Source organism: Pelophylax lessonae (assembly GCF_965119305.1).
Source record: "Pelophylax lessonae genome assembly, chromosome: 3".
In the NCBI taxonomy this organism is placed as follows: Eukaryota; Metazoa; Chordata; class Amphibia; order Anura; family Ranidae; genus Pelophylax; species Pelophylax lessonae.
The window spans coordinates 103,655,374-103,799,552 of NC_138770.1; the positions used below are offsets into that span (position 1 = coordinate 103,655,374).

At 43.2% G+C, this 144,179-nt stretch overlaps 1 protein-coding gene and 1 pseudogene across 2 annotated transcripts; one reads left to right on the forward strand and one right to left on the reverse strand.

The window, feature by feature from the left end:
* Positions 1-11,634: 11,634 nt before the first annotated feature.
* Positions 11,635-104,095, reverse strand: LOC309549554 (G-protein coupled receptor family C group 6 member A-like). The gene is made up of 6 exons (XM_082249912.1): positions 103,861-104,095; positions 39,662-39,959; positions 37,376-38,233; positions 32,713-32,925; positions 13,060-13,177; positions 11,635-12,740 (listed from the first exon to the last, which is right to left on the reverse strand). The coding sequence occupies exons 1-6, from the start codon at positions 104,076-104,078 to the stop codon at positions 11,839-11,841; spliced, it is 2,607 nt and encodes an 868-aa protein (XP_082106038.1). The 5' UTR covers positions 104,079-104,095; the 3' UTR covers positions 11,635-11,838.
* Positions 18,378-19,368, forward strand: LOC309550100 (posterior protein-like; annotated as a pseudogene). Its single transcript has 4 exons — positions 18,378-18,387; positions 18,580-18,853; positions 19,085-19,241; positions 19,351-19,368. The product of its transcript is annotated as a posterior protein-like (transcript).
* Positions 104,096-144,179: the final 40,084 nt, after the last annotated feature.

Below are 144,179 nucleotides of genomic sequence, written 5' to 3' on the forward strand. Positions count from 1 at the left end.
CACTGTGGTGGCTGGCTTGCAGGAACACTGTGGTGGCACTGGCTGGCTGGCTTGGTGTCACCCTGTTATGGGTGGCTGGCTGGCTTGGTGACTGGTGTCACCTTGTTGTTGGTGGCTGACTTTCAGGAACCATCTGTGGTGGCTGGTTGGATAGCTTGGTGTCACCCTGTTATGGGTGGCTGGCTTGCAGGAACACTGTGGTGGCTGGCTGGATTGGTGTCACCCTGTTATGGGTGGCTGGCTTGCAGGAACACTGTGGTGGGTGGCTTGCTTGCAGGAACACTGTGGTGGCTGGCTGGCTTGCAGGAATACTGTGGTGGGTGGCTGGCTGGCTGGCTTGAAGGAACATTGTGGTGGGTGGCTGGCTTGCTGAAACACTGTGGTGGGGGGCTGGCTTGGGGTCATCCTGTTGTGTTCACTCACTCACCCTGGCCTGTTGTGGCGGGTAGCTGGCTTGCTGGAATACTGGTCACGGTGGTGGGTGGCTGGCTTGGTGTCATCTGGGTGACTGGTTGCTTGTTCGCTGGGCTGGCACCCTGTTGTGGTGGGTGGCTGAGGCCAGGGCCTGTGGATGGATGGCTGGCAGCGTGACTGGACCAGACTGCAACTGGCTGTAACAAGAGGCTGTTTGAGGCGTGGGAGGTGGTCTTAAATGCAACGCGCGGTGAAATGGCGTCACACACGGGCCACGCAGGAGTGGGAGGCGGTGTTAGAAGGCATAACGTGTGCGCGCAACATACGGAATGACGTCACGAAAATATCGGCAATATCTGCAAATCAAAAGGCCGATTCCGATATATCTCTAGTTTGTACCCATACTGGGATGCAATCTGAGGTGACTTCGGCATCCTATGAGAACAAAATGATTGTTCTTCCCACATGCAAGGACACTAAGGATGATTGGTTCCATGCCCTGGATATCAGGTTACCTCAAGCTTGCTTGCAAGCTACAGCATTGGTTAGAGTTTTAGGTTATCTCTTTGTCACTTTCCCTAGCAGAACCAGAAGGAAGGGGATATCATTGAGAATTATTGCTGGATAGGTCATGCTGGATAACCTACAGGCTTATAGGGCTAAAGACTTGGTTCCTATGGAAGCAATTACAACATACTCAGCCAAGAGTGTGCAGTCTTTGTGAGCTCCCTATAACAGGGTGCCAATAATAGTTTTAAGGAGATGATGTGGCCCTCCACTAAAACTAGCTTTGTTCACTGTGGTGGAAAGCTGGCGTCCTTTTTCTGGTAATTTTTTGGTATTAAAGTGATTGTAAAGTCTCGTTTTTTTTCGTTAAAATAACAACCGCAGAGCCGCCTGGATCCTCCTCTTCTTGGGTCCCTCATTCCTGCTCCTGTTGCCTCCCTCCTGTTGAGTACTCCCACAGCAGCAGCTTGCAATGGGGGGCACCTGAGCCGAACTGCAGCTCCCTGTGTCCATTCAGATTGGTAGCTGCCGTTCGGCCTCACCCCTCTCTCTCCTGATTGGCTCACTGATTTTGACATCCGCAGGAGCAAATGGCGCCATTGCTGTATCTCAGCCAATTAGGGGGGAGAGTCCCAGATGGCCGAGGGACTCGTGGACATTGCTGGACAGAGAGTGGGCTCAGGTAAGTTTTAGGGGTATCTGGGGAGGCTGCTGCACACAGAAGGCTTTTTAGCTTAATTCATAGAATGCATTGTGTTAAAAAAAAAAACCTTCCTGCATTTACAACTCCTTTAGGGCTTCTGTTGGCTAGAGCTATGATTGAAACCTTACTTTTTCAGCAGCCCACCCATGCTTTTTTCCGGCTAGTTATTCCTGAATGTATGCTGCCATGGATTCAGTCAGGAAAATGGAAAATTTCCTGTCAGTTACTTACTTAATTATTCCTTTCCTGATGCAATGGAACGAAACATGTAGAGCTTCAATCTGTCACATCAACTTACACCAAGCCCGCCCAGACATTGACAGCCAAAATTTACTGGTGCACACATTATGGATACGATGGGGCCTTGTAGGTGGTTTTGTTGATGTTTATGCTGTAGTCTGAGTAAAATGCTATTGTGATAATTTTAACTGACACTATTATGTTTTAGTAAATTTGTAATAAAATATATACTTTTTATGACAGTTGTGTATTTTGGTGCCTATACAATACATAAAATGTCTTAACATGTGCATGCATCCATTGCAAGACCTAAGGCTTATAATATATCATTGACTACTTTGTCACTGTACACATCAGTCTAGATTTAATTCTTTAATGATTGATTATGACTGATTGATATTGCAGAATAAACTGCAGAGCAACATGGAGAGCGACATATGGTTCCGGATCTGATCCATCATAATATGAATCACATTATTCGAGAACTGGGGTTTAAACATGTCTAAAGAGAAGGACTCAATGCAATTTCTGGACCCTCATATTGATTTAAACACAAAAGTGACTAATTGTAACTTTTTGTATTTTAAGAGCTTTACCCTCCTACTACCTTTACCGTGTTGTTGTCTGTGAGCCAGTTTGTGTGTGTCAAAATAATAATAAGTGAAAATTTATGTGACCTTCAAAAAAAAAATGTATTTGGTTAACTCATGGTTGTTGTGTAAGTCTGTAGTTGGGTCCGGTTACTCCAGGTCAGGCTAGATGGCTCTACAGGGCAGGTCTTTTGTACCTCCCCCTGGTTCCTAGAAGCTTGGAGAAGCTTCTGGAAGTTAGTGGGCAGAGGCCAGGAGATCCTGATCTACATACTTGAGGGAATCTGGCCAATCCCTACGCAGAAGGCACTGGCAGGGTGGCTGGATCAGTCCTTAACAACTTAAGCCCCGGAAGATTTTACCCCCTTCCTGACCAGGGCTTTTTTTGCGATTCGGCACTGCGTGACTTTAACGGACAATTGCGCGGTCGTGCCTAAAACGAATTTGACGTTCTTTTTTTCTCACAAACAGAGCTTTCTTTTGGTGGTATTTGATAACCTGTGAGATTTTTACTTTTTGTGCTATAAACAAAAAAAGAGCGTAAATTTTGCAAAAATAACAATATTTTTCACATTTTTTATATGAAATTCCCCCCAAAAAATATGTAAAAATCAAAATTTTTTAACATTTTTGGCCAATTTGTTTTCTGCTACATATGATTGGTAAAAAAAAAATCGCAAAAAGCGTATTTTGATTGGTTTGCGCAAAAGTTATTGCGTTTACTAACTAAGGGAAAGATTTCTGTCATTTTTGGTGTTTTTTTTTAACGCGTAATGGCGGCGATCTGCGATTTTTTTTCGGTACTGCGACATTGCGGCGGACAGATCGGACCCTTGACTGACATTTTTGAGACTTTTGGGGTTACCAGTGACATTACTGCAGTAATCAGTGCTATACATATGCACTGTTACTGCACAATGACACTGGCAGGGAAGGGGGTTAACTTTATTGGGGAAGGAGGGGTTAAGTGTGTCCCTAGGGGCGTGCTTCTTACTGTGATTGGATATGGCTACTGGTGTAGGAACAGTGATCAACGGTCCTACATAGTAGAACCGTATTATCACCATTCCTAAACAGGGGAGAATGACAGGCGGCTTGTTTACATCAGCCGCCTGCCTTTCTCCCTTCACGGCGGACGATCGCGAGTGACCGGCGAACATCGGGTCCGCCGGTCACACGCACGGACTTCCCAGGGAACGAGCCGGGGCGGGCGCGCGCCTCCGCGGGCGCGCGCTCGCCCGCTATTGGCTCACAAGGAAGTGACAGGCTAGTGACGTACCGGTACGTCACTTTGCCTGGCCAGGGCTGACCGCCGCAGAATAAGTACTTGCGGCGTTCAGCAACCGGTTAAATATCCTGGAGCCTGGCCAGCAGGGCAGTTGGGTAGATAAATGAAGTGCTAAGGTTGCTTTCGTGAGGCCTGGGATGAGACCTCCGGGCTGTAGGGCTCTGCCTCCAGGCTGGGAGCTGAGGAAAGGAAGGAGAGGAAGCCTAAGAGAGGATTCTTCATTACCTTTGGGTCTTCTGCACATGTCATCCGGGCTGGCAAGGGGAAGATCCAGACAGTAGGAGGCCTGAACAGAAGTCTTGTCCAGTGCGACGGGGTGCAACAGACAGAGTGAGTACCCCAGCACACCCAAGGGCATACAAGGGGAGAAACTGCCAGACCTAGAATACTTTCCAGGGACAGTGTTGAGCTAAAGCCCAATTCCTTGTCCTGGGGCATTCTTCAGAGGAGCCAGGTGGGCTGGTAGTCAAGGCAGGGAGATCTGCCAGTAGTAGCTGCAAGCATCAGAACTGTGTGAGGTTTTACTGAGAAGATAGGATACTCATGCATACAGTTTGCAACTTTGTGCTATTATATTAAAAGAGACTGAAGCCTCCTACACACGCAACGATTGTTGGCCGACCGATCGGCCGTCTTTTGTCCAGTGTTGTTGTGTTGGTTGTTGCTCTAGACTGCACACAAATTTTCTCGGCCAACAACAACCAACTTCAGAAGTGATGTCATGTGCTGGTTAACTTTCCGTGTGTTTTTTCTTCTCTGAGCATGCCCAGTCTTGCTCATCTGATGTTTGTCTGCCAAAATCTGTACTGACTGACGAAAAATCGGCCGTTGTGGTGACGGCCAACAAAAATTTTATAGCCTGCACACCAGATTTTGTTCGGCCGAAAAGTCGCAGTCGATTGTCGGAATCATCATACTAACAAGCCGACAATCGGCCGATCGGACGTTGGCCGAAAATTCACGGCCAACAATCGTTGCATGTGTACCAGGCTTGAGAGCTCCTGGTTTGTAAAGGACCTCACCACTGATCCATAGAGACTGTTTATTCTCGAGAGTGTACAGTCAAGGATCTTCACTTTTGTGCACATAGCGAAGGAAGTATTTCCTCTTCTGATGTTTCTTCAAGTCAAGTTAAGCATCCCATAGTCCCTATAACCTATCCAAGTTGTTTTCTAAATAAAACAACAAAAACAAGCCCATGGACTGATTACTTGCTTCTAGATGCAAGGTGAAAATGCATGTTACCTGGCTGTGCAGGAATAGCAGGACCAGAAATCCAGCGGCTCCTGCGGGGGTAGCGCTACACATATATGAGAGATGGAGCAGAAGCTTTTATCCAGGGGCTACCCATGGAGTAGACCTCTTAAAAGAGAATTACCTATTTTGTGTTCCAAGATAACCCCCCTATTAAGGTATATGTTATTTTTTAATTAAAACAAACAAAACAAAAAAAAAAACAATGGTCAATCTCAAAGGGTATGTAACCTAGGATTCCTTACTTTTTTATTTTCACCATTACCCTCGTATAGAAGTAGCTGGGCCAAATACAATATGATTAGATAAATAAATTAGAGTGGACTACCAAGAAATTAAAACACCTATAACTGCTTTCCTTGCAATTAAAAATAAAAGTTTATTCAATGATTGAGGGGACTTCTTGAACTCATCCAAACAAGGGATATACTCTAATACTAAAATCAATGGGTATTACATATACCAACCTTTTATACTATATGTAATATATATATCCTGAAATTCCAGTGTGGGGAGATGACACAAACTGCAAAAAAAAAAAAAATTGAAGAAAGAATTGCTTCATCACACATAATCTATTAGGGGTAGGCAGACTCAACTATTTCTACTACCTTAATCCTGTGACCAATTTCTTGTATGCCATATACACCTGGTCAATAAGGCTGATTCTAGTTACCATTTGAGAGATACTTTGCTGAATATTCCCATTCTGGGTCACCGCCTCAATGAATGATCATTGATCGTAATCCTAAATTTAGGAGGGGAGAAGACAGAGAACTACTCAGGGCTTTTTTTCAGCGTGAACGCGGGGGAACGCAGTTCCGGCACCTCCAGCACTAAATGTATGTAATGGCAAGGGGTGCTGGGGTGTGCTACAGGATCTATTGATGCTGGCTGCTGGGGATCTATTGTCATTGGAGAGGATCTATTTTTGCCTGAGGGGGAGGTCTGTTGTTGCTGTGGGGAATCTATTGTTGCTGAAGGTGGCTCTTCTGTTGCTGGAGGTCAGTTGTTGCTGGGAGGGATCTGGAGAGTCTATTGATGCTGGCTGCGGGTGGGATCTGTTTTTGCTGCCGGGGGGATCTATTGTTGCTGGGCGGGGGGGTATTTTGTTGCAGGTGGTCCATTGTTGCCGGGGGAATCCAGTGTTCCTGGCTGTCGGGGATCTATTTTACTGCTTTTCTTGTTATCGTTAACAAATGCCATGCAAATTACTTTATACCACAAATGTTACTTGGTTCTATATTCTCTGAAAGGGGCAGTACTGGGAGGTGGGTGGAGCTTGGAACCAAGGAACGATGCTCGAAGGTTGATAGGGGTGGAGACAAGGGGATACCCAGAAAGGAGGAGTTCCTGCGCCTATTCTCTGAGAAAAAAAGCCCTGGAACTACTTATGAGAAAAAGGAAAGGTCCCCTGGATCCACTGCTTCTATATGATCCAGCTATGTGGTCTGAATGCTGATTTGGACCTGCAGGCTTTTTTTGCAAATATTATGTATATCTAAATTGCATGTATTTTCCTTGTGGGAGTACAAACCACAATCTTTCTCAGCAGGGGGTGGGGGGTGGGAGGCTGAACTTTGGATGATCCTGTGGCTTCCAGAGAATCTTTTCTTTACACTATCTCATGCTTTTTTTTTATATCTACGGTATCTGCTGACACAACATGGTAAACTGGTTACTTTTTTTCAAACAAGGTTTCGAGCAACACTGATCTTCCATTGTTAGTCCTGGCACCTAGAAGCTTATTTATAAAGCAGTGAATGATCAAATGGGCAGCACAGTGGCTAAGTGGTTAGCACTTCCACCCAGCTGCACTACAGTCATTGGTTCACATCTCCCAACAACGACACTACCTGCCTGCAGTTTGCATGTTCTCCCTGTGCCTGCATGCTTTTCCTCTTGTTAGATTAATTAGCTCCTGTCTAAATTTACCCTAGTATGCAGTGGCGGCTGGTGAAGTTTTAAGATGGGGGGGCGCAAGACCCCTCCCTTCCATTTTGACCACTCCCATTTCTCAGAAGCCCCACCCCTTATAGACTCCACCCATTTGTCCCCTGTATTTTGCTTGCGTGAACAAATTCTCCCAATATATCACATATTAAGGGGTCCATCAGTACTAGTATATCCCATAATAGGGAACAGGGGCTCTGTTATGGGATATACTGTGAGAGACACCCTATCATGGGATACACTGACTGAGAGTGGCACCCCACAGTACAGACCCCCTAGCACAAACCCCTCAAGCACAAACCCCACACAAACCCCTCAAGCACAAACCCCCTAGCACAAACCGCACAGTACAGGCCCCCTAGCACAAACCCCACAGTACAGGCCCCCTAGCACAAACCCCACAGTAAAGGACCCCTAGCACAAACCCCACAGTACAGACCCCCTAGCACAAACCCCACAGTACAGACCCCCTAGCACTAATCCAACAGTACAGACCCCCTAGCACAAACCCCAGAGCACAGACCCCCTAGCACAAACTTTACAGTACAGGCCCCCTAGCACAAACCCCACAGTACAGACCCCCTAGCACTAATCCCACAGTACAGACCCCCTAGCACAAATCCCACAGTACAGACCCCCTAGCACTAATCCAACAGTACAGACCCCCTAGCACAAACCCCACAGTACAGGCCCCCTAGCACAAACCCCACAGTACAGGCCCCCTAGCACAAACCCCACAGTACAGACCCCCTAGCACTAATCCAACAGTACAGACCCCCCCCCCACAGTACAGGCCCCCTAGCACAAACCCCACAGTACAGGCCCCCTAGCACAAACCCCACAGTACAGGCCCCTAGCACAAACCCCACAGTACAGGCCACCTAGCACAAACCCCACAGTACAGACCCCCTAGCACAAACCCCACAGTACAGACCCCCTAGCACAAACCCCACAGTACAGGCCCCCTAGCACAAACCCCACAGTACAGGCCCCCTAGCACAAACCCCACAGTACAGACCCCCTAGCACTAATCCAACAGTACAGACCCCCTAGCACAAACCCCACAGTACAGGCCCCCTAGCACAAACCCCAATAGTGCAGGCCCTCTAGCACAAACCCCACATTACAGGCCCCTATCACAAACCCCACAGTACAGGTCCCTTGCACAAACCCCACAGTACAGGCCCCCTAGCACAAACCCCACAGTACAGGCCCCCTAGCACAAACCCCACAGTACAGGCCCCCTAGCACTAATCCCACAATACAGACCCCCTAGCACTAATCCCACAGTACAGACCCCCTAGCACAAACCCCACAGTACAGACCCCCTTTCAATGCAGTGACCAGAGTACATGCCCCCTTTCAATGCAGTGACCAGCGTACATGCCCCCTTTCAATGCAGTGACCAGCATACATGCCCCCTTTCAATGCAGTGACCACCAGATTGCCGTGCCCCCCATCATCAAAGGCAATGCAGTCAGTCTCAGTGAGTCCACCAGCTTGTCTGCCGTGCCCCTCCCCGGCCCCCCCATCAATGCAGAGAGACCAGCGTCCGTGCCCCCTTCAAAGCTGACTGTGATGATGATGATGATGATGATGATGATGATGATGATGATGATGATGATGATGATGATGATGATGATGATGATGATGATGATGATGATGATGATGATGATGATGATGATGATGATGATGATGATGATGATGATGATGATGATGATGATGATGATGATGATGATGATGATGATGATGAATGATGATCATCATGACAGACAGTGTGTTGTTGGGCTGTTGTGTTGGCCGTGTTAGCTGGGCTGGCTGGGCTGGTCGGGCTGCCTCCCCCCCGGCATCACTAACTTACCTGACTCCGACGGACCGGATGGTAACCTGCGTGCTGCTGCTGAGTTGACTGCTCAGCTCACAGTACTTCTTCCGCACTGCTGAGCGACTCCGCTCTCTCTCAATCTCCGATGGCGCTGGCGGGCGGGAAGGTGGTCACGTGACGCCGGGACGTATCACGTGACGTCACCAGGTCCAGGGATGTCCTCTTGTGTGATTGGTCCAGGCTGGAGTCTGGACCAATCACAAGCAGGACATCAGGAAAGTGGGGATAGTCGGGGCGCATTGCTCTGTGCCCCAATGACCCCCAGAAGGCCGCCAATCGGCGCCTCTGTCTGCCTCACGTGGGAGGCAAAACCCCACCCCACCCCCCCCCCCCCCCCATACCCAGCACTAGGTCCGGCGCCCTTAGTGGGCTAAAAATGGACATTTTTTTTATCTTTTTTTTCTTTCTTTTTTTTAGGAGGGGCGGCGCCCCTGCGCCCCCTATCGGCCGGCCGCCACTGCTAGTATGTATGAATGTGAGTTAGGGACCTTAGATTGTAAGCTCCCTTGAGGCAGGGACTGATGTGAATGTACAATATATATTTAAAATGCTGCGTAAATTGATGGCACTTTATAAGTACCTGTAATAAATAAAATAACTCAAATCAATGATTTTATGTCTGGTGTTGTTTCATTCACCCATTGGGTCATTCACTGTTTGTTGGTTCATTGTCTGCCTGCTTGTTCATTGGACCAGTGTTGTTTGTGGCACATCAGATATTGCCTTTATTCAATAGAAAATCTAGGTCTCAGTAGAATTTGTTGTATTTATAATACGGCAAATGTTATAGCAACAGGAGTCATTCCTCTGCTTGGAATTTGGAGAATTTTTTAATGTAAATGAAAATGAAAAGGAGTATTCAATTGAATTTTCTTGCTCTAAAAGTGTAATTAAAACCTAACACTAATTATTCTTAAAAAAAATGTCCTTTTCTCCTTCTCCTACCTATCCTGCCTACCCTGTGTAAAAGAGGCCTTTATACTTACTTTGTTTAAGTCCTCTCAGGCCACGTGATTCCACAGTTCTGATTCCCCTATGTCAGTGAGCTGCAGGTACAGGGAAGAGGAGGGAGTGATGACAATGGCTGGGTCATTGGAGCCTATGGGCGATGGCTCTCAGAATTCCCAGCTGTTGCTGAGAGCTACATGAGCTACATGAGCTGCAGGATCACTTGACCAGACTGGACTAAAAAAAGTATATATACAGATGTATTTTACACAGGGTAAGTAGGAGGAAGGGGGAGGGAAAATGTTTAAGAATAATTAGTGTTAGACTTTAATTGCACTTTAAATCTGAAGCTTATTCTGCTTATAATTTTCCTTCTCGTGGCCTCCCCATCCACATGCTGCTGATATTTTTAAAATAAAACCTTTGTTTTCATTACATTAAAGCAGATGAGCCATCACTCTGCCCCCCCCCCCCCCATCAGCTCATGTGCAATGGTACATGTAGCACACCTGATTGGCAATAGTGCTGCCCCTCCCACTCCCGGCACTGCTGTAAAGGGGATCAGGGAGGGCTGAAATCAAGACACATTCAGGTACTACACTAAATTATAAAAACACATTTTGTTATTTTTTATTGAATACATAAGCACATTTAGTTAAAGTTTGTTTTTCAAATGCTTTTTAGCAAAGAAGTAGATACATTTAGCAGTTTTATCTTTCTTTAGCAAAGTGAAATCATGATTGAAGTTGCATTCAATTAGGAATAATACAAGTATAATAATTAAAAAAATAATAATACTGTATGAAAATATACTAAACAATCTGCAACTCAATGATACTAATATAATATTAAATTCAAGATAAAGGTAGGAGGAAATTGTTTGAAGATGAAGTAATTGTACTTTAAATGTATATTATATTTTTAAAATGAAGTTATTATTATTATTCATCTTAGTACTTGGGTAACTATTAATGTGAGCTTAACCAACATTTTTATTTTCACTTCCTAGGGTCCTAATACTGGTGGGTTGTAACTGTAACACTTCAACTAAACACACAAATATGAGCCATAACCACTTCATCTATCAATTAACTGACACTTAAAATGTTGAAGCGTATCACTAACCTAACTCCCAAACTAGAGGTGTCCATACAGCAGAAGAATTTTGTTTGCAAATTTTGATTTCCAGAATCTTTCATTGATTTTCTAATAGCTAATGGGGTAAAATTGCCAATTTTTTCTTGAACAAACAAAATTCTAACTGTAAATGTGATTTTCTTTCAAGAAATGTAATGAATTCCATTATAAGGCAAACAAAATGTTGAAGTACTTTGAATGACACTTGTCAGATCCCTGAAGGCATTAATGAATTTAGTAACAAAATTTTTGTACGAACATTAACATGAAAATCAGAGAACAAAATTAAGCGTACTTCAGTGACCCACAAGAGAAGTATGGCAAAAAAAGCTTTGTCCATACTCCTCTTTTAAATCCAAATGCTAATCAACCACTATTCTGTTGTATGTGCAGTTGTTTTTGTGTAAAACGCACAGTCTCTGCTGATAGCATACAGATCCCACACTAGAAGCATAAATTGCTGAACTCCAGTTTTGGGATTTCTCATCTTTACATGTTTACTATACTCTATGACAAATACGTTGTATTTTATTCTATGGTGGAGATCCGTAGTTGCTCTCTAAAATGTATTTTTGTATTTCAGGACAATTAAGCTGGCCTTAGATGGATCAAATCTCCCTGCTGAACCAATCCATCTCCACATGTTACATTCTCCAGTAAGTAAATAAGAAAATCGAGCAAACCTTCATAATGGGCACAGCAGAGTTAGGAATTCAGATCATTCCAATAGAGCTCATATGTACTTGCCAGGTTCTTTTTTCTTTCTGGTACTAAAATAATAGTTTTGGATGAAATGAGCCTTCAAACACAACAGTGTGACTATAACTTGTCATTCAGAAGATGTAGTGCTTTGGATTTCATAAGATGCTGATTTCTGTTTAAGAGATTTATTATTATATAAATGAAAAACGTCTTGATTTTATTGTTGGAAAAAAAACATCACAGCGCTTTTCCAGTTGACCCTGTTGCTTTGTTTAAATACTACAACATAACACACTGGTAATAAATGGCAGCCTATGACTCCAAAGACAGAAGAAAGGATGGCAACTATTTGCACAGCAGGGAGGTACACACCCTTGGAATTCACGTAGACGGGGATAAAGAGAATCCACACAAACATGTAAACAAGCATGCTGAATGTGATACTTCGGGCCTCGTTGTATTTCTCTGGCAATTTTCTCCCCTTATAAGCAAGAAGAAAGCAAGTCAACGCAAGCAACCAAGTGTAGCCTAACATGATGCCAAAAGCCACATAAGATCCTTCATCACAATACTTGATAATGAGTTGAGGTATTGTGTTATTGGTAGTAGAAGAGGGACTTTTCAGAATGTGCCACACTACACAAATACCAACCTGAACAGCAGTTAATACAGCTACAATAATCGAGCGCCAATGAATGAATTTACTTATGCACTTGTTATTTTTGGCTGACTCAAATGCCATAAGGATCAAGGCAGATTTAATTAGGATGCAATTGACAGCAATGGTGGAGCTGATGCCGTACAGGGGCTGTCTAATTTGGCAGATTAGGTGATTTGGCTCTCCAATGAAGAGGCCAATGCTGGCAGAGCTGACTATGAGTGACACCATCAGGAGGTAGGCATAGTAGCCACCTGCTGCCTCAACAGTGGTATTGTTAGCGTTTTTAACAAAAAGGAATCCTATCAGGAGCAGGACCACAATTCCCAAGGAAGTAAAAGTAGCCAATGTTATGGCGAATGGGTCCTTCCACTGTAGATATTGAATCTTCTTATTTTCACACTGTGAGCTTCCATTGGCCGACCACTGATGAGAAGGACACTTTAAACATTCAACCATGTCTGGAAAACAAATGGTAAAAATATTGGTAATTTGTAGACAGCTGCTGGTTCACAATTAGAGGTGAAACAGTGTAATGTGAGGAACTTATACATTTGTGGCAATGTAGTAATGAAATGTCACCTGTTCCTACCAAATCCCATTTGCGTTAAATCCCAATCCTTCCAACCCAATCTGCCCCTGCTGCTGCCTGTGTCATGCCCTGTGGGGGACACAAAACTGTCACTTTGTACATTAAAAGTAATTGTATAAACTGCTTTTTCACAAGAGAGAGAGATCTGAAAGTTTAGACATGAGCCAGAGAAGTTCCATTATACCTACCAGGCACGGGGGAATAAGTATTGTTCGCACACGCAATGCATTGATAGCAGCAGGTGATGATTGAATGCTTCTTGTAATACCCAGGCTTGCATGTTGCTGTACAGTTAGAAAAGGGAGCCTGAAGGATAAAAAAATAGCAATCATTAAAACCTAAGAATAACTATGAAGTTGATTTACTTAAGGCAAATAGACTTTAAAATTTGTAAGTGCAGTTGCACTCTGCAAGGGCATTTGCTCTAGAGAGCTTAGTAAATAAGGTGAACACATGACTCGGATCTTGCTGGTGCCTTGGATCTAGCAACACCTAGTCAGATTGCAGACAGTAATTGGAGAAGTGATCTCTTGTCCAGTGGTGCTTTAACCTCCCTGGCGGTATGATTATTTCGGATTTTAGGTGCTGAAAGCGGTACCATTATTTTGCTAGTAATTCTTAAGGATGAGCAGCCCAAACCAACTATTTATATATGATTTTTTTTTTACTGTGCGTTCTTCTTTATAACATCCCGGGTATGATAAAGTTTGAAACACAAAATCCTAACTTATAATATAATAAATAACTATAAAATAATAACAAATAATAATATAATAATAATAACACTTTTTATTCAATAAATGATAGTAAATAACGTAATCAAAAACACTGACATTTATTTTGGTCAAACAAGGATGCAATATTAGCGGACATATTGCTTCAGTAAACGTCCCGGGTGTGGAAAATTTTAAAACAGGGTACAGCACAAAGTCCAACGTCACAGTCAGGACAGTAGCACCGTGCTTCTTTTCGGATTTTCCGTCCATTGTTGTCACGTTTGGAACAGCAAACCACACACATCCTTTTGGGTGCAGGCTTCTATTCCGTTGGCGGAATGTGGTCCAAAAAGTGACGACCGGTCAGGCGTTCGGGGGTTCACAACACCAGCAGCACGGCGTCCGGATCTACTTACAGCCTTGGTGTTTGGTGCCTGAGAAATATCAGTTCGGCAATTTTACACACAAAGTCCGCATGAACCACAGGCCTGTCACTCTTTTTTTAAGGAGAATAAATGTGTTCCACAAACACTGTTCAAGGAGATGCCTGAATATTTTTTTATAATATTTTTTTATAATATTTTTATTTCCGCATTGCTGGATAAAAAGTAATGGCCTGGTCAGCTCTGTCCACACCTCCCATGGTGTTGTTGTAATCCATCACCAGTTGGGGTTTCATTACATCTTTTCCACCTTTTTGTGTGTACCATGACAGTAGAGGTGTTGTGGATGGTACTCATCAGGCACACATCTTTTTTGTCACGCCATCTCAGTAGCATCATTTTTCCTTTCTGCCAGACAACTATTTCTCCGGGCTTGAGCTTTTTGTTGCCAAAGGTTGGGGACATGTCACGCCGGTTAGCTCTAACGGTCCCATACGCATCCGTCTTGTTGTGTAGAAGGAACTCATACAGTTCTGGGGATGTATAAAAATTGTCTGTGGTGACACAGTACCCCTGATTCAGCAATGGCTCAATCAACGTAAGAACTGAAGCGGTTGCCATTCCATAGCTGCTAAACCTTTCATTGAATTTGGTTCCTCTCCCGGTGTATAGGACCGAATTCCAAATATATCCAGAGCTTGATTCACATAGCATAAATGACTTTATGCCAAAATGTGCTCTCTTGGATGCAATATACTGTATCCAGCTGAGTCTTCCTTTATAGGCCATTAGACTTTCGTCTATACAAATGTCTCTTTCTGCCACATAGGACTGCTGGAATTTTTTCAAAATGATTTGATAAACGTCCCAAATCTTTTTGAGTTTTGGAGCTGGATGAGAAGTCTCGTCAAATTCGTCATTATTTGTAAAGTGCAAATACTTCATAATGAGCGAAAATTTGTATTCTGACATAACCGTGCCAAAAAAGGGAGTGGCCAGTAATTTGTTGGTGGTCCAATACCACTTCTGCAGGGGTTTCCCCACCACTCCTGTAGAATAATTAGGCAGAGAAACTTCCAGATGTCCGCTTTGGTCACGGGTTCCCACATCCTGCTCCTTGAAAACAGCCGATGCGCTGCAGCTTGTTGCTCCTGGTACCGATTGGTTTCCACAACAATCTTTTCAATAACCTCATCGGTCAAAAAGAGTTGCAGGTATGCCAAGGGGTTGTCATCCTCAACATCCACTTTGATACCAGGTGCTCAGGTAAACGGGAACCTTGGGGGCGCTACGTGCTCCGTACCGCAGTCGATCGAGCACCAAGTCCGCACAGCGCTGGGCACAGTCGCAGGCTCATCGCTGAAATCGCTTTCTGCGTCCGATGACGAACTTCCCCACGAATCGCTATCACTCCATTCTGCAAGCGATTCTGTATCGCTGTCGCTGTTCTCCCGCAGGTCATATACCGCTTTTGAGGTTGCGGCGCGCTTTTTTGATGCCATGGTCGCTCTGCAGTATCCAAAAACAAGGTACAGGAAAAATGCAGGAAGAGCAATAGAGAAAGCACTTGGGGGCAATCAAAGGTCAATTTATTCTATTTTAGTAATGTAATCCAATAGGAATACAGTGTATTTGTGATTTTACTTTTTGAATTTGCCGCCGGTTCCACCCCCCTGCGAACGCCATGTCGCAGGAGACGGAAGCCGGGGCACAGAGAGCATTGGGAGGAAGATCCGCCGCCGCACACCGCCCGCATACATCGCTGGATCCTGGTGACAAGGTAAGTAACCTCTCTACCAGGATCCAGCGATCTTCCTAGCGGTACCCCGAGTGTGGCTCGGGGCTACTGCTTTTGGCACTGAAATTTAACCCCGAGCCACACTCGGGAATACCGCTAGGAAGGTTAAGTGTTCCAGCCCCAATATTACTCAGAAGAGCTTACAGCCAGCAGCTTGAGCAAAGTACAGCCTTTCACAGTGAAGTAACCACTGATCTGTTAAGCTGAGCTCTCACTGGACGCTCTGCTCAATGCTAATGCTAAACTTACGCCTGACCACTGCATTCTTCATGCTTTGCTGTAAATGACATACTGCTGACCATTGCACTCTGTAAGCTGAGCTGTTCATTACATTCTCTTGAATGATTCACTATATATGCTGTAAAGTTCATTACATAGTCCTGCCTGCTGCACTCTGTAAGCTTTGCACTACATTGTGTACTACTGAACCATAATGCTCACTGTGTTAAGTGATGAGCATTGAGTTCGGTTTGGCAGGGGTTTCCTGAACTTTGAAGAAGGTTGGATGCTGAACCTGAACCCCACAGAAATTAATGGGTGCCAAATCTAGCAATTTCCTGGGTTACTAGGCAAGAGGGTGTTAGAAAAATAGCATTGGGATGGGCACCACCGAGGGGAACATCTACTAAAGGAAATTTTATTTTTTTTTAAATTACATGCAGCCAGGAGCAGTGATTTTTTAGCACTATCATTTACAAAGTTAAAAAGAGTTTTACATTCCAGACAAATAACACCTTCCTCTGGCTAACAGACCCTAAGGGAGATTTACTAAAACTTCATAATAAAACAAAGTGCCTGTAATACTGTAATAAAAAAGACCCTGACCTGAGAGATTCAGGGAGGATGTGTGTGCAATAGAAGACAGACCCCCCTTTTCTTTTTTCCCCGTCCCAGCTCCCTCTCCATAAGTTATACTCCATTTCCTTATCTATAATTGTAATGTCATTTTATTCCTACTGTAATTAAATCCAACCCTTATTTAAGAATTAGTCATTCTTCAGTGGAATCCAGACCTCCCAAACTGAGCACGTTTTACATTTGCGAATAAAGTTGTCAGAGTTGGAAGAGTTGGTTATGTCTTTAGAAAGAAAGGGCTCTTTCACACGGCCGCTCCGTGTGAGAGCCCCGCTGCGGTCCTTTTTTTTTCCACGGAGCGGATGACATTTCTGTCATCCGCTCCGTAGGTCCGCATATCATAGTTACATAGTTACATAGTTACATAGTTAGTGAGGTTGAAAAAAGACATCAGTCCATCCAGTTCAACCTATGATGCGTGTGTGTGTTTGCTTTTAACCGTACATTGTATACCCCTGTATGTTGTGGTCTTTAAGGTGTCCATCTAATAGTTTTTTGAAACTATCAATGCTCCCTGCTGATATGACTGCTTGTGGAAGAGAATTCCACATCCTTACCGTTCTTACAGTGAAGAACCCCTTACGCACTTTAAGGTTAAACCGCCTTTCCTCTAGTTTTAGTGAGTGGCCACGTGTCTTATTGTATCTCCTTTCTCTGAATAGTTTGTTCCTTATGCTTGGGTCACCAGTACAGTATTTGTACATTGATATCATATCCCCCCTCAATCGTCTTTTCTCCAGAGAGAAAAGGTTCAGGGCTTGTAGTCTTTCCTCATAGCTGATGTCCTCCATTCCCCTAATTATTTTTGTTGCCCTTCTCTGGACTTTCTCCAGTTCCAGCACATCCTTCCTGAGGACCGGTGCCCAGAACTGGACAGCATACTCCAGATGTGGCCGGACCAGAGTCTTGTAGAGTGGGAGAATAATCTCTTTATTTCTGGAGTGAATCCCCTTTTTTATACATCCCAGTATTCTGTTGGCTTTGCTTGCGGCGGCTTGGCATTGCATGCCACTGCCAAGCTTGTTGTCTACCAGTACCCCCAAGTCCTTTTCCATCCTAGACTCACCCAGAGGTTCCCCCCCTAGTGAGTAGCTTGCTTTCTGGTTTCTGGCCCCCAAGTGCATTACTTTACATTTATCAACATTAAACCTCATCTGCCATGTAGTTGCCCACCCCGTTATTTTGTTCAGGTCTGCTTGCAAGGTTTCCACATCCTGCATAGAAGATATTGGCATGCCTAGTTTAGTATCATCTGCAAATACTGAGATTGTGCTGGATATCCCCTCCTCTAGATCATTTATGAATAAATTAAACAGGATTGGTCCCAGGACAGAACCCTGGGGGACCCCACTTTCCACACCCGCCCATCCATTTGTGGATGATATGCGGACCTAATGTAAGTCTATGGGGATTGCGGATGTCAGCGGATGACACCGCTGACATCCGATTTTCCTTCCTTTCCGTTTTTTGAACGGAGGAAAAATAGGGTTCTGTTCCGTTCGAAAAAACGGAACAGAACTGAAAGGAAGAAAATCGGATGTCAGCGGATGGTATTCCGCTGACATCCGCAATGCCATAGACTTACATTATGTCCGCAAATCATCCGCAAAAAAATAGGATGATTTGCGGACATACGGAACGCCCGTGTGAAAGAGCCCAAAATTAGTTGATGCAAAATCCCAGTGAGCTCAATGAGCACAAAAGAACATGTCAATTGGCTAACATCTGCACAGTCAATGAGGGGAAGGTCCACAATGAAAGACAGTCAGCTATTGCACCTATAGCTTCAAATCAAATTAAAGTTTGATTACAATCCAAGATAGACTTACTTTGTGCCAGATTCTGTGTTGAGTCAATTCCATTTGAGTAATGAGGATGCTTGTTCTATTCTAAAAGTGTGGCTACCAGGACCTCTGGCAGGCCAGTTAACTGCATAGGTTAATGATAATTTAGCAGATTCAGAGGAGCGGAGGAAAGAGTTGCAGTGTATTTTGGACAGTTGTGATAGCAGCAAGAGTGATTTACAATGAATGAGATTTAGGAGAGGAGATGATCCAATATTGTTTTGCAGTGAGTATCTTCCATTGTATAAGAAGATATTCAACTGTCCTGACTTATTGGAGAATGATGCGGGTTTCATATACTCATTGGCCAATAAATGTTTCGTGAGCTATCCCACTAAGATGGCTTTGAGAAATGCTAGGTCATACCAAAATTTTGCCAATATCCTGTGAGACTTTTGGCAAGAGAGAGTTCAGACGTTTTAAATGGAATAGACATGCACAGAGATTGCGTAAAACTCCTAACATTGCTCATGGAGCATGAAAACACAGAAATGCAGGTATCTGAGATAAAAAAAAAATACCATCCTGGACAGGGACAGTATAGCACACAGGCCCGATATCAAAGATAACAGCCAGGAGATATCACACAGTTCTGTATAAGAGATAATAAACCATAGCCCACACTCTAAACACAGCCAGAAACAAGACTGGATAAACATTCCAATATTTGCCCTCTGGGCTGATCTACCATTCTGGCTTCTATGTAGTTGGACACAAATTGCATTACCATTTTTCCTGAGTAATATGGCAACGTTTACAGATACTGCCTGCTTAGTATATTGTTCCCCTACCAATACAAATAATGGGAAAATGCTTGGGGGAACTAAAAAATCAATTGTCGTGATAGTTGTGTGTAATAACTGTCTTTGTGTTCTTTTTCCAGGGACCTAGAAGAAATTGAACTAGTTTGGATACTAATGTTTATGTTTTGTTTGCAGGTCCTTTAAGATGAGAATAGTATTAGGCAAATCTAGCAGAGCAGGGGTTAGGTTATTGTAGATGATTGATTATTACATGGTACAATGAGCTCAATAATTAGTAATTGTTTGCAAACAATTAAACAATAGGCAATATTGGGTTAAAAAGTTACAACAATTGTTGTGATGATGTGCAGATGTTTTGCTATTTTATTTTTACCATTAATTGTTTTTCTTTCAGATTGAAATTAGCACTTACTCTTCTCATGAGAAAAGTCCATGGATGTCTTTAATGGCAAAACATATTAAAAGTTGAGTGTTTGTCATTGTTTTATGGTGGTTGTCTTTTCATGTTGTTTTTGTGTGATAATGGCCAGATTTTTCATTTTTCTTATTGTTTTTTTTTTTACATTTTTTTGTTTAAATTTTATTATTAATTCTCTTTTTGTTTTGTTTTAGTTTTTCGTGGATTTTTGTATTTTATTTTTGTTCTTAGTAGCTATTAGTGTTCTCCTTTAAGACCCACTGCCTGTGTAAGCAAATATTTTAATGGCCAGGCATACTCTACAGTTTATGGAATGGTACCAATGTATTATGGTACCAAGGGTTGGGGAAGGTGGAGAAGGTTTTTAGAAAATTATATATTTTGTTTCATCATACTTTTTTGTTTGTTGGCGTCACAGGATTTTTTTGTTTTTGTGGGGAAGAGTACCCCCAGCTAGGGCAAGTTGAGACCATAGTCTGGTCTGAGCAGTGGGATAACAGGGAGTTCCATTAGGGTATATAGAGATATTAATAGCTAAGAATCTGATGGTGCTCTTGTTCTTTATTTTTCCAGGTTCCATAATGAGATGACTAGATATCTAAATTCTGCAAACCTGGGGAAGGAACAGCCATATTTTTGGTGCCAATTGGAATATATGCATAGCGTTATATGGATGGCATGAGTGGAATCCCACAACCCACGACACTTATGTTAATACAGAGCTTTTAATTGACTAGCCCAAAGAAAGGAGACTTGGATTTTCCTCAGCCTCTGGCAGCATTGCATGAGAGAACTTATATTTGCCTGTTCCAGTGTGTAGGGACATCACCTGGAAATGGACACTTTGAATAACTAACATGGGCAATAGAGCATTTATAGTGACTGATGAAGGAGATTAATAAGCACTGCAACCAGCAATAATTAGAATGGTGCCTGGTAGCATGTGAAAATGGGAAAACTGTTAATGCGGATGGTGAAGGATGAAGTTTAGTTTGGTTTCATTGCAATCATTAAGTAAAATGTATTTAACAAACTTTAAGGGGACCAGGAAATATGGATGAGAAGTTTATATCCTTCTCTTCATCTTGCTTGCACTTTTAAATAACTCCGTGGGCGAAAGTATGAGGAAGGAGGGAGATTTTAAATGCGTATATATAGGCTTCAAACAAAGAGCTCAGTGCTAGTGGTCAATACTTTGATATGTCCATGCTCTGTCAAATTTTTGAGTACCTCTGACGACCACACCAGTTGTCTCTTGCAGCAATTGTTTTGCTCTTTTGGTAATGTAGAGTGCATAAAAGCAAATCACAAAGTTCTCCAGTATGCTGGAAAGTTTTTGGTAGATGCACCAGGCATATGTAGCTATTGTGTGCTTGTTGACATACGCAAACATTGTGCTGGATGGTCATGAGCGATGGCTTAAGGTTTTTTCCACCTATTGTGAGAATCATACAGGTGTGGTTAGGTTCGTGTTGATAACCATTTACAGGTAGAATTTTCCATTATGTTATTGTCTAATGTAATTCGTAAGGCATATTAAGATTAGTATTAGGTATATATTGTTAAATTAGGCATTGGGAAGGTTAGCATATGGCATGGTATATTTGTATAATGTATGTGTAATGTTGGTGTGATTTTCATGAGGGAGATGGGGACATGTTGCAAAATGCTTTCATGCCAGAACATCACAAGGATTGGAGCAAGACCAATATCATTTTTTTTTTTGCATCTTGTGGCAAATGTTGTGTGTCAATCAGGCCCAATAGGAGGGGATGTAATACTGGAAGAATTGATATTAATGCAGATGGAAAGTGAGAACACTATGGCTTGTACAACATAGCTTTGAAAGAACTTTTATGTGAGGCAAGTGACAGTGTTCACAGCCAACCTGCAGTGAACAGAGCTAGAACAATACACAGGGTCCTTATCATATAACCAGTGGGACTCCTGAGGATATTCAAATGTCCCCTCACACCTGGCCAGCATGGTGCCTGAAGGGTGATGACCTGGATGGACATCCTGTGTGATTATCTGCTCAAATGAACTGAACTGAAAGTTTAGCCTGAGAGAGGAACAAATTTTTTTGACTGTTGGATCAACAGTCTTCAATGACTGTGGTTACCAACCCCCCCCTCCCCCTCCCCCCAGCTGGGGTGTAGGTCTCAAATTTGGTTAAAAAGGACCCTGACCTGAGAGATTCAGTGAGGATGTGTGTGCTATATAAGACAGACCCCCCCTTTCCTCTTCCCTGTCCCATCTCCCTTTCGATAAGTTATACCCCCATTTCCTTATCTGTAATTGTAATGTAGTTTTATTCCTACTGTAATTGAATTCAACCCTTATTTAAGAATTAGTCATTCTTCAGTGGAATCCAGACATCCCAAGCCGAGCACGTTTTACAGTGCCTTATCCTTAATAATTGTAGGTCTGCCTGAGCTCCATCTATAGGTGAATGGTTTGAAAAGTTGGATAGAATCTGTTCAATGGAAAATCTGATACACACTCAAAAAGGATGAAAAAGACAAATTTTATATCACATGGGCACAATTAGGTTCACTTTAATGCTATTTGTCTTACATGTTTTTGATCTAGGAATCACTCACCATTCTATATAAATATTATAGATTGTCACATCCCTTACTTTTTACTCGCAATGTTAATAATTACTTATCACAAGCTAAACCTTACCGCTTATCCCCCTCCCCTACCTATCTAAAACCTCCCTTTTGTTTCGTGTCTCCCCCCCACTATCTAATTTTTCTCCCTTTTTAGGCCCCTTTTACACTTGTGTGACTTGTCCCGTGACTTGGGACTGCAAACTCGCATGGCAAGTCCTACCCCATGATTTCCGTTAAGTACCATCCATATTTGTGCGACTTCAAGTCTGCCTTGGGTCCTGCCAAAGTAGTCCCTGCACTACTTTCGTCCGATTTTGATGCGACTTGAGGTCCATAGACCTCAAGATTACACATGCATCGCTTCAAGTCGCGTCAAAGTCGCATGTCAAAGTCGTGTGACTTTCAGGTTGTACAAGTGTGAAAGGGGCCTTAAGGATGTAATGGGTTTGTGCATGCTTATATTTCTGTAATGCAAAATTCAATAAAAGGAAAATAAAGAAAATAAGCAAAAACCAAAATATTCATTGGCACGATGATCATGCCTCGGGGAAGGGGGGGGTATGAATGATCCAAGGCAAAGGCAAAGTCAAAATAAGAAAATGATATAGTTTAAAAAGTGCCGCGCAATCAAAGTACCATAAAATCTATACAATATATACATACATGAAAATAAAATGCTATCATGCCAGTACAAACGTGCAAAAAACACGTGGCTAGAAACACTGTGTGATTCCTAAATAAAAAGATCCATACACATAGATAACAAAAGAAAATATATATAAATATGTAGTACAATCAACCAATAAAAGTCCAAGTATAAGAGTTCTCAATTCAGGTGAACATAAACAAACTACTCATAAAAGTGCTGTAAACATTCAAAAAACTTTCTATTAATAATCCGCTCCAAAAGAGACGTGCTTCAAATATGTTCCTCCGTCGTAAGTGACACCTCCAACCATGCATCCCCCAGTGGGTGGGTTCTCACCTTATCTCCAGTGACCTCGCATTTAGGCTCGTTCTAACACTCTTTGTGCCTCTCCCAGGCTAATGGTGAATATTCAATCCCCTCAGGTGGGGATCCTGCTATGGATTAACTTCTCCTTGTGCAATCAGTAGGTATAACATATAGAAAAAAGGGGAATCTCCAATAGTCCTTATATCTTTTAAAACTCCAATTTATTAAGCATATGAAAAACTACTCACACATTAGTGGTGCTAAAAGTGCACCAAACTCTGTAATGTATTTCGGTATCTGGGAAATCCAGTGGCAGTGGGTACATGAGATATCAGCCCTCTCTGCTCGCATCTACCTCCCTAGGTCTGTGGAGTGGCCCCTCCCCTACACTTGATGACACAGGGACCTCGTGTCTTCTTCAGGGGGATATGACTGGACGGCAGGACTGAATTAGCATTTATATAGAAAGACGATTGCCATTTCATTATAGAACCATGGGCGTCACCATTTTGGGTGTGATATTTACTACTCCTAATCGTTCCCCTTTGCTTATATCAGAACAGCTGATAGTCATGATGAGCACTACCACCAGGATTTAAAAGCAGGCTATAACCGGTCAATAAAAACATGTTAAAATCTTGAATTTACACATTTAAATCAATACATAAATACTTAAAATATAGCCTCCTTTATAAACTAACCAATTCTGGGGTTGATCCATACACTGGACCTCCACAAGGTATTCATATTAAAAAATCAAATTCATAAAATCCTCATATCACTATATACTCAGACAATTTTCCTAGAAACCTCTTTACTTAAAACTACATAATTTTAACAATCACAGGAAAAACCAGGGAAAGAAGAAAAAAGGAAACCCATAGTGGTCTACCAATTTATAACGCCAATAAACCCATACATCTAATAAGATAACCCGATATGACCTCCTGTTTCTTACCCTTCTAGTAATTACTGATAAAACATCCTAAATAAAACTATTTGTTTGAACCTCCCAGTGCCAATATTTCCAATTGATATATGCACCAGGATTCCTTTTTATTTATCTCCCACACATAATTACCCCCTCTCCAATGTTTTTTTGAGGCCTCTATCCCCCAGAAATGCAAACCCCTACAACTTCGATTGTGCTTTTCTTTAAAATGTACTGATAGATAATGCTTGTCAAAGCCTGTATTGATGTTATACACATGTTTCTTCATCCTCTCCTTTAACCACTTCCTTACAGAGCAGTTACACCCCTTCCTGCCCAGACCAATTTTCAGCTTTCAGTGCTCTCACACTTTGTATGATAATTACTCAGTCGTGCAACGCTGTACCAAATCAAATTTTTATCAGTTTTTTTCACACAAATAGAGCTTTCTTTTGGTAGTATTTAATCACCACTGGGTTTTTTATTTTTTGCGATATAAGTGAAAAAAAGCGAAAATGTTGAAAAAAAAAAAACATTTTGTTTTAGTTTCTATTATAAAATTTAGCAAATAAGTATTTTTTTTTCATAAATTTGGGCCATAATTTATACTACTACCTATCTCGGGTAAAAATAACCTGAATTACTGGTTATTATTTAGTCTGTGTGAAAGTTATAGAGTCTACAAGCTATGGTGCCAATCATTGAAAATTGATCACACCTATTCACACCTGATGTACCGACGGCCTATCTCATTTCTTGAGGCCCTGAAATGGCAGGACAGTACAAATACCCCCCAAATTACCCATTTTTTGGAAAGTATACAGTCCAGGGTATTTAGTAAGAGGCATGGTGAGTTTTTTGAAGTTGTAATTTTTTCCCACAATTCTTGGGAAAATTAAGAAATAATTCTTTTTTTTTTTTACACAAAATTGCCATAACAAGTTATTTCTCACACACAGTATATGCATACTTGCAATTACACCCCAAAATACATTCTACTACTCCTCCTGAGTATGGCACTACCACATGTGTGAGACTTTTCCACAGCCTGGCCACATACAGAGGCCCAACATGCAAGGAGCCCCATCAGGTGTTCTAGGAGCATAAATTACACATATCATTTCCTAGCAACCTATCACACTTTTGAAGGCTCTGGAGCACCAGGACAATGGAATTTCCCACAAAATGACCCCATTTTGGAAAGCAAACACCACAACGTATATTCTATGAGGTATGATAAGTCTTTTGAACATGTCATTTTTTTCCACAAGTTTTGGGAAAATGTGGAAAGAAAATTAAAACATATTTTTTTACACAACGTTGTCAATTTATAAGATATTTCTAACACATAGCATGTACATAGCAAAAATTATGCCCCAAAATACATTCTGCTACTCCTCCTAAGTATGGAGATACCACATATGTGGGACTTTGTCACAGCCTGGCCACATACAGAGGCCCAACATGCAAGGAGCACCGTCAGGTGTTCTAGGAGCATAAATTACACATATCATTTCATTACAACCAATCACACTTTTGAAGGCCCTGGAACACTGGGACAAGGGAATTACCCACATAATGACCCCATTTTGGAAAGCAAACACCCCAACACATAATCTAGGAGGCATGGGCTGCAGATAGGTACTCAGGTACTCTGATGAGCTGCAGAAAGGTACTCCGGTACTCTGATGGACTTCAGAGAGGTACTCAGGTATTCTGATGGGTTAGAGACAGGTACTCGGGTAATCTGATGTGTTTGAGACAGGTACTCAGGTACTCTAGGCTGGAGACAGGTACTTGGGTACTCTGGGCCTGAGACAGGTACTTGGGTACTCTGGGCTGGAGACAGGTACTCTGGTTCTCTAACGGGCTACAGAGAAGTACTTGGGTACTATGGTGGGCTGCAGAGAGGTATTCGGGTACTCTGATGGGCTGGAGACAGGTACCCGGATACTTTGATGGGCAGGAGACAGGTATTCAGGTATTCTATTGGGCTGCAGATAGGTACTCATGTACCCTGATGGGCTTGAGACAGGTACTCAGGTATTCTGATGGGCTGCAGATAGGTACTCTGAAGGGTTGGAGACAGGTACTCGGGTACTCTGATGGGCTGGTGACAGGTACTCGGGTACTCTGATAACAGGTGCTTGGGTACTCTGATGGGCTGGTGACAGGTACTTGGGTACACTGATGACATGTTCTCGGGTACTCTCATGGGCTGCAGAGAGGTACTTGGGTACTCTGATGGGCTGCAGAGACGTAATTGGGTTCTCTGATGGGGTGGAGACAGGTAGGCTGGAGACCGGTACTTGGGTACTATGATGGGATACAGAGAGGTACTCTGATGGGCTGGTGACAGGTACTCAGGTACTCCAATGACAGGTACTCCGATGACAGGTACTCGGGTACTCCGATGACAGGTACTCGGGTACTCTGATGACAGGTACACGGGTACTCTAATGACAGGTACCCAGAGTACCCGAGTACTTGTCATCAGAGTACCCGAGTACCTGTCATCGGAGTACCCGAGTACCTGTCACCCGCCCATCAGAGAACCCGAGTACCTGAGTACCTGTCTTCAGAGTAACCAAGTACTTGTCATCAGAGTACCTGTCATTAGAGTACCCAAGTACCTGTCACCAGCCCATCAGAGTACCCAAGTACCAGTCACCAGCTCATTAGAGTACCCAAGTACCTGTCACCAGCACATCAGAGTACCCAAGTACCTTTCATCAGGGTATCTGATGGGCTGGTGACAGGCACTTAGGTATTCTGATGGACTGGGGACAGGTACTTTGATGGGTTTGTGACAGGTACTCTTTATTGGGGGGGGGGGGGCAGTTCATTCATTCAGACCGTTCATTCTGGTAAGCATTTTTGTGCACACCAGGTGGTCCTGTGTCTTGGTGGAGGTGTTGGAGACTTTAAGAAGTGCAACTACAAGACCTATCAGAGACTCTATTCAATTATAGGACGGTGCTATTGGACTGAATATTTTGATTTTATGGTCCCATTTACCATTATCTGATTGTCTTCCTAATCTGCACATTGCACTTTATTTATTCACTTTGCACCTCAGGGCCATATACCTATTGACACTTTATTGATTGAATAATTTATTCACAGCACCTGATTATATCAGTTTTATTTGTGTCACTTATTTATATATATATTTTTCTGAGATCTATTTATATTTAATATACTCATTTATTTATTCACTTCTTGCACATACCATCAAGTGTATGTGTATATCCATACGTGCACCTGGCAATTAGTTTGTATTGATATATCATATGTTTGTATCTGCTATTTATTTGAGAGTTATTTGAGAGCTAGTTTTGATATTTGCACATAACACTAAAGTGTATTAGATTGGTCGAGCGCAGCCATTATATACTGTATCACTATATAATTTCCTTCACTTGACATTCTGTGACCGGCTGTAATTGGACACAGCCGGTCACTTGGTAAAGAGCCAATTTCATTGGCTCTTTACCATGATAAGGGATGGACTGTGTTAGAGTGACACTCTCCATCCTCGATCGCCTCTCTGCGCGCCCCTGGGGGCATGCAGGAGCGGCTTGAACGAGGAAAGTGCATGTGTCCGGCTGTGACTGGACATTTTTTTAATGGCTCTTTACACCAATCGGGGATGGGCTGTGTCCCGACGGACATGCCACATCCCGATCGCTGCTCTGCACTTTTTGTATTGAGGGGCTTTCAAATGAGGTTCTCTTTTTAATGTTGTTGGGTAACCACACACAACTATAGGACCGCCCACATGCTCGGAATCCTTTAATATTCAATGTGAACAAACTGTTTTTGGGTGCTCAATCACATTTCTAATTATTTTGTCCCTTAAGTTCGTAGCTCGTTTGTATACAAATTGAGGTTTATCCGACAATACTTGTCCCAATATATTATCCTGTTTTAATACCTGCCAGTATTTGTTTATAACCTTCTCCACTGCTTTATGTTGTGTATTGTAATCAAAAATAATTTTAAAACCCCCTTCATCAACTTCCTGTCTCTTTTACTTTCTCCACTATAAGATCCTCCCTCCTAACATTTCTAATCTTATCCCTCTCTGCATGCAAGAATCCTTCCTGGTATCCCTTATCCCTAAACATGTTCAATAATCGCATCAATTGATTATCAAAATCGTCTAATTCTGTGCAATTTCTTCTAATCCTGGTGTATTGACCCCTTGGTATTTTAAAAACCCAGGGTCTGTGATGGCAGCTATTGAGTGGTATATATGCATTCCTATCTGTACTTTTGAAGTGGGTCCTTGTATGTATCTTTTGGTTTATAATATTGATCTCCAAGTCTAGAAATTGTATCTGCTGCTTACTAATAGTCCATGTTAGCTGCATATTCTGACCATTATCATTCAATCTCGTTAACATTTTTTCTACCTCTAACTCATTTCCATTTACTATGAGTATTAAGTAATCTATAAAGCGCTTGTAAACAGTTAAATGCGGATTATGGGAAGATGTCATCCAATCATCCTCCCATCTAGCCATATACAAATTTGCTACACCCGGCGCAAATTTGGCGCCCATTGCCACGCCCAGAATTTGCAAATAATAAGTATCATTGTACCAAAAATAGTTATGCTGTAAACAGAAGGTAAGACATTTCAGTAAAAATTTCCTATGTTTTGAGCTCAACCCACCACTCCTCTTTAATGCCCACTCAACTGCCCTAATCGCACCTTCATGATTGATATTGGTATACAATGAGACAACATCAGCCGTTGCCATCACTGTATCCTCATCAACCTCTAACTGTTCCAAAGGCCTTTGTTTCTCATACCAGGGGTTGTAAAAATAGATCTATGTACTCACCCAATCGTGCAGTAAGGGAATCAATGCCACTTACTATAGGATTTCCCGGGGGATTTAAACTATCTTTATGAATCTTGGGAAGGTAATAAAAGGTGTTCTGCAGGCTGATGGTAATAAATATTTTTCTTCCTGTTTCTTCAAAATATTTTTCTTGGCTCTGTACCTAATAAGACTTTCTAAATCCTTCTTATATTGTTTAATGAGATTAGTCAAAAGTTTTTCATAGGTGTCCCTACCACGAAATAACCTCTCCATTTCATTTTGGTATTGTTCTTTGGATAGGACAACAATACCACCCCCCTTATCCGCTGGGTGGACCACTAAATCTCTCCTATTTTCTAATGTTTTGATACCTTTCCTAACCTAACCTTTCCTAACGTCAGCTTGTTCATAAACCTTTTTGACTATTCATGGGCTGGTTGTTATAATAAGGTCTTTTATAAAAAGAGGTATAATGCTGCTGGCCCCTACCATTATGGGGTGGGGGTTCCCCATTTCTACCATTACCTTGGTAGGAACCCTCTTCTTGTAAAGGTTCCCCTTGTGAGTGCAGTCCCATAGGTGTCCTAAATTCAAGCATCCTGGGAATCTTTTCTCACCCTTTCGGGTGTAGTGTAGACCCAGTTGCACCATTGCTTAATTGTGTTTGCCATTTGAATACCTGCTTTTTCTGATAATCACCTAGATCTCTAAGGTATTTTTTCTTTTTATTATTTTTGTTATCCTGATCCTTTCTTTGCATACTCTTATTCAAGTCTGTTGTATGTTTTTTAAATTCAGCCGTATCCTTCATTGGTTCCACTCTACTTTGTAATTCTCTTATTTGGGTTACCACATTTCTCAATTTTCTTTGCTTTCGTTTAATCAAAAATTCGAAAACTTCCTTCCCTTTCCCATTAAAGAATGCAAACCATTCCTCCTGATCTTCTATTAGGCCATCACTTATAGGGCTATCCAACCTCAATTTCCTCTGAACCATATTTTCTTTAATATATTTTTCCATGGTGGAAATATCCCACCATACATTAATCTTTTTATCCATCAAATGTCCTATTTTCCTTAATATATGTGAGATGTCATTACCTTTATTGCCCACATCAGAGAATCCTTCCTCTAAATTGATTTCTCTGTTTTCAAGGTATGAGAACACCTCCATAATTGCTACAAGCAGGTGTATGAGATCTGTGTAACAAACTATATTTATATATCCCTGCGAGCAATCCAGGTGAGCACTAATTAAGGTACTGCTACAAGCACTTCACTATATCATAAGTGCAAACATATATAAATCAAAAGGTGCCACGCAATCAAAGTACCATAAAATCTATACAATACATACATACATGCAAAAAAAATGCTATCATGCCTTGGGAGGGGTGGTATGAAGGATCCAAGGTAAAGGCAAAGTCAAAATAAGCAAACTACAAGCACATTGAACATCAGTTTTAAATCTTCTTTACTCTGCAAATCAAAAAATGTGTCCACATACAGTTTTGGGAGAACTGACCCTTTAACCACTTGCCGACCGCCGCACGACTATCTACGGCGGCGGTCAGCCCCTCACAGGCAAAGTGACGTAGGTCTACGTCGCTCGCCTGTGAGGGTTTAGGGAGCGAGCGCGCGCCGCCGGAGGCGCGCTCCCGCTCCCGCGTGGTCACGGACCCCCCCGCGCGTGTGACCGGCGGACCCGATCGCCGCCGGCCACTCTGCGATCGGCGGGGGAGAGGGAGAAAGTCAGGCAGCTTGTGTAAACAAGCTGCCTGTCATTCTCCTCTCTGTATGAGAGATGATCACATGGATCTACTATGTAGATCCATTGATCACTCTGCATACAGTTGAAGCCACAGCCAATCACAGTTAGAATCACGCCCCTAGGGACACACACAGCCCCTCCCTCTCAAATAAAGTTAACCCCTTCACTACCAGTGTATTTTTACAGTAACAGTGCATATATATAGCACTGATTACTGTAGAAATGTCACTGGTAACCCCAAAAGTGTCAAAAATGTCAGTCAAGGGTCCGATCTTTCCGCCGCAATGTCGCAGTACCGCAAAAAAAATCGCAGATCGCCGCCATTACGCGTTAAAAAAAAAACAACAAAAATGACAAAAATCTTTCCCTTTGTTAGTAAACGCAATAACTTTTGCGCAAACCAATCAAAATACGCTTTTTGCGATTTTTTTTACCAAACATAGGTAGCATAAAACAAATTGGCCGAAAATATTAAAAAATTTAGATTTTTACATTTTTTTTGGGGGAATTTCATATAAAAAAAAGGGAAAAATATTGCTATTTTTGCAAAATTTACGCTCTTTTTTTGTTTATAGCGCGTGATCAAAAAATCGCACAGGTGATCAAATACCGCCAAAAGAAAGCTCTGTTTGTGGGAAAAAAAGGACGCCAAATTCGTTTAGGTACAGCGTCGCACGACCGCGCAATTGTCCGTTAAAGTCACGCAGTGCCGAATCGCAAAATACCCTCTGGTCGTTTAGCAGCCAAATCCTCCGGGGCTTAAGTGGTTAAGGATGGATGAGGGTTAACCCTAGACCTTTGATCCCCTACCCTACATTAAAGTCATAGCCCAGAAATAGAAAACAAGACTATAATATACACCGATCAGCCCTAACATTATGACCACTGTCAGGTAACGGCAATATCGGGGAAAGGGAAGGGATATCTTGTTACAATGGCATCTGAAAATTAGTGGGATATATTAGGCAGCAAGTTAACATGTTGTCCATGAAGTTATTGTGATGAAAGCAGAAAAAAAACAGGCATCGCAGTTTGTTGTGTATGGGGCTGTGAAGCCCATTTTGACCCATGTCTACAGCCAAAAGCTTCTACAATGGTCACATGAACATCAGAACTGGGCTACGGAGCAATGGAAGAAGGTGAAAATATGTGAATACACTGCGCTAACTTAAAACTAATCTGTAAAGTAAAACACAATATAAAGCTGCTAACACTCCAACCAACAGTGATGGTGATCAAAATATTAAGAAAAATAGTGCAGCGCTAAAAATGTGTGAGTTAATGTGCACGAAGTAAAACGTGAACAATCAAACCAAAATGCAAAAAATCAAAGTCCAGAATGTCCATAAAGTGTAAACTGTGACTTGAAAAAGGTGTTGACTCCAGCATGTGAAATAACTGCAACAAACGATAAATCCCACACCAAAGGAATAAAGGAATCAAGATGTGCTCACCAGATGGTATGGACCCAAAGTACTGTACAGCAAATGGGTCATACACGCTGTACATGTACATGTAGATGTCCTCAGTACGGAATAGGCAGGAACCTCGACAGTGTCTCTGGATCACAGGTGGTGATGAATATCTTCCAAACCAGTCCGCACGGGAATGCCTAGGAGTCCCCACTCATGGGATTGTGGAGAGGGATAAACCAAAAGGACACCATAGCATAATACCGTATGGGCAATTTATTGGAAGATAAAGGAATACACTTACAATTTCACAGGTGGTAAGAAGCACTCAGAAAAGATAGGCACTCATTATACTCCTAACGCGTTTCCTTAAAAATAACACCCTCAAAGGAATTAGCCCAGGGTCAGGACTGTTTTAGCAAAAGGGGGCCATTCTCAATTTTAGGTGGGTGGACATAATGTTATGGCTGATCGATGTAAGTCATCTGGGATTCCATAAAATATAAATTATTTGTGTGTTTTTTTAAGTTATGTTACATACCGAGCTATTGGCATTGTTCCAAACAAGAAGACTTTGGTTTATGTGTATATTATGGTTGATTGTGTTGTACTCTCCAACGCGGATCATTTCAATAGAGTTATTTTTCATTTTCCAGTTATACAAGTCATAGACATTTAGCACTTCACCAAATGTATTAAAGTGGAATGTTTCACCATTGTAGGTAAAGTTGTTGTTTTTTATTTCTTTGAGAAGCTGGAAAACAAAAATGACATACCAATTTGATAATAGAAACACTTATACCCTATCTTATTAAGCACAGAAAATAAAAAATAGCCAAACAGCAAATCATGTGGGTAAGATTCAAACCATAAAGCATGTAGACATGGCCAACAGGCTAATTTGTTTTATTTTTCATCCTGTTTTACCCTGTTTGGGAAAAATGGGCTCACGTCCTGTCTTTATGACAGCCTGTGACAGCGGAACAAGAAATGTGTGACGCTGGACAGGAGGACAGTAAAATACCATAACAGAGGTTCTAAGCCTTCCCTGTGTAGCTGAGAAAGAAGTCCTTGTCCCCACTAAAAAGATTTTCCATCACTTGTCCTGATGGGCCAAAAAGAAATGGGGCAGCAGGGGAGATTGGATGCAGGCAGGACAGGGAAGACAATCATTATCGCGCCAATTACAGGAATGATACCCTGTGCTGCTCTGTGCAGTAGCTGAAAGCTGGCAGGAGGGAGAAGGGGAGAAACTTGCTTTTAGCTGCTGAAGAGAGCCACACAGGGGATCATTCCTGTAATTGCCACAGTACTGATCATTCTCACTGTCCTGTCCACATCTGCTGCTTGAGGGAGAGACAAACAGGGCATCGTTCCTGTAGTTGCCCCCACACGGTACCAATCCCACTCCCTGTCCTGTCCACATCTGATTCCCCCTGTAAGCTGCTGTGTCCCCACAGGAGGATGTTCAGCATGGAGAGCAGGAGAATGGGCAAGTAAATGACATGCCCCTTCCTTTAATGAATGAACACAGTGAGTGATCAATCACGTAATGTGTTCATTCATAACTGAAGCTGTCTCCTGTTTATTCATCTGCAGTGCAGTTGAGACTCCAAAGCAAGGGTTCAAAGAATCTGTGTCCTCAATTCCTTTTTCTGTCTCAAAGGTGAGATGTTAGGGGTCTGTTTAGACCACGGAAATTTCACCCAAGATACCCCAATAGCGCTTAAAAAAAAAAAAAAAAGAATTCAAATTTTAAAAAAAAATGTAAAAAAATTATAACAAGTTGTAAAAAGCAGTTTTAAAAAATCATTAAAAAAATAGAGGGCTCATATTTCACAAGGGTTCTCTGGCCCATAAAATGTGAATGAGCAGTTTGTGCGGCTGGAGCCTCCTGTCACTCTATGAGGATGCAGCGGCTGTATGAACTAAGTCACAGGTCCTAATTTGATAAGTGCTTTCGGGTAGGCTGTACAGGGGCCCGTGACTTCTAACAGCAGCCCTGGTTGCAGGATCTCAGATGTAAGGATTAAAATCAAAACTCAAGGAGAATGTGGCCAGATCACTTTATACCAAGATTTATGGATAATTCACAATCTTCTGTCCCGAAACTTGTTTTCGTTATAAGTTACGAGTGCATTTGCTGTCAATTAGTGTATCTCCCCATAATCCCTAACATCCCCTGGAATCCATGAAAAGGCTTTCTTGCCTCCTGCAGCAGGCAGTCAGTTGAGCTGAAGTACAAGGCCACCTCTCTAAATAAAAACAAAAATAAGAACACAGCCACAGGCTGTGTGGAATTAGTTGTATGAGGAAGGAGAGGGTGGGGTAGGGAAACCCAGTTCTATGCTGGTAGGTGGCAATTTATGAATATATACACACAATACCTACTTTTTTAAAGAGACAATGTCACTTTGCTCATTCAGGGCAATAGCCCACATAGCCCAGGCTTATATACTTACCCAGCCACACACCATAGCCACCTTTCCACTACATCATTCAAGTCTGTCTAAGCTTTGATGTCAGCTGGTATTAGACCTTAGACAGCAGATAGACATCTTGGAACCCCCACATGACAGTGTTCAGGCCTGCTGATTGGCCCAATCATGGACACATAGGGGAAGTTCCATGCTTCCTATTTCACCAACATCACCACCACCACCTGAAGCTAATGTGTATGCCACCATGTCATCCAGACTCAAAATGTAGAAAACTTTTAACTGTGCTGCCAGCAGAAATAATTAAATATAATTCAAAACTTCACAATTTTTGCTGAAACATGCAGATGGGAGGGTCCAAATTTGATGCACATATACAGTAGCTCACAAAAGTGAGTACACCCCTCACATTTTTGTAAATATTTTATTTTATCTTTTCATGTGACAACACTGAAGAAATTACACTTTGCTACAATGTAAAGTAGTGAGTATACAGCTTGTATAACAGTGTAAATTTACTGTCCCCTTAAAATAACTCAACACACAGCCATTAATGTCTAAACTGCTGGAAACAAAAGTGAGTACACCCCTAATCAGAAATGTCCAAACTGGGCCCAAAGTGTCAATATTTTGTGTGGCCCCCATTTTTTTTCCAGTGCTGCCCTAACCCTCTTGGGCATGGAGTTCACCAGAGCTTCACAAGTTGCTACTGGAGTCCTCTTCCATTCCTCCATGACAACATCACGGAGCTGGTGGATGGAGACCTTGCACTCCTCCATCTTCCATTTAAGGATGCCCCACAGATGCTCAATAGGGTTTAGGTCTGGAGACATGCTTGGCCAATCCATCACCTTTACCCTCAGCTTCTTTAGCAAGGCAGAGGTCGTCTTGGAGGTGTGTTTGGGGTCATTATCATGTTGGAATACTGCCCTCCGAAGGGAGGGGATCATGCTCTGCTTCAGTATTTCACAATACATGTTGACATTCATGGTTCCCTCAATGAACTGTAGCTCCCCAGTGCCAGTAGTACTCATGCAACCGCAGACTATGACACTCCCGCCACCATGCTTGACTGTAGGCAAGACACACTTGTCTTTGTACTCCCCACTTGGTTGCCGCCACACATGCTTGACACCATCTGAACCAAATAACTTTATCTTGATCTCATGAGACCACTGGACATGGTTCCTGTAATCCATGTCCTTAGTCTGCTTGTCTTCAGCAAACTGTTTGTGGGCTTTCTTGTGCATCATCTTTAAAAGAGGTTTCCTTCTGGGACGACGGCCATGCAGATCAATTTGATGCAATGTGTGGCGTATGGTCTGAGTACTGACAGGCTGACCCCCCCACCCCTTCAACCTCTGCAGCAATGCTAGTAGCATTCATACGCCTATTTCCCAAAGACAACCTCTGGATATGACACTGAGCACATGCACTCAACTTCTTTGGTCAACCATGGCGAGGCCTGTTCGGAGTGGAACCTGTCCTGTTAAACCACTGTATGGTCTTGGCCACCATGCTGCAGCTCAGATTTAGGGTCTTGGTAATCTTCTTATAGCCTAGGCCATCTTTATGTAGAGCAAACATTTTTTTTTCAGATCCTCAGAGAGTTCTTTGCCATGAGGTGCCATGTTGAACTTCCAGTGACCAGTATGAGAGAGTGAGAGTGATAACACCAAATGTAACACACCTGCTCCCCATTCACACCTGAGACCTTGTAACACTAATTAGTCACATGACACCTGGGAGGGGACATGGCTATTTGGGCCCAATTTGGACATTTTCACTTAGGGGTGTACTCACTTTTGTTTTCAGACATTAATGGCTGTGTGTTGAGTTATTTTGAGGAGGACAGCAAATTTACACTGTTATACAAGCTGTACACTCACTACATTGTAGCAAAATGTTTTTTCTTCAGTGTTGTCACATGAAAAGATATAATAAAATATTTACAAAAATGGGAGGGGTGTACTCACTTTTGTGAAATACTGTATTAATTAATACAATGCTGGGACAAGCTCCTCTGGCACCTAAGGCAAAGATTGGGTCTCCTGGCTAAAATGGATTTTGTTTGCATGTACAATGGCAATGTGCAGGTGCACTGACCCTATGATTTCCACCTTTTGGCCCAGATTGAATGAGTGAGATTGGGAGGATTTATTTAACTTGGCTATAGACAGTTTGAATCTTAGCAGGGACCGGCCGAGATTTGAACCATGTATGGGCAGGCTAAATGTACCCATGTTGATGAATCAATCAACATGGGTACAGCCAACCTACTTGTGTTTACATGCGATTATTGTATAGCCACTAGCAATAATCACTGTGTTCTCCCGGCTAGGATTTCTTCCCCCTCCCCACCAGGAGAACACAATAGCTCAGCGGGAGGGATTCCCCTGTCAACACTGTCTGTGTTGCAGGAAAGAAATTTGCTCTGTCTATGGCCTGCCTTAGTCATAATGAGTATAGAAAAACAGAGCCAGGCTTACATTAATAATATAACCAAAATATATTCCTCAATCCAGGATCAATGGTCGGTTGTTACTCAATAAAAGTTAAAATTACATTTTCCTTTTTTCTTTTTGATAAAGAGATACTTCTTCTACAATGCACTGTTCAGTTGTTTACAAATTAAAGTACTGTATATCAAAGGGCACAACTTTTTTTAAGTTTTTGGTTGTCAAAGATTAAAACCAATGTCAAATTGTAATGCTTTCTGAGTCTAAGGATAAATAGGATCCCATAGATTATGTTTGATTTACCAACCTCGCTCGGTGAGACTTGGAGATCTTTGTCACAAGTTCCATTTCTGCAGACCGTATTCTTCAGCGCTTGAACTATGGCTGTAACAGCCAGGGATGTGGAATATACTGTACCAAATTCTATATTCTGTACCAAATAATCATCATTTTGTAGAGAGATATTCTCCACCATACAGGCTAAGGGAGATTTGTCTACCTCTAATTCAGGAACAGGGCAATTTTTAAAAGTTGAATTCAAACACTTTAGATATTCTTTATACTCTTCTGTGCATCCAAATCGTAGTGTTTTATATTCATACAGAAACTCATTTGTTGTTCCATCTCCAGAGGGATAAAGGTTTCTAAGATAGTCTTCTAGTCCAGGAACTAAACCACCCGTAAATGTGAATCCAAATATTGTGCCCACCCTTTCAATACCTTCCATCCTGGCTACTAGGTTGGAGTTGATCCAACTATCACTTGCAATCCAAGTTCTAGATATATTCTGATGGACTGCTTCTGTTAATAGCTCAACTACAACAGGGCCTTTTGCAAAGACAATTACCACATTTGTTACACTGGTTTTAAGATCATTGATAAGATTGTTTAAACGATTCTTCAAGGATGGATGATTCACATTGGATGGAACAGTCCTCAAAAAGGCTGAACATATTCCATTCTTTTTAAAGAGGGAGTTTAGTGAATCAAGAGCAGAACGCCCGTAATCATCATCGCTCGCAATGATTCCAATCCAGTTCCATTTGAATGTTTTGATCAGATCCAGGATTGCTTGGGTTTGATAGTAGTCTCGAGGAATGGTACGAAGAAAAGATGGATACCTCATTTTATCACTTAGAACATCAGCTGTTGATGCACCACTTATCTGTAAGAACAAGGAAGAAATAATATTTTTTTTTCATTTTAAATAGTTTAGGGAATGGTTAAAACCATCTGTGCATTTTTTTTCCATCTGTGTCTATTAGGAAGATTTCCTCTCTTTTCTTGTCCTGTAAACACAACAGGGAGTGTGAGGAAATCTCCTTAGTTGGGGAAATGATGCTGGACTTCTAAAAAATGTCTGTTGCATTGGAAAGGTTCCATAGTAAAAGAGGTGGTGGACATCTTTGTGTTTGGCTTCCCTCTTCCTCTCAGCCCAGAAGTGTGCACCTCCTCACTCCTTCACTAATAACACCCACACTGGCCTCTACTGGCTGCACTAGGGAGGAGGTGTGCAGACAGTCCAAGAACTTCAAGGTCAGCATTGGCTGCTCTCTGCATGTCTCTGCAAAGGTGGTAAGGGGGAGCAAAGGGGGCACATGCAGTCCCTAACTGGCAGAAAGGTGCAGAGGGGTGAAATGTCACGGTGCTGGCAGACAGGAAGGTAAGAAGTCAAAGGTGCAGGGGATTTCAGTTGTAGGGATGCTGGGTGATGAGCGACATTGTGATGTGAGGGTACAGAGTGCCAGGGATACTAGGTTCTTTTTTTTCGGCCCAAATACAAAAGCTGTCTTCTTGGAAGCCTGCAGAGAGCATCACTGGTTATATTGCAGGCTCCTGGATCAGATCAACCCCTAATTTAAGATAAATGCAAGGGGGTTTAGCTAGCATGGGAAAGAGATAATTAGGATTATATTATACTGTTAGCCTTTGGTCCACTTCAAACATGTGTGTTTCAGGAATGTGCCTTTCACCACAAACTGAATGGAAGGCATTCTTTGCTATTATTTGCAGTATCATTCATATAAAATGGTATCCCAGTGCACAAGTATAGTAGGCACCAACAGCCTCACACTAAGTGCACCACAATGCACATGCCTGATGTTGTGGTTTAAGGCATTAAAAACAGGAGCAGGTCTGTTTTGTTTCATTGGCAGCCCACCCTTGATGAAATGGCTGCCTACATGTAAAACATGTAGGCAGTAGCACACCCCAATGGAACAGCATTGTATGAAGGGGATTTACATATTTTATCTTCACTGCTGGCCATGTGATGTGTAGTCTATGAAGACTGGAGAAGGGGTCTTCTCAAAATTTCAGGCAGTATGTGCTTTCCTTATGTTTTAAAGCCTGACTCCAGACAAAAAAAAAATCCTCCCACCCTCTAGCAGATCACTGGAATGAAAATTAAAACCTAATATAAATACCCTTTTTTCCTACCTAAACCCCTACTGGGTCATAATCTCAACTATATTTACTATTGAAGTTTTTACTTGATCATATTCTTCATCATTATCGTAATTATTGCTATCAATATCATCATCACCATCCATGCACTGGGTGCCTTTTGTGACAAAAAGAAGTAAACAATTACCTGTGGTATGAAATAACTGCTCAGTATCCTTCCTATGGTGATGGAAGTCTCTGAAAACACCTCCCCTATAACGGCTTTAATGGCAGGTATATCCTCTGTGCCATTGCACTGCATTGAGTTGTTTCTGGCAAAGATTTCCGGCAGTAGTTTCAGTGTTGACTGAACAGCTTTGAGGGAGTCAGAACATGAGTCATAGATCTCATAGCCCACTTTGATTCCTTCCAAAATAGTAGAATTGTTGATTTTCTCAATTGTATAGATCATAGACAAGACATCAACCATGGTTCTTAACTGCAACCTGATTTGGACACGGGAAAAATGAATGGCAGGGTTGGTTAGTGCTAGATGTCAGTGATACGTCTACCTAAGGTATTAAATGTATGTGCAAAACATATGAACTTTCTTATGAGAACTAAACTATGGACTTTAGTGTTGCAAAGCAGCAGTGATAAATAAATGAGGTATCACACCTAATTTCCCAAATAAAACAAGGGTAAGTCTTATGACCAGTACCTTAACCTGTTAACCCATATACCGAAGCAATAGCTAAGGTGCAGTCCGTTGACTTGTAACCATACTAAGAAAGGGGGAAAAAAAGGAGAAAAGTTCTCCTTAAGGTCAACACAGGACAACTGGGTATAAACAAGGTATATTTTATTAATTTAATTCAACACCATTCCAAGGTAACCAACACCATATAAAAGACAACGTTGTCTGTTAAAAGCAACACTAAAGGAAATAACATAGCTGTGCATGCATAACCTAAATGAACAGTTGATCAACAATTATATATACTGGATCATGTGAAGATTTCAGCTTATTGGTACACCAGGACAAGTCTCAGTTAGGTGCCAACTCACTTTCAGGAATAATGATGCACAGGTAACTGCAGCTCTGAAGAAACCGGCGATGATAGGCCGGTGAAACGCATCAGCATTACGTCACTTACACGTGACCACTGAGGAAACACAGGTGTCTATATCCAAACGGACCGGAGGTCGCAGGCTCACATGTCACCATTGAGTGACCGCTTGCTACATGCCCTATATGGTGTGCTGCTGCATACAAATAAACAGAAGAGATCTCCCGGCTTGGACAAGCACCAGTAAGCAGAGTTTACTGCGGACTACTGAAACAGGTAAGGGCTTCAAGCAGCCTAGCAGGTACACCCGTTAATGAATTAAACAAGGATTGTTTCTTGTGTCACAGAAGATTCACTGATATTTGCTAAGGGTGAAACACAGATACTGTTTTGCATTCTTTAACCAGCCTGCGTGTTCATTCTGACAGCAGATTAATAGAGTCAAATCCTTCTCTATCATTTGATCAGCTGAAGGACTTATGTTATGACTAATATCACAGTGCCTTTTTGTGTTTTCTTCAGACTGCAGTTACCTGCGTACAGACTGTGCATCATTATTCCTGAAAGTGAGTTGGCACCTAACTGAGACTTGTCCTGGTGTACCAGTAAGCTGAAATCGTCACATGATCCAGGATATATAATTGTTTATCAACTGTTCATTTAGGTTATGCATGCACAGCTATGTTATTTCCTCTAGTGTTGCTTTTAACAGACAACGTTGTCTTTTATATGGTGTTGGTTACCTTGGAATGGTGTTGAATTTAATTAATAAAGTATACCCTTTTTATACCCAGTTGTCCTGTGTTGACCTTAAGGAAAACTCTTCTCCTTTTTCTCCCCCTTTCAAAGCAGCAGTGATGCCTGTTAAGGTGCAAGAAGCCTTTATTTATTCCTTTATAAGAACAGCATGCCTTGATTTATGTTTATGACATGCAATGCATCACTGCTGCATGTGCAACAGTTATGTGTTGCATGAATCCTGTTTTCCAGAACATTTTTAACAATGTTTTTTACCAACATAACACAAAAAAAAAACAGTCTTGAGTTTATATTATTATAAGAACCATAGATCTTGTATGTAAATAATAATAGCACTCTAGATATTATTATTATTTCAGGTACTTATATAGCACTGTCAATTTACGCAGCGCTTTACATATACATTGTACATTCACATCAGTCCCTACCCTCAAGGAGCTTACAATCTAAGGTCCCTAACTCAAATACATACACAGTAGGGCCAATTTATTTTTTTTTTATACAGGATCCAATTAACCTACCAGCATGTCTTTGGAGTGTGGGAGGAAACCGGAGTACCCGGAGGAAACCCACGCAGGCACAGGGAGAACATGCAAACTCCAGGCAGGTAGTGTCGTGGTTGGGATTCGAACCAGCGACCCTCTTGCTGCTAGTTGAAATTGCTGTGTATTTATATTAATAAAAGAACTATAGATCTAGTATTTGTACACATTTTTGATCAGTTCATTTTGTATTTTATTGTAGTATTAAAACTCTACAAAAGTACCCGAGTACCTGTCACCTACCCATCAGAGTACCCGAGTACCTGTCACCTACCCATCAGAGTACCCGAGTGCCTTCCACCTGCTCATCAGAGTACCTTCCGCCTGAAGTACTTGCTGCCTGATCATCAGTATCCAAGTACCTATCACCTGCCTGTCACCTGCCCATCAGAGTACCCAAGTACCTGTCACTTGCCTATCGGAGTACCCAAGTACCTTCCACCTGCTCATCAGAGTACCTGCCGCCTGAAGTACCCGAGTACTTGCCGCCTGCTCATCAGTAGCTGAGTACCTATAACCTGCCTGTCACCTGCCCATCAGAGTACCCAAGTACCTGTCACTTGTCTATCGGAGTACCCGAGTACCTTCCACCTGCTCATCAGAGTACCTGCCGCCTGAAGTACCCGAGTACTTGCCGCCTGCTCATCAGTACCTGAGTACCTATCACCTGCCTGTCACCTGCCCATCAGAGTACCCGAGTACCTGTCACCTGCCTATCAGAGTACCCGAATACCTTCCACCTGCTCATCAGTACCAGAGTACCTGTCACCTGCCTGTCACCTGCCCAGCAAAGTACCTGTCACCCTTCATACAGCCACCATGTTCAAGTCCAAAAAAGTTTTCACTGCCGAAGAGGCCTATCAATTATTAACCCTGACGGATGAGAGCAGCGGGGAGCTCTCACTGTCCGATGCCGAAACCAATTCTGAATCTGGTTCAGAATTTGAGCCATTTGAAGGCTTTACATTGGGAACTGAATCAGAGGAGGAAGAAGTTAGGCCTCTGGGTCAGCTACAATCCCCCCCTTCAAAGCACAGCCAGGTTTGCAGGTCAACACCAAAAATTTTGTTCTGATTGATTTTTTAAATAAATTTTTCCCTATTGAGTTCCTTCAAGGCATCGTGGCCCAAACAAATATTTTTGCCCAACCGTTCATAGAGAACAACCCCACCTCATATCATGCCCGTCCTTTTGAATGGAGACCCCTAACATTAGAAGAGCTAAAAGTGTTTTTGGGCCTTACCATCAATATGGGGATTACAAAAAAAACGAGTTGCATTCCCATTGGTCCACCAAACCCATCCCCCATATGCCACTTTATTCATCGGTCATGTCCAGGTCCCGCTATGATATTATAATGCGCTTCCTGCATTTCAACGATAATTCGCAGTGCACTCCCCGAGATGATCCCAATTTTGATTAACTCTATAAAATTCGCCCCTAATTGATTTCTTTTCTAGACGGTTTACCAAAGTTTATGTTCCTGACCAAAACATCGCTGTGGACGAATCACTGGTCCATCTCACAGGCCGGCTGGGATATAAGCAGTACATTCCCAGCAAGAGGGCTAGGTACAGCTTAAAGCTAAACAAGCTATGTGAAAACAAAACTGGGTATGTGTACCCCTTTCGCGTGTACGAAGGCAGAGACTCTAAGCTCCAGCCCCCTGAGTGCCCAACATACATGGGAATAAGTGGGAAGATTGTCTGGGACCTAGCCTTTCCACTGATGCAAAAGGGGTACCACATTTATATGGACAACTATTACACCAGTTTGCCCCTTTTCCGCCACCTGTACCTGTACTGCGGTACAGTAAGAAAAACCCAGAAGGGCTTCCCACAGCGTCTTGTCACTACTCCATTACAAAACGGGGAATCCGCAAGCCTTAAGTACATGGGGGGTGGATTTAAAATATTCAAATGCTGCAGCCCTATCTCCCGACATGAAAGTCCCTCTTTTGGTACAAAAAAGTTGCAGTTTACTTTTTCCATTTGGTCATGTACAACGCATTTGTCACCTATCAAATATCAACAATAACACCAATCCCCTTCCTCCAGTTTATTGAAGATATTGCCACTGCCCTGATTTACCAGCAAGGATCCCCCCAGAAAGCATTCGTTCCAATTGTGTCAGCAGACTTCATGAGCGCCATTTCCCTTACCATATCCCACCATCAGAGACCAGAAGAAGACAAAAAGGTGTCGGTGAGTAGCAGAAAAGGAATTAAGAAAGACACCAGTTTTCATTGTACCAATGTCCTTCCCAACCTGGCCTATGCATCGGAGATTGCTTCAAAATCTATCACGCTGCCCTAAACTTTTAGCCCATATTTCAATCAGACTGCCATTTCCTCTTTTTCAATATTTGTGCTGAATTTTTTCCCGCTGCCTCAACCAATTATATCACTTCCTTACATGTGAACCGACCCTGGCCTGTATATCGACTATGCCTCTGCCTGCCGTCTGCATTGTTTATCCGCCATGTTTCTGCCTTTCACTTGAACTGACCCTGGACAGTTTATCGATTATTCCTTAGCCTACCGTCTATTTCCGCCTTTTACCTGCACTGACCTCGGCCTGTTACAACCATGTTTTTTGCCTGCCCCTTAGACTGATCTTTTGCCCTGCTACTGTAGTAGTGGGATTCAAAATGACACAGGGGGTTTCACTTTTGTGAGGGGCTTCAGAATATAGTGTTCTGATATGAGAAAACCAGTTTTTGGTTTTCTCTGGGTTTGTAATCTCGGAACAGGGTCTGGAGTCCAGAGGCTTCAAAGCGATTTGGGTTGGAGAAGCCTCTACCACTGTCCCTATTCTTTCCCGACCGAGGCCCTAAGCTTGAAGGTCCTGATGCTGCCTGGACCAATACTTTGGCTGTGCTGATAAAATCCCTGCCTGCACTGACCCAGGACTTTTTATGGAACATATGCTTGTTGCCTGGACCAATACTTGGGCTGTACTGACCATATCTCTGCCTGCTGCCTGTACTAATTATGGACAGTATTTCTGCCTGCTGCATGGACAATCCTTTTGCTGCTGCTGACTATATCCCTGCCTACTACCTGGACCAATGCTTTGGCTGTGCTGACAATATCTCTGCCTGTACTGACTATGGACAGTATTCCTGCCTGCTGCCTGCTCAATCCTTTCACTGTCGCTATCTAGGTTCCTGCTTGCTGCCTGGACCACTGCACTGCTAAAACCACAGGTAATCTTCTGTTTATCCTTTGCTCAGCAGAATGTATTTTGGTATGTATTATGCTATGTGTTAGGGGCCTTCAACAATGTGATAGGTTGTCAGGAATTTATGTGTGTGATTTATGTCCCTAGGACGCATGATCGTGCTCCTTAGATGTTGGGCCCCTCTATATGGCTAGGCTGTAAAAAAGTCTCACACATGTGGTATTGCCATACTCAGGAGGAGTGGCAGAATGTATTTTGGGGTGTCATTTTTGCTGTGTACATGCTATGTGTTAGGAATATCCTATAAATTGACAACTTTGTGTAAAAAAAAAGGTTTTCATTTTTTCCCCACATTTTCCAAAAACTTGTGGAAAAAAATGATATGTTCAAAAGACCCTTAATGACTCATAGAATATACGTTGGAGTATTTGCTTTCCAAAATGGGGTCATTTTGTGGCCGTTTCCATTGTCTTGGTGCTCTAGGGCCTTCAAAAGTGTGATAGGTAGTCAAAAAGTTATATGTGTATTTATGCTCCTAGAACGCCTGAAGGTGCTACTTGGATGCTGAGTCTCTTTATGTAGCCAGGCTGTGTAAAAGTCTCACACATGTGGTATCACCATACTCAGGAGGAGTAGCAGAATGTATTTTGGGGTGTCATTTTTGCTATGTACATGCTATGTGTTAGAAATATCCTATAAATTGACAACTTTGTGTAAAAAAAATTGGTTTTCATTTTTTTCCCACATTTTCCAAAAACTTGTGGTAAGAAATGACATGTTCAAATGACCCATAATGCCTCATAGAATATACAATGGAGTGTTTGCTTTCCAAAATGGGGTCATTTTGTGGGCGTTTCCATTGTATTGATGCTCTAGGGCCTTCAAAAGTGTGATGGGTAGTAAGAAAGTTTTATGTGTATTTATGCTTCCAGAACGCCTGAAGGTGCTACTTGGATGTTAAGTCTCTTTTTGTGGCCAGGCTGTGTAAAAGTCTCACACACAGGGCCGGTGCTTCCACTAGACAAACTAGGCAGCCGCCTAGGGCGCACTGTCACCTAGGGCCGCAGCCACGAGTCAGCATTCTCTCTCCATCATGAATGATCCTTGGAAACTGAGGGGAGGTGCGGCAGTGTGGGATGAAGAAGGGACAGAGGAAGATGCCAGGCCCTGGATTTCCACCATTGTTGGGGGGGGCAAGAGGCAGGAAGGGAGCCCACCAGAGTGCTGCCTGCATAATGATCCTCTTCATCTGGAGCTGAGCGGCCTAAACCCTGGGCAGGACGTGACTCTCTACACTGAGCTGGTGGGCAGCTGTTCATTTCCCTGGGTCAGTATTAAGCAGAGGAGAGCTGAACCTGAGCCGGAGCTCGGCACTGGAAGGCGGCACCTTTACTGGAGCAGAAGCGACGAGGTACCGGAATGGTCTGAGGAGGTTGGTGATGAAGGATGTGTGGTGCTCTCTGACTGCTGCTTCTCCCTCCAACAGGAGCCAGTTGGAGCTGTGGTGAGCACTGTGGTCCAGGAGCCTCCTGGGAGAAGGAATTTAGCAGGATCACAGTGAAGGAGGGCAGAGTGCGGGCCACTCTCTTCATACTGCCCAGTGAGTGTCCCCAGAACAGGGGATCAGGGTCCCTGGGTATGACATGGAGGATCCCTGGTGTGAAAGAGAATTGGGGTCACCAGGTGTGCCATGGGGAATCGGAGTCATAAAGGTATGACATGGGGGATAGGGGTCAGGAGTGTAACAGGGGTTCGGGGTCACCAGGTGTGCAATGAGGAATTGTGACCCCTTGGTATGCCATGGGGGATTGAGGTCCCCAGGTGTGACATGGAGGAACATCATGGTCCCCAGGTGTGACATGGAGGAACATCAGGGTCCCCAGGTGTGACATGGAAAAACATCAGGGTCTCCGGGTATGACATGGAGGAGCATCAGGGGCCCCTGGTGTGACATAGAGGAACATTGGGGTCACTGGGTATAACAGCACGACATGGAGGAACACTGGGGTCCCTGGGTGTGACATGGAGGAACATCGGGGTCAGTGGGTATGACAGCACAACGTGGAGGAATATTGGGGTCTCAGAATGTGACATGGGGAAACATTAGGGTCCCTGGGTGTGACATAGGGGACATCAGGGTCCCCGGGTGTGACATGGAGGAATATGGGAGTCACTGGGTATGAAAGAATTACATGGAGGAACCATCAGATCAGGGTCACTGAATATGACATAGAGGAGTTTTTAAACCCTTCCCTTTTTGTTTTATTTTTTTTATGGGGGAGGGGCGCAAGTAGCTGGTCTCGCCTAGGGCGTAAAATAGTCTAGCACCGGCCCTGCTCACACATGTGGTATCACCATACTCAGGAGGAGTAGCAGAATGTATTCTGGGGTGTCATTTTTGCTGTGTACATGCTATGTGTTAGAAATAGGGATGATCGAACTTTTGAAAAGTTCGGCCCGGATTTCAGAACCCCATTGAAATCAATGGGACCCGAACTTCGGTAATCAAAAAACACAATTTTGAAGCCCTAAAACCAAATAATTGCCCCTAAAAAGTGCCTAGGGTTCTGGGTCATGCCCCAGGGACTATTAATCACACAAAAAAAAGTTCTTAAAAATTGTCATTTTTGATAGAAAGCCAATTATGAGATTTTTTTATTTTGACTTTGGATTTAGTGTCTGTGGGGTCTAAAAAGTGTACCTGTGAAGTTTCAGCTCTGTAGCATGTCCAGAACCATAAAAAAAATATTGTTTGTATTATGTCACTTATAGAACAGGGATATGGCTTTGCTATTTTCACACCTTACCGGTTTTGTAGCAAGCGTTTTTTGGGCATTTTTTGGGGGTTATTGGAGGCAGGCATAACATCAGAACTTCTGTGTAGGGGTATATATACACACACACTTATATGTATATATACCCATACAAATATATAGGTGTGAAAGTAGCAGAACACTATACTTGCGCTAATGAAATAATTAACACCAATATGGTTACGCTCCTATCACACCTATATATGTGTAACATACATATAAGTGTGTGTGTATATATACCCCTATACAGAAGTTAAGATGTTTTGCCTGCCTCCAAAGAACCCAAAAAAATGCCCAAAAAAACGCCAGCGCCAAAAAAAAACGCCCAGGTGTGTTTTTGCAGCAGGCATTTTTTGGGCATTTTTTTGGGGTCTTTGGAGGCAGGCAAAACATCTGAACTTCTGCATAGGGGTATATATACACACAGTTATATGTATTTTACACATACACATATATAGGTGTGATAGGAGCGTAACCATATTGGTGTTAATTATTTCATTAGCGCAAGTATAGTGTTCTGCTACTTTCACACCTATACATGTGTATGGGTATATATACATATAAGTGTGTGTGTATATATACCCTTATACAGAAGTACAGATGTTTTGCCTGCCTCCAAAAAAATGCCCAAAAAAACGCCTGCGCCAAAAAAAACCGCCCAGGTGTGTTATTGCAGGGTTTTTTTGGGCATTTTTTAGGGTTCTTTGGAGGCAGGCATGACATCTCAACTTCTGTATAGGGGTATATATACACACAAACTTATATGTATTTTACACTTACACATATATAGGTGTGATAGGAGCGGAGCCATGTTGGTGTTAATTATTTCATTAGCGCAAGTATAGTGTTCTGTTACTTTCACACCTATATATGTGCATGGGTATATATACATATAAGTGTGTGTGTATATATACCCCTATACAGAAGTTGAGATGTCATGCCTGCCTCCAAAGAACCCAAAAAAATGCCCAAAAAAACCCTGCAATAACACACCTGGGCGTTTTTTCTTTGACGCAGGCGTTTTTTTGGGCATTTTTTTGGAGGCAGGCAAAACATCTGAACTTCTGTATAGGGATATATACACACACACTTATATGTTTATATACCCATACACATATATAGGTGTGAAAGTAGCAGAACACTACTTGCGCTAATGAAATAATTAACACCAATATGGTTACGCTCCTATCACACCGATATATGTGTATGTGTAAAATATATATAAGTGTGTCTGTGTATATATACCCCTATACAGAAGTTCAGATGTTTTGCCGGCCTCCAAAGACCCCAAAAAAATGCCCAAAAAAACGCCTGCTGCAAAAACACACCTGGGCATTTTTTTTTGGCGCTGGCGTTTTTTTGGGAATTTTTTTGGGTTCTTTGGAGGCAGGCAAAACATGTGAACTTCTGTACAGGGGTATATATTGTGACAGGAAGTCAGGTAAATCTGTGGATGTAGTCACAGACAGGAGATACATTTCCACCTGGTTTAGAAAATTCACCAATCACTATAGGGTGTCGGCTGCAAAGGTAGCCAGAACTGGCTTAAGGAAGTTGAAAGGCCTTCAGCTGTTCGGAATGAGGAAGTTAAGGCCTCTATAATTTGTCCAAAGGAAGTCTATTGATTGCTGCCTCCTGACGCTGTGTGAGCTGGGGAGAGGAGGACAGTCAGATGTGTGCCTCCCGATGCTGTGTGAAGCCTGGGAGAAGGATTCCTGCCTCCTGACGCTGTGTAAAGCTGGGGAGAGGAGGACAGTCAGATGTGTGCCTCCCGACGCTGTGTGAGCATGGGAGAAGACCTCCTGGATCGATGTGCGCTGAGGAGGGTAAAAAGTGTGAAGACTACTCAAGGTGAGGTCTTGGACTATTTCTATGTGGAAAGAAATAAATGCACAGTTTGCTATGTGAAGAGACAAGCAAAGGAATGGTTGCTATGTGAAGAGACAAGCAAAGGGACATGTTCAATGTGAAGAGGAAAAAGGACATGTTCAATGGACATTTTGTTGTGTGAAGAGAAAATAAATGGACTATTGAGTGTCTGCTGTAGGATCAGCAAAGTTTGCCCAACAGTAGGTTGGAGACAGACTCCGTAGGTAGGTTCCTGTATGTGAGAAGGTAGCCGCCCACAGTGGCAAGGATTTATTTTGCGTTTTTTTTTTTATTTTGGATGTTTTTGACGCTTGCACTTGTGTGAAGAAAATTGCATGAATAAACCAAACTGTTGTTTGCAACCACTTCTCGGCTATCTCCCTGTGTAACGAATTCCCCCAAAGGGTCATCCACACCCGCCACCGAGCTGAATCCCCTCACATATGGTGGAGGTATGCATTGGGCAGAAGCAGAGATCCCTGCAAAGAAGTGCATATGTTCTATGAACTTTGTCTGGTGCATGAGATTGCAATCTATGTGTGCAGGAGAGGAAATCCAGAATGAGAGAAAAACTACTTGTTTAAAGAGACAGTGGTCTCAAAATTTTTGATGAACTTTGTCTGGTGCATGAGACTGCACAAACTGTGTGTGCAGGAAAGGAGATCCTGCAAGAGAGAGAAAAGCTCCTGGCTTTAAAGAGACAGTGGTCTCAAAATTTTTTTCCTGGACTGTGAAAAATTTATTGTGGAGTTATTGAAGATGGGACGATCAAAGCGCCTGAAAGATGCAAAGCTAGCTGAAATGAGAGACCAGATTCTATGGATGGAGGGGATGCTACCGCCTGAACGAGCCCCATCCATGCCTGAACAGAATCTGCTAAAGAGGAAGGTTGTTGTCCCTAGCAACACTGAGGCAAATGCGGATTTTCAGCGGAGCTTTGCAGCTCAACAAAAGGCTCACCAAGAGAGCATGGCAGGCTGGAAACAGAGACGCCAGCAGCAAATGGAGGCCATCGGTTTGGAGGAAACCGAGTATGTGTGCAGGGCTGAGCTGGATGCCTTGCAACGGAAAATGGAAGAAAAGAAACAGGCCCTGGAGTTGCTTAGGATGGAGCATAGAAACTTGCAGGCTCAGGTGTTACAGTGGGAAGAATCCACTGCTCTTCTTTTTTCCGAGTTACAAAAACGTAGAGAGACTATAATGGAGAAGGATACCATCCTTATGGAAAAGGAAATTGAAATTCAGACTTTGCAGGAGCAAAGTATGAGTGATATGTTGGAATTGCGTAATCAGCTGAAAAAAAGTCTTCAGTCTTTGGAAGCTACAAAAATAGACCTGCAGGGGGTGCAGAAACAGAATGTCTCTCTGAAAACGACATTGTCTCTCAGCGACAAGGAGAAAAATGAGAGAGAGGCTAAATTACTGAGTACTGTGTATGAGCTCACCACTTTGAGCAATGTGGTAGATGAATTGCGTACGGACTGTGAAAGTTGGAAAGATGAAGCCCAACTTGTCCAGCAGCAGTTAAAGGAGAAAGAAGTCTGTGTGGCAGAATTACAGTCTCATTGCCAGAAACTAGCCAATGAGGTGAAGGCTCTTATGCAGGGAAAAGGAGATTCTGAACACAAGAGAAAAAAAGTACAGGCACAGCTGCAGGAATCGCAAGTCAAAGTGTCAGAAGGTGACCGATTGTGTGTTAAGCTGTCAGAGAAGGCAAACCGACTGCAGGTTGAGTTGGACAATGTCACAAATCAGCTTTCTCAAGCAGACAGCAAATCTAGAGAAATTGCCAAAGATTTCTCTATCTTGGAATCGCAGCTGCAAGACGCTCAGGAACTCTTACAGGAAGAGAGGTGTCAAAGGCTGAGTTTTAGCACAAAGCTCAAACAAATGGAAGATGAGAAAAATGGCGTCCTGGAACAATTAAAAGAGGAGAAGGAAGCAAAGAAAAACCTATCAGAGCAAGTCGCAACATTGAAAGCTCAGATAGCGGATATGAAAAAACACATGGAAGAAAGCGTTGATTCATTAGAGAATGTTGAAGATGTGAAAAAGAAGTTTGATCAGATGCTTGGTGAGGAGAAGGCTGTGTCTGCAAAATATGCAGAAGAACACGACCGTGCAGAAACGGAGGCGCGTGATAAAGAGAGCAAAGCCCTGTTCTTGGCTTGCTCCTTGGAGGAAGCTCTAGAGTGTAAGGTTGAACTAGAAAGAGTTAAAAAACAGCTGCGTAGAGAAATGGAAAATGTAGTCAGCTCCAAGGATGATGTTGGGAAAAGCGTTCAGGAGCTAGAAAAGTCTAAGCGAGCCTTAGAACAGCAAGTAGAAGAGATGAAGATTCAGTTGGAAGAACTTGAAGAGAAATTACAGGCAACAGAGGATCTGTCCCAAAGAGGGGATAGTGTGCCTGATGCAGTTTATAAAAGGATCAGTGTTTTGGGGTCTGTCCTGAGTGAGCATCAGAAATTTGATGACATGTTGTTTGAAGCACCCCTCTGGATTAAACAGTTCCTTCAAAAACTTCAAGCACTGGAAAAATGTATCATTAGAACTTCAGCAAACAAAGGAGCTGTGTAAGAAATGTGATGATTTCTCAGTTCAGGCTGAAAACCTAGTGGAGAAAACTAAAGCAAGTGATATAAAGCTTGGAGAAAAAAGCAAACACCACCTAGTGGAGAAAACTAAGGCTGTTGGTGAAAACGTGAAGAAAATGAATTTCAAGTGCCTTTCAGGGAATATTTCCAAAATGGAACTGGTGAAAGACAGGTGGCAGAAGTTTGAGCGTGATCTTGAGATACATTCCATGTGGAGTTCAGATAAAGAAAAGGAGCTACAAGGGAAAAGTAATGCAATATCAGAAAGTGCATTGAAGAAACCTGTAATAGACTGTGTTGGTGCCTTTGACCCATGTGTTGGTGGAAGGAAAGTTGATGATTTTGCTGGAAAAATGAACAGGGGTCACTTTGAAGATATGTGTGACAGCCTGTTGTCTCAAATGGAAGGCCTTCTGCACAGCATCTTAGAGCAAGCTAAGCTCAAGAAGGCATTTCTTGGAATAAAGCCGAGTGAAGCAGAGGTTCTCAAAGTTTTGTGGAAATCATTTATTGATTGCAGAGAGAGGCGGCTCAAGAATGTTGAAGACATTAAGACTAGCCCAATTGAGTTGCCTATGGATCACGGTCCTCCATGGCGGATAGGACAGACGGTTATTCAGGACAAACTTGAGAAGGAGCGAAATGGCAAAAATGCAGTTGAAGAAGATGTATATGAGATAAGAGACAAACTGTGTGGCATTTATGAGAAATCTGTCAATGAAGATGACAGAAACAGTTTCATCCTGAAGCTTGAAGATACTAAGAGGCTTATCAGTGAGAGTCAAGAGCAGTGCCTGACACATGCCTGCCTGGAAAACTGTGTCCCAACCCTAGGGTTGAAACAAGAGGGGGGGGGGTATGTGACAGGAAGTCAGGTAAATCTGTGGATGTAGTCACAGACAGGAGATACATTTCCACCTGGTTTAGAAAATTCACCAATCACTATAGGGTGTCGGCTGCAAAGGTAGCCAGAACTGGCTTAAGGAAGTTGAAAGGCCTTCAGCTGTTCGGAATGAGGAAGTTAAGGCCTCTATAATTTGTCCAAAGGAAGTCTATTGATTGCTGCCTCCTGATGCTGTGTGAGCTGGGGAGAGGAGGACAGTCAGATGTGTGCCTCCCGATGCTGTGTGAAGCCTGGGAGAAGGATTGCTGCCTCCTGACGCTGTGTGAAGCTGGGGTGAGGAGGACAATCAGATGTGTGCCTCCCGACGCTGTGTGAGCATGGGAGAAGACCTCCTGGAGCAATGTGCGCTGAGGAGGGTAAAAAGTGTGAAGACTACTCAAGGTGAGGTCTTGGACTATTTCTATGTGGAAAGAAATAAATGCACTGTTTGCTATGTGAAGAGACAAGCAAAGGAATGGTTGCTATGTGAAGAGACAAGCAAAGGGACATGTTCAATGTGAAGAGGAAAAGGGACATGTTCAATGGACATTTTGTTGTGTGAAGAGAAAATAAATGGACTATTGAGTGTCTGCTGTAGGATCAGCAAAGTTTGCCCAACAGTAGATTGGAGACAGACTCCGTAGGTAGGTTCCTGTATGTCAGAAGGTAGCCACCCACAGTGGCAAGGCTTTATTTTGCGTTTTATTTTGGATGTTTTTGACGCTTGCACTTGTGTGAAGAAAATTGCATGAATAAACCAAACTGTTGTTTGCAACCACTTCTCGGCTATCTCCCTGTGTAACGAATTCCCCCAAGGGGTCATCCACGCCCGCCACCGAGCTGAATCCCCTCACAATATATATACACACACACTTATATGTATTTTACACATACACATAAATAGGTGTGATAGGAGCGTAACCATATTGGTGTTAATTATTTAATTAGCGCAAGTATAGTTTTCTGCTCCTTTCACACCTATATATGTGCAGGTGTATATATACAGACATGTGTGTGTATATATACCCCAATACACAAGTTTAGATGTCATGCCTGACTCCAAACTTGTCCTCACAAAATCACTATAAACGCCTGCAGCCAAAAAGCAGGCTGACCCGCCATATTAGTGCACTGAATGTGACCTAAGAGAAACAATTTTTTCTCTATAGCGGTCACCCTGATATGGAAGGGTTTGGTCACCCTGCCATAGCAGTCAGTGTCAGTTCACCCTACACTACGGTCACCCTGGCACTTAACACTTTCCCTACAGAAACTAAATTTTTGCATCTAACTAAAGTGGAAAATAGCACCCTAACTACACTAGATATCCCTTTCCTCACACTAATAAATGCTAAATGACACTTTTAAAGTAAAATTAACAGAACTGCTTCCACTCTCTTCCATGTCCCTGTATTACAATGCTAGGAATTTGGCGGGGGCTATCTTATATACTGGGGGGCATATTCACTAATGATTGGCCTAGGGACCCCCTAGTCACTCCAATCACATTCCTAGCATTCTCCTGCCCCCTCAATTGGCTTTTACTAATGGTTCTGGTCCAATCATGGGCTTTTAAAGCCCATTTCCTGTCCCATTGCATTTTGGTCGGTTCTGGTTGCCGAATTCCGAACTTTTTCAGCAAAAAGTTCTAAATTCGGCCGAACCTCGAACAGTCAATGTTCGGGTCAAACCGATGGTCGACCCGAACCATTCGATCATCCCTAGTTAGAAATAGCTTATAAATTGACAACTTTGTGGGAAAAAAAAAGAAAAAAAATTTTTCTTAATTTTCCCAAGAATTGTGGGAAAAAAGTATAACTTCAAAAAACTCACTATGCCTCTTACTAAATACCTTGGACTGTCTACTTTACAAAAAGGGGTCATTTGGGGGGTATTTGTACTGTCCTGACATTTCAGGGCCTCAAAAAATGAGATAGGTCGTCAGTACATCTGGTGTGATCAATTTTCAGTAATTAGTACCATAGCTTCTAGACTCAATAACTTTAACACAGACTAACTAAATAATATACACTAATTTGGGTAACTTTTACCAGGGATATGTAGCAGTATAAATTGTGGCCTAAATGTATGAAGAAAAATTAATTTTTTGCAAAATTTTATAATAGAAACTAAAAAAAGTGTTTTTTTTCAGAATTTTTGCTCTTTTTTTGCTTATATCACGAAAAAAAAAAAAAAAAAAACCCAGTTGTGATCAAATACTACCAAAAGAAAGCTCTATTTGTGTGAAAAAAAATGATAAAAATTTTGGGTACAGTGTAGCATGACTGAGCAATTGTCATTCAAATGTGAGAGTGCTGAAAGCTCAAAATTGGTCTGGGCAGGAAGGGGGTGTAACTGCTCTGTATGGAAGTGGTTAAGCATCGTTAAAATCACTGCTCCCGAAGAAACAATTGTTAAAAAAATGTTATGCATTGGTACATGTCCCCAGGGCAATACTCTGACCCCATACCCCTTTTATGGTTAATTATTTGCATATAAGTCTTCAAATTGGGCACTTTTGATTTCTCATGTTCGGCTCCCATAGACTTCAATGGTGTTCCCTGTTCGGGAGGTCTGCTGGAACCGAACAGGGGGTGTTCGGCCCATCTCTTAGTCAATCACAGAGATAACAAAAGTAAACACAGCCTACAGTATGTTTACAATTATGATTTCTTCCCTTCTTCTCACAATGAAGTTAAAGCTAAAGGAGAAGAAGAGAAAGGTGACATCACTATTTATTCAAGATAGAGAATTTTAACCACTTGCCGACCGCCGCCTATATACGGCGGCGGTCAGCCCCTCCCAGGCAGAGTGACGTACCGGTACGTCACTAGCCTGGGAGCCAATAGGGGGCAAGCGTGCGCTGTCTGAGGCGCGCTCCCGCCCCTGTTCGTTCCCTAAGCAGCCCGTGCGTGTGACCGGCGGACCCGATGCTTTTTGCGATTTTTTTTTACCAAACATATGTAGCAGAAAACAAATTGGCCTAAAATGTAAAAAAAATTAGATTTTTACATTTTTTGGGGGAATTTCATATAAAAAATGTGAAAAATATTGTTATTTTTGCAAAATTGTCGCTCTTTTTTTGTTTATAGCACATGATCAAAAAATCGCACAGGTGATCAAATACCACCAAAAGAAAGCTCTGTTTGTGGGAAAAAAAGGAAATCAATTTAATTTGGGTACAGCGTCGCACGACCGCGCAATTGTCTGTTAAATTCACGCAGTGCCGAATCGCAAAATAGACCCTGGGGTAAAATCTTCCGGGGCTTAAGTGGTTAAAGTGCCTGCCAATTGTTGAACATAATATAAGTGTCTGGATGCTAATCAAAAGAAGGGTTCACATGTGACTAAGAAAAAGACCTGGCATAATTGCCAATTCTAAACATAGCCGCTCTTGTTTACACAAAATTGCACATCGGAACAGTGTCAGCACGCACCCTTTGGACATTTTCTATGGTGTCCCAGTGTGGCTTAGTCCCTTAGTTTCTGCTGCAAGGGCTATGCTAAAAAACTTTTAAAAAGTGTTGTGCTACTGGAGTATCCCACAGCTCCTATGATCCTCATCCAGGTTAATTCAGTAATAAATATATAAAAAGACACTCCTAGACATACAGTATCATTGAGCCAGAAGAGTAATTGTTTCTGTGTGCCTGACTGCTGCTGCCCTAGTCTGTGAAAAGTATCTGGGACTACTTAGCGGGCCCTTTTGGGAAGTGCTACATCAATATGAGGGCCACAATCAGTTTCATAAATGAATAATTTTGTTTTTAATAAGCATAATGTGATTAACCACTTAAAGCGGTTGTAAACCCGAAAAAAAAGAAAAAACCTGCAAGACGAAGGCATAATCAGCTAGTATGCATCGCATACTAGCTGATTATGTATTACTTACCTTAGAACCAAGCCCGACACAGACCCCCGGACATCGCTGCGGGCACTGCCATGATCCCTCGGCATCTCTTCCGGGGTTCAGCGGCTCCGGCGCTGTGATTGGCCGGACCCACGATGACGTCATTCCTACGCATGCGCGTGGGAGTGATTTTCTGGCAAGCTCCCGGCAAGCAAAACTGAAGGTCCCCCCGGACCTTCAGGGCGCATGCGCCGCTCTCGTGAGCGGCTGCATGCACTGCAAATATCTCCTAAACCATGCCGGTTTAGGAGATATTAATTGTACCTACAGGTAAGCCTTATTATAGGCTTACCTGTAGGTAAAAGTGTCAAAAAGCGGGATACTACCGTTTTAAGCCCCGGAAGATTTTACCCCCTTCCTGATCAGGCCCTATTTTGCGATTCGGCACTGCGTGACTTTAACGGACAATTGCGCGGTCGTGCGACGCTGTACCTAAACGAAATTATAAACAAAAAAAGAGTGTAAATTTTGAAAAAATAACAATATTTTTCACATTTTTTTATATGAAATTCCCCCCCAAAAAAATGTAAAAATCAAAATTTTTTAACATTTTAGGCCAATTTATTTTCTGCTACATATGTTTGGTAAAAAAAATCGCAATAAGCATATTTTGATTGGTTTGCGCAAAAGTTATTGCGTTTACTAACTAAGGGAAAGATTTCTGTCATTTTTGGTGTTTTTCTATTTAACGAGTAATGGCGGCGATCTGCGATTTTTTTTGCGGGACTGCGACATTGCAGCGGACAGATCGGACCCTTGACTGACATTTTTTACACTTTTGGGGGTATTAGTGACATTACTACAGTAATCAGTGCTATACATATGCACTGTTACTGTAAAAATGACACTGGCAGGGAAGGGGTTAACTTTATTGGAGATGCAGGGGTTAAATGTGTCCCTAGGGGCGTAATTCTAACTGTAAAGGGGTGTGGCTTTTCATGTAACCACAGAGACATACCATCCTACATAGCAGGATCGTAGGATCTCTGCAGCTACACCAGGGAGAATGACAGGCGGCTTTGTTTACATCAGCCGCCTGCCTTGCTCCCTCTGCAGCAGACGATCGCGAGTGACCAGCGGACATCGGGTCCGCCGGTCACACGCGCAGGGATGTTCAGGAACAAGCAGGGGCGGGAGCGCGCCTCCGGAGGTGCGGACTCACCCCCTAGAGGCTCATAGGCTAGCGACGTAGTACTACGTCACTCCATATTAGTTTACATTGGGGAGAACTTTGACCCATGACACAACCATCAGGTGGAACGGGACAGCCAATTGAAACATTTCAGCACATGGACATACCCCCTACCTTATAAATAGACCTGACCTTGCGGCCATTTCACATTCTGCTTTTTGTCAGTGTAGGGAGAGGTTGGCTGTGTGCACCAGGGACAGACTGTCAGTGACACAAATCGCTATGTTAAGGTCCACAAAAGTCAGTTTAAGGGCTGGTATTTGGTATAGGTGTACTCTATCTATATTGTCTCTTTTGTCAGTGTAGGGAGAGGTTTGCTGTGTGCACCTGGGACAGATCGTCAGTGACACAAATCGCTCTATTAAGGTCCACAAAAGTCCTTTTAAGGTCTGGTATTTGTTATAGGTGTACTGTCTCTTTTGTCAGTGTAGGGAGAGGTTTGCTGTGTGCACCAGTTACAGATCATCAGTGACACAAATCGCTCTGTTAAGGTACACAAAAGTCATTTTAGGGCTGGTATTTGGTATAGGTGGGCTGTCTCATTTTTTTCAGTGTAGGGAGAAGTCTGCTGTGTGCACCAGGGACAGATTCGTCAGTGACACAAATCTCTCTGTTAAGGTCCACAAAAGTCATTTTAAGGACCGGTATTTGTTATATGTGTGCAGTGCACTATATAGGGGTGTAATCCACTTATAATATACTTTCTAATATAGAAAGCATATTATAATAGATTTTTATTGTGCACTGTGCAGCATTGTGACTGGTGTGTTCAGCGTTTCTGCAGCAATAATACAAACAGTGACAAAAGCACTTTTAAAGTATTATAACTGGTGTGATAGACCAGTGGCCCCCCAATACCACATATTAAAGTGGGGTGTTATCTGAGTATACTTTTATAAGTGTATTTGTGTCCTGCAACAATATTGCCTCTATTGCTGCGTTAACTCTGCTACACACAGTGCCAAACTCATTGGCCAATTTTTTGTAAAACTGGTGTGATAAACCAGTGGCCCCCCAATACCACATATTGAAGTGGGTGTTGTCTGAGTATACTTTTATAAGTGTATTTGTGTCCTGCAACAATCTTGCCTCTTTTGCTACATTAACTCTGCTACACACAGTGCCAAACTTACTGGCCAATTTTTTACCAATTTTTTGTACAACTGGTGTGATAAACCAGTGGCCCCCCCAATAACACATATTGAAGTGGGATGTTATCTGAGTATACTTGTCTAAGTGTATTTGTGTCCTGCAACAATATTGCCTCTTTTGCTGTGTTAACTCTGCTACACACAGTGCCAAACTCACTGGCCAATTTTTTGTACAACTGGGGTGATAGACCAGTGGCCCCCCAATACCACATATTGAAGTGGGTTTGTTATTTAACAGTATACTTTTATAAGAGTGTATTTTAGTCCTGCAAAAATGTGGCCTCTTTTGCTGCATTAACTGTGCTATACACAGTGACAACAGTTACTGGCCAATTATTTGTCGAACTGGTGTGATAAACCAGTGGCCCCCCAATACCACATATTGAAGTGGGGTGTTATCTGAGTATACTTGTCTAAGTGTATTTGTGTACTGCGACAATATTGCCTCTTTTGCTGCGTTAACTCTGCTACACACAGTGCCAAACGTACTGGCCAATTTTTTGTAAAACTGGTGTGATAAACCAGTGGCCCCCCAATACCACATATTGAAGTGGGGTGTTATCTGAGTATACTTTTAAAAGTGTATTTGTGTCCTGCAACAATATTGCCTATTTTGCTGCATTAACTCTGCTACACACAGTGCCAAACGTACTGCCCAATTTTTTGTACAACTGGTGTGATAAACCAGTGGCCCCCCAATACAACATATTGAAGTGGGGTGTTATCTGAGTATACTTTTATAAGTGTATTTGTGTCCTGTAACAATATTGCCTCTTTTGCTGCTTTAACTCTGCTACACACAGTGCCAAACTTACTGGCCAATTTTCTGTACAACTGGTGTGATAGACCAGTGCCCCCCAATACCACATATTGAAGTGGGGTGTTATTTAACAGTATACTTTTATAAGAGTGTATTTTAGTCCTGCAAAAATTTGGCCTCTTTTGCTGCGTTAACTGTGCTACACACAGTGACAACAGTTACTGGCCAATATTTGTAGAACTGGTGTGATAAACCAGTGGCCCCCCAATACCACAGATTGAAGCGGGGTGTTACATACCTTGTTCCACATATACTGTGCTTCTCTAGAGACTTTTGTCACAGGGTAATTTAAAAAATGACAGGCAGAGGAAGAGGCAGGCCCTTACGCAGGGGTCGTAGGGGTAGGGCAGGAGCAGTAGGCCGGAGCCAAAGTGTGAAGTTTCAGAAGGTGCATTCGATTACGTCAAAGGATGCACCAGACCTGGTTGAGTGGCTCACTCAGCCTTTCTCTTCTGCACCCTCCTCATCCTCTCTATGTGCACCCTCTTCACTCTCTGCTGTGTGCACCCCCAAATACACCACCACCAACACCACCACCACCACCATATACCCTCTGCTTGAGTCACTAGAATTATTTTCCAATCCATCACAAGACATTTGCGATGCGCAGCCAATGTTGGCATCGGATCAAGAAGGGGAGGTAGCAAAAGCCGCCACTCAGCAGTCTGACGACAGTACCCAGATCAACACAAGGAGGTTGGTCCCCGCTGTTGCTGCCTACTCCGAGATCTCGAATGTTAGTGGTGGGGAAGGTGACGTGGATGATGACGTGTCTATGGACGTCATATGGGTGACCACAAGAGAGGAAGAGGAGGGGAGTTCAGAGGGAAAGACGGACCAGCAGATAGGGAGGAGAAGCAGGCAGAACTTGCATTGCACAAGAGGTACAAAGCAGACTGCAAATGTATCAGGAGCGAGCCATCAACCATGTACAGTCACATCTGGCGCTCCCAGGATGCCGGCACATGGCTCTGCAGTGTGGGATTTTTTTAATGTGTCCGCTGCTGACAACAGTGTTGCCATTTGCAGCCTTTGCAGTTAACGCGTAAGTTGCGGAAAGCCCAACACTCACCTAGGGACGACCACTTTAAGAATGCACCTGACCTCCCATCACCGAGCCCAGTGGGAGCAACGCCATCAGAACCCACAAAGCCACACTCCAGGCTCTTACCGTCCAGCCTCTTCTCCTTCTCCTCTCTCCTCACAATTGTCCTCCACTCCACCTTCCATCATGCCGTCCTCACATTGTTCTGGAAAAAGGCAGGCTTCCGTGGCCCAAATGTTGGAGCGTAAAAAAATGATGACGCCGGACAACCCTCTTGCCCAATGTTTGACTGCTGGCTTGTCGGAACTGATAGCCCGTCAACTACTGCCATATCAACTGGGGGACTGGGAAGCCTTTCGGAATTTGTGGCCATTGGAAAACAACAATGGAAGGTCCCAGGCAGGAAATATTTCTCGCAGAAGGGCATTCCAGAGCTGTATGGCCATGTTCAGTGACAAGTGAATGTATCTCTGGCACACAGTGTCGGTGCCAAGATACATTTGACCACAGACACATGGTCTAGCAAACACGGGCAGGGAAGGTTAATCACTTTTACTGCCCACTGGGTGAACCTTCTGACGGCAGTCAAGCGTGTAAACCGTGGCACCCGTGTAGATTTGGTTTTACCGCCATGGATTGCATGCAGGCCTGCCTCTTCTTCTCCTCCTACTCCATCCTCCCTCTCCTTCTCGGCTGACTCCTTCTTTTCCGCTGCTACCGTCTTTTCTGTTGAGCTGCCCAAGATCCCAAGAACCTATTCCATATGCCAGGTGAGACGTTGCCATGCTGTGCTGCGTCTGTTGTGCCTGGAAGCCAAGAGCCACACTGGTCCTGCACTCCTTTCAGCTTTGCGTTCACAGGCAGATCAGTGGCTGACACTGCACAATTTGACAGTTGGTAAAGTGGTGTGTGACAACAGGGCCAATCTGCTGAGTGCGCTGAATCAGGGCAAAATAACACACGTGCCATGCATGGCACACGTCCTGAACTTGGCCGTGCAGCGATTTGTTGCCAAATACCCTGGGGTCCAGGACATCTTGCAGCAGGCCAGGAAAATCTCGGGCCATTTCAGAAGATCTTACACAGCCATGGCTCGCCTTGCTGACATTCCGTGGCGACACAACTTGCCCATTAGGCGTCTTATTTGTGACTGCCCGACGCGATTGAACTCAACCTTGCATATGCTTGATAGGCTGCTCCAGCAGAAACGTGCAGTTAACGACTACCTGTATGAGCTCTGCGGCAGGACAGGTTCTGGGGAGCTTGGGTTTTTTTCACCTCGCCAGTGGCTGCTCATGCGCGTCGCATGCAGACTTCTGCGGCCATTTGATGAGATCACCAAACTGGTCAGTCACGGACAGGGCGCCATCAGTGACATCGTACCTTACCCCTTCCTTCTGGAGCGGGCATTGCAACGTGTCATTGATCCAGCTGTCGAGGAGCAGGAGCAGCAAGATGAGGAAATCACAATGTTGGATGAATTCCCAGGGGGTGCTACTCCATCTGAGGCAAGTCAACAACAGGAGTCTGAAGAGGAGTCAGAGGAGGATGGTGCCGGGGTGGATGAGGAGGAGCAAGAAGAGCATGCTTTGAACCTTTCTGGGATCCCTAGTGTTGTCCGGGGATGGGGGTGGATAACGAGGACGAGATTATCCTGGATGATGAGCTGGAGTCAGGCCACTACACCGCGTCCAGTTTAATGCGAATGGGGGCCTTCATGCTCAAGTGTTTTAAGGGGGACCCCTGTATAAAAAGCATAAAGGACCAGTACTGGGTGGCAATTTCCTTAGACCCCTGGTACAAGCAAAAAATGGCGGAAATGTTACCACCATGGCTCTGTAGTGTGGCACATGGCTCTGCAGTGTGGGATTTTTTTAATGTGTCCGCTGCTGACAACAGTGTTGCCATTTGCAGCCTTTGCAGTTAACGCGTAAGTTGCGGAAAGCCCGAAACTCACCTAGGGACGACCACTTTAAGAATGCACCTGACCTCCCATCACCGAGCCCAGTGGGAGCAATGCCATCAGAACCCACAAAGCCACACTCCAGGCTCTCACCGTCCAGCCTCTTCTCCTTCTCTTCTCTCCTCACAATTGTCCTCCACTCCACCTTCCATCATGCTGTCCTCACATTGTTCTGGAAAAAGGCAGGCTTCCGTGGCCCAAATGTTGGAGCGTAAAAAAATGATGACGCTGGAAAGCCCTCTTGCCCAATGTTTGACTGCTGGCTTGTCGGAACTGATAGCCTGTCAACTACTGCCATATCAACTGGTGGACTCGGAAGCCTTTCGGAATTTGTGGCCATTGGAAAACAACAATGGAAGGTCCCAGGCAGGAAATATTTCTCGCAGAAGGGCATTCCAGAGCTGTATGGCCATGTTCAGCGGCAAGTGAATGTATCTCTGGCACACAGTGTCGGTGCCAAGATACATTTGACCACAGACACATGGTCTAGCAAACACGGGCAGGGAAGGTTAATCACTTTTACTGCCCACTGGGTGAACCTTCTGACGGCAGTCAAGCGTGTAAACCATGGCACCCGTGTAGATTTGGTTTTACCGCCATGGATTGCATGCAGGCCTGCCTCTTCTTCTCCTCCTCCTACTCCATCCTCCCTCTCCTTCTCGGCTGACTCCTTCTTTTCCGCTGCTACCGTCTTTTCTGCTGAGCTGCCCAAAATCCCAAGAACCTATTCCATATGCCAGGTGAGACGTTGCCATGCTGTGCTGCGTCTGTTGTGCCTGGAAGCCAAGAGCCACACTGGTCCTGCACTCCTTTCAGCTTTGCGTTCACAGGCAGATCAGTGGCTGACACTGCACAATTTGACAGTCGGTAAAGTGGTGTGTGACAACGGTGCCAATCTGCTGAGTGCGCTGAATCAGGGCAAAATAACACACGTGCCATGCATGGCACACGTCCTGAACTTGGCCGTGCAGCGATTTGTTGCCAAATACCCTGGGGTCCAGGACATCTTGCGGCAGGCCAGGAAAATCTCGGGCCATTTCAGAAGATTTTACACAGCCATGGCTCGCCTTGCTGACATTCAGCGGCGACACAACTTGCCCATTAGGCGTCTTATTTGTGACTGCCCGACGCAATGGAACTCAACTTTGCATATGCTTGATAGGCTGCTCCAGCAGAAACGTGCAGTTAACGACTACCTGTATGAGCTCTGCGGCAGGACAGGTTCTGGGGAGCTTGGGTTTTTTTCACCTCGCCAGTGGCTGCTCATGCGCAACGCATGCAGACTTCTGCGGCCATTTGATGAGATCACCAAACTGGTCAGTCACGGACAGGGCGCCATCAGTGACATCGTACCTTACCCCTTCCTTCTGGAGCGGGCATTGCAACGTGTCATTGATCCAGCTGTCGAGGAGCAGGAGCAGCAAGATGAGGAAATCACAATGTTGGATGAATTCCCAGGGGGTGCTACTCCATCTGAGGCAAGTCAACAACAGGAGTCTGAAGAGGAGTCGGAGGAGGATGGTGCCGGGGTGGATGAGGAGGAGCAAGAAGAGCATGCTTTGAACCTTTCTGGGATCCCTAGTGTTGTCCGGGGATGGGGGTGGATAACGAGGACGAGATTATCCTGGATGATGAGCTGGAGTCAGGCCACTACACCGCGTCCAGTTTAATGCGAATGGGGGCCTTCATGCTCCAGTGTTTTAAGGGGGACCCCTGTATAAAAAGCATAAAGGACCAGTACTGGGTGGCAATTTCCTTAGACCCCTGGTACAAGCAAAAAATTGCGGAAATGTTACCACCATGGCTCTGCAGTGTGGCACATGGCTCTGCAGTGTGGGATTTTTTTAATGTGTCCGCTGCTGACAACAGTGTTGCCATTTGCAGCCTTTGCAGTTAACGCGTAAGTTGCGTAAAGCCCAACACTCACCTAGGGACGACCATTTTAAGAATGCACCTGACCTCCCATCACCGAGCCCAGTGGGAGAAATGCCATCAGAACCCACAAAGCCACACTCCAGGCTCTCACCGTCCAGCCTCTTCTCCTTCTCTTCTCTCCTCACAATTGTCCTCCACTCCACCTTCCATCATGCCGTCCTCACATTGTTCTGGAAAAAGGCAGGCTTCGGTGGCCCAAATGTTGGAGCGTAAAAAAATGATGACGCTGGACAGCCCTCTTGCCCAATGTTTGACTGCTGGCTTGTCGGAACTGATAGCCTGTCAACTACTGCCATATCAACTGGTGGACTCGGAAGCCTTTCGGAATTTGTGGCCATTGGAAAACAACAATGGAAGGTCCCAGGCAGGAAATATTTCTCGCAGAAGGGCATTCCAGAGCTGTATGGCCATGTTCAGCGGCAAGTGAAAGTATCTCTGGCACACAGTGTCGGTGCCAAGATACATTTGACCACAGACACATGGTCTAGCAAACACGGGCAGGGAAGGTTAATCACTTTTACTGCCCACTGGGTGAACCTTCTGACGGCAGTCAAGCGTGTAAACCGTGGCACCCGTGTAGATTTGGTTTTACCGCCATGGATTGCATGCAGGCCTGCCTCTTCTTCTCCTCCTCCTACTCCATCCTCCCTCTCCTTCTCGGCTGACTCCTTCTTTTCCGCTGCTACCGTCTTTTCTGCTGAGCTGCCCAAAATCCCAAGAACCTATTCCATATGCCAGATGAGATGTTGCCATGCTGTGCTGCGTCTGTTGTGCCTGGAAGCCAAGAGCCACACTGGTCCTGGACTCCTTTCAGCTTTGCGTTCACAGGCAGATCAGTGGCTGACACTGCACAATTTGACAGTTAGTAAAGTGGTGTGTGACAACGGTGCCAATCTGCTGAGTGCGCTGAATCGGGGCAAAATAACACACGTGCCATGCATGGCACACGTCCTGAACTTGGCTGTGCAGCGATTTGTTGCCAAATACCCTGGGGTCCAGGACGTCTTGCAGCAGGCCAGGAAAATCTCGGGCCATTTCAGAAGACCTTACACAGCCATGGCTCACCTTGCTGACATTCAGCGGCGACACAACTTGCCCATTAGGCGTCTTATTTGTGACTGCCCGACGCGATGGAACTCAACCTTGCATATGCTTGATAGGCTGCTCCAGCAGAAACATGCAGTTAACGACTACCTGTATGAGCTCTGCGGCAGGACAGGTTCTGGGGAGCTTGGGTTTTTTTTTTACCTCGCCAGTGGCTGCTCATGCACGTCGCATGCAGACTTCTGCGGCCATTTGATGAGATCACCAAACTGGTCAGTCACGGACAGGGCGCCATCAGTGACAACGTACCTTACCCCTTCTTTCTGGAGCGTGCATTGCAACGTGTCATTGATCCAGCTGTCGAGGAGCAGGAGCAGGAAGATGAGGAAATCACAATGTTGGATGAATTCCCAGGGGGTGCTACTCCATCTGAGGCAAGTCAACAACAGGAGTCTGAAGAGGAGTCGGAGGAGGATGGTGCCGGGGTGGATGGGGAGGAGCAAGAAGAGCATGCTTTGAACCTTTCTGGGATCCCTAGTGTTGTCCGGGGATGGGGGTGGATAACGAGGACGAGATTATCCTGGATGATGAGCTGGAGTCAGGCCACTACACCGCGTCCAGTTTAATGCGAATGGGGGCCTTCATGCTCCAGTGTTTTAAGGGGGACCCCTGTATAAAAAGCATAAAGGACCAGTACTGGGTGGCAATGTACTTAGACCCCTGGTACAAACAAAAAATGGCGGAAATGTTACCACCATCACAGAGGGCGGTCAGAATGAAGCACTTCCAGGACTTGCTGCGAGAAATGCTGCATTCTGCTTTTGCGTGCGCTGCCAGAGGAATTTCCAGTCACAGAGAGACAGTTGCGGGTAGTAATCCAACAGCGCCTGGAAGAAGAGGTCGGTTTGAAGATGTGTTGGTCACTTCAGATATGAGATCCATCTTTCAGCCGACCCATAGACAGCCGACCCATAGACAGGTGTCCGACTACATCGGGTTAACGGCCGATGTGGACGCTCTGAGGAGTGATGAACGCCTGGACTACTGGGTGGGCAGGCTCTGGCCAGAGCTTGCACAATTTGCAATGGAACTGTTGGCTTGCCCCTCCTCCAGTGTCGTGTCCGAAAGGACGTTCAGCGCAGCAGGGGGGATCGTGACCGATAAGCGCACTCGCCTAGCTCATGACAGTGTTGACTACCTCACATTTATAAAAATGAATGAGGCATGGATCTTTGAGGAATTCAACACATGTGACCAGTAGACCATGTTTCATTTAAATTCCTCATGACAGGCCACAAATATCTGCCAGACCGCCATCCACCCACAACAATTCATGGTCCATGTCTTTGGTAAATACAGCGGCAGAAAACTTACTTCTGTATCCTGTGAATGCCTAATGTACCTCCAGCCACAGAATACAACGTTCTTAGCTGTCAGGTAAACCCATGTGGGCTAATTTTTGGGGCCTTTTATTGCCGACACTTACTTCTGTATCCTGTGAATGCCTAATGTACCTTCAGCCACAGAATACAACATTCTTAGCTGTCAGGTAAACCCATGTGGGCTAATTTTTGGGGCCTTTCATGGCCGACACTTACTTATTTATCCTGTGAATGCCTAATGTACCTTCAGCCACAGATCACAACGTTCTTAGCTGTCAGGTAAACGCATATGGGCTAATTTTTGGGGCCTGGAATGGCCGACACTTACTTCTTTATCCTGTGAATACCTAATTTTTCAGACTGTAATTGTAAATCAATGGGTCTGTAAACGTTCTGCCAAATTGTGGAATGGATGGGGACCCATTTATAGATGTTTGAATGGACCCTATATGTATTTGACATGTATTTACCGGCTGCTGTCAGTTCTGGCTGATTTAGGGAAAAAAAAAATGTTTTTGCTGTAAAAAAAAAATAATAATTTTTAGGGCAACTTTTACAATAGCAATACTTCTGTTATGACATTGTCCATGTGGTGGGACTATTTGTGCACAGCTAGTAAGTCTTTTGCGGCTGCAAAAATGAGCTAAAGGTTTTTAAAGTTTGCCTCCCATTAAAGTCAATGGGGCCCACCGCAAACATGCAGTTCGCGGACATTTGAGAAAGTTTGCGGCTAACATTCGCAAACCGCCCCGGCTGATGTTCGTCCATCACTATCCATCAAGTCTGCAGATATTTTCCCAGGATTTGGTACAGCTAGCTAGCTAGCAAGAGGTCAAAACAGTGGTACACAGCGCAAAATAGGTATTCTAAATAAAATGAAAAATTATTATAAAGTGCAAAATGTGCAAAAGATGCAAAACTTGTATCCACTTTGCTATTGAACCAACACCCTTAAATAAAATCTCTTTAAAGTGCCACAACAATGCAAATCTAATGTAAAATATAGTGCAAAATATTAAATAAATTCAAAAATATTTTAACATACATAATTGTGTGTACATAAAACAATCATGAAATAAATGAAAAACTTTCTTAATAATAAAGTCCCAAAAAAAGTTCAATATTTAAGCAAGTAGCCAGTGAAAGTGCAGTGTGCTTAGGTGCTCCTTATTATGCAGATCAGTGCCAATCCGTGCCAAAATAAAGTGCAATCTTGTGTGGATCCACTCCCTATGGATACTTCCACTTACCAGACTGCCAGGACCCCGTAGCAGTACTACATGTGGGTCAAACACGCTTAGTCCGGTGTGGAGTAGAATGCTGCTTTTTCCCTGGAACCGAGTTGCTTCCAATACTCTCCCCCAGATGGACCAATGTGGTGTATGACCATATAGGAAGGAAGACTCATATAGTGTATTTTCGTTTTATATATATCTCATTTATTAAAAACAAGAGTAACACTCACATTTCTCCCAGATAAAAAAGCCTTGAATAGACAAAAGAGACTTCCTGGTTGTCGGTGCTCGCTCGGGCAGCGCTGGTCCCGACTTGCGTTCCACCGCGACCAGAAGTGTAATCTGCCGTAAACCGGAAATTGGAAGCAAGTCGGTTCCAGGGAAAAAGCAGCATTCTACTCCACACCGGACTAAGCGTGTTTGACCCACATGCAGTACTGCTACGGGGTCCTGGCAGTCTTTGCTGATTGGCTCCTGCCGTGATTGGACCCGGAAAATGCGATGACGCATAGGTACGTGATTTCGCCTGTAGGAGCCGCCTCTCCGCAGTATATGTACGTGGGGCAGTTGACAAGTAGTTAAGAAACCAGTGGTGAGATGATTTGATCTTTGTGACATGGCGCATTATCCTGCTGGAAGGAGCCATCAGAAGATGGGTACACTGTAGTCATAAAGGGATGGACATGGTCAGCAACAATACTCAGGTAGGCTGTGGCGTTTAAACAATGCTGAATTGGTAATAAAGGGGTCCAAAGTGTGCCAAGGAAATATCTCCACCACAATTACACTAACACCACCAGCCTGAACCGTTGATACAAGACAGGATGGATCCATGCTTTTATGTTGTTAACGCCAAATTCGGACTTACCATCTGAAAATTGCAGCTGACATCGAGACTCATCAGACCAAGCAACATTTTTCCAATCTTCTATTGTTAAAATTTGGTGAGCCTGTACAAATTGTAGCCTCAGTTTCCTGTTCTTAGCTGACAGGAGTGGCATCCGGTGTGGTCTTCTGCTGCTGTAGCCCACCTGCTTCAAAGCTTGATGTGATGTGCATTCAGAGATGGTATTTTTCATACCTTGGTTGTTATGAGTGGTTATTTGAGTTACTGTTGCCTTTCTATCGTCTCAAACCAGTCTTCCCATTCTCCTCTGACTTCTGACTTCAACAAGGTATTTTCATCCACACAACTGCCACTCTGGATATTTTCTCTTTTTCTGACCCGTCTCTGTAAACCCTAGACATGGTTGTACGTGAAAATCCCAGTAGTCCAGCAGTTTTTTAACCACTTTAGGACTGCTCTCTGTGCTGCTACTGCAGCCCTGCTTCCAGCGGTGTAGACCTACGTCGCTGGACTCCTAGCTGTCTCGGCGGCGCATGTAAGCCGCGGAAGGCTCGCTCCCGCTGTTTAGACAAAGAGGGAATCGGGCCGGAGGAGGAGAGGTGGCGATCACCACCTCTCTTCCCCGATCGTCGGGTAAAGTGTGAGAAGATCCGCCCACTTGTGTAAACAAAGCGGGCGGATCTTCTCTGTGACAGACAGGGAGAGATCACAGGATTCAGCATAGCTGAACCTGCGATCTCTGTCTCTGTCACAGAACCCCCTCCCCCCGCACAGGTCTGTAAGCATGAGGCATACATTTAACCCTTTGATCACCAACAGTGTTAACCCCTTCCCTGCCAGTGTCATTATTACAGTAACAGTGCAAATTTATATTTATATTTATTGCAAATTTATTTTTTTTTTGCAAAATTTTTGCCCTTTTTTTATTAATATCGCAAAAAATAAAAAGCGCAGAGGTGATAAAATGCCACCAAAAGAAAGCTCTGTTTGTGGGGAAAAAAAGACATACATTTCGTTTGAGTACAGCATTGCATGACTGCACAATTGTCAGTTAAAATCACGCAGTGCCAAGTTGAAAAAAGTAGCCCGGTCATTGAGCAGCCAAATCTTCCGGGGCTAAAGTGGTTAAATACGTAGACCAGCCCGTCTGGCACCAACAACCACGCTATGTGATTGGCTGATTAGCAATTTGTGTTACCAAGCAATTGAATAGGTGTACCTAATAAAGTGGCCGGTGAGTGTATGTTCTTAGATTATACTCTCTATACTATGAAGAATGAGGTTAAATTACCTGTCTGCTCACATTCTATAGTATAGGTGTGGCATTTTTCCACAAGGAAGTGTACAGCACACATAGAGTGATTTCCAATTGCACAAACAAAGCTTTACATAATCACATTAAATTATTCAGATTGAATATAGATGTGTCCATTGAGTTTAACTTTTTAAAGAACTTAAAGACAGGTGAAATTAACCCACTATCTGTGTATCTGTAGGCAATCTTCCATCAGTGGGTAAAAAAGACAACACTTACTGCCCCTGTAAAAGAAATGTCACTATTTTGGAGCCAAATAGTCTTCTGTATCAGTATTTAGTACCTACACTTATTGATACATTTTTTCAAAACTCTTCATCCCAGTGATTTAGAAGTTGCAAAGCTGCTGTCTCTTTTTTCACATTTGGTGGATTTTTTAAAGACTTTTGAAAGCACTTCCTGTTTGGACAGGACTCCTAATACTGATGTTTTTATTTTTTTCTAATATCCGACACTTAGATGTAAACCTCGACTTAATGGAATTTAGTTTGCTAAAACAACACATATCATTAAAAAAATTTATTGACTAGATCAGTTTTTCTCTTTCACTTAGATTTTATTGGGAACAAAAAATGGACATTTACATATCATAAAGATACTATGCGATAACATAAACAAAGAGAAAAACTAAAGAGTACATTAGTTGTCATGAAAAAAGCGACATCAAAACAAAGAGAAAATTCAAAGAGAGATTCTCTCTGCAAACAATAAGCAATATGCATAAATGAGGAATGATCAACCTTGGCAACATTGGGATGTAAGATGATCAAATAGCAGACATCAGCCTTTCTCATCTAGGGTTCTGTAAAAGCACTGAGGTGCCCATAGATGGATAGATTTCGATTCATGTGTAGCCACTACCACTCAGAAGTGGAAGCATCCCTGCAATCTAGGTCTTTCATAAAATGGTCTTGTCATCAGCCCTTATTGTGATTTAACCACGCTACCACTGCATTCTGAAGAATCCAGTGAGAACCACACTTATGGTACCAATAGGAAGTGTCCATATCAAAATAGGGTAATATGCATACCTGAAAAATAATCCTCCCCATGAAGATGCAATAAGAATCAGGACCCAGTATTGTATAAAGTCTCTTGTACTAAGTCTCCTTTCAGAGTAGCCTCGGAAAAATTGCATGTTCCCAATGAAACCAGTCAGACCTTTTTGAGTACCCTTTCTTCTTGATCCTGCAGCAGTGCCTTCTTTATTCCTGAACTTGAGGATGGGCTTTATGCCATTATAATCTCCCATTGTTTAGGCTTTAGTGCGACCACAGTCTATTATTATCACTCTGGGTGGTATAGGTGACTTTGTATGCTTTATCTCAGTGGTATCTGTAAAGTCCCTGGAGGAAGTATATTTTCTAATATACATTGCAAGATAAATCAACCCTAAGATCTGTAAACACTTGTAGTGTCAAGTACTCCTAGGAGACTTTATACAATTTTGGACATTTGGTCAACTGCCCTAATTTACCAAACCACCTTAAACCCTATGATGATCAACCTCTGGGCATCACGTTATAGCTGAATTAATCAAGAGGACATAAGTCTTCTTCATATCATTATCACTATATGTGGCTCCATAAATTGGAGTCCCCAGTAAGTGTTTAAAAGTGTGCGTGTATGTGATAACCCTGATGGGAAATTTCAACTTTGTTATAAATCTACCAGGGAAACCTTAGATCATCTTAATACATCTTATATGGAATAACAGCACTTTTAACTCTGCAATACTTCTTTTTATGGAAAACCTCTGATGTGTCTATTTTAGATAGACTCTCTGCATCTTTTTAAAGTGACCATACTTTCAATTTAGCCTTGTATTGAATGGGATGATAAACAAACTACATACTGATTGCGATCACCTCTAGGAGGCACTGCTTTTTACTTATTATTTATGTAGACATGCACCGTAAAAAAAAAAAATTCTGTACATTTTTGTTGTATACGTTTTTCAGATGAAATTCTTTACACGTCCTTATATTGCTTAAGATGGTTCTATTATATCTCTAAGAAATGCAGGATTATAGTTGAAGGCTGTTTTTAAAAAGTAAACCAGGGGAGGAAGAAGGGGAAGAACAGGAAATGTCTAAGCTGCAACCCCCCCCTTTGCAAAACACCCTAGAGGACTTCCCTGCCTCTAATCATCCTGTGTCAGTGTCAGAAATCAAGGAGATGCTGATCTCCCTGCATCTAGATAAGCTGAACATAATAACAGCAACTAACTCCTCAGTGACTGATCTACACAGCACAGGATGGCACATACTGAGCAAAACATGGAGGAGGTGTAGGCAGCTCACAAAAGTGGATTCCTATAAGGATCAGCAATCAGAGCTCTAATCTAAACTCATGGACCTAGAAGATCGGTCTCAAAAGAATAATATAAAATTCCGAGGGATCTCTAAAAGCATTCCTGGCTCTGGCCTAAAGGGGTATTTACAGAAACTGCTAAAATTCCTGATTCCTGATCTAAAAGATTTTGAGCTTATTATTCATAGAACACACAGATTGCCTTGGCGGAAACAGTAACTGTTCTGGCACAGACTTACATGTCAAGGAGAGAGCTATGCAGGCAGCTAGAAAGAATTCCACACCTTTCTGACCAATTCATGGGAGTCACTCTCTTCACTGACTTATCTCAAGCTACCATGCAAAATAAAAAGAAATTGATGACTATCGCAAAGGCACTTTGTAACCATCAGATTATCTACATATGGGGATTCCCCACCAAACTCATCATCACCTATCAAGGAAAAGCTGTCACTGTTTACTTGTTGGAAGCCAGTCTTAAAGACCTTAAAGAATGGCCCATTTTGCCCCCCGGAAGCCTCTACCGACTCCAAAAGGAGTCCTTCTAAATTGAGCAGCGAATGGTCTTGAACTTTACCATATTCTTCTCCACAATAACCTCACCTTTGCAACTTGTTGTGGGCCTTGAACCTGGAACGGGAAACACTTCTTTCTGTTGGAGTTTGGAGAATTTCCGTTGGAGGTTTGGGGAGTTAAGTTTCCTTGCCCCTTGCAGATGTCCAGCAGTTGCTGCACATAAGACCGGGCTTATCCCCAGATACTTTTTCTTAACTTACTCGTTGGCTGTACCTAATTTTTTTTACTATGATCTACGCATACTCTACCACAATTGTCATTCACATGGTTGCCCAGAGATCCCTGGATTTCAAAGGTCCCCCGCTCACAGCACTATCAGATCCTCACCTCTGCCTTTCTTCATGAGATATCTCACACTGGCCTGGTCACCTGGGGAAGACGTTCAATCCATTTATTGGCCGCTGAGTATTGACATTTGGCCAGTTTATATTTTTTCCATCTTTCCATCTATTATAACCTTTTAGCTCTCCTCCAGTGGGAACTGCTCCAAAACTATTGCATGGATTCAGTGTCTGCCACCTACCTAGTTTTACGTATTGACTGTTGCAGCCACTCTATTTGCCTAGCCTTTGTTGATGTCTGGTAAATTTACAAACCCAATTACAAAAAAGTTGGGACACTGTACAAATTGTGAGTAAAAAAGGAATGGACTAATTTACAAATCTCATAAACTTATATTTTATTCACAATATAATAACATATCAAATGTTGAAAGTGAGACATTTTGAAATGCCATGCCAAATATTGGCTCATTTTGGATTTCATGAGAGCTACACGTTCCAAAAAAGTTGGGACAGGTAGCAATAAGAGGCCGGAAAAGTTAAATATACATATAAGGAACAGCTGGAGGACCAATTTGCAACTTATTCGGTCAATTGGCAACATGATTGGGTATAAAAAGAGCCTCTCAGAGTGGCAGTGTCCCTCAGAAGTCAAAATGTGCAGAGGATCACCAATTCCCCCAATGCTGTGACGAAAAATAGTGGAGCAATATCAGAAAGGAGTTTCTCAGAGAAAAATTGCAAACAGTTTGAAGTTATCATCATCTACAGTGCATAATATCATCCAAAGATTCAGAGAATCTGGAACAATCTCTGTGCGTAAGGGTCAAAGCCGAAAAACCATATTGGATGCCCGTGATCTTCGGGCCCTTAGACGGCACTGCATCACATACAGGAATGCTACTGTAATGAAAATCACAACATGGGCTTAGGAATGCTTCCAGAAAACATTATCGGTGAACACAATCCACCGTGCCATTCGCTGTTGCCAGCTAAAACTCTATAGGCCAAAAAAGAAGTCAAATTTAAACATGATCCAGAAGTGCAGGTGTTTTCTCTGGGCCAAGGCTCATTTAAATGGACTGTGGCAAAGTGGAAAACTGTTCTGTGGTCAGACGAATCAAAATTTGAAGTTCTTTTTGGAAAACTGGGATGCCATGTCATCCGGACTAAAGAGGACAAGGACAGCCCAAGTTGTTCTCAGCGCTCAGTTCAGAAGCCTGCATCTCTGATGGTATGGGGTTGCATGAGTGCGAATGTAAGCTGCATGGGCAGCTTACATCTGGAAAGGCACCATCAATGCTGAAAGGTTTATCCAAGTTCTAGAACAACATATGCTCCCATCCAGATGGTGTCTCTTGCAGGGAAGACCTTGCATTTTCCAACATGACAATGCCAGACCACATACTGCATCAATTACAACATCATGGCTACATAGAAGAAGGATCCGTGTACTGAAATGGCCAGCCTGCAGTCCAGATCTTTCACCCATAGAAAAATTTGGAGCATCATAAAGAGGAAGATGTGACAAAGAAGACCTAAGACATTTGAGCAACTAAAAACCTGTATTAGGCAAGAATGGGACAACATTCCTATTCCTAAACTTGGGCAACTTGTCTCCTCAGTCCCCAGACATTTGCAGACTGTTATAAAATGAAGAGGGGATGCCACACAGTGGTAAACATGGCCTTGTCCCAACTTTTTCGAGATGTGTTGATGCCATAAAATTTAAAATCAATTTATTTGTCCCTTAAAATGATATATTTTCTCAGTTTAAACATTTGATATGTCATCTATGTTGTATTCTGAATAAAATATTGAAATTTGAAACTTCCACATCATTACATTCTGTTTTTATTCACAATTTGTACAGTGTCCCTGTCAGGGTCCGGACTGGTAGCAGGAGCGGTGCAGGGAGTGGATCCGCTGTGTCAGTGAGGGATTGGCGTGGACCGTACCGGAGGATCGGTTCTAAGTAGTTACTGGTTTTCACCAGAGCCCGCCGCAAGGCGGGATGGGCTTGCTGCGGCGGTAACTACCAGGTCGTGTCCTCTGGTAACGGCTCAACCTCACCGACTGCTGATATAGGCGTAGTACAAAAGGGACAGGCAGAGGCGTAGTCAGATGTAGCGAAGGTCAGGGCAGGCAGCACAGGTTCAGAGGCGGTAGTCGTTAGCAAAGGGTTCGGCAACAGGCAAGGGATAACACAAATAACGCTTTCACTAAGGCAACAAGGCAACAAAGATCCGGCAAGGGCAGGAAGGGGCAGGTCGCTTATATAAGAAACAGAAAACAGGACACAGGAAACAGGAAACAGGAAGGGAGGTTTGGACCAGGCACCATTACTAGTGCACTGGCCCCTTAAACTTCAAACAGCCAGCGTGCACGCGCCCTATGGTGCAGGGGCGCGTACGCCGGGAACCATGTGAGCATGGAGCAGAGGAGGGAGCCGGAGCGGGCACAGGTGAGTGGATCTGGAACGAACGCCGCGAGCGCTCGGGTCCAGAGGCAGGGACCAGAGCGCTCAGCGTCACAGTCCCAACTTTTTTGGAATCGGGTTTGTAATTACCAGACAAGATAGAGGAAGTGGGCTGTATAATGTAATTACTGGCAGAAAAAAATGTTTTACTATCCAAAGTTAAAACAACAAAGGAAGAAGATATAAAAGATGGAAAGATGAAAAAATAACTGAAGGTCCGCTTTAAGACAAGGAGTGCTTATCCATTTTGCCCCTTTCCCCTGATATAACCCACCCTTCACATATGCATACTTACCTTGATTTGATGGCTGTGGCCTCTGCGTTTGTTTACATTCAACACGGCAAGACTTTTAGTCCTGGATGCACCTGTGCATTAAATTAGACTTTATTTGTGCGTCCCAAGGCCACAGTTAAAAGGAGATGGCCCCAACTCGGGTCTGTGGCCTGGAGGGGGTGGAGGGTTAAGTTAGGTCAGGGTAAAGAGGCCAAAAAAGGACAAGTGCACTTTGTTTTCAAGTGTACCTGTCCTGTAATATGTTCTGCTCTGCACTGGACAGTGTGTTCTTAAAACAGGAGTGTATACATTGTTCACCTTTTTTGCCTGTTTCATTTGGAACCTTCACAATCTGACCTCTGCGTTTAATATTTTTTGTATTTCAGGCTGACATACGCTCCAGAGAATTTTGCATGAAGATCACTAATAAAGTCAAAACAGAAACCATGAAACCTCAAGATAGTCTCAGTTAGCTGGACTTAGAAGAAAAAACACTACTCCCAAGATGGAATTTTCAGTGTTTGGTAGATGCTGGGCAGTTACACAAACTAATGGATTTTTTTTTATCTCTTGGGGACTCTATTGGTGAGGCCTCTGCGCAGAGTTCTTGAGTAGGGATGATCGAACGGTTCGGGTCGACCATCGGTTCGGCCCGAACATTGGGTGTTCGAGGTTCGGCCGAATTTAGAACTTTTTGCCCAAAAAGTTTGGAATTCAGCAACCAGAACCGGCCAAAACGCAATGCTTCAGGAAATGGGCTTTAAAAGCCTGTGATTGGGCCAGAACCATTAGCAAAAGCCAATTGAGGGGGCAGGAGAATGCTAGGAATGTGATTGGAGTGACTAGGGGGTCCCTAGACCAATCATTTGTGAATACGCCCCCCAGTATATAAGATCATATTCCTAGCATTGTTATACTGGACAAGGAAGAGAGTGGAAGCAGTTCTGTTAATTTTACTTTAAAAGTGTCATTTAGCTATTTATTAGTGTGAGGAAAGGGATATCTAGTGTAGTTAGAGTGCTCCTTTACACTTAAGATAGCTTCAAAAATTTAGTTTCTGTAGGGAAAGTGTTAAGTGTAAAGGGACCGTAGTGTAGTGTAGGGTTAACTGGCAGTGACTGCTATGGCAGGGTGACAAAACCCTTCCATAGCAGGGTGACCGCTATAGAGAAATGATCATTTCTCTGAGTTGCTTCGGAACTGGAATATGGCTTCTCACCAGCCAAGCATTTTTTATGCTGCAGGGGCTGCCACCGCCAGTGCTTTTTTGAGGACATGTTTGATGTCAGACATGACATCTGAACATGTGTATAGGGGGTATATATACACATATATGTCTGTATATATACCCCTAGACATATATAGGTGTGATAGTAGCAGAAATAAATGCTTGCGATAATGAAATCATTTACAGTAATATATTTCTGCTACTATCACACCTACATATGGCTAGGTGTCTATATACATATAATTATGTGTGTATATATACCACTATACACAAGTTCAGATGTTTTGCCTGCCTCAAAAGAACCCCAAAAAATGCCAAAAAAACGCTAGCGTCAAAAAGAAAAATGCCTAGGTGTGTTTTTGCTGGCATTTTTTGGGGGGTTTTGGAGGCAGGCAAAACATCTGAACTTGTGCACTGTACCAATATACACAAGTTCAGATGTTTTTCCTGACTGCAAAGAACCCAAAAAAATGCCTGCTTTGAAACCGGCAAGATGTGAAAACCGAGGAGAGAAGCTAACCCCCTGAGCTGAAAGTTTTCTAATACAAACAATCCTTTTTTTTCTGGTCCTGGACATGCTACAGAGCTGAAACTTCACAGGTACACCTTTTAGACCCCCCAGACACAAAATCACACAAAAAAAGTTCTCAAAAATTGTCATTTTTGATAAAAAAAGCCAATTATTGAAAAAATTCAAAAAAAAAAAAAGAGATTTTTTGATTTTTACTTTGGATTTCAGATCTGGGGGGTCTAAAAATTGTACATGTGAAGTTTCAGCTTTGTAGCATGTCCAGAACCATAAAAAAGAAAAGATCGTTTGTATTAGAAAACTTTCAGCACAGGAGTATGGCTTCGCTGCTGTAACACCTTGCCGGTTTAATAGAAGGCATTTTTTTGGGTTCTTTGCAATCAGGAAAAACATCTGAACTTGTGTATAGTGGTACTGTGCACAAGTTCTGATGTTTTGCCTGCCTCCAAAAATCCCCAAAAAATTCCAGCAAAAACACACCTGGGCATTTTTTTTTTTGACGCTAGCGTTTTTTTGGCATTTTTTGGGGTTCTTTTGAGGCAGGCAAAACATCTGAACTTGTGTATAGTGGTGTATATACACACATACATATATTTATATACACACCTAGACATATATAGGTGTGAAATCCAAAATCTCTTTTTTTTTTTTTTAATTTTTTCAATAATTGGCTTTTTTATCAAAAATTACAATTTTTAAGAACTTTTTTTGTGTCTGGGGGTCTAAAAGGTGTACCTGTGAAGTTTCAGCTCTGTAGCATGTCCAGAACCAGAAAAAAAAAGGATTGTTTGTATTAGAAAACTTTCAGCTCAGGGGGTTAGCTTCTCTCCTCGGTTTTCACACCTTGCCGGTTTCAAAGCAGGCATTTTTTTGGGTTCTTTGCAGTCAGGAAAAACATCTGAACTTGTGTATAGTGGTACTGTGCACAAGTTCTGATGTTTTGCCTGCCTCCAAAAACTCCCAAAAAATGCCAGCAAAAACACACCTGGGCATTTTTTTTTTTTGACGCTAGCGGTTTTTTTTGGCATTTTTTGGGGTTCTTTTGAGGCAGGCAAAACATCTGAACTTGTGTATAGTGGTATATATACACACATAATTATATGTATATAGACACCTAGCCATATATAGGTGTGATAGTAGCAGAAATATATTACTGTAAATGATTTCATTAGCGCAAGCATATATTTCTGCTACTATCACACCTATATATGTCTAGGTGTGTATATAAATATATGTATGTGTGTATATACACCACTATACACAAGTTCAGATGTTTTGCCTGCCTCAAAAGAACCCCAAAAAATGCCAAAAAAAACGCTGGCGTCAAAAAAAAATGCCCAGGTGTGTTTTTGCTGGCATTTTTTGGGGGTTTTTGGAGGCAGGCAAAACATCAGAACTTGTGCACAGTACCACTATACACAAGTTCAGATGTTTTTCCTGACTGCAAAGAACCCAAAAAAATGCCTGCTATTAAACCGGCAAGGTGTTACAGCAGCGAAGCCAACCTCCTGTGCTGAAAGTTTTCTAATACAAACAATCTTTTTTTTTTATGGTTCTGGACATGCTACAGAGTTGAAACTTCACATGTACACTTTTTAGACCCCCCAGATCTTAAATCCAAAGTAAAAATCAAAAAATCTCTTTTTTTTTTAATTTTTCAATAATTGGCTTTTTTTATCAAAAATGACAATTTTTAAGAACTTTTTTTGTGTGATTAATAGTTAATGGGGCATGACCCAGAACCCTAGGCACTTTTTAGGGGCATTTATTGGGTTTTAGGGCTTAAAAATTGTGTTTTTGATTCCGTTTTTAAACGGCCTCCCAGAAGCAGGCTCCCCGCGCGCTCCCGCGAGCGCGCATCGGGGAGAATCTGTGTCGGCCGTGTCCCTTGGACACAGCCGATCACAGATCGTGGTGAATGGCCAATCACAGCGGCCATTCACCACGTGATCGGACCATCCAATGAGAGATGATCTCATATGTAAACATATGAGATCATCTCTCATCGCCGGCACTCCTTCCTCACACGGAGCCTGCAGTGTGAGGAAGGAGGGGGAGCCGTCAGCCGCCAGCCGCCGGGGACACAGAGACATGTAATCAGGGCACTGATCACCAGTGCCCTGATTACTAAAAGGTAAAACACATACACAAATTGCCCCCAACAGTGCCCACAGTGCCCGCCATCAGTGTCCCCCATCAATGCCCACAATCAGTGCCCATAGTGCTGCCAGTCAGTGCCCATCAGTGCCTGCTCATCTAGGCACTGATGAGCACTGACTGGCAGCACTATGGGCACTGATGGTGCTGCCCATCAGTGCTCATCAGTGCCGCCCATCAGTGCTCATCAGTGCCACCCGTCAGTGTCCATCAGTGCCATCTGCCAGTGCCCATCAGTGTCGCCTCTCAGTGCCCATCAGTGCCGCCCGTCAGTGCCGCCTCTCAGTGCCCAGCAGTGCCACCTCTCAGTGCCACCTCTCAGTGCCCAGCAGTGCCACCTCTCAGTGCCCAGCAGTGCCGCCTATCAGTGCTCATCAGTGCCGCCTATCAGTGCCACCTATCAGTGCCGCCTATCAGTGCCGCCTATCAATGCCGCCTATCAGTGCTCATCAGTGTGGCATATTAGTACCTCCTCATCAGTGCCCATAAGTGCCACCTCATCAGTGCCCATCAGTGCAGCCTATCAGTGCCCATCAGTGCCGCCTCATCAGCGCACATCAGTGAAGGAGAAAAATTTATTTTCAAAATTTACTCGCAGAAAATAAGAAAAACTTTTTTTTTTTCAAAATTTTCTGTCTTTATTCTTTTTTTTTGTAAAAAATAAAAAACCCAGAGATGATTACATACCACCAAAAGAAAGCTCTATTTGTGTGAAAAAAATTATAAAAATTTCATATGGGTACAGTGTAGCATGACCGCGCAATTGTCAGTCAAAGTGTGACAGCACTGAAAGCTGAAAATTGGCCTGGATGGGAAGGGTGTTTAAGTGCACAGTTGGCAAGTGGTTAAAGGGCTAAACGCCTGTTTAAATGAAGGGCAATGTGGAAAGAGGCCCCTTATATTGCAGGTAGATGTGGTGTGTGTACAAGAGACACACTTTAAAGTGGACAAATCTCTCCTAAGTGCTCCCACAAGGTGTTTCCCCACATTTTCTTTGCAAACTCTGAGGTGAAGAGGAAAGGGGTGCTCATAGCGGTGAAAAATACAGTTGCTTTTACTTTGCATGACCTGATTTAGGATAACAGTGGTCGGTATATCATCATGGTATGCTCCATTAATAATACGCCATATACTATTGTAACAAAAAAAATGGGGTGGCGCAAAATCTTTAGAAAACATTATATATAGTGTGAGATACGAAAGTGTTCAAATAATAAAGTGCACTTTTAAATATGTGATACACGAATGGTAAAAAGAATATTAGACATAAAAATCACATAATAAATTTGATTAGTCCAAAGAAGCAGTGCATCGAAACTTCCAGTGATATGTGAACCTTATAATAAGACTTATTTAGAATACTGTGACAATTCTTCACAGATAGTGATAAACAAGTACAGTATCATGCAATTCAGTGTTCAATCCAAGTGCTCCACCACTAAGTGCAATGGCCGCTCACCTTAAGACTCAATGTCATAACGCATCAATTGAATCAGTAATCTCCATACTGTAATTACTCAACCGTAGATGGTACTCAAACGGCCAGTACATGTAGCAAGAATGGAAATCCAGATAGTGTAGTAGCAATGCACAGGTTCATTATAAAAACGTGTAGACTTAGTTAAAATCGCTTTAGTAAACAATTAAGTAAGACTGGAGGTCACACACGAGAAAGACGCTGGTAAATCTGAACTTCTGGTCATGGCCATGACCGGAACTGATGTCACCCGGCTCCTCCCAATGTGTTCCGTCCCTGACACATGACTTTTTCAGGGGTTGGAGGCTGGGTGACAATCGCCAGAATACAAATTCATCCAGTTGCCTTGGGAAACGGATATAAATACAATTAAACAATACACATTTCAATTCCTTATAATAACCATTAACTTTTTATCATATAGCGATCCAGGTACATGGATAGATCAGATGGCAGTGATTTATTAATAAAATATAAATAGAATATGGATCTGAAATACAGCTGATTACCATAGTAATTCCTCAACTTTAATAAAAAAGTGCCGCTTATCTCTTCAAAATTATCCACCTATTAATGTAAAATACATATTAAAAAAAAACCTCTGTACATACATAAAGAAAATGTGCTCTTGGTAGACTTCCTTAATGAGTGCTGCCTGCCAGGAGTACGGTCGTCATTTATCTCTGCTGGTGTCTACACAAAGCAGGATCTCCAGTATCTTGGATTTCAGCTGTCCTCAACCAGCTTTTTGCTGGCTAACACACACACACGTGATAGCCATCTGGGGATCTTCAGCAATCAGTGGATTTCACTTTCTCTGGCAGCATACTACCAGTCAGGTTCTCAAACAGCCTGAATGTTTGTTTTTATTATTGACAAGCTTACAATCCCTACAAATAAGCAGATTATAAAACCACTCAAAGGTTACCCCCTGAAGAAGAAGTTACAATTGACTTCGAAACGCATTGGGTACTTACCCTTGTTTCCGGTGGTCACCATCTGCTAATCTTTGTCATGTATTGTATATGGCTTGCTTCATTTTAAACATTATATATGTGTATTTAATAAACATTTTTTTCTGAATGGTTTTTTGAAGTGCCTTTAAAGTCCCATCAACAGGGGAACTTTCCTACTGTACATACATAAATACAGTATCTCACAAAAGTGAGTACACCCCGCACATTTTTGTAAATATTTTACTATATCTTTTCATGTGACAACACTAAAGAAATGACACTTTGCTACAATATAACGTAGTGAGTGTACAGCTTGTATAACAGTGTACATTTTCTGTCCCTTCAAAATAACTCAACACACAGCCATTAATGTCTAAACTGCTGGCAACAAAAGTGAGTACACCCCTAAGTGGAAATTTTCAAATTGGGCCCAAAGTGTCAATATTTTGCGTGGCCACTATTATTTTTCATTACTGCCTTAACCCTCTTGGGTATGGAGTTCACCAGAGCTTCACAGGTTGCCACTGGAGTCCTCTTCCACTCCTCCATGACGTCATCACAGAGCTGATGGGTGTTAGAGACCTTGCACTCCTCCACCTTTCATTTTAGCCCCAGACCTTGACACTCCCACCACCATGCTTGACTGTAGGCAGACACACTTGTCTTTGTACTCCTCACCTTGTTTCTGCCACACACACTTTACACCATCTGAACCAGATAAATGTATCTTGGTCTCATCAGACCACAGGACATGGTTCCAGTAATCCACGTCCTTAGTCTGCTTGTCTTCAGCAAACTGTGGGCTTTCTTGTGCATCATCTTTAGAATAGGCTTCCTTCTGTAACTACAGCCATGCAGACCAATTTGATGCAGTGTGCAGCGTATGATCTGAGCACTGACAGGCTGGCCCCCCACCCATTCAACCTCTGCAGCAATGCTGGCAGCACTCATTTGTCTATTTCCCAAAGACAACCTCTGGATATGACGCTGAGCACGTACACTCAACATCTTTGGTCGACCATGGCGAGGCCTGTTCTGATTGGAACCTGTCCTGTTTAACCACTGTATGGTCTTGGCCACCGTGCTGCAGTTCAATTTCAGGGTCTTGGGAATCTTCTTATAGGCTAGGCCATCTTTATGTAGAGCAACAATTCTTTTTTTTTTTTCAGATCCTCAGGGAGTTCTTTGCCATGAGGTGCCATGCTGAACTTCCAGTGACCAGTATGAGAGAGTGAGAGCGATAACACCCAATTTAACACACCTGCTCCCCATTCACACCTGAGACCTTGTAACACTAACGTGTCACATGACACCGGGGAGGGAAAATGGCTAATTGGGCCCAATTTAGACATTTTCACTTCAGAGTGTACTCATGTTTGTTGCCAGCGGTTTAGACATTAATGGCTGTGTGTTGAGTTTTTTTGAAGGGACAGAACATTTGCACTTTAATACAAGCTGTACACTCACTACTTTACATTTTACCAAAGTGTCATTTCTTCATGAAAAGATATAATAAAATAATTACAAAAATGTGAGGGGTGTACTCATCACACATGCTCAAATCCCTTAAGGGTTGAATGTAGGGATGAGCTTCGAGTTCGAGTCAAAGCTAACTTCGACTAGAACATTGGTCGTTCGATCGTTTGTCGAATGATGAACAAATGTGCTTCTTTGCGGGAATTCAAGATTCCCATAAGGCACTGCACGCGCTCCACGCGTCTAGCACGTTATGTGATTGGCCAAAGCATGCACCCTGACCTCATGCTTTGGCCAATCAAATGATCTCTGCCATGATTGGACTAAAGGCAGGCTGCCTTTAGCCAATCATGGCCCAGGGGCCAAGTACCCGCCCCACACTACATAAAGGCTGCTCGCGCAGCCGCAGCGTGTAGTATCATTGTACGGGCGATGAGACAGGGAGTTTGTCAGACAGTGCAGAGACATTGTTAGGAGTTTAGGGAGGGCCAGGAATGTGTGTCAAGCAGGGAGAGATTTATTTCTTTACATCATATCAGAAAGTGCAGCTCTAGTGAGTAATTCATTGCTAGCAGTGTAAGGAGGGCCAGGAACGTGTGTCAGGCAGGGAGAGATTTCTTTCTTTATATCATATCAGATAGTGCAGCGCCAGTAAGTGATTCATTCCTAGCAGTGTAGGGAGCGCCAGGTACGTGTTTCAGGCTGGGTTTGATTTCTTTCTTTACATCAGATATCAGTGAGAGTATTGTTCATTGGTCAGTTGTGGAAAATTCTATAAGCAGCACAGACCTATAGGATTATAGATCACATCAGATATCAGTCAGAGTATTGTTCATTGGTCAGTTGTGGAAAATTCTATAGGCATCACAGATCATCCATCTATAGGATTATAGATTACATCAGATATCAGTGAGAGTATTGTTCATTGGTCACTTGGATAAAACCTATAAGCAGCACAGATCATCTATAGGGCTATAGATTACATCATATCAGGTCATTGAGTATCTATTGGTCAGTTGCATATACCCTATATTGATCTGTATCAACATCATGTCCGAAAGGCCGACAAGAAGAGGCCGACGCTCACAGGCCACGAAAAGAGGGCAAGCAGCCTCTGTGTCTATTGTGAAAAGTTATGGACACAGTAGACATACTGCATCCTCTGTAGGCGGGGCATGCCCGCCCTTTATTTCCGGTGCTGCCCGTGCTATTCAGCCACAACATGTGGAAGAGTTGGTGGAGTGGATCAAAAAGCTGTCCTCATTCTCCTCGTCCTCTGACACCCATGCTCACAGTACTTTGCCTTCCACCGCAGCTGCCAAAGCGGCCCATTCTGCAGGCTCCTTCTCCACAGCTACTCCTTCAGTTGCCCCACCATCATGCACGGAGGAGTCACCTAAAGTGTTTGATCATAGTGTCAGTGACATGCTGCTGGAGGATGCGCAGTAATTTGAAAGCTGTGATGTTGGTTCCCAAGTTGATGAAGGGAATAACATGAGCCTAGAGAGAGGGAGTGACAATGACAGACAAGAAACCAGCAGTCATGTTGCCACAGCTGAAGCACAGTGGCAGGTCCCAAAAAGGCATTTCTTTTTGTGTAAGGCCATTACAGCTCTCTACCGTTATTTGGAAGGTAGTGTTTTGGCCTTGTTAAACAAAGTGGTCAGCAGGAAGGTGCACATTACTGCTGACTCTTGGTCCAGCAGGCATAGACAGGGATGTTACATTTCTTTCATGGTGCACTGGGTAACTCTGCTGGCAGCTGGGAAGGATGCAGGACAGGGTGCGGTGTTGCAGCTTGTTTTGCCACCATGCTTCCAAAAAGCTGGTTCTGGTTCTGCCAGATCTGGCTACTCCACCACCTCCTCCTCCTCCTACATGTCCTCTTCTGCTCAATTGTCCTCTGAAGCAGCAGTGCTACCTAAGCGTTCAAGGGGCTACGCAAGCAGTCAGGCAAAAAGTTGGTCTGTCTAGGGGATAGGAGTAACACCGGGGAAGAGATTCTGTCAGCTCTGCAGGAGCAGGCTCAAAGATGGTTGGTGCCACGACAGCTTGAGCCAGGAATGGTTGTATGCGACAATGGCACCAACCTTCTCTCCACCCTCCAACAGGGACACTTGACACATGTTCCATGCTCGGCACATGTTCTGAATCTGGTGGTGCAGCGTTTCTTGAGCAGATACCCGGGCTTCCAAGATCTCCTAAAGCAGGCCAGAAAAGTCTGTGGCCATTTCCGCTGTTCGTTCATTGCCAGTGCTTGCTTATTTGACATTCAAGGGGAATTCAACCTGCCCACCAACCGCCTCATTTGTGACATGCCCACCAGGTGGAACTCAACATTGGCAATGCTGCAGTGGATGCACATGCAGCAGAGGGCAATTAATCAGTACCTGTGTGAGTATGGCACAAGGACAGGGTTAGGGGAGCTTGGATTTTTTTGCCACGCCAGTGGCTTTTGATTAAGAATGCATGCATCGTCCTGTCACCATTTGAGGAGGCCACAAGGATGGTGAGCTGGGACGATGCATGCATCAGTGACACTATCCCGCTAGTCTACCTGCTGGAGCACACACTGCGTGGAATCATGGACAGGGAACTTGAGGCAGAACAGTGGCAGGAAGAGGAGGACTTCCTTTCCTCACATGGCCCTCTTTATGCAGATATCATTCCTGCAGGGCCACAAAACACACAGGAGGAAGAGGAGGAGGAGGATAAGGATTTCGGCAGCATGGATGTAGAGGATAGCATACAGCAGTCTTCAAGGGATGGTTTTGATTCCCCAGGAACCCCAGGAGTTGTACATAGTTGGGGAGAGGTTGCTCCTGCTGACAATGGCATCCTTAGTGACCATGAGGACATAGATCTCATACCTCCTCCAACTTACGATGCATGGGCTCCCTGCTTCTGCAAAGCCTGCAAAAGGACCCGAGGATACGTGCTATCAAGGAGAGGGATAATTACTGGTTGGCAACCCTTCTTGATCCATGTTACAAGGGTAAAGTTGCAGAGCTCATCCTGCCTTAGCTGAGGGAGCAAAGGATGAAACATCTTGAGGATGTCTTGAAAATAAATTTGTGTACCACCTTTCCAGACACTGGGAGGTCAACATTCTCTGGACATGTTTCTGAGGCATCGTTCAGCCAAGGGAGGAGCGGTGGAGAAGGCGGCCAGCTGACACGTGCCTTTAAACAGTTCTTTTGTCCTCAGCAGCACCCAGGGCTGTTAGGTTTAAGCAACCATCAGCAGCGTCTCTATCATATGATGCATGATTATCTAGGCACAAGAGCAGACTTGGAGAACTTTCCAGCTGAGCATCCACTGGGTTACTGGAGGACGGACCACTGGCCAGAACTTGCTCAATATGCAATAGAGCTCCTGGCCTGTCCTGCTTCCAGCGTTCTTTCCAATCTGACGTTCAGTGCTGCTGGAGGTTTTGTGACGGACAAAAAAATGTGTCTGTCCACAGACTCTGTTGACCAGCTGACTTTTATCAAAATGAACCAGTCCTGGATCAACAAGCGCCATCAAGCCCCTGATGCTGATGTAACTGATTTAATTTGCTAGGGGTTTGCCATCCATATGCTGCCTATCTTATTCCTCTACCTTGATTCTGCTAGCTTTCAACAATGTTTTTTGTTTAGGTCACTACCAACCCCCAAGGCCTAATGTTTTTGCACTTGTATAACAGGTGCATACAATTTAAATGTCATATGTCATTGTTAACAGCAGGCCCTGTCCCTCTGCCCTGCTAACTGTGAGGGGTTACAGTGTTCAGGCACCACCTACAGCAAAGGCCCAATTATTGGCACCTGTATAGCTCATGCAATTTCAAATTTGCATGGAATTCTTACCAGCAGGTCCCGTTCCTGCACCCAGCAAGAGTAACTGTGAGGGCTTGGTTACAGTGTTCAGGCACGACCTACAGAAAAGGCCCAATTTTTGGCACCTGTATAGCACATGCAATTTCAAATTTGTATGGAATTCTTACCAGCAGGTCCTGTTCCTGCACCCAGCAAGAGTAACTGTGAGGGCTTGGTTATGGTGTTCAGGCACCACCAACAGCAAAAGCCCAATTTTTGGCACCTGTATAGCACATGCAATTTCAAATTTGTATGGAATTCTTACCAGCAGGTCCTGTTTCTGCACTCAGCAAGAGTAACTGCGAGGGATTGGTTACCGTGTTCAGGCACCACCTACAGCAAAGGCCCAATTTTTGGCACCTGTGTAGCACATGCAATTTCAAATTTGTATAGAATTCTTACCAGCAAGTCCCATTCCTGCACCCAGCAAGAGTAACTGCGAGGGCTTGGTTACGGTGTTCAGGCACCACCTACAGCAAAGGCCCAATTTTTGGCAGCTGTGTAGCAAATACAATTTCAAATTTGTATGGAATTTTTACCAGCAGGTCCCGCTCCTGCACCCGGCAAGAGTAGCTGGGAGGGCTTTGTTACAGTGTTCAGGCACCACCAACAGCAAAGGCCCAGTTTTTGGCACCTGTATAGCACATGCAATTTCAAATTTGTATGGAATTCTTACCAGCAGGTCCCGTTCCTGCACTCAGCAAGAGTATCTGCGAGGGCTTGGTTACGGTTTTCAGGCACCACCAGCAGCAAAGGCCCAATTTTTGGCCCCTGTATATCACATGCAATTTCAAATTTGTATGGTATTCTTACCAGCAGGTCCCGTTCCCTCTGCCCTGCTAATTGTGAGGGGTTACAGTGTTCAGGCACCACCTACAGCAAAGGCCCAATTATTGGCACCTGTATAGCTCATGCAATTTCAAATTTGCATGGAATTCTTACCAGCAGGTCCCGTTCCTGCACCCAGCAAGAGTAACTGCGAGGGCTTGGTTACAGTGTTCAGGCACGACCTACAGGAAAGGCCCAATTTTTGGCACCTGTGTAGCACATGCAATTTAAAATTTGTATGGATTTCTTACCAGCAGGTCCCATTCCTGCACCCAGCAAGAGTAACTGCAAGGGCTTGGTTACGGTGTTCAGGCACCACCAACAGCAAAGGCCCAATTTCTGGCACCTGTATGACAAGTACATGCAATTTCAAAATTTGTAGGGTTTTTTTTAGCAGCAGGGCCCATTCCTGCGCCCAGAAAGAGTAACTGTGAGGGGTTACGGTGTTCAGGCACCACCAACAACCAAGGCCCAATTTTTCTGCACCCTTATGACAAGTACATGTGATTTGAAATTTGTATGTATATTTGTATATGACATTTTTTGCTTTAGAATGTCAGTAACGCTGCAGCAGGCTATATACATCATAGAGATGCACTACTTTACAGGTACATTCAGGGGACCCCCCCAGGCATGACATTTGAAGAAATTTTTCATTTTTATAGTTTCACTTTAAGCCTCATTAAAATTAGTTAATCAGTGCTCCTTTAAAAATGATAGTTTTTAAAAACTATTTTTTCATTGCTACATGTTCCCCAGGTCAGTACCCGGACCCCCATACACTTTTTTGGGGCAATAACTTGCATTTAAGCCTTTCAAAATGAGGCAGTTTGATTTTCGAGGTTTGAGTCCCATAGACTTAAATGGGGTTCGTTTGGTCGAACAAACTTTTCCTCTGTTCGCGGTGTTCTGGTGTGAACCGAAAGGGGGGGGGGGTGTTCTCCTCTTCACTAGTTGAATGATATTAACATATGTTATGCCAGAAAGGTATGTAATACCCAAAAGGTCTCCTAGGGGTTAGGTGATAGATATGCCAGAAAAGAGGGAAAAGTTGGGTTGAATGTTGAAAAATCACAGGGGATAATAAATACTGTATTCTACATACCCAATCATCCAGGTGTCAACAAAAATAGACATGTGATTGGTGATAATATATGGTAATGTTTCATCTGCCACCTGTAATGGCTGATGGCATTCACAGAGATAAAGAATGGAAGAGGCCGGATAGATGAAAAAGGAAACAAATAATCTGAAAAAAAAAAGCATTTGAAGTCAAATTTAATGTTATGACCCAGAGGGGTGAGGGTCTGCATCTCATAAATCCAGCGAGTTTTCGATTTATTTAAGGTGATAACCTTGTTGCTGCCTCTCCAATGGGGTTTGGATTTTTCTATATTCCAAAATAGGAGGAGGGATCTTTGTTATGATGTTCTGCTCATGGTCGACCAAAGATGTTAAGTGATGTGCCCAGCATCATATCCAGAGGTTGTCTTTGGAAAATAGACGTATGAGTGCTGCCAGCATTGCTGCAGAGGTTGAAGGGGTGGGAGGTCAGCCTGTCAGGGCTCAGACCTTACGCCACACACTGCATCAAATTGGTCTGCATGGCTGTTGTCCCAGAAGGAAGCCTCTTCTAAAGATGATGCAAAAGAAAGCTCGCAAACAGTTTTCTGAAGACCAGCAGACTAAGGACATGGATTACTGGAACCAGGTCCTGTGGTCTGATGAGACCAAGATCGACTTATTTGGTTCAGATGGTTTTAAGCGTGTGTGGTGGCAACCAGGTGAGGGGGAGTAAAAAGACAAGTGTGTCTTGCCTACAGTCAAGCATGGTGGTGGGAGTGTCATGGTCTGGGGCTGCATGAGTGCTGCAGGCACTGGGGAGCTACAGTTCATTGAGGGAACCATGAATGCCAACATGTACTGTGACATACTGAAGCAGAGCAGGGCAGTCTTCCAACATGATAATGACCCCAAACACACCCCAAAGCGACCAGTGCCTTGCTAAAGAAGCTGAGGGTGAAATTGATGGACTGGCCAAGCATGTCTCCAGACCTAAACCCTATTGTCCATCTGTGGGGCATCCTCAAACAGAAGGTGGAGGAGCACACAATCTCTAACATTCACCAGCTCTGTGATGTAGTCATGGAGGAGTTGAAGAGGACTCCAGTGGCCACCTGTGAAGCTCTGGTGAACTCCATGCCCAAAAGGGTTAAGGCAGTACTGGAAAATAATGGTGGCCACACAAAATATTGACACTTTGGGCCCAATTTGGACATTAACACTTAGGGGTGTACTCACTTTTGTTGCCGGTGGTTTACACATTAAGTGCTGTGTGTTGAGTTATTTTGAGGGGACAGCAAAATTACACTGTTATACAAGCTGTACACTCACTACTTTACATTGTAGCAAAGTGCCACTTCTTCAGTATTGTCACATGAAAAGATATAATAAAATATTTACAAAAATGTGAGGGGTGTACTAACTTTTGTGAGATACTGTAAGTAAAGCAAAAATCCTGAATGAATTTATCCTAATTCCTAGAGTGATGGTTAAACAAGATGCAATCACCCTCCAACATCTTACAGAGAATATTCCGGTATAAGCCAATTACCAACAAAGATATATAGACAATTAATAAATAAATAAATAGTAAAAAACACATGTACACAGGAGCAAGAGGTATAACCCCAAAATTTTATAAAATTATTTTACATGCACAGATATGCCCTACAAAATAAATACAAAACAATCCATTCCTATTTTGTTATAGTTTAAAAAAATAAGTAACACCTACATGAGGAAAAATCTTCCTAGGAAATCTTCTCAGAAAACCTGTTCTGAATTCAAAGGGGTCACTTCATTATTGAACAGGCTTGAACTCTGACTTTGATCTGCATCTCTTTCTGTTTTTTTAAGTGAATGACATACAAATTCAAGTATACACTTTGTGTATAAAATGACAATTCATTTGAAAGTAGTGTAAAATCTATATAGAAAAGTTAAATAAATAAATAAACAAGTCCAAAATGTTTTTGTAACCATTTCCCGCCACCATTATGCTCCCGGTGTTCTCACCTTAAAGATATGTTACAAAGCATGTGTAATCATATCCAACATGTGATCTCCTAATTTTTGATCGGTGCTGAGCATCTTGTAGTGGGGCCTCCCTCTGACAGGGGTGAAGTCACGTGGTGCATGACGTAACGTGTTGGGCAGAGCCTGAGGGATCGCGTACTGGAAGTGACACCAGCAAGTTTATTCGTTTTTATCAATGCTGGTGAATTTTAACTTAAATGTAAGCCTTTTTTTAAACAAATAAATGTGTTATTGATGATTTCATTGAAGGTATCATGAATTCACAGATGTACTACTCTATATTGAAAGAGAAGATGCTACCATCACTCCAGGCCCTTGGTTGTCGTACACTTTTTCAACATGACAAAGATCCAAAACACACATCTAAGCCACTGTTGCATTTTTGAAGAAAAACAAGGTGAAAGTGATTTAGTGGCCAAGTATGTCTCCTGTAAGGATGGCGTGGCAGTTCGCCTGGAGGTCGGTTTGCGGCAAACTTTGCTCGTTCGCCGATTTTGCGAACATATGGCGTTGTTCGCGGTGGCCATATTAGTTTACATTGGGGAGAACTTTGACCCATGACACAGCCATCAGGTGGAACAGGACAGCCAATTGAGACATTTCAGCACATGGACATACCCCCTACCTTATAAATAGACCTGACCAGGCGGCCATTTCACATTCTGCTTTTTGTCAGTATAGGGAGAGGTTTGCTGTGTGCACCAGGGACAGATTGTCAGTGACACAAATCGCTCTGTTAAGGTCCACAAAAGTCCTTTTAAGGGCTGGTATTTGGTATACTGTAGGTGTACTGTCTTTTTTGTCAGTGTAGGGAGAGGTTTGCTGTGTGCACCAAGGACAGATTGTCAGTGACACAAATCGCTCTGTTAAGGTCCACAAAAGTCCTTTTAAGGGCTGGTATTTGGTATAGGTGTACTATTCTTTGGTGTGCAGTGCACTATATAGGGGTGTAATACACTTATAATATACTTTCTAATATAGAAAGTATATTATAGTGGATTTGTATTGTGCACTGTGCAGCATTGTGACTGGTGTGGTGAGCGTTTCTGCAGCAATACTACAACTACAAACAGTGACAAAAGCACTTTTAAAAAAGTATTATAACTGGTGTGATAGACCAGTGGCCCCCCTAAACGACAGATTGAAGCGGGGTGTTATCTGAGTATACCTTTATAAGTGTATTTGTGTCCTACAAAAATATTGCCTCTTTTGCTGCGTTGACTCTGCTACACACAGTGCCAAACTTACTGGCCAATTTTTATGTACAACTGGGATGAAAAACCAGTGGCCCCCCCAATACAACAGATTGAAGTGGGGTGTTATCTGAGTATACTTTTATAAGTGTATTTGTGTCCTGCAACAATATTGCCTCTTTTGCTGTGTTAACTCTGATACACACAGTGCCAAACTTACTGGCCAATATTTTGTACAACTGGTGTGATAAACCAGTGACCCCCAATACCACAGATTGTAGTGGGGTGTTATCTGAGTATACTTTTATAAGTGTATTTGTGTCCTGTAAAAAAATTGCCTCTTTTGCTGCATTAACTCTGCTACACACAGTGCCAAACTTACTGGCCAATTGTTTGTACAACTGGTGTGATAGACCAGTGGCCCCCCAATACCACAGATTGAAGCGGCGTGTTATATACTTTGTTCCACATATACTGCGCTTCTCTAGAGACTTTTGTCACAATTTAAAAAAATGACAGGCAGAGGAAGAGGCAGGCCCTTACGCAGGGGTGGTAGGGGTAGGGCAGGAGCAGTAGTCCGGAGCCAAAGTGTGAAGTTTCATAAGGTGCGTCGATTACGTCAAAGGACGCACCAGACTTGGTTGAGTGACTAACTCAGTCTTTCTCTTCTGCACCCTCCTCATCCTCTCTATCTGCCCTCTCTTCACTCTCTGCTGTGTGCACCCCCAAAGACACCACCACCACCATATACCCTATGCTTGAGTCACTGGAATTATTTTCCGATCTATCATAAGACATTTGCAATGTGCAGCCATTCTTGGCATCGGATCAGGAAGAGGAGGTAGCAACAGCCGCCACTCAGCAGTCTGACAACAGTACCCAGATCAGCCCAAGGAGGATGGTCCCCGCTGTTGCTGCCTACTCCGAGATCTCTTTTTTTTTTTTTTGCGTCTTTTCTTCTTTCAAGATTACTGTAATTGATGCTAAGAGGGCCTCTCTACTCAAGCCATATTCTTGCCCTATGCCATTAAAATAATCTTTTAACTTGGGTAAGAGCAGGTCTTTGTATTTTTTATAATAATTCACCGTAAACCCATCCAGTCCGGGGCTCTTCCCTGAAGATGTAGTTCTGAGAGCTACTGTATACCTATTTCTTCCTCTGAGATTTGGGCTTCTAATTGATCTAATTTATCCTGTTGTATTTTGGGTAATTTCACCTCTCTCAAGTATTGTTTGATTTTTCCTGTTTTATCTAAGTCCCTCTCTCCTGCTGTTTTTGTTGACATTATAAGGTTTCCCATAGTATTCCTGAAACACTTTTGTTATATTGGTCGTTGAATATATCATTTCCCCTTTTGAATCTTTAATTTTCTCGATATAATTTATTGCTTTCTTTTTTTTCCAAATCTTCGCAAGTTTCTTCCCGATTTTATAATTCCAGTGATAGTTCTCTTTGGTGGTTCTCTTGATCCCCTGTCTAATTTCTTTTAATTCTTCTCTTTTTATTACTATTTGATGTTGGGTTTCGACTGTCTGTTTATTTTTATGTTTTTGTTCTAACTCGTAGATCTCTTTTATCAGTTTTTCTTTGTATTCTACTCTCTCTTTTTTTCTCCTTGCCCCTTTAGAGATTAAGATCCCCCTCATGTAGGCTTTTTGTGCCTCCCAAAGTATATTTTTTGATGTTTCTTCATTTTCATTAGTGTGATAGTATAATTCTAATTCTTTTCTAACTTCTAAGTTTCTCTCAATAATTCCTCATTTAGCCTCCAGACATTTGTTTTAGTTTGTCCCCCTACTATTTTCAACTTTAATTTAACTGGTGCATGGTCTGACCATGTCTTAATCCCTATTTTGGCCTCTGTTACTGATTCAATCCCCCTGTGGTCTATCAGAATATAATCGATCCTCGAGTATATCTTATGTACAGGGGAGTACAATGTGTAGTCTCGCTCTTTCGGGTGTAACACCCGCCAAGTGTCTAATAATTGACATTGGAATAGTTTTTTTTTTTTATCATTTTCAAGTGTGTTGCTCTACCCCTCTGTACAGCCGACGTACTATCCATCTCTGGGTCTAGGCAAAAATTAAGGTCTCCCGCCAATATCACCCACCCTTTTCTAAATTCTATTAATTTATCTAGGATTTTCCCAAGATATTTCATGGGATTGTCATTTGGGCAATATACATTTACCAGAGTTACCTCGCATGTAAATAATTTCCCTTTCAGAAAAAGGAATCTTCCCTCATGACCTACCAACCTCTCTTCCAAAACAAAGTGGGCCCCTCTGGCAATCCCAATAGCCACCCCTTTTGATTTTTTTGTTGTGGAATCAGCATAGTACCAAATGGGGTGTTCTTTTGAATATAGCCTAATATTTGAAGAATGTAGGATATGGGTTTCCTGTAGGAAAACTAAGTCAGCTCCCATGTTATTAATTTCTTTCAACATTTTCTGTCTTTTCTCCGGGGCGTTTAAACCTCTAATGTTATACGTTACATAATTAACTTCTGTCATTTACAGAATTTAGAGGGGATATTCCATTCTTCCACGGAAAAAGGAAAAAAAATCAGCCTTATCCAACAAAAAAAATGGAGTGTATACACTAGATTGTCGTTTCTCTTTCCCTCCCTCCCCCCTCCCCCTTCCACCTCACCCCCCCCCCTCCCCACCAACCATAGAGAAAAGGGGGTGTCCCTCCCTCCCCCCAGAAAGAAAAAAAGGGTTACTGGGCCCTAACCCTCTGGGCCCTTTAAGTTGATATACTTCCTCCCACCTCATATCAACTCTTACCCTAGGGTGGAGCTCTGATCCTTCTCGCCATACTCCCTAATCCCCTCCCCAGGGGATGGGGGTTGAGTGTATAGCAAGACCCCAGGGTACCCATCCAAGACCTATATTCTTCATTTCCTCCCCTCGTCCTTTGTTTTTTTTTGGTTCCGTGTTCTTTTGCTTAATTCCGGGTCATGTTTTGCTTTGGGTGCTGTCTGTCTTTCCCCTACTGTATTGTCTCCTATTGAGTCGGAAGTCATATACATTTTAATCGACCCAGGGCTTGCGCTTGTTTTTGTAGTTTTGTTACCTCCCTCTTTAGCTGGTTTATTTTTCATTTTGAAACCACCTTCTTCTTTGCTGCCCCCACACAGCATAAAATGCCCAGTGTATATATACAGTATGTTCCGTGAATAGTTTCAGGGAGGTTTTGAGTGGAACTAACTTCGCAACTTGTTTGTTTGCATCACTCCAGCTGGGCACTTTTTTTTTTTTTGGTGGTAGGATTTTACAGCCTTATCCTGGGAATTGGTTATACAAATGTCCCCCCAGTCCAGTATCTTCTGCAACGTAGTCTAAGCTATCAACTCTTATTACAGGTACAGATACAGTCACAGTTCATTTTTTTTTTCTCCCAGAGTGCAGAGATCCATCTCATACATTATGATAGGGGTATTGCAGATAGAGAAGTTATTATTTTTCACTCTCTATGAATCATTGTAAAGTATTACGTTACAGTTCAATCTTTATGGTGGGGGGGTTTACCCCTCTCACCTCCTCAGCCTCCTCCGATCACCGAGACCCTCCTGTCTTGTTGGACATGTCCGGCTCTCCCCCTTGCTGCAGCTCCTTCAAACTCCTTTCCCCCTGTGTTTTTTCCTCCTCCAAGTCTGACCGTTGTCCGACTGGCTGACACGCTGCAGGGGAGGAAGGGGGGGGTTTCCACCGTGCTCAGCGTACCGGGTGCAGGCTTCACTGGCTCTCGCTGTGTCCTGCAGCTCCCACTCCTATCTTCCTCTGAGCCTCTGGAGCCTCCTCGGTAAGTCCAGTATCCGGTGCTAGGCAGGACTGGGGCTAGGGCTGGTGGGGGCTAATACTGAGGGCGGTCAGGTCCGGGATCAAAGCACGCAGCCGCTCGGGCTTGCATGCTCACCTTCCCCTGGATGAGTGCTCTCTGGTGGTTAGCGTCCACTCGCTGCAGGCGCCATTTTCAGGCTCCTCCCTCTCCCCTTACTACTCCGAGATCTCTAATGTTAGTGGTGGGGAGGGTGACGTCGATGATGACGTGTCTATGGATGTCACATGGGTGGCCACAAGAGAGGAAGAGGAGGGGAGTTCAGAAGGAGAGACAGACCAGTAGATAGGGAGGAGAAGCAGGCTGAAGTTACATTGCACAGGAGGGACAAAGCAGACTGCTAATGTATCAGGAGCGAGCCATCAACCATGTACGGTCACATCTGGCGCTCCCAGGACACCGACACATGGCTCCACAGCGTGGGCTTTTTTTAATGAGTCCGCTGCTGATGCATAAGTCGCGGTAAGCCCAACACTCACCTAGGAACGACCGCCTTAAGAAGGCTCCTGGACTCCCATCACCGAGCCCAGTGGGAGCAATGCCGTCAGAACCCACAAATCCACACTCCAGGCTCTCACCGTACAGCCTCTTCTCCTTCTCCTCTCTCCTCACAATTGTCCTCCACTCCACCTTCCATCATGCCGTCCTCACGTTGTTCTGGACAAAGGCTGGCTTCCGTGGCCCAAATGTTGGAGCGTAAAAAAAAGGATGACGCCGGATAACCCTCTTGCCCAATGCTTGACTGCTGGCTTTTCGGAACTGATAGCCCGCCAACTACTGCCATATCAACTGGTGGACTCGGAGGCCTTTGGGAAATTTGTGGCCATTGGAACACCACAATGGAAGGTCCCAGGCAGGAGATATTTCTCGCAGCAGGGCATTCCAGAGCTGTATGGCCATGTTCAGAGGCAAGTGAATGTATCTCTGGCACACAGCTGACCACAGACACATGGTCAGGCAAACATGGACAGGGAAGGTATTTAACTTTTACTGCCCACTGGTCAGTCACGGCCAGGGCGCCATCAGTGACATCGTACCTTACGCCTTCTTTCTGGAGCGTGCATTGTGTCGTGTCATTGATCAAGCCTTCGAGGAGCAGGAGCAGGAAGATGAGGAAGTTGCAATGTTGGATGAATTCCCAGGGGGTGCTACTCCATCTGAGACAAGTCAACAACAGGAGTCTGAAGAGGAGTCAGAGAAGGATGGTGCCGGAGAGGATGAGGAGGAGCAAGAAGAGCATGCTTTGAACCTTTCTGGGATCCCTGGTGTTGTCCGTGGATGTGGGGGGAGGAGAGCGAGGACGACATTATCCTGGATGATGAGCTGGAGCCAGGCCACTACACTGCTTCCAGTTTAGTGCGAATGGGGGCCTTCATGCTCCAGTGTTTTAAGGGGGACCCCTGTATAAAAAGCATAAAGGGCAAGGACCAGTACTGGGTGTCAACGTACTTAGACCCCCAGCACAAACAAAAAATGGTGGAAATGTTACCACCATCACAGAGGGCGGTCAGAATGCAGCCCTTCCAGGCCATTCTTTGAGAAATGCTGCATTCTGCATTTGCATGCGCTGGCAGAGGAATTTCTACTCACAGAGAAACAGTTGCGGGTAGCAATCCAACAGCGCCTGCAAGAAGTTTGAAGATGTGTTGGTCACTTCAGATATGAAATCATTCTTTCAGCCGACCCATCGACAGCTGTACTCCAGATCCAGCATCAGGGAACGCCTAGACCGACAGGTGTCTGACTACATCAGGTTAACGGCCGATGTGGACACTCTGAGGAGTGATGAACCCCTGGACTACTGGGTGGGCAGGCTTGACCTCTGGCCAGAGCTTGCACAATTTGCAATGGAACTGTTGGCTTGCCCCCCTCCAGTGTCCTGTCCGAAAGGACGTTCAGCGCAGCAGGGAGGACCGTGACCGATAAGCGCACTCGCCTAGCTCATGACAGTGTAGACTACCTCCCATTTATAAAAATGAATGAGGCATGGATCTCTGAGGAATTCAACACATGTGACCAGTAGACCATGTTTGATTCAAATTCATCATGACAGGCCACAAATATCCGCCAGACAGCCATCCACCAACATCAATTCATGATCCTTGTCTTCGGTAAATACAGCAGCATAAAAGGCATTTCATGTCCATTGAATGCCTAATTTCTGGGGCCTTTCATGGCCGACAATTATTTTTTCTGTCAATGCCTAATGTACCTCCAGCCACAGAATACAACGTTCTTAGCTGTCAGGTAAACCCATGTGGGCTAATTTTTGGGGCCTGTACTGGCCGACATTTGCTTCTTTATCCTGTGAATGCCTAATTTTTCAGACTGGAATTGAAAATCAATGGGCCTGTAAACATTCCCCCAAATTGTGGAAGGAATGCGGACCCATTTTACAGACATGTGAATGGACCCTATATGTATTTGACATGTATTTATCGGCTGCTGTCAGTTCTGGCTGATTTAGGGAAAAAAAATGTTTTTGCTGTAAAAAAAAACCTTTAAGGGCAACTTTTCCAATAGCAATACTTCTGTTATGACAGTGTCCGTGTGGTGGGACTATTTGTGCACAACTAGTAAGTATTTTGTGGCTGCAAATATGACCAAAAGGTTTTTAAAGTTCGCCTCCCATTAAAGTCAATGGGGCCCGCCACAAACTTGCGGTTCATGAACATTTGAGTAAGTTTGCGGCTAACGTTCTCGAACCGCCCCGGCCGATGTTCGTCCATCACTAGTCCCCTGATCTGAACCCAATCAAACACATGGGGAATTCTGAAGAGACATGTTGAGCATCACTCTCCATCCAGCATCCAGGCTCTAAAAGAGGTCGTTCTTAAAGAATGGTAAAAGATAGATGTTGTCAACTTGTTCATTCCATGCCTAGAAGACTTGGTGTTGTCCTTACAAATCTTGGAGGTCATACAAAATACTAGATGTAATAGTTTTTGTCGTTGGGTGTATTCATTTTTGCATCAACTAATGTGAGTAAAACTGAAAATTTTGTACTTTAAGTTATATTATTAACCTTACTTTTATGTAATAGAGCTAAACAAATGTTCTATAAAACTCAGTTTTGTAAACATTTTGGAAATTGTTCTTGTGTTCATTGAGATTAGGGATGAGTTTCGAATTTGAGTCGAACGTAAGTTCAACTCGAACATCGGGCGTTTGTGTGTTCGCTGAACACACGAACAAATGGGGCGCTCAAAGGGAAGTTCGCCCGCCGATGAGCGTCCCATAATTTACTGCCCTGGTGCAGTGAATAAATTATTGATTGCCTGATGATTGGCCAAAGTATGCACATGACCTGTATGCTTTGGCCAATCACAGCACAATGTCCGTGATTGGCCAAAGGCAGGGTGCCTTTAGCCAATCATGGTTGAGGGGCTAAGTCCACGCCCCACACTATATAAAGCTGCTGCTTATACGGCAGCTGTGTATAGTGTGTTAGGCGAGATAGGAGTGAGATTAGGCAGGTAGATAGTGAATTGTGCATTGTATCTAGTAATAAATAGATCAGGCAGTGTAGTATATATATATATATATATATATATATATATGTATATATATATCATTATACAAACCCGATTACAAAAAAGTTGGGACACTGTACAAATTGTGAATAAAATCAGAATGTATTGATGTGGAAGTTTCAAATTTCAATATTTTATTCAGAATACAACATAGATGACATATCAAATGTTTACACTGAGAAAATTTAATATTTTAAGGGAAAAATAAGTTGATTTTAAATTTCATGGCATCAACGCATCTCAAAAAAATTGGGACAAGGCCATGTTTACCACTGTGTGGCATCCCCTCTTCTTTTTTTAACTGTCTGCAAACGTCTGGGGACTGAGGAGACAAGTTGTTCAAGTTTAGGAATAGGAATGTTGTCCCATTTTTGTCTAATACAGGCTTCTAGTTGCTCAACTGTCTTAGGTCTTCTTTGTCGCATCTTCCTCTTTATGATGATTCAAATGTTTTCTATGGGTGAAAGATCTGGACTGCAGGCTGGCCATTTCAGTACCCGGATCCTTCCTCTACGCAGCCATGATGTTGTAATTGATGCAGTATGTGGTCTGGCATTGTCATGTTGGAAAATGCAAGGTCTTCCCTGAAAGAGACGACGTCTGGATGGAAGCATATGTTGTTCTAGAACTTGGATATACCTTTCAGCATTGATGGAGCCTTTCCACATGTGTAAGCTGTCCATGCCACATGCACTCATGCAACCCCATACCATCAGAGATGCAGGCTTCTGAACTGAGCTCTGATGACAACTTGGTTTGTCCTTGTCCTTGTTTAGTCTGGATGACAGTTTTCCAAAAAGAACTTCCAATTTTGATTTGTCTGACCACAGAACAGTTTTCCACTTTGCCACAGTCCATTTTAAATGAGCCTTGGCCCAGAAAAAAACGCCTGCGCTTCTGGATCATGTTTAAATATGGCTTCTTTTTTGGCCTATTGCGTTTTAGCCGGCAACGGCGAATGGCACGGTGGATTGTGTTCACTGAAAATGTTTTCTGGAAGTATTCCTGAGCCCATGTTGTGATTCCCATTACAGTAGCATTCCTGTATGTGATGCAGTGCCGTCTAAGGGCCCGAAGAAAACGGGCATCCAGTATGGTTTTCCGGCCTTGACCCTTACGCACAGAGATTGTTCCAGATATCTCTGAATCTTTGGATGATATTATGCACTGTAGATGATAATAACTTCAAACTCTTTGCAAGTTTTCTCTGAGAAACTCGTTTCTGATATTGCTCCACTATTTTTTGCCGTACCATTATTCCCCAGAGCTTCACAGTTTAACACTGGAGTCCTCTTCCACTCCTCCATGACGACTTAATGGAGCTGGTTTATGTTAGAGACCTTACGCTCCTCCAACTTCCGTTTAAGAATGCCCCACAGATGCTCAATTGGGTTTAGGTCTGGAGACATGCTTGGCCAGTCCATCACCTTTACCTTCAGCTTCTTTATCAAGGCAGTGGTCATCTTGGAGGTGTGTTTGGGGTCATTATCATGTTGGAATACTGCCCTGCGGCCCAATCCCTGAAGGGAGGGGATGATGCTCTGCTTCAGTATGTCACAGTACATGTTGGCATTCATGGTTCCCTCAATGAACTGTAGCTTCCCAGTGCCGGCAGCACTCATGCAGCCCCATGACACTCTCACCACCATGCTTGACTATAGGCAAGACATACTTGTGTTTTTACTCATCACCTTGTTGCTGCACGCGCTTGGCACCAATGCTTGGCAGCACTCATATGTCTATTTTCCAAAGACAACCCCCGGATATGACGCTGAGCATGTGCACTCAACTTCTATGGTCGACCATGGCGAGGCCTGTTCTGAGTGAAACCTGTCCTGTTAAACTACTGTATGGTCTTGACCTCCATGCTGCAGCTCAGTTTCATGGTCTTGGCAATAGCCTAGGCCATCTTTATGCAGAGCAACAATTATTTTTTCCAGATCCTCAGAGAGTTCTTTGCCATGAGGTGCCATGTTGAACTTCCAGTGACCAGTATGAGAGAGTGAGAGTGATTAACACCAAATTTAACACACCTACTCCCCACTCACACCTGAGACCTTGTAACACTAACGAGTCACATGACACCAGGGAGGGAAAATGGCTAATTGGGCCCAATTTGGACATTTTCACTAAGGGGTGTACTCACTTTTGTTGCCAGCGGTTTAGAGATTAATGGCTGTGTGTTGAGTTATTTTGAGGGGACAGCAAATTTACACTGTAATACAAGCTGTACACTCACTACTTTACATTGTAGCAAAGTGTCATTTCTTCAGTGTTGTCACATGAAAAGATATAATAAAATATTTACAAAAATGTGAGGAGTGTACTCACTTTTGTGAGAAACTGTATATAGACATAGCTATACATTTTTTTTGTTTTACAAATAAACACGATGAAGGCTTTCCAGAGTAATAGTTAGCTAAATAGAGAGCACAACAGAGGCTTCCTTTATGGGGGCTGGCTTTTTTTTTTACCACAAACTAAGCTGTCTTGACTACTTCACCAAGTTAAGCTATTGTTTTTTGTAAGCAACAGACCTTTTACAACAATTCAGCAAACACAGAGACCATTCTAAACAGGTACATTAAACACCACCTACTAGCTGGATTGAAAGCGTAATTTTCACATGCAATATTTCTCACTTTGTTGGTAAAAATATTTTCCTAACCATAATATTTAATATCAGAGAGAATGGATTAACAGAGAAATGTAATTCATTATATTTTAGTTTCATTTTATCAGCACTTACCCTGTACAGATAAATTCATCTACATAAGGACGCTGTAATAAGTTATAAACTCCATCGTGAATGGGAAAGATCCCTCCAAGCATGATGTCTCCAGGTTTTCGTGCCACAGCATGTTCATGGGAACGACAAGAAAGTGCAAATCCAAAGAGGGAAGAAAGGGTGATGAAAGGAAATATATAGCGATACATTTTTGCAGCAGAGCAGCTTTCATATATCATACTCTCTCTCTACTGTGAAGAATAAGGCGATGCTGCTTGTCTGCTCACATGATATAGGACAGCTCTGGAATTTCTCTATAATTGAGTTTACAGTATACATAATTAAAGTGGTTGTACACCCTCTCATACTGTATACCCAGTGAAGTTTGAATATCCTCAGATGACAAGCAGAGATTAAACAAGTCCTCTTACATAAGTTTTACTTGTTTATCTGCAGTATTCTCTTTTCTACATCCATTCAAAAGTGCTGATTTTAGATAAAATCCTTCTGCATTTTCAATATTACAGAGGAGAGGGTAGAGAGCTGCTGTTGCAGATCTGAGACACTGATTGTGAGAGTTGATTTTGGAGGAAAGGAACACACCTCCCCTTCACACACTGTAGAACTGTGTTCTTAGTAGACAAGCTGTGTGCTGAGCTCTCCTCCCTGATACTAATTTTATTTCATGTGTCAGGAAAACTTGTCAGAAGTGACTCATGCTGATAACAGAGGAAAGAAGCACCAGAGAGAAACGATACTTAGAGCTCTGGAGATAGAGAGGTAAACACTACAGATATACTGACTGAGGTTTACAACCGCTTTAATGATTATATAAGTAATAAAATCATTGCATTAGTGATTTAGGTTAGTTCTTGTCCATCAAGTTCATCCATTCCTAAATTCAGGTAAAACAAATCCAATTGGGCAAGTAGAGCCAGTGTTGTCAAAAAGAATCCTTTCTGACCGTATAAAAAATGTTTTTCAAACATGGATCAAAATATTCCAAGAATAGATTATCTATATGTGACTATAACATTTGCTCAAAAAAGAAAAAACTACTATGCCTGTTTTAAACACTGCAGCCTTATAACATTAGCCATTTTTCATCTTAGTATTCACTGTAACTGAATCAATCACCGTTAGGGCTGCTGTTAGAAATCACCGGGCCCCATACAGCCTACCTGACAGACTCCCCCTAATACTAAAACTTTATATTTGCTAAAAATACACTAAAATCATTATTAGAGAACACAAACACAAAATTATTTACAAAGTACCTACTAAATCTTAAAGATAAAACTGTATTGACTTAATTAATAAAGCTCCGTGTGAGCACTGTGGCTTGTACAGTGTGAATCATAGATTTTTTTGTCTGAAGCTGTGTGTAGGCAGGCTACTGTTACTCTATGGGGATGCAGGGACTCTATGAACACAGCTGCAGGTCCTAATATGACAGGTGTGTTGATGCAGGTGTATAGCCAAGAACACAGACAGTGTGTATTTGGGGCCACTCATCCACACCCTCACACCCTTTGAAGGATACCTCATCCATTATCGATTTGGTTTGTCTATACTGAGGTGGCCAATTATCCGGATACAGTAAGGATATTATTGAAAGGCGTATTTTCTACCATTTTCTGGTAAGCACATGAGCTTGTCTGTTCTACGGATGCACTGCGGAGGAAGATTGAATATAGCTGTGGTGGAGGATTTCACATCCTTTTCTTCACATTAAACATTCATTTAGCACTTTTTTTCTGGACTTTAATTTTCCTTTCTGCTTTATGCACTTACAATTATTTTTTTGAGCTATCAATAGAGCTTTAAACACGCTTAATTGTTGTGAGCACAATAATTTGTTGCTGCACCTTTTGTTGCACCCTTCTCTATTTTATTTCTTTATTTTGAATTGATTATCGCACATGTGCATTATTTAATCTCTATTATGCTTCACTGACATATATTTATCATAATTAGCGCAGCTATATTAATATTTATGTATTTAGGTGTTTCCCACTTCTAGCTGCAGCTGTATACCTTCAATTTTAGTGTTCCTAGCGCGGTTATTTTTTGTATTAATAAATATGACATGTTGACATATTTAATGGTCCAATCCCCACTCTCCATTGTGAATCCAGCAGCAGCCTGCAAGGGAGTTTAAATCCATTTAACCTGGCTCTAAATCAACTGCTTCAGTAGCCTTATGCTGGCGCCGTCCCTGCTGAAAATATACAGAGCAGGTGTGATGACCCAAACATAGAAAGAGAAATCAATGTTGTGTGTGTTCACCCTTTAAGGCTGAACTCATGGAAAGCACCAAATACACATTTGTAGCAGAGATATCCCTAAAGCGGAAGTAAAGTCTGCTGCTTATTTTTTTTTTTCCAAGGCCCCCCAGGTGGGTTATGCCATAATGTACTAGTATGCACAGCATATTAGTACACTGTGGCAGACTTACCTGTCATATGGTGTCCTTCCAGCACAGCACTGGGACCGATCCAACGGGCCCCCGGCGCTTCCATCTTTGCCCGGTCTTCCTCCCGGGTCCCATGCCTTTAGCCACTTGAAAGGCCAGGCCACGATGATGCCACTCCCACACATGCGCACGGGAGTAACATCACTGCGGCACATATCAGGGCCGATCGGGGCCGTAAATGTTCGCTGAGCTGCACATGTGTGGCTCAGTGAACATGACAGTCGACAGGCAGAATGACACATTTATGGCAGAAGAGACAAATAGGGCCTCTTCTGTCATAAATACCCTGCCTGTCAGTCATTTGAATAAAAAACAAGTTTACTTCCTCTTTATTAACATTCCCTGTGTTTGGTTTCCCATATTCACTGATACTTGTTGGCAACATTCAATTATAACGTGGCAAATGTGCTATCAGCGAATGGTTTGTCCTATTAGTGTTCAGTGTCCTGTGTAACCAGTTCAGCTCTGGAAGATTTACCCACCATCCTGACCAGGCCATTTTTTTACAAAAATGACACTGTGTTACTTTAACTGACAATTTTGCAGTTGTGCGATGCTGTACCCAAATACAAATGATGTCCTCTTTTTCCCACAAATAGAGCTTTTTTTTTTGGTGGTATTTGATCACCTCTGCCTTTTTATTTTTTGCGCTATGAACAAAAAAAGACTGACATTTAAAAATAAAAAATAAGGGGCGTGGTTTGCCAGCAAGATGGCTGGCTGCATGTGATCGAAGCTCTGCAGGCCTCCACTCGAGCTCCATGCGGTGCACCTTGATACACACCTTGATCCGGACCTCCATGCGAGTATTGCAGCAGCTTGCGATACAAACCAGGCAATATGAGTAAGGAGACAAGTAAGGAACGTCCTGCTATGGCAACAGAACGTTTGAAGGAGTTTGTGCGGACCGAGAAGCAGGAAGTAGGTCGGAGCCCACCAAACACACGGAGTAGAGGAAGCAGCAGCAATACACAGAGCAACATGCCGGCGGAGAAACCAGCAAAACTCTCACTTGAACAGGTACATTCTCAACTTATGGATGCTATAACTGCAAGTAGTACTATGTTGACTGATAAAATGGAGGAAATTAGAATGGATATTGGTTTAATACACCATGATCTGCAGGCTGTGAGAGAGCGGATGGCAGAGGCTGAAAAAAGGATATCCTCATTAGAGGATAATTACACTCCAGTTGAGAGCTACCTTTTTTGAATTTAAAAAAAAATTAAGAGAACGACACATTAGCTATTCCATGGCATACCCTGCGAGGATGAGGGTGGAGGAAGATGGGAAAATATGTTTCTTCAATACTCCGGAGAGTGTACAAGAATGGCTTTGTTCGAAAGGAACTATAAAGTGAACGGAAAGAAGAATCTTGCTATTTTCCTTTGTTTTTCCTTGTAATGAAAACATTTTCTTTTTTCCTGGTGAAGGATACAAGAAAAAAGAAAAAAAATGGAAGCATGTGTCTGATGGAATGACGAGGCGGGGGGAGTGAAGGGACTGGGAGTCAAGGAACTATGGGGTTTTTTGTTTTTTTTTGTGCGTTTTTTTTTTTCGGGGTTTCTCTTCCCCTCCCTCCCTCCTCCCACCACTGGTAATTCTTTGAGCAATTTTTTTTTTTGATGGCTTTGCAAAATTCCTTTTTTATTTCTTAGAGGAAAACATGAAATTTTTCTGAGAGTAAGGTGGGAGCTTGAGTGGAGGCCGCTGCTATATTGTCCTTGCATGCAAATGATTGTATGCTCGGGCAATGTCCCATTGTTTTTTGTTTTTTTTTTTGAGTAAGACCTATTGGTCAAGATTTTGCTATATGTGCATGATGATTTTTCTTTTAAAAAAAATATATTTTTTTTTGGTAATTTTGTTTGTGATTTTTTTTTTCTTTTTCTCTTTTTTTCTTTTTCATATTTTTTTTTGTTACTTTTAAAGATCGCTGTGTCCTGGTGTGCCCAACTGACCTCAATAATTATATTGGTATAAAATATAAGGAGTACATTGCTATGGGGTATTATCATGATAAATGTCATTGATAGACGGTTAGATATATGGGATCCCTTTTGGGAAGTGAACCTACAGCTATATATAGAAAAAAACCTATAAGATGACTACAAAATGTGGGTTCCTATCATGGAATGTTAGGGGTCTAGGGACCCCCCAGAAGAGATCCCAGGTAATTACAAATATATTACAAACTAAAGCACAAATTATGTCTGCAAGAGACACATATGATCCCAGATACAACAAACCAATTGTGTAAACCCTGGATCCAATGGTCAATACACTCGAGCTATTCAACATATGCAAGGGGGGTTTCATTCCTTGTCCATAGGTCGGTACCATGGAAGTGCTTTCAAAAAAAGGTAGACCCTGAAGGGCAATATGTATTTGTACAAGCTCAAGTGTATGATATACCATTTGTTATTTTAGGTATATATAATCCACCACCTGCTACATTAAGTGTAATTAAAGAAGCTATGCTATTTGCAAGTTTATACCCAGAGGCATTAGTGCTATGCCTGGGAGACTTTAATCTTCTGTGGGACCCGCTGGTGGACAGGCATGGACCCCCCCCCCCCTAAAAAGAACTCGAAAAACCACTTATGTTTCGTGAGTTAGGGGAGGAATTTGGATGGAGAGATTTGTGGCGAATGCTTAATCCCCAGACCAGGGCTTATTCCTGGGCCATCCCAGGAAGGGGATGTCTGTCAAGAATAGATCTGGCGCTGGGAAATGATAAAATTATTTCTAGGGTTGTCTCTGTTGAATATTTGATTAGAGGAGTGTCTGATCACTCAGCACTCCTGGTATATATAGCAATAGGAATTGAGGGAATGAAGCAAAACTGGGAATTTCAGCCATATTGGTTATCACAGATTGGAGCGCACGATCGTATACCTGAACAATTGCAGATATTTTTACAAATACATGGATCCCAAAGATACCTTGAAAGCATATCTACGGGGAGAACTTAGATCAACAATATCATATATTAAAAGAGCCACCAGGCAGGAAACTGAAGATCTAGAAGAGCAATGTAGAGATACAAAAGCTGCGTTTTTGAAAACACCAACTGAAATAAATAGGGAAAAATGGGAAATTACAGTAAGAAAATATACTACACATATAGCAGCAATAGCTAAATACAAACAATTTGAATATCAACAGAAGTACTTTGAACAAGGGAATACTTCAAGACGTCTTTTAGCACATATGGCTAAGCAACAAAGTACAAGTTTGGTTATAACTAATATACAGCGCCCTGACGGGGAATGCGTAAGGGATGTGGCTGGTATTATGTCATGCTTTAACTCGTTTTATACTGATATGTATGCCACCTCTCTTACGTATAATGCAGATGAAATTTCAACTTATCTGAGTGAAATACACTTTCCAGCCTTAACGACAGAGCAGGTTAAATCATTAGAGGAAAATCCAAGCGAGGAAGAAGTAAGATTAGCAATAACAAGTCTAGCAGTAGGAAAGGCTTCAGGACCAGACGGACTTCCTTTAGAAGTATATAGTAAATATGTGGATATTCTTGCCGCAGTGCTAGTTCAAGTATTTGATGCAGCTTTCAGGGTAAAAAGACTTCCTGAATCCATGTATTTAGCTACAGTAGTACTAATTCCAAAACCAGATAAAAATTTAACAGATTGTGCTTCATACCGACCCATATCATTATTAAATACAGACTACAAAATTCTTGCAAAAATTTTGGCCCATAGATTAAACAATGTAATACTTAATATTATACATCCAGATCAAACTGGATTTATGCCAGGAAAATCCACATCTATAAATCTTTGAAGAACACAACTTATAGCTCAGCTTAGAGATCAACTACCAGACTCAAGTGTCTTTGCCTCTCTTGATACAGCAAAGGCTTTTGATTCTATTGAATGGCCCTTTTTGCAGGCAATGCTTAGGGCATTTGGATTTGGGGAGAAATTCTGTACTTGGGTGGAAATAATGTATCTAAATCCAACTTCTCAGCTGTTGGTAAATGGCTTTTTAACCAAGGCCATACAATTATATAGAGGCACCCGGCAGGGATGCCCTCTCTCACCACTCTTATTTTCAGTAGCTATTGAATCTTTGGCACTTCGACTTCGGCAAACCCCTTCTGTACGGGGCATTACATTGGCAGAAAGGATAGATATAGTGGGATTATATGCTGATGATCTTGTTTTATATTTAAATGATGCACATGGATCATTGGAAGCAGCTATACATATAATAGAACAGTTGGTTCTTATTCAGGCCTTAAAATTAATTGGCAAAAATCCTTCCTTATGCCATTGCAACCAAAACAACTCACACTAAGAAAGGATTCAAGTTTATTAAAGGTAGTGTCCTCTTTCAAATACCTGGGAATAAATATTACAAGATTACCACAAGCAGCTTTACAGGCTAACTTTAATCCACTCATGACAACAATTAAAACTAAATTAGCTACTTGGGCTAAATTACCACTTTCAGTTGCAGGGAGAATAAATTTAATCAAGATGGTCCTATTACCGAAATGTTTATAAATTTTTTCACATATGTCGGTTATAGTCCCTAAAACTATTTTTAAACAAATAGATGCCCTATTTACCACATTTATTTGGGGAAAGGATAGAAATAGAATAAGTTAACCACACTTCAGAGAGCTAAAACAGAAGCAGGTATGGCACTTCCTAATATATACAGATACTATCTTGCTGGACAACTAAAACATTTCATAGGATGGATAGTACCAGTAACACTACAGATGGTAGAATCACACCTGGCTCATGTTTTACAAATCGATAATTTACTTATAGCCCTAGAAGCACCTTTGAATAAATTAAAATATAAGCAAATACCAATGTTAACATTAGCTCGTATAATATGGAGAGAGGCAAAACGTATAGAGGGAAACAGTTCTGGGAACAAAAAGGGATATCAGTCCTTGCAGACGTATATGATATAACACATATGTACTCTTTTTCAGATATACAAATGAAATATGATATACCACATACCTCATTATATAGATACCTACAGTTGCGACATGCGTTACAAGCGCAATTTGGAGTTTTGGGACCTGGGATCACTAGATATCCAATGATTGGTATCCTTAGGTCCCAGGGCCCTAAAGGATTAATCTCTAAAATATATGCACATTTAACCAGGATTAATTCAGGAATGAATCCCTTTGCAATAAGAACAAAATGGCAGGAAATAATTCCCAATTTAACTGACGAAGATTGGAAAGAAGCCTGTTCATCCCATTTATATGTATCGCCAGCAGCAAACAATAGGTTAATACAATTATATATGCTACATCAATCATATCTCTCTCCAAGTAGACTTTATGCAATGCAAAGCATTGCATCTTCTAAATGTTTGCGATGCAGTGCTAAGCGGGCAGACTTTATACATATTATGTGGTTTTGTCCAGTGATATCAAGATTCTGGCAGGAAATAATTCAAATATTATCCTCTGTCCTGAATATGCCTGTATCTTTGACCCCAGAAACCTGTTTGCTGGGTATATTAGATGAAATAACATGATCTAGATATCACAAGATAATGCTTAAAGAAACGCTGTTTATGGCAAGGAAAACAAACAATCACAGTTAAGTGGATTCAAGTGAAGCCCCCTGCTGTTAAGAACTGGATAAGAGCGGTAAATCAGATTTTACCATTTGAAAAAGTATTGTATATGCATAGAGGATGCTCAACGAAATATAATAGAATTTGGGATAATTGGTGTCAATCAACATTAACCAATGGTTGAATATAAGGAGATAACCAAGAGGATATAGAGGGATGCACATAGTATGATGAGGAAATAAATCTATGAATGCAATGGAGCAAGGGGTTGGGGCACACCAGGACAACGGCGATCAATTAAGCTAAATGGATATACCTTGGCATAAAGAGATTATGAATAGATTTGAGCGGACACCTGGATGTCCGTGTTCGGCGGATTCGGCAGAACTTGAAGAAAAAGTCCGGGTCCGTGTCCCGGACTTTTTCCGAACTTTACCCGAACACCGAACCCCATTGAAGTCAATGGGGACCCGAACTTTCAGGCACTAAATTGGCTCTAAAACACCAATGGAAAGGGCTAGAGTGCTGCAAATGGCAGCAAAACGTAGTTAAGAGCATGGCGAGTGCTCTGCAAACAAATGTGGATAGGGAAATAACTTAAAACAACAAAAAAAAACAGAAAAATAAAACAATGTTCTTCATCTGTGAAGGACGAGGCCCATATGGAGTAGGAGGGAGGTTGAGGTGGTGGTGGATGTGGCGGTGTCATAGGCGTGCGCACAGGGTGTGCCTGGGCACACCCTAATCACCTAGGGCACATTAGCATTATCGCTCTGTTTGCCAGTGAGGAGATGGGAAAGATCTCCCTCGGACCTGCTCTGCCATAAGAGAAGTGCCACACACTTCTATTTCACTTTGCCAGCAGGGAGAGTAATGTACCGGGGCCATATACATGTAGGCAAACACATGCATGTGTATTTAAACTTTGGGGTGCACACCCTAATACAATAGGCTGCGCACACCTATGGGCGGTGTAGGTGGAAGCGGCGGTGGAGGGGGACGAGGTAGCCAACACTGCTTTTTTTCAGTCATTTTAAATGAGGGTACACCCCAAAAGAGTGAGAAAGATCAAAAATAGAACAATGGCTGGGTAAGGTCGGTATCCATCTCTATTCTGCACAAGGTACAGAAAAGTCCCGTGGGATCCATGCCTGGTTCATTTTAATGAACGTGAGCTTGTCCACATTGTCTCTGGACAGGCGGCTGCGCTTGTCTGTGATAACGCCCCCAGCCGTGCTAAATACACTGGCTGCAGGGCACGCCAGCACCTCCAAGGCGTAAAGGGCAAGCTCAGGCCATGTGCCCAATTTGGAGACCCAGAAGTTAAAGGGGGCAGACCCATCATTCACTACATGTAGGCATGTGCACACATACTGCTCCACCATGTTGCTGAAATGCTGCCTCCTGCTAAGACGTTCCATATGAGCTGCTGGTGCTGCTGTTTGTTGTGGCGTGCTGACAAAGCTTTTCCACATTTCGGCCATGCTAACCCTGCCTTCTGAGGTGCTGGAGGTGCCCTGGTTGCCTTGGTGACCTCTTCCTCCTCCTCCTCCTCCTCCTCTGCCTTGGCCCTGTGCTTCCACTGTGGCCCCGCTGTCAGGTGGGAATGCCAGCAGCATCGCGTCTACCAGCGTGCGCTTGTACTCGCGCATCTTGCGATCGGGCTCCAGTGAGTGAATTAAGGGCGGTACATTGTCCTTGTAATGGGGATCCAGCAGCGTGGCCACCCAGTAATCAGCAAAAGTTAGAATGTGGGCAACTCGGCGGTCGTTGTGGAGACAACGCAGCATGTAATCGCTCATGTGTGCCAGGCTGCCCAGAGGCAACGAAAGGCTGTCCTCTGTGGGAGGTGTATCGTTTGTGTCCTCTGTATCCCCCCAGCCACGCACCAGTGATGGCCATGAGCTGGCCTGGGTGCCACCCTGCTGTGAACATGGTTCCATCTCCTCCTCCATCTCCTCCTCCTCATCCTCCTCATCCTCCAGAACTGTGCCCCTGCTGGACAATTGTGTCCCTGGCGTTTGTGGGTGCAGGAACCCATCCTCTTAGCCACTTGCGAATGACTGCCCTGAAAGCCTTGGAAATGTTAGCTCTTCATCCTCCTCCTCCTCCACCTCCTCCTCCTCATCCTGTGCCACATCCTCTTCCATCATCGCCCAAATCGTTTTTTGAAGGAGGCATAGAAGTGGGATAGTTTAGCTGACAACGGCGTCATTGGCACTGGCCATGTTGGTGGAGTACTCAAAACAGAGCAACAAGGCACACAGGTCTCGCATGGAGGCCCAGTTATTGGTGGTGAAGTGGTGCTGTTCCGCAGAGCGACTCACGCGTGCATGCTGCAGCTGAAACTCCACTATGGCCTGCTGCTGCTCGCACAGTCTTTCCAGCATGTACAAGGTGGAGTTCCACCTTGTGGGCACGTCACATATGAGGCGGTGAGCGGGAAGGCCGAAGTTACGCTGCAGCGCTGACAGACGAGCAGCAGCAGGGTGAGAACGCCGAAAGTGCGCACATACGGCCCGCACTTTCTGCAGCAGCTCTGACATATCGGGGTAATTTTTAAGGAACCTCTGCACCACCAAATTCAGCACATGCGCCAGGCAAGGGATGTGCGTCAAACCGGCTAGGCCCAGAGCTGCTATGAGATTTCGCCCGTTATCGCACACCACCAGGCCGGGCTTGAGGCTCGCTGGCAGAAACCACTCATTTGTCTGCTGTTCCATGCTCCTCCACAACTCCTGCGCGGTGTGTGGTTTTTCCCCCAAACAGTCAAGTTTTAAAACTGCCTGCTGTCGTTTACCCCTGGCTGTGCTGAAGTTGGTGGTGAAGGTGTTACGCTGACCGGATGAGGAGGCGGTAGAGGATGAGGAAGCGGAGTAGGAGGAGTTAGGAACAGGAGGCAAACTGAATCGCCCTGCAATCCTCGGTGGTGGAAGGACATGCGCCAAATTGCTATCCGCCTCAGGCCCATCCGCCACTGCATTTACCCAGTGTGCCGTTAGGGAGATATAACGCCCCTGACCATGCTTACTGGTCCACGTATCGGTAGTTAGGTGGACCTTGCCACAGATGGCGTTGCGCAGTGCACACCTGATTTTTTCCCCCACTTGGTTGTGCAGGGAAGGGATGGCTTGCCTGGAAAAGTAGTGGCGGCTGGGCACGACGTACTGTGGGACAGCCACCGACATAAGGCTTTTAAAACTGTGCGTCTCCACCAGCACATTTTCTGAAGAACTTCCATGCTAGAGAACTCCTTTGAGCTGGCTTTGGTGCGTTCGGTCCCTTGCTGCGTTGGGCAGTAGCAGGCGTAGTGTCTAGGGCACGGCCGCTCCGCTTATGCACCCTGCTCCCTCCTCTGCTGTGCTGGTGGCTCTGTGCGACCACCGCCTCTTCCTCCAAACTACTCAGGTCACCTGCATGACCTTCATTCCATGTGGGGTCGAGGACCTCATCGTCCTCCACATCATCTTCCACCCAGTCTTCACCCCTGCCCTCCTTGTCGGTCTCCACAATTCTGAGTGCCGCAGCAGTTGGCACCTGCGTTTCGTCATCATCGGAGACGTGCTGCAATGGTCCTTCCATGTACTCATCTTGAGAAATAAGTGGTTGGGCATCGCTGCACTCAATCTCTTCCACGTCTGGGGCAGGGCTAGGTGGATGGCCCTGGGAAACCCTGCTGACAGAGTCATCAAAAAGAAGAAGAGACTGCTGCATGACTTGGGGCTCAGACTGCTTGCCTGATTTGCAAGGGGGTGAGGTGAAAGACGGTTGGACATTGGCTGCAGGTACCAACTCTGACCTTTCTGCAGTAGACTCGGTGGGAGACAATGTAAAGGAACTGGAGGCACTCTCAGCAACCCAATCTACTATCGCCTGTACTTCTTCTGGCCTCATCACTTCTAGAGGCGCATGATGCCCTAACAAATACTGCTGCAGGTTCTGTCACCTACTCACACTTGAGGAAGGTGTTTCACTTGTGCGTGTAGCTGGCACAGATCGACCACGTCCTCTCCTTGCAACAGGAGCTCTACCAGCAGCACCACGACCCAGGCCACGGCCCCTATTTGACGGTCTCCTCATATTTCTGTAATTTATGATCTTGCCCTAGAAAGGTGTTTATTGAATAGCGGAACAAAACAACAACAGTATCGCACGGGTGTATCTTACAGTCAAATATGCAAACTATGCCGCAATTTAATTTTTTTTACCCCAAAAGGGTGTTTATTAAATAGCGGAATAGAAAAACAGTATACAAATACAACAGGTGTATCTCACAGTCAAATATGCAAAGTATGACGCAAATTAAATTTTTTTCACCCCAAAAGGGTGTATATTGAATAGTGGAATAGAAAAAAGGATCTAAAATGGTGTATCTCACACGTACAAACACAGACTAGGCCCCGATTACAATTTTTTGTACCCTAAAGGCAGGATGAGGATGAGGAAGAGGAGTTGGAGGAGTTCAGAACAGGAGGCAAACTGAGGCGCCCTGCAATCCTCGGCGGTGGAAGGAGATGCGCCAAACAAATTTAAAAAGGTGTATCTCACATGTACCGATACAGACTATGCCGTAATTAAATTTTTTACACTCAAAAAGGGTGTAGATTGAATAGCGGAATAGAAAAATTTTTATAAAACGGTGTATCTCACACGTACAAACACAGACTAGGCCCCGATTACAATTTTTTGTACCCTAAAGGCAGGATGAGGATGAGGAGTAGGAGGAGTTCGGAACAGGAGGCAAACTGAAGCACCCTGCAATTCTCGGCGGTGGAAGATGCGCCCCAAAAGATTGGAAGGTGTATCTCACACGTACCGATACAGACTATGCCGCAATTTAATTCTTTTTACCCCAAAGGGTGTAGATTGAATAGCGGAATAGAAAATATGATATCAAAAGGTGTATCTATCTCACACGTATAGACCCAGACTAGGCCCTGATTACTATTTTTTGTACCCTAAAGGCAGGATGAGGAGTAGGAGGAGTTCAGAACAGGCAGGAGGCACACTGAAGCACCCTGCAATCCTCGGCGGTATAAGATGCGCCCCAAAAATTGGAAAGGTGTATCTCACACGTACCGATACAGACTATGCCGCAATTTAATTCTTTTTACCCCAAGTGTGTAGATTGAATAGCGGAATAGAAAATATGATATCAAAAGGTGTATCTATCTCACACGTACAGACCCAGACTAGGCCCTGATTACTATTTTTTGTACCCTAAAGGCAGGATGAGGAGTAGGAGGAGTTCGGAACAGGCAGGAGGCAAACTGAAGCACCCTGCAATCCTCAGCGGTATGAGATGCGCCCCAAAAATTGGAAAGGTGTATCTCACACGTACCGATACAGACTATCCCGCAATTTAATTGTTTTTACCCCAAAGGTGTAGATTGAATAACAGAATAGAAAATATGATATCAAAAGGTGTATGTATCTCACACGTACAGAACCAGACTAGGCCCCGATTACTATTTTTTGTACCCCCAAAGGCCAGATGAGGAGTAGGAGGAGTTCGGAACAGGCAGGAGGCACACTGAAGCACCCTGCAATCCTCGGCGGTATGAGATGCGCCCCAAAAATTGGAAAGGTGTATCTCACATGTACCGATACAGACTATCCCGCAATTTAATTGTTTTTACCCCAAAGGTGTAGATTGAATAGCGGAATAGAAAATATGATATCAAAAGGTGTATGTATCTCACACGTACAGAACCAGACTAGGCCCCGATTACTATTTTTTGTACCCCCAAAGGCAGGATGAGGAGTAGAAGGAGTTCGGAACAGGCAGGAGGCACACTGAAGCACCCTGCAATCCTCAGCGGTATGAGATGCGCCCCAAAAATTGGAAAGGTGTATCTCACACGTACCGATACAGACTATCCCGCAATTTAATTGTTTTTACCCCAAAGGTGTAGATTGAATAGCGGAATAGAAAATATGATATCAAAAGGTGTATGTATCTCACACGTACAGAGCCAGACTAGGCCCCGATTACTATTTTTTGTACCCCCAAAGGCAGGATGAGAAGTAGGAGGAGTTCGGAAAAGGCAGGAGGCACACTGAAGCACCCTGCAATCCTCGGCGGTATGAGATGCGCCCCAAAAATTGGAAAGGTGTATCTCACACGTACCGATACAGACTATCCCGCAATTTAATTGTTTTTACCCCAAGGGTGTAGATTGAATAGCGGAATAGAAAATATGATATAAAATTGGTGATTTTTCAATAGCACATGTGAACACAGCAGTGTCTTATATCAGTCAGCTCTGCTTCAGGCTATGAAGGAAAAAAAAAAGAAAATTCCCCTTTTAAGTTTGTAATTTTTAAATAGATTAGTACAGACTATGCCACAATTAAATTTTTTTAACCCAAAAGGGTGTATATTGAATAGTGGAATAGAAAAAGTGTATACATTTTAAAATCACTCAATAATAGCACATGTGAACACAGCAGTGTATTATCACAGTCAGCAGCACTGAAGGAGAAACGCTGCACACAACTGACTGATAAAAAAGATTTTTTTCTCCCTCCTCCTCAGCGGGCAAAAAGATTGTGTTCACACCACCCCACACACAGCAAAATCGATGTAGAACACTGACCCTGCCTATTCTCCAGCCTCGCCCTAAAATGATCAATAAGATCGGTCACTGCCGGCACTGCAAACCCCCCACACAGCAAAATCGATGTAGAACACGGACCCTGCCTATCTCCAGCCTCGCCCTAAAATAATCGATAAGATTGGTTACTGCCGGCAATGCAAACCCCCCACACAGCAAAATCGATTGTAGAACACTGACCCTGCCTATCTCCAGCCTCGCCCTAAAATGCCCTAACAACTCGCCCTGCCTGCAGCACTCCGACCTGTCCCTGAATTCTTTTCGGACACAATATAATTTTTGACTGTCTGTCCCTAATCAGCAGCCAGCACGTATGATGTGTGCTCTGTCCCTGTACTACAGCAGAATGATGCAGCGGCGCTCGGTCTCAAACTTATAAAGACTTGGTCACATGCTTCAGATGGCCAATCACAGCTACTAATACATTTGTAGGCATGGCTGGGATGGCTTAAGGCACACCAGTTAAACGCTTGTTGATTGGCTGTTGAAAGCCCGCCATTAAAAGCGCGCCATTACATACAAACCCGGAAATAAAATGACCGAACAAAAATCCAATTATTCGGTACGAACACGAATAATACAGTCCGTGTTCGCTCAACACTAATTATGAATACTAAGTAAACAGATAATTATTTGGATATTGTATAATTTTTTTATTTTATATTGTTTTGTCCCTTTTTTGAAAGGACGTTTGGAATGTTCGTTTTTATGCACATATTGAAATAAAAAGAATTAAAAAAAAAAAAATAATATTTTTTACTTTCTGCTATAAAACATATCCAATAAAAAAATTTTAAAAAATCTAATTTCTTCATCAATTTAGGCCAATATGTATTGTGCTACATATTTTTGGTAAAAAAAGTCCCAATGGGCGGGCATATATTGATTGGTTTGCACAAAAGGTTTAGCGTCTAGAGACTATGGGATACTGTATATTTATGGAATTTTTCTTTTCGTCAGAGGTCAAGCAAAGTAGCCCCGAGATCCATAGTGCTGGCCCGGGATTCAGCCTCCCACAACTTCCAACAGTTTTCTTGTAACGGAAAATAACATAAATCAGATTCAGCTTATCACCTCTTTCCCAATTCATCACCATTCAACTTTCTCTTTCTGATATAAGGAAGGAATGAGGTTCTTCTTAGAAGCATCTAGGGTTTCCTGTAAATTGGGAGTCGGTAACCCGTCGACCGCGATCCACTAGTCCATTGCAGCCAGGTGACTAGTAGACTGCACCATCAGCTTGCCGACCCACCATCCACATTGTTTAATGGAAATGAAAATTATCAACCTACAGAAGCCTGAATTCAAAAACACCTCGAAAATATAAGTAAAAAAATAAAAGAATAAAACGAGGTAAAATGGCGCTGCCCTTAGGCAGCGCCATTTTACCTAGTTTTATTCTTTTACTGTCTGATATAGCCCTTTGGACTATATTTTGGGGTAGGCTGCAGCCTTACTGATATCTATTAGCGCGGAATTTTATCTCTTTTATAAGTAAAAAAATGATGCAGCAGACTAGTCCATTTTGCCTAAATTTCATTCCAGCAACTCAAAATGGTACTCGGTAGTTTGTATGGCCCCCATGCGCTTGTATGCATGCCTGACAATGTTTAGGCATGCTCCTAATGAGACGACAGATGGTGTCCTGGGGTATTTCCTCCCAGATCTGGACCAGGGCATCACTGAGCTCCTGAACAGACTGAGGTGCAACCTGGTGGCGTCAGATGGACTGAAACATAATGTTCCAGAGGTGTTCTATTGAATTTAGGTCAGGCAAGCATGGGGGGCATTCAATGGTATCAATTCCTTCATCCTCTAGAAACTGTCTGTGTACTCTCACCACATGAGGCCAGGCATTGTCGTGCAACAGGTGGAACCCAGGACCCACTGCACCAGCACAGGGTCTGACAATGGGTCCAAAGATTTCATCACAATACCTAATGGTCAAGGTGCCATTGTCTAGCCTGTAGAGGTCTATGCATCCCTCCATGGATATGCCTCCCCAGACCAACACTGACCCACCACTAAACCGGTCATGCTGAACAATGTTACAGGCATCATATTGTTCTCCAAGGCTTCTCCAGCATGTTTGGAAGATGTTCTCTGGTCAGACAGCTACCGCCATCTTTATGCTTGCAAAAAATGTCATCTCTATATCTGTCTGTGCACGATAGCTAGCAAAGGAAAAACAAAGAAGCATAGCAACAAATGGAATTTGTTTTAATTAAGCCAATATGACAGACATCAAGTCTGTTTCAACCATCATTAATGTCACTGGAAGGTGGAGTATGAGAAAGCGTGGAAAAACCAGTACAGCAGCATCATGCTCTTGCAATCAGTTGAGCAATTTGGAATTCTCCTGTTCTTTGGAAGGTAGATATTCTTACTAGTAGAAAACTCCCATCCATTGTGTGTTAAATAGGAGAGAAGAATGTGTGTAAATAAAAATTCCTCCATAAATTGATCTGTTTACGCACAATGTATTGTCTTTTACATTTTCCAGTTCAGCATCACAGTGTCCCTGGGAATTTCCATTTGTTACTGGATGTTTGATCTCCTTTTTGCCTCAATGAAACCTTTAGGGTAGGTTTACACTGTTCTGCTGTGGTAACCCTGTATAATGAGCTTTCTGTATTTTGCGCTACCCCTGAAGGAGCCGCTGATTAGGAAAGGTCCTCTGTTCTTTGCCTCCACCTTTTCCAAAAAAGCCCTTAGCCCCTCTAACACACCAGGTTGAGTGTACAAACATACAATATCACAGGAAATCACTGAAGGTAATAGTTAGTACCCAGTAGTAGCACTTTATCAAAGAAAACAGGCATCAAACCAGGTAGTAAACCCAAACTTAAAGTGGATCTTCACTGCATCGGAGCACCATAAGCCAAAAACACTATTTAATTCATTATTAATATTAAAAAAAAACTCCCCATGTCCCTATGCTTTATTTTGTTGAGAAATCACTTTGAGTCCTCCTAGCATTTCTGGCCATGGCCATCTTGAGTAAGGGAAAATGATTCATGTAGAATCTATCTGCCCTTAGCTCAAGCATGCATGCAGGAGAGTGTGCTGAAAACCCCTCCTCTCCTCACCTCCTGAAGACTCCTGGAAGTCAGGAATTAACTAAAGAAATGTAAAAAAAAAAGTTTGAAACAAGTAAATATGATATACTTTCTTATCTGTTTACTAATGCTAGCAGCATAAGGATTAAAAAAATTCAATGCTGATTGGAAGAGTGAAGTTTCACCTTAATATTAAAAAAAGTGTTTAACAGTAAGGACTAGGCATGAGATGACATTTGGCATCCAGATCAGCATAAATAGTAGCAAGGCAACCTCAAGTGCAGCAGTAAGCAGTAGTGAAGTTTAGTCTACCGAGTCTACCGAGTGCTGCAACTACCAGAGTGCGATGCTAGCCATAGAACAACTGGGTATGCATGGTCCAAAAGAAAAGGGGGCTGGTAGCTGAGGGGGCAGGGAAACAAAGGGGGCTTGCAGAATAATTATTATAGGAGGGGCAGTCTTTTGAGGTGTTCTTTTGATGACTATCTTTGGGACACTTTAAGAGCATCAGTGCACTTAACGACAGCCGCAGATAACCTGCATGCAGATTAGGTATAGTATAGATATGGCATAGTCTCAACACAGGTGCAAGTTAGATGTGTTTCAGATGTGGTAAAAGTTCAGTTTAATGTGGTATAGGGTTGGTATAGGTGCAGTCTAGATTTGGAATGTGTGGTATAGGGTGCACTATGGGTGCAGTAATGATTGGGAACACTTGGTGTCCTGCTAAGTGGCTCAGTTCCTGCTAGCAGAATTAGCTATGGGTGAATAGTCCTGTCACCAGTTACCTGGATGCTGCGTTGACCTCTCGCTGTAGAAGGGGGGGTCCCCCAGTTATAAGCAGTGGGAAACAGGATGAGTAGACATGCCAGTCTCCCGATGCCAGTGGTGAAGGTGCTGTCATGTGGGCAGTGCTGCACTGCCCCAGGGTGTCCTCACACCCAATCACAGGTTTAAATCTTTGCTGGTATGGTCTCCAGCTGGCAAGCAAATATTCAGACAGAGGTGCTCTCTATCAAACATTCTTGATGTCAAGAGGAAGAACTTTTCTGGGCAGTTTAATAATAATAAAAAAAAAAAAAAAAATTTATATGGCTGCTATCTGAAACTACAACTCCAAGGATTCTCAGTGCTCTGCATACAAGTCTATGGACTTGCTTGGCTTTAGCTTTCCCCTGCTGGCTGGAGGAAAATGGTAATGGATAATATCAGTATTTCAATAAAGAGAAAGAAGAAAAAGGACAATGTCTCCATCTCCATATTGCTGTGGGCCAGCACCTAGCTACATACTTCCCCTACTAAAACTCTTTGGAATAAAGTCCTTAAGCACATAGTGTCCATAACATCAACTTAACAGGAACAAATAACTTAAGATTAACATTAGTTAGCATGTACATTGATCTAAATAATTCTCATTGACACCTGAGATCAACAAAGGAACCTCACACCAAGTGTCAGGATGGGCAAAGTTATCTTGTTTATTGGCTATCGAGGTAGGAGTGGCTGCCCTGGGTGTCAGGGTAAAGGTTGCGCCCTACCACATTTGTGGTAAGGAGAAACGGCTTATCATTTGTCCGTTGTGACTTCTGGGCTTTCTCCCAAGGTGTCACAAGTCAGTCTCTTTGGGGGCTGAATGGCTTGATTGGTTTGTAGTTCCTGTGATACAGTACGTTCAGCATCATCAACTTCTGTTCTAACTTCTATGTGGTCTTGATCAGTTTCTACATCTTCTGCTGTTTGTGGCATTATGAGGTCCTCTGGGGCCTCTAACAGCTGACTTTGAGGTGTGAGCTCTGGTGTCTCAAAACACCAGGTCTGATTCTTTGGTCAGAACAGACACAGTAGTCTCTTCAGATGGAGAAGGCCACAGCCAGCCTATGCCCATCTCTTCATCCTTACTGTCCTCATCATCTTTGTTTAGTATGGTATCCTGAGACCAAATTTGTGGGCTGGGACAGCAAAAAACCACCTAAGTGTTGCTATTATCAGTTTGTGAGGACATTCGAACTGCTTCCGCTATGGGCAAGAGATAATTCCACTGCTATATCTTTATTGGGCCTATCTTGCCTTTTTGAAAAATCTGATAGGCTGGCAGCCCTGGAAGCTGTTTACAGACTATAAAAGGTTGAGGCTTTCAGCGGTCATCTAGTTTGTGTTCCCCTAGAACACCCTCAGCAATACTCTATTCCCAGGCTGCAATTCTTGTATTCTTACTTTAAGGTCAAGGTTCTTTTTTTTTCTGTTGACCTTGGGCATTGGAAGCCCCCCAGAGCTTTTTCACATGCTGTTTTCAAATACTTTTTTTACGCGATCTACACTGCATATCCTCAGTGAGGTGTTATTGATGTCTGATCTAAAGAAATTCCAAAGGCCAGATCAACAGGGAGTCGAGCTCCTGAACATCAGCAGGTATTGTGAATAGCCAACACAAGTAGCATTGTTTTCAGCGGTATTATAAGCATTTACTACGGCTGCAATGAACCTACTCCCATACTGTTTCTTTTTGGCCAAGAGAGTACCAAGCATATCTAGAAGGGTGTGGTTAAATTGCTCTGGCTGGGGGTCCCCTTGAGGATCGTAAGGGGTTGGTCTGGATTTCTGAATACACAGCAGATCTACCAGTTTTTTGATGAGCTTACTCTCAAAGTCTATTTCCTCATTAAAATGGATATGCTGAGGCAGGACATAGTGGACAAAGAACTTTTCCATAAGAACTCTGGCTACAGTTAAAGCTTGTTGGTCTTTGGTTTGGAATGCCTGGGCATACCGGCTACATAGATTGTCTGGTTGAAAAAAGATACAAGTCCATCCAGTTCAACCAAAAGAAGAGGGAAAAAAATACTATCCTATTTATATAATCCTATACCCACAGTTGATTCAGAGGAAGGCAAATAACCCAAAAAAAAGCATTATCCAATTCGCTCCAGCAGGGTAAAAATCCCTTTTAATCCCCCAAGAGGCGATCAGATGTTTCAAATATTTTTATTGGTTTTACATCATAACAAACAATAACATAACTCAAAGTGCATTAGGAACAGGAAGCCAAGGTGAAGTACAGTAGCAGTGCATAGGCTCATACAGATAGTAAGGCATTCTGACTCAAAGGCTAAAGCAAAACAACAAATAAGAATGCGGTGAGGGAGATAGTCTTAATAAGTTTGGGAGAGGTCGCCACATGTGTTGCCTTCGGGAGGCTGAGGAGAATTCTCCAAACGCAATCAGACCTTGGCTAATCAGAAATATAACATTGTAACAATTATAACCAGCAGTAATGGGTTTAGAGAGTATATAGAGGAATGAAAAGGGGTAAAGAAAATGAAGGGGGGGGTGAAAGAAAGAAAAGCTGTAGAAACAGAAAAAGGGTAGATAGAGATCTACGAGTTGATGCTAGACTTCCACTAGGTAGCTTTGAAGGTGAGTGTAGTGAGAAGATTATGGATCAGATGCTAACTTTCATGTACTGGGCCCAGGGTGGCCAGATCTCCTTGAATTTTTCTTTGGTGTTCAAGAGAATACTGGCGATCTTCTCTTGGGTCATTATCCATGAAATCTTTTGTTTGGCTAGGGTGAGTGAAATTGATGGTTGTTTCCATTGGCGAGCTATTGTGATTTTAGCCCCCAATAGTATAAAAATATTAAGGATTGAGTGGGTTTGTGGATTTTAGGGATCCCTTGATTCAAGAGTGCTAATTCAGGGGACTGTGGAATTGGGACTCCAGTGATCTTTCGAGTGATGCGGAAGATGTGATTCCAGAACCCCCTGATTTTAGGACAGTACCAGAAGATATGGGCGATCGACCCAACAAGTGAGCAACCCCTTGAAGCATAAGGATGTGGAGTTGGGAAAAAGCTTTGCTAGGCGATATGGGACTAAGTACCATCTGGCGAACACCTTTATCCTAGCCTCTAAGAGCGAGGAATTTAGACTGCCTTTCATTGTGCGTTCAGCACATTGATTCCAAACCTGCAGGTCCCAGGTGAAGCCCAAATCTTGTTCCCACTTTAGCATGTAAGCTGCTTTGTCTGATCTGTCTGCCAGAGCAGCATAAATGAGCGATATTCCTCCTCTCATCTCCTGTATTCTTGAGCACCACTACTCGTATGGGGTGACTTGCCATGAATGTAACTCTTCCCCAGCTATGTTTCTTAGGAAGTGGGTCAATTGTGCATACCGAACCTCTCTGCAGGTAGCATCTTTAGTTTGGAGACACAATGGCTATAAGATAACGGGCCCTTAGTATTAAAAAATTGGCCAATCCTGTAAAGGCCCTTGTCCGTCCACCATTTAAAGGCTCTAAGGTCAGGTTTATGGAAGACATGTGCGAGCGGGTGCCATGGAGACGTTACTTTATTGGTTCTGTGGATAGAATCGCAAAAGAGGAAGGAGTGTGACAAGGTGGGAGATAGATAGAATGGGCAGTCGGGTTTCAGGATGTTTCCAGATAAGGTAGTCTATGGTATAGAGGGGGATCGCTTGCCTTTCCATAAAAACCCAGTCAGGTTTGATTCCACTGCTATAGACTATGGAAAATTGAGCCAGTTGTGCTGCTTGGTAATAGAGCCAAAGGTCAGGAAGTCCAAGGCCCCCTAGCTTTTTAAGTCTAAACAGAGGGGATTATGTGGTGACCCGATTTGCCCCAGAGGAACTTAATAATAGCGGACTGGAGTTTGCTTAATTGGGATTTGAGGATCGGGATGGGGAGCGACCTAAATCAATGGAGGATCCTTGGGTGAAGTGTCCTTTTGATCGCATTTAATCTACCTAACCAAGATAAACCTTGTTTGGAGCAGGTTGCTAAATCCGATGTTAGATTCTTAAATAGGGGAATGTAATTAGATGTATATAGTTGATCTATAGAGGAAGTCAACTGAATACCTAACTAGGGGTTCGCGTCGTAGTGCCATGAAAAGGGGAAGTGGTCTTTGAGAAACTCAACTAGTTACATGATTGTTATGTTCTTCCTTAGTATTTCCACTGTGACTTGTTTTGATATGGTATGTATTTTTCCTTTATACTGGCATTTTGCTGTACCATGTTTATTTTGGCTTCAATAAAATTGTTTGAAAAGGAGAAACTCAACTAGTTGTTGAGGGAGATTGACATTGAGGGCCATACATTTTTTAACATTTAACCGCAACCCCAGATACTTTGCCGTAGACCTCCAAAAGCTTATGGATATTTGGCATTGTTATCAGGGGGGAGGAGATGAAAAGGAGGATGTCGTCTGCAAACAAAGCGCATTTCTGTGTGGAATTTCCACAACTTATCCCAGTGAATATCTGGGTGGGAGCGAACAGCTATTGCTAGGAATTCTATGGCAATAGCGAAGATTTATGGGGAAAGGGGGCAACCTTGCCAAGTCCCCCTTTTAATAGGGAAGGGGTCGGAGTATAAGCCTTGCATTCTGATTTGGGCCGAGGGTTCAGTGTAAAGAGCGTTCAGGATGGTTAGAAAGTTTGGGCCAAAGCCCCATTTCTTAAGGATTGCGAAAATGTATTCTTAAGAGATCGAGTCGAAAGCTTTCTGAAAGGACCGCCATCCCAACCTGATTTTAACAGAGAGGTGATATCAATAGCTCTCCTCGCCTGATCAGGTCCTGTCTACCGGGAATGAAACCCACCTGATCCCTATGTACATAGCTGCCTATGAAGGATGCTAGGTGATTGGCCAGAACCTTCGTGAAGATCTTGAGATTATTATTAATCAAAGAGATCAGTCTATAGTTGCTTACATAACTGTGGTCTTTACCCGGTTTAGGAATAACTGAGATATAGGCTTGGTTTGCATTGTCAAGAGTTTTACCTCCCCGGATCACATTAAAGAACCTGACCAAGTGAGGAGTGAGAGTTTCGGAGAAGGTTTTATAATACCTGGTGGTAACCCGTCTGGGCCCGGGGTCGAAGAGGTGCATAGGCCCTTGATTACCTCAAGTACCTCCTTATCAGTAATGGGGGACTCAAGGGTCTTGCGGTGTGATGAGCTGATTTCGGGGAGGGAGAGTCCCTCCAAAAAAGGTATTGATCGAGGTGGGATCAGTAGAGCCGTCTTTGGCGTAGGGTTTCGAATAGAATTTATGGAAAGTGTCCATTATTGTTTTAGGGTTTTGTGTTAAGTCGCCTGAAGCCGAACGTATTTTAGGTAGGGAAAGCAATCGAAATTTAGGGGTTAGCTTACATGCGAGATATGGGCCTATTTTGTCAGTTTTAATATAGAAACGGGCCGCTTGCAAACATAAGGATCTCTGTGCATCTGTACTGAGGGCAAGTTTTGATGCATCTAACCGAAAAAGGGGCTCAAGCGTGGGATTGTGCTTAAGAGTTTTACTGCATTTTCGAAAATCCGCTTCCAGCTTTTTTATGTTTGTTTGTTTTTCTCGTTTGAGTCTGGACGCCATTTGAATGAAGTGGTCCCGAATGACTGATTTATGCGCCCCCCATAATGTTGTTGGCGATGTGTCTTCAATGTCATTTAAACTAAAGCATTCCTGCAGGGCTTTCTCTATAGTGTTACAGCGTAATGGGTCACTGAGTGAGGGGTCTTTTCCGGTCTGTCTCACGTGGATTTTAAGGTACACTAGGGAGTGATCAGACCAAGATATATCCCAAATTATCACCTTCTCGACTAGGGGAATATCCAAAGTGGGAATGAGAATGTGATCAATTCTCGCAAAAGACTTATGAGGTGGGGAGTAGTGAGTAAAATCTCTGGTTAAGGGGTTTACCTCCCTCTAAACGTCCACCAGATGGAGACCGTGAATAAGTCGGGCTATTTAGAGACTTTGTTTAGTGGTTCGGATGGGTCGAGGTTGCATTGGGCTCGATTTATCAAGGAAGTTGCAAAGGCAATGTTAGCATCACCTCCCAGGATAATTCTACCTTCCAGAAGGGGCGACAGGAAATTCAACATGTTAGAGAAAAAGGTAGCTTGGCCTTTGTTAGGGGCATAGTACGAAAAAAAGGTATATAGGACGCTGTCAATGTGTCCTTTGACTAAAATATAACGGCCTTGTGGGTCTGCGATTGTTAAGAAATGTGAAAATGTAATGCGTTTGGCAAGGAAAATTGCAACCCCATTATGTTTAGATGGGGCGTTGGCCAAATAGAATGAGGGGAATTTATGGTGGACGAACCGGGGTTTGTAGGATGCGGGGAAGTGTGTCTCCTGTAAGAGGAGGACCTCAATTTTTTGCGAGTGGTAGTGTTGGAACACTTTGCGTCTCTTAATCGAGGAGTTGAGGCCCTGCGTGTTATGTGATGCCACCTGCAGAGAGAGATTTCTACTCACCGTGTCAGTCATGGGGATGAGGAGAGCAAGCGCTTGATGAGATGTAGTACCGTTTCAGGAAGCTAGCACGAAGTACATCTGGGGAGCCAGTCACTGCATCGTGTGGAGTGGAGTCTCGAGATGAGATCTGTACCTGCTCGTAGAAATCTAGAAACCAAAAAAAGGGGAAGAGTAAATATAAGGAAAGACAAGTAGAGAAAAGGTAGGAAACACCCAGGAACAAGGGAGTCCTGAGGAAGAAACCGGCAGAGCCAGTGGGTACTGGCCCCGCCACATAGGATTGAATACCTGCACCCCGTAATGAACAGGGTGCATTCCTGGGAGTGTCGGTGAGCAACATGGTCCTCGAAACTAGACAGGAGGAGGTGCACTTAGGCCGCTCCGATCCAGAGGCTCCAGCCCGGTCTTAAAATAAAGAAACAGAGGGGAAAAGAGGGGAGAAAAAGAGTCCCCTCCCCCCCCTCAATATCTCTGCCTTCGGAAGGCCCTCCGTAAAAAAAATGTTACCACCTAAAAAACAGATAAAGAAACTGAGCAACTAGGACAAAAACTAGTATCAAAAACGAGGGCCAAGCCGAAAAAGGGGGAAATGATCGTAATGTCTTCAACAACAAAAAGAAGCGGATGGAATGGAAAAGTTCCCTCCTGCTCCTAGGGAGATAGAGGAGTGTAGAAGATCCGCGGTCAACACTCAACGAGGATGAGTATCCCGATGGCGTTTAGATTGCTGCTTGTTCCAAGTTGAGGTTAACAGGCTGATTGGAGGAGGACGTTTAGATGAGTTCATCCTTGTGGAGGAGGATGAGGCTTGTGGTTCTTGGATGATGATGCCCAGTTGAAGGACAATACATTCCCCATCCGGGAAGGTAGAAAAGCCGTAGGTCTTATTCTTGAATATAAAGTTCAGACAGAAGGGGAATGACCACCAGTATTTTATGGTTTTGTTGGAAAGTGCCAGCAGCAAAGGTTTCAGTGCCCTGCGGCGTTGGATGGTGGATGGTGAAATGTCAGTGAAAATTTGCACTCTATGACCCTGGATTGTTAGGTTCACTAGGCTTCTGGCCTTTTTAACGATTTCCTCTTTTACCGAGTAATAGTGCAGCTTGATGACAATGTCTCTTGGGAGACCATCCTTGCGGGGGGGTTGCAGGGCCCTGTGAGCCCTTTCGAGCTCCAGCCTGTGTTCAGGGATATCTGGGATAATGTCTTTAATAAAGGATTTGATGGTGTCCGGAATATCAGTGATCTGGGAGCCCCCTGAGGTGGAAATTTTGTCTTCTGCTTCTATTCTCCAGGTCATCACATTTGGCGAGAGCAGAGTCAAGTTGGTCCTGGGGTGATTGAATGCAAGCCGTGTTCTGATTAGCCCTTGCTATCGTTTGATCCACCACCGATTTGATTGAATCAATTTGGGTGCCTAAGTGCTGTAGGTCGGCCTTGATAGTGTTTGTAATTTGTGCGGCCGTCTGGGCCAGGCCATTGACTAGCATTTCTGAGAATTTGGCCATAAGAACTGTGAGGTCAGGGAAATGACCAGGAGTAGAGGGGGAGGCCTGCTGAAAAATAATGCGGTCTAATGGACTGCTAGACCCAGGAGATCCCTGTATTTGTTCCAGTGTCCTGCAAATTAGGGATTCAGTGGATGCAGGCAATATGAATGAGGGAGGATTGGCACTTACTGGGGTGGATGGGTGAAAGCTGATCACTGTGTCCAGTGTCTGGATGTCAGCTATGTTATCTTCCTCCTCCGCCACTGCTGTGTCTCCTCGTGGCTGAGTTGCAGCCGCCATCTTAGGGGAGAGCTGTGCCAGGCCTTCAAATCCAAGACGGCGGGTCACCTCTCTCCTGGTGCCCGCCGACATGCAGAGGATGTTCCTTGTGTTGCCCTGGACCTGTACTGCCGAATCGGGGCAGAGCAGCTGCTGAAAGCCGGAGCCAGAGCCTCTTATGGAGCGGAGCGGCACGGAGCTCTCAGACTAGGCGTCCATCGCTGGAGCTGCCGCGCCTGCGCCTCTTATCTATAAATATTAGTATCCACTTACATTATGTGTATCTAGGTAAGAATCCAGACGTTTCTTAAAAAAATCTACTGAGCTGGCCAGAACCACCTCTTGAGGTAGTCTATTCCACATTTTCATATCTCTTACTGTGAATAAACCTGTCAGGAAGGGCTTGCCAGAAGACGAGATGGTCCCTGCAGGCAAATATCTGTTCCCCAAACTTCTCCTAGAAGAGGTGCATTAGTGCATGCAAATGCATTCACACAAATATGTGCCAGATATGCACATGTGTGCATTAATGTGCACGGTGCATCCCATGACAGATGAGGGTGCCAAATGGGCTATTTAAACTGGCTCAGTTCCCAGGATCAGTGCTGTCTTGTCTCCAGCATTCCCGTGATTGTCCTGTTCCCTGTTTATCTGCATCTGCATTCAGTTACCTACCTGGCTTGTTCTGACTACTCCTGCTCTCCACCTGCACCGACCCCGGGTTGTACCTTGACCACTCTGCAGTCTCTGCATCTGTACCTGATCTGATTGCACTGTGTATGACCCAGCTTGTCTGACTCCGTTTATGTTCCAGTCCAGAGCTATCTAGGGGACCTGCTCATCCACTGTCATCTGACATACCACTCAACCAGAAGCTCAGAAGCTAACACGACTACCAGAACTCATGCGACTCTGCACTCCTGCACCACCTGTCTACTCAGTCAGAGTCAGAGGTGTAAGAGAGGCCTTCCTCTGCAAACTCTGCAAAGTCAGTGCAAAGCACTGACAGGCTAACCCCTTCAACCTCTGCAACAATGCTGGCAGCACTCATATGTCTATTTCCCAAAGACAACCTCTGGATATGACACTGAGCTTGTGCACTCAACTTCGTTGGTCGATCATGGCATGGCCTGTTCTGAGTGGAACCTGTCCTGTTAAACCGCTGTATGGTCTTGGCCACCATGCTGCAGCTCAGTTTCAGGGTCTTGGCAATCTTCTTATAGCCTAGGCCATCTTTATGTAGAGCAACAATTCTTTTTTTTCAGATCTTTAGAGAGTTCTTTGAGGTGCCATGTTGAACTTCCAGTGACCAGTATGAGAGAGTGAGAACAATAACACCAAATTTAACACACCTGTTCTCCATTTACACCTGAAACCTTGTAACACCAACGAGTCACATGACACTGGGGAGGGAAAATGGCTAATTGGGCAAAATTTGGACATTTGCACTTAGGGGTGTTCTTACTTTTGTTGCCAGCGGTTTAGACATTAATGGCTGTGTGTTGAGCTATTTTGAGGGGCAGCAAATTTACACTGTTATACAAGCTGTACACTCACTACTTTACATTGTAGCAAAGTGTCATTTCTTCAGTGTTGTCACATGAAAAGATATAATAAAATATTTACAAAAATGTGAGGGATGTACTCACTTTTATGAGATACTGCATGAATTTATACATGTTGATCATATTTCCCCTTAATCTCCTCTACTCGAGAGAGAATAAATTCAAGTTCAGCTAATCGTTCCTCATAGCTGAGCCCCTCTCCCCCAGATTGAACTAGAGTCTTCTCTAACAGGACCATAGGTTCTGATATCCATGATTGATGGGGACAGAACCATTCTTGACACAGTTATAACTTCCCTACATCAGTGAAGAAGGAAGCCGGAGACAGTCCTGAAGTAGATGCAGAAGTGAGGTTGTTTGTTTTGGTCTCTGCCACAGTTTTTAAATTGGACTCTCATGATTAATTTATGACGCTGTAGCCATAAGAAGGTATGTTCCTAAAGCCAAAGAAAGTATAGCTTGGAATAGCCAGTTTGGTGGCATAGTTTTTGTCTGTTCTTGTAGTTAAAGTAAATGGAATAACTAGTTTTTATTTACACTACAGCAATGGGTAAGGTGCGTTATTATGTGGTGCTTTGGTACAACAGTTACTGCACAGTAATGCTGCGGTGTGCTACACACAAAAGGCAGCTCCAAGAACAGATGTGTTTGAGTGAATGATGTGCTTTGACCACCTTAAATTTAAAATACTCAATATAAAATAAAAACCAATATATCCCTAAAATAAATCCCTCAGTAATGAAAAAAGTAATGAAAACCCCAAAACATTAACCCTCCTTGAGCAAAGGTCCATATTAAAAAAAAAAAAAAAAAGATTTGCTGCAAGGGAAAGAAAAAAATATTTGCTATGTACAGAAATGCAACTACTCAGATCAGCAACAAACCACGATTAAAGAGAAAAAAATGTGCTCAATAAGAATGAAAAAATAAGGCAACAAAGGGGTTTTAATCAGTGGTAAAGCACAGTTTTCTAACTCACCCCAATTTCTCCCTATGCAGTTTGCCAGCTTCCAATACACTGATATCATGGCTGCTCTGAGCCACCCTCTCCCCTTTTATAGTGAGGAGCTGGTTTATCCAAAAATGTCCTTGTTTGCCTTTCTAGCCCAGGTGGCCATGCATCAAAGTTCAGCGCATTATGGTTTTAAAATGTAAAATTTGCACAAAAATTCACTAAGACTGCAAATTTTAAACCCACATAATTTGTCATGAACTACTGACAGCAGCAAAACCAAAACATCATCCATAGTACCTAATGATATCACCATGGGCATCACTGGTAACTCAAGCCCCAGGCCCTTTTCTTGGTGCACTAGTTGAGCGATGCTCAGCACTTTAGCGCTGTGAGAGAGTTTTTGTATAGATGAGGACAACATGACTCATGACTATGCAGAAGCTCCTATATGCTAAATGCTGATCAGACCACAGATACTGTATGGCTCAGAGCCAAAGAAAAAGCTCTCTTAGGCTTCTCTTGGCTCTGATCTGTCATATGACATAGCCAGAGAGAAGCAGTGGCTGATCTGTGTCAGACATTTTTGAGCACAGCCCAGAACTCAACAGGCAGTATGATTTACATGATTGTGTCATCTCTGAGTTGGCATCTCAGTCCAGGTAGTAGATAGTGACCCTGGATAATGTATGAAGAAAGGTCTCCTCCTTCCAGAGAGAAAATCAGATTAATGCATTGTCTGATGGAATACTTTGATCTCTGTGAGAGTAAAAAAATACCTGGAAGTGTTACATTTACACACAACTTAGCATGCATATAATTAACATGAATTTTTTTTTCTGATGCTAGGTTGAGTTTAAAATAATACCATGATGACTGAAGTTAAACAACAAATGTATTATCATTGCTTAAAATAATAAAAATTTCAATATATTGTAATTTTTTACAATAATTGTGCATCAATAGGTATTGAATTGCTAGAGCAGAACTGTATGCTTTTGTCACTTTCTTCTTCTCTAACAGGTTTGGTGCACCTAGCTAGCTGGTCAACTTAGGTAGAAGAGGGCAGCATAAGGCAATTGACTTAGAATGTCAAAAATAAAGATCGATCTATCAGCAGGAGAACCCAGATATATAAAATAAGGCCTTGAACACTGAATATGAAACTTTATGTACATGGTAGATGATGGCCAGTACAATAAATTATAATCCTTCTATTGAGATTAACAACTCAGATAAGGGTGATTCTGTAGCAATCCATGGTTCTGATGTATATAGACAAGAAGACATTCGGCAATTATCTGGGAGTTCTATCTATTTAAAGTTGAAAGAGAATCCCACAGTTGGATATAAAGCTATACTTACTGCCCTAGTACAAAAAGAGTTTAACCTAGGTATTTTCGCCGAAATAAGAAGGTCAGATGTTGGACCCTCAAGCTCCCATTACACCAATGTTTTACCATTTACCCAAAACCCACAAGAGGCTGAATCAACTTGTGGGTAGACCTATTGTTGCGGGCATTGGGTCATTAAATGAAAAGGACAGTGAGCTGACCTCCAGTTGCAACTCCTAAATGAAAGGATTGGACAAAATTCAAATTGCATGCACCTGTCATACAGGTGCAGAAAATTTTGGCCTTGGATGTTGGTGGTGCCCTAAACCAAAAACATTGTTGGAAGCTAGCATAATCAAGATTTAGCAATAGGATAGGCAGCATTTGCAGTCTTCAAGGGATGCCAGACCTCTAGCAGATTCAAACAGTTACATCAGCATCAGAGGCTTGATAGCTGCTGTTGATCCAGGACTGATTCATTTTGATAAATGTCAGCTGGTCAACAGAGTCTGTGGACAGGCGCACTCCTTTATCTGCCGCAAAACCCCCCGCAGTCCATTTGGAAAGCATGCTGGAAGCAGGACAGGCTAGTAGCTCGATTGCATGTTGTGCAAGTTCTGCCCAGTGGTCCATCCTAAAGACCCAGTAACCCTGTGGATGCTCAGTTATAAAGGTCTCCAAGTCTGCTTTTGCCCCTAGATAATCCTGCACCATATGATAGAGACGTTGCCGATGGTTGCTTAAACCTAACTGAGCACTGAGGACTAAAGAATTGTTTAAAGGCATCAGTCAGCCGGCTGAACGATGCCTCAGAAACACGTCCAGAGAATGTTAACCTCCCAGTGTCTGGAAATGTGTTACACAAATTTTTCTTAAAGGCATTCTCAAGATGCTCCCTCTGTGAAGGCAGGATGAGCTCTGCAACTTTACCCTTGTAACGTGGATCAATAAGGGTTGCCAACCAGTAATAATGCCTTTCTTTGATACCACAAATCCTCTGGTTCTTTCGCAGGCTTTGCAGAATCAAGGAGCTCGTGCAGCATAAGTTTGAGGAGGCATGAGATTCTGAGTTCTCTGGCTCACTAAGGATGACATTGTCAGGAGCAACCTCTCCCCAGCCACATATAACTCCTGGGATTTCTGGGGAATGATATCCTCTATATCCATGCTGCCACAATCCTCCTCCTCCTCTTCCTCCTGTGTGTTTTGTGGCCCAGCAGGAATGATATCTGCATAAAGGGGGCCTTGTGAAGAAACAAAGTCTTCCTCCTTCTCCCACTGTTCTGTTTCAAATGCCCTGTCTATGATTCCACAAAGCATGTGCTCCAGCAGGAAGACTGACAGTGTCACTGATGCATGCATTGTCATGGCTCACCATCCTTGTGGCCTCTTCAAATGGTGACAGGGCAGAGCATGCATCCTTTATCAGCAGCCACTAGTGTGGCAAAAAGAAGCCAAGCTCCCCTGAGCCTGTCCTTGTGCCATACTCACACAGGTACTCATTGATGGACCTCTACTGCATGTGCAGCTGCTGTAGCATTGCCAATGTTGAGTTCCACCTGGTGGGCATGTCACAAATGAGGCGGTTGATGGGCAGGCTGCATTCCCGTTGAATGTCAGATAGCCGAGCACTGGCATTGTATGACTGCCAGAAATGGCCACAGACTTTTCTGGCCTGTTCCACAGGCTCCTGGTCTACAGCCACTCCTACCATAGCCTCACCATTATGCACAGTGGAGGCATCTGAATTATTTGATCATAGTGTCAGTTGCATGGTGCTGGAAGATGCACAGCATTTTGAATGCTCCAATGTGGGTTCCCAGGTTAAGGAGGAGAACAACATGAGCCTAGAGAGAGGGGGTGACAATGACGGACAAGAAACTAGCAGTCATGTTGCCACAGCTGCAGCATACTGCCATGTTTGCTCTAGTGATGAGGAGGGAGGGGATGATGAGGTCACTGTCTGTACTTGGGTGCCTGAGAGAATAGAGGAGGAAAGTGAGGAGGAGGAGGAGGTGGCACAACTCCAATGAGGCAGGATGTGCTCCAGGGGCTGCTTTAAGGGCAGCCACCCTATTGCATCACACCACAGAGCTCCACAGGTGCAGGGCTCTGCTAACTCCCCGCTGACTTCCAAAAGTTCATTGGTGTGGGCTTTTTTCAACACGTGCAGTCGACCGCAGCGTTGCTGTTTGCAATCTCTTTCTGAAGTGGATCAAGTGTGTCCAGAACACCAGCCGCTTGGACACCACATGCTTGACAAGACATATGATGACCTCCCATGCAGTCCATTGGCAATAGCACCTGAAAGACCAACATCATAAAAAGAAAGCATACTTCACCTTGCTCCTCATCTGGGATCTCTACCCTTACTATACCTCATATCTTCTCAAAAACCTGCACTGAGAGGGATGATGGTATAGCAATGAGTGCCACAGATACTTGCACCCAATCTGGTATGAGCCTGTGGGACAGAGGACGAGGAGGATGAGGACAGCTTAGTTATCCACTCAACCAACTCTTCTGTATGTTGTGGCTCAATAACAAGGCAAGCACCGGGAAAAAAGGACAAGTGTGCCCCGCCTGCAGAGAATGCACCATGTCTGTGACCACCACTTTTCATTGTGGACACAGAGGCTGCTTGTCCTCTTTTAGTGGCCTGTGAGAGTCTGCCTCTCCTTGCTGGCCTTTTGGACATGATGTGGATTTTGGGGGGTTTATAACTGTTTATTATAGAATGTGGGATGGAAATATGATGCTTGGGAGCAATAATTTTGTGCTTGGTGCATTATTAACTGTTTTATTATTGTGTTTTATTTTTTGGGGGGATTTTTATAACTTTTTAGTATAGAGTGTGGAAAGGGAATATGGTGCTTGGGTGCAATACTTTTGTGCTTGCTGCACTATAAACCATTTTATTATAATTTTTTTTATCAATAAAGAAAAAATTAATAAAGCCAAAAAAGAAAAGAAAACCCCTGCTGAGACAGAAGGAATAGCATCTGTGATGCACAAGGGGGTACAGCAATTATGCCCCTAATATTATTAGTGCTGGTTCACCACCAAAAAAAAAAACACCACCTTCTGGAGCTGAAGGAATAGCGTCTGAGATGGACAAGGGGTACAGCAATTGTGCCCTTAACCACTTTACCACCGGAGGATTTTCCTGCTCTACGTCCAGACCACTTTTTGCAACTCAGCACTGCGTGACTTTAACTGACAATTGTGTGGTCATGCAATGTGATACCCAAAGGAAATTTACGTCCTTTTTTTCCCACAAACAGAGCTTTCTTTTGGTGGTATTTGATCACCTCTGCGCTTTATATTTTTTTGCGATATTAATAAAAAAAGAGCAAATATTTTTAGAAAAAATGAAATTTTTAACTTTGTCTTTTCAAAAATATCTAATATACTCAATTTATCTCATATTTTTTGGCCAAAATGTATTTAGCTACATGTCTTTGACAAAAAAAATCTCAATGAGCATATTTTTATTGGTTTGCGCAAAAGTTATAGTGTCTACAAACTATGGTGTAAATACTGAAACTTACACAGCTTTAATTTCTGACTGCCTATCTAATTTCAAACCCCCCCAAATTACCACTTTTTGGAAAGTAGACATCCTAAGGAATGTCCTGAGAGGCATGTTGAGCTCATTGAATATTTCATTTTTTTGTCACAGGTGTTTGAAAAATGACTAAAAAAAAGCATTTTTTTTTTTACACAAAGTTGTCATTGAAATGATATATTGCTCACACATGCCATGGGTATATGTGTAATTACACCCCAAAATATATTCTGCTGCTTCTCCTGAGTACAGGGATACCACATATGTGAGACTTTTTGGGAGCCTAGCTGTGTAAGGGACCTCGAAACCCAATCCCCACCATCAGAATTTCAAAGGGCATACATTTTTCATTGCATTTTCTCACTACCTATAACGGTTTAGGAGGCCCTGAAATGTCAAGATACCACAAAACCCCCCCAAATGACCCCATTTTGGAAAGTAGACACCCCAAGCTGTTTGCTGAGAGGCATGGTGAGTCCATGGAATATTTTATATTTTGCCACAAGTTCCGGGAAATAAATTACAATTTTTTTTATTGTTTTTTTTAACACAAAGTTGTCACTAAAATATACATTTCTCACACATGACATGGGTATATGTGGAATGACACCCCAAAATACATTATGCCGCTTCTCCTGAGTATGGGGATACCCCATGTGTGAGACTTTTTGGGAGCCTAGCTGTGTACGGGACCCCAAAAATCAATTACCATCTTCAGGTTTTCTAATGGCGTAAATGTTAGATTTTACTCCTCACTACCCATCACAGTTTCGGAGGCCCTGAAATTTCAAGATAGCACAAACCCCCCCCCCCAAATGAACCCATTTTGCAAAGTAGACACCCCAAGCTATTTGCTGAGAGGCATGGTGAGTCCATGAAATATTTTATATTTTGCCACAAGTTCCGGGAAATATATTATTATTTTTTTTGTTTTTGTTTTTTTTACACAAAGTTGTCACTAAATTATATATTTCTCACACATGCCATGTGAAATGACACCCCAAAATACATTCTGCTGCTTCTCCTGAGTACAGGGATACCCCATGTGTGAGACTTTTTTAAAGTCCAGCCAAGTACAGGACCCCGAAATTCAATCACCACTTTCAGGCTTTCCAAGGGCGTAAATTGTTGATTTCACTCCTGACTACCTATCACAGTTTTGGAGGCCATGAAATGCCAAGACAGCACAACCCCCCCCCCCCCAAAATGACCCCTTTTCGGAAAGTAGACACCCTAAGCTATTTGCAGAGAGGCATGTTGAGTGTTTTGCAGATCTCACTTTTTGTCACAAAGTTTTGGAAATTGAAAAAAGAGGAAAAAAATGCATTTTCCTGTTTTTTCTTAATTTTCCAAAAAAATTAGAGCTGCAAAATACTCACCATGCCTTTCAGCAAATAGCTTGGAGTGTCTACTTTGCAAAATTGGGTCATTTGGGGGGGGGGGGGGGGTTTGTGCCACTTGGCATTTCATGGCCTTAAAAAGTGTGATAGGTTGAAAGGAGTGAGATCAAGAATTTACGCCCTTAGAAAGCCTGAATTTGGGGATTGGTTTTCCGGGTCCTGTACGCGGCTAGACTGCCAAAAAGTCTCACACATGGGGTATTCCTGTACTCAGGAGAAGCAGCAGAATGTATTTTGGGGTGTCATTTCACATATACCCATGGCATGTGTGAGCATTCTATCATTTACTGACAACTTTGTGTAAAAAAAAAAATAAATAATAATAATCTTCCCGAAACTTGTGGCAAAATATAAACTATTCCATGGACTCATCATGCCTATCAGCTAATAGCTTGGAGTGTCTACTTTGAAAAATTGGGTCATTTGGGGGGTTTTTGTGCTATCTTTAAATGTGAGGGCCTCTGAAACTGTGACAGGTAGTGCAGAGGTAAAATAGGCAATTTACGCCATTAGAAAACTTGAAGATGGGGATTGGTTTTCGGGGTACTTTATGCGGCTAGACTGCCATAAAGTCTCACACATGTGGTATCCCTGTACAGGAGAAGCAGCAGAATGTATTTTGGGGTGTCATTTCACATATACCCATGGCATGCTTGAGCAATATATTATTTAGTGACAACTTTGTGTTAAAAAAAAAATAAAAATTGTCATTTTCCTGAAACTTAGGGCAAAATATAAAAAACTCCATGGACTCAATATGCCTCTCAGCAAATAGCTTTGGGTGTCTACTTTCCAAAAAGGGGTCATTTGGGGGGTGTTTGAACAGTCCTGGCATTTTATGCTCAATCTTAGCAACACATCACCCACTCTTCTAACCACTTAAAGACCAAGCCTTTTCTGTGACTTTTTGTTTACATGAAAATTTTTTTTTTTTTTTACAAGAAAATTACTTTGAAACCCCCAAACATTATATATTTTTTTAAAGCAGAGGCCCTACAGAACAAAATGGTGGATGTTGCAATTTTGTTTGTCACACGGTATTTGCGCACACATTTTCCAAACGCAATTTTTGCGTAAAAAAACACTTTTTTTATATTTAATGCAGAAATACACTATATAATTCCTAATTGTTTGGTAAAATTTAAAATATAATCTTATGCCGAGTACATAAACACCAAACATGACATGCTTTAAAAATTGCGCACGCCCGTGCAGCGGCAACAAACTACGTACGGTTTTAAAAGCCTTTAAAAGTCTTTACAGGTTACCATTTTGGACTTACAGAGGAGGTCTACTGCAAGAATTACTGCCCTCGACCTGGCGTTCGCGGCGATACCTCACATGCATGGTGCAATTTCGGTTTACATATGACACTAGACCAACGCTTGTGTGCGCATTTGTGCGCAAGCACGGGGGGACAGGGGGGCTTGATTATTATTTTTTTTTTTTTCCAATAAATTATTTTTTTTTTTATTTGCTTTTTTATGTTATTTTGATACCTTTTCTTAATTTTTTTTTTTTTTTATCATTTTTATTGTTATCACAGTGAATTTAAATTTCCCCTATGATAGCAATCTGTAGTGACAGGTGCCCTTTTTAAAAAAGATTGGGGTCTTTTAGACTCTAGATCTTTTCTCTGACCTTAATGCATCTGACCACACCGAAATTGGTGTGATAAAATGCTTTCCCAATTTCCCAATGGCGCTGTTTATTTCTGGCGAAACAGAAGTCATGAATTGCTCGTAGCTTCCGATATCTTAGGCCATAGAGATGATTGGAGCCATTCTCATCTCCAATCGGCTCTATGGTTAGATAACTGAACCACCGACTGCCCTCTCGGGTTAACCGGTGGGACAGGAGAGCCCGAAAAAAAACGTGGAAGGTGGCGGAAGGCAGCGGTGGGGGGGGGGGGTCCCCTCCCACTGCATGTAAAAGCAGTCTAGCGGCCAATTATCCGCTAGGATTGCTTTTACATGTAAGCCGACCGCTGGCTGTAAAAAACTATACCAAGATGATGCTTAAATCTGCAGGCATCATCCTGGTATAACCACTCAAAGTCCAGCAACGTACCAGTACATTGCTGGTCCTTGTTTGGCATATAGTGTAGGTTTTTTTTTTTTTTTCATGCAGCCTGTGGGCTGAACAAAAAAAAAAGAGAACCTATCAGAAATCAGCACAGGAATATTGTGTAGTATTACCCATCATTAACCGCCCAAACATCCACCCACTGAATTTAATGACGGGTATACACAACAATATTCCACGTATACCTAAATAGTATTTCAACTGCAGTGCTGAAATCAGAAAATCACCACAGCTGCTGCCAGCAAAGGTATCCATATATGCTGAGCGCAAACGCTGTTTGTGTCAGAATATATAAAATCAATGTTGCAGCCGACGAGTACCTGCAAGAGAAACAGGTTCACAAAAGAATGAAAAACAAACAAAGTACAGTAAAAGTACAGTAGGAAGTGTAGAAGGACATAAAAAATTACTGACACGACAACTGTTTTTGGCTTTTTTATGTATTTTTTTTTTCTTCAAACGTCGAGTTCCAGGTTCCAGGTTAGGGTCTCACAAAATGACGATAGCCATTAAACATCTTTTGAGACCCTGCGTAAATGTGCCTAAACTGTGCCGTGCTGTACCCTACGCTAATAATCTACTAGTGTGTGGTAGCGACGGAAACAGTCACCGTGGCAAAGACCAGGTCGGTCAGGACAGTCGGGACAATAATTCCGGGTGTCACGCCTAAATCCGCGCTTGCTTTAGACACGGCATCTTTTTGGGGGGTATCGTTGGGTAGGGGTACTCGGGAGGAATTCCGGAAAATGCCTCTCATGCAGCCGGCTCACTGCATCTGGTTGGGGAATTGGGGCAGGAGCACAAGCTGGATACAGAAGGGCTCTGATTATCTCTTCTTGGAATTGAAAGAAGAATAATGTTCCGGCAGACGCTTTGTATAAGACAAAAGTGTTGTAAATAGCCAATTGAAATAGGTATACAGACACTTTTTTGTACCAGCGTCTGGCCTTACGGGCAATTAAGTACGGTCCCATCATCTGGTCATTTAAGTCCACCCCTCCCATTTTGCGGTTGTAGTCGTGGACACAGAGGGGCTTCTCAACAACAACACCAAAAAAGGAAGAAGACAAAGGGTGCCAGGTCACAATATAGTATGAGAAATATGACAATTTATTGTAGTGACTTACATGTACAAACGATCCAAAATACAGCCGGTAAACCATGAACAACGGTACTCGCAATGGGACACATCCGGGATGATCAGATCCGGGGACCTGCTGAACGATCCTGTGCTGTGTGGCAGTGTCTATGATACAGGTGCCGTTTGCTGCTGTAGGTGGCACAGGCTCCCTGGATGGGCAGCCTTGCAGATTGCTGTGTACAGCAGGGTCGATGAAAGCAGTGACCCGGAAACCGGAAGTGATGTCAGCGACCTGTCAGTTCCTCCACGGAGTCTGACAGGAACCAGAGAGCTGGATAGAGTGTGGAGGGCGGGCCGCAACGTTGTTTCGGAAGTCCTCCTCCTTCATCAGGCAGGCCCGCCCCTCCACTGGAAACACTTATATAGGAAACACAGGCAGGGAAGCCCATTAAGTGAACAATGACTAATTAGCCGCAATAAAAACAATATCAGTGAATAATTAAAACCATTGAGATAAAAAGGGAGAAAAAACCCTGTCTATGAACTACACACAAATTATTGTACAAAAAATTGTTCAACAAATGTGACACTTGTGTGTCTCTATCCTGAACAAATATCAGAGAATTACTTAAAAATATATCAAAATAGAAACTTGTTAAAGGAAAAGGGAAAGAGGAACCTCCCACTTGTAATCCAAGCTCGGGGGGTTCCTATCCTACATATGGGGTGACTCTGTGTTAAGTTAAAAATGAATAAAAAAAAAAAAAAATTAATTATTAATTAAATTAAAAAAAATTTAAATAAAATAAAAAAATAAATAAAAATTAAATTATTAATTAATTTAAAAATATATAATATATATAAAAAAAAATGTAAAATTAAAAAATTTTATAAGGATTACCTGGGTAAAAACTGTTGATAGAATAAACATAGTTATAATTATAAAGGTCGCCTGTGAACCTTATAACAGCCCGTAGCTGCAATAAAAACACTATCAAACAGCCTGTTTAGCAACAATTCAAATGACGGAAGTGAACTAGATGACCAGGAATATAAACCACGTGTAAAAAATATATAAAACATCTAAAATGCTCATTTCAGGATCGTGTTAATCTCAAGCTCCTCATTTAATTCCCCGGGGGCCAAAGAATTGAGGGTGAAGATCCAAAAGGTTTCCCTATGGCAGAGGGTCTGGAAGCGCTCCGCTACCGAATCACCGGGGGGAATGGTCTCAATGACCCAAACACGTAGTCCCTCGGTGGACTGATTGTGGTGGAGACGAAAGTGCCTGGGGACACTATGCTCCATGGAGCCTTTTTCAATCAGTCTCCTGTGGTCTCCAAAACGGGCACGCACTGTGCGAATAGTGCGTCCCACGTAGAGAAGACCACAGGGACACCTCAAGCCATAAACCACAAATTCCGTGGAGCAGCAATAGAATTGTTTGTGTATGTACTTTTTCTCATGGGGACTGTAAAAAACACTTCTGTCTATGAGTGACAAAAGGGCACATTTTGCACAAGATTTTTTTGCACTGATACATGCCCACTAAATTACAGAAAGTGG

Excerpts from the sequence above, each read along its gene's own strand:
- LOC309549554 (XM_082249912.1), bottom strand. The coding sequence starts at position 104,078 with ATGATATATGAAAGCTGCTCTGCTGCAAAAATGTATCGCTATATATTT. Across the intron at positions 38,234-39,661 it reads GCAGTTATTTCATACCACAG|ATAAGTGGTGCATCAACAGC; the intron begins GTAATTGTTTAC and ends TTGTTCTTACAG. Across the intron at positions 13,178-32,712 it reads GGAACAATGCCAATAGCTCG|GCTCCCTTTTCTAACTGTAC; the intron begins GTATGTAACATA and ends TTTATCCTTCAG.